This window comes from Danio aesculapii, chromosome 4, assembly GCF_903798145.1.
Source record: "Danio aesculapii chromosome 4, fDanAes4.1, whole genome shotgun sequence".
NCBI classification, from domain to species: domain Eukaryota; kingdom Metazoa; phylum Chordata; class Actinopteri; order Cypriniformes; family Danionidae; genus Danio; species Danio aesculapii.
This window is the reverse complement of record NC_079438.1, coordinates 2,216,260-2,360,438: the sequence shown is the minus strand read 5'-3', so window position 1 is coordinate 2,360,438 and position 144,179 is coordinate 2,216,260. Positions and strand designations below refer to the sequence as shown.

Genomic DNA, 144,179 nt, shown 5'->3' with positions numbered 1-144,179 from the left:
GAAGAAACTCGACACCGAAGAACATAAACACCTACTGCGAACTAGCGTTTCGGAAGTGTTACTGCAGAGCAACAGAGACAGCACACAGAAGTATAAATGCACGGCTACGCGAAAGGCTTGCGCCTGGCGTCATGCAGATCACTCGACGCAGAAGTGTAAACCAGGCTTTACTCTGCTTCATGCTACTATGATAATAAGTCGCTGCTGAAAAATCCAGCAGAAACCAGCCTAGGCTGGTTGGCTGGTTTTAGCTGGTTGACCAACCTGATTTTAGAGGGGTTTTGGGCATTTCCAGGCTGGTTTCCAGCCATTTTCAGCCTGGTCTTAGCTGGTCAGGCTGGAAAATGACCAGCTAAATCCACTAATGGTTTAAGCTGGTCATAGCTGGTTTAGCTGGGTTCCCAGCCTGGGTAGGCTGGTCAAGCTGATTTTAGCTGGTCATCACCCTGCCTAACCAGCTAAGACCAGGCTGGAAATGGCTGGAAACCAGCCTGGAAATGCCCAAAACCCCTCTACAATCAGGTTGGTCAACCAGCTAAAACCAGCCAACCAGCCTAGGCTGTTTTAAGCTGTTTTTTTTCAGAAGGGGTGTTTATGCAGGAGTCCTGGTGGACGATGAAGACACCACAACTCCAATGATTCCACACTTATGCCGAGTTCAGACTGCAGGATTTTCAAAGTAGTCGTGTCACAGATGTTTTCACACTGCATGACTATCTGGGCTAGCGTTTTGTTGCTGCTTTGTTTACGCTGCAAGATGGATCGGTGACAGGGGCTTTCACATTGCATGACTTTACGATAGGAAGAAACGCTGACAACTTCATCCAAACTACGTCTCACAGCCATCTTTTGTTATTAACTACATAACGAGAAAGAAGCCTTTAATGCGGTAGAAAATGTACATATTTGCTCACCTGGGTTTAAAGGGAATTAGCAACTTCTCCTCAACTTTCTTTTTTAACTTCTCTCTCAACCTCCCGCTGGCCTGCAGGTACACACACACAAGTGAATGCTGCTTTCTCATTGGCTGTAGACGATCGCCAATGTTATTTTCAGTCAAAACTCATTTCACACGGCATGATTTAAATCGGTTGATAGTTCACACTGTGTGATTGTCACTCACGTACACCGATTTGCCTGTGATTTCAGCAGGGGCGTAGTGGACATTTTAAAAGTGGGGGGCAGCTTTATGAAATCCAAAAGTTTACATTCCTAATCACCTGTTTCTGAATGGTCTGTCTCTAAAAGTGAGGGGGACGCATACCCTGCTACGCCCCTGGATTTCAGGCATTTGTCGGCGATTTCTCAAAACCTGTCGACGAGTTAAAATCGGGGCTAAAATCATGCAGTCTAAACTCGGCAATAGTCCACATACACCATTGTCTATTATGCATACACGCCCTCTAGTGGCAGAACTTACATACTGTGCCTTTAAGTGCAACAGTGCCAAAATATAAATCAAACTAGTAAGTGATTGATTAGCAAAACACGCCCCTTGTTGTTTAAATGACATACTGTGCCTTTAAATGTAATAACAGCTGCACACAGGGAGTCAGTGTTTGACTAGACACACCTAGTTTTGTTTTGTCAGTGTTATATAAGCTCCGTCAAACCTCCACCATGCGGTTCAGCTTGAATTAATTCAACTGAGAGTTCGGTGAGTTGTACCTTTCCATATATTTAATCATTGCTATGTGACTCGAAGTACATTTTATAATATCATATCAGTCATTATTGTCCGCTCATCATAAGAACACTGCTGTTTCCGTATTAAACAACTTTAGGAACGGTGAATGAACTTTATGGTGTTGTTTTTCCTCAGAATTTCATTTTCCTTGTCTATATTATCATTCCTGATGACACAGTATGTGTTGCTTTTTAGGAATTCAAAGTATTCTTTTCCCTTGTATGTTTTATGATAAATGTTGTTGTCATTTTACTATAAAGTTGTAGCTTGTGACTGTTATTATGCAGCATTTTAAACATTAATATGATTCGTGTTCTGTTTTGTAGCCTCAAGATCGTTTTCTGAAGGTCTTGGTCTAAAGGTATTTATACTTTGATTTATACTTTGACTTGTCGTGGTCTCAAGAGTAAAACTGTGCGGATATTGTTTAATCGTGGGTGTGTTATTCGATTTTATTGCTGACATCATTGCTGTGACTCAAATGCAGTCAATAGCTTGTTACTAATTTGATTCATGTTGTAGTTCTGTTGTACTTAAAGACATAGTATGTCATTTTCAGCACTACTATACTTACTACAAACTATATTCACTATAAAATATACGCATTACTATATTTACTATGAACAAAGGCGTAGTTTGATGACTGTTTTGAGTGTGGAATTGTGGGAATTGTGGTCTTTGTCATCTTACGGGACTCCTGCAAATCATGTTGATGAATGGATGTAGAGACGAGCTCAATGCAACACGAAAGCAGTGGAGTGACAGCACTAGTCTAGAGATAACACATTAAACTGATAAGAGTAATTCAAATAGGCCTTTGGTACAATGAAATGCTGATATTATCTTGTGACAAACTTACAGTGAAGTAAAAGTCATGTAAAATGTCGTCTTTCTTCTTTCAGATTTGAAATTGCCATTGCAGCACTGAAGAACACTTTCTCTAAAGTGAGCCTCAGTATGGACAGAAAGGAGGAGGATGGTGTTCAGTATCAGAAAAACAAAGGATCTTTTCCAGAGGCCTGCAGTTTAAAGAGTGACGAATCCATGAGTCAAACACAAACGCTTCAAAGATCCACCTGCATACTTACAAAGTGAGTGTGACGTTGTGTGTGTGTGCTGATTTTAGTGCATTATGAGGATAAAAATTTATATAGTGACATGGGTATGACCTGGGTATTACAATGTTGAAAACCCAACCCAGGCTCAATCTGAAAACGTACCTCTACAGAAGTTTCTGAAGACCGCGAAATACGTCCCGGCGGCTCGTTTGTCTGCTGTTTTTGCTTCCGCGAATCCACGAGAGGCCGCTGTGTACGCTTTTTGAGATCTCAAATTTTCCTCGCGAATGTCATTCGCGGCTGCAGTTCTCGCGCAAATCCACCAGAGGCCGCTGTTGACTGACTTCTTGACTGACTGAGTGAGTGATCGACTGACCCGCCCTCCCCCTTCCCTAGACCCAACCAATTTTATCGATTGACCCTTCCACCCACTTCCCTAAACCCAACCAACACGTTTCAAAAGCAATCCAGAAAAAGAAAAGCCCTCGTCTGCTTTTTTACCACGTTTTCAGATTTTACCACATTCTCACCCTGTTATTCACTTGTTTGTTTTATATTTTGGATTCTGTTTTTTGTCTTACCTGCTTTCTGGAACCGTTCTTCACCGGACTCGAACCCCGTTGTCAAGGTCAACTCCTCTCTGCGTCTCAAGTCAGCCGACGTACATGGCGCGCTAATAGGACAAACTGGTTGCAGCCAGAATGCCGTCCATAAGGAGGTAAGGGGTCAGCTGGTAAGCGCGAAAAGGAACGGCGTCACACCGCCCCGTAGCGTTCATTTAAAAAAATGAAATGCAGCCATGCGTACCTCTGGCTACGTAATTCATGGTCTCCAGAAACTTCTGTAGGGCTACGTTTTCAGAATGAGCCTGAAAGTTCAGGTTTCAGGGTAAACCCAAGGTACTGCTTTGTACTTTGTTACTACTACTTTGGAATAAAACTTATTTTTTCTTCAAGACGTCTTTTTTTCTTACACTTTACTATTAGACCACACTGCTCATGATCTAATTAACTCTTTGTGTTATTCTTTTTGATTCTGTTGTCTGGGTAGAGATGATCGTTCTGGAGAACTACAGCAGGATTCTCACCTACAAGTAGATGATGAACTACAGAGAATCAAAGACAAGCACAAAACCATCGCGAAGAGCAAGTATGAGGGATTGTTTGAGATCATCAATGTACAAAGGAATCAAACTCTCCTGAACAAGTGCTTCACACAATTCTACATCGTAGAAAGAGATAGTGAAGGAGTAAATGAAGAACATGAGTTTTTACGCATGGAGAGATTACCCAGATTACAGCGCTCACAGGACAATCCAATCTGTTGCATTGACATCTTTAAACACCCACCTGACCCAGAACTTGATGAGAAAGACCAGATCAAGACGGTTCTTACCAAAGGCATCGCTGGAATTGGAAAAACCATCTCTGTGCAGAAGTTCAGTCTGGATTGGAGTGAAGGGAAAGCCAATCAGGATGTAGATTTTGTGTTTGTGCTTCCATTTCGAGAGCTGAACTTGATTAAAGATCATCAGTACAGTCTTCACAGACTTTTACTCAAGTTTCATCCTGAACTTCAGGATCTGGAGCCCAAGATTTATGAGCAGTGTAGAGTTGTGTTCATCTTTGATGGTCTTGATGAAAGCAGAATCACACTGATGTTTTTAGATGAGGAGAAAGTTTGTGACGTGAATGAATCTTCATCAGTTGGTGTGTTGATATCAAGCATCCTAAAAGGAGATCTGCTTCCATCTGCTCTCATCTGGATCACCTCCAGACCAGCATCAACCAGTCAGATCCCCTTCAAATACATCAACCGTTTGACAGAGATTCAGGGATTCACTGACCCTCAGAAGGAGGAATATTTCCGGAAGAGAATCAGTGATGAAGATCAAGCCAACAGAATCATCTCTTACATCAGAAGAGTAAATAGCCTCCACATCATGTGCCACATACCCATCTTCTGCTGGATGTCAGCCACTGTGGTTCAGAAGCTCCTGGAAGAAGATCGGAGTGCGGAAATCCCTCAAACTCTGACTGAAATGTACATCAATTTCTTGCTATTTCAAATCAACAAGATGAACCAGAAGCATGAAGAAAGAGACCCTGAGAAACTCCTGCAGTCCAACAGAGATGTGATTGTAAAAGTTGCCAAACTGGCTTTCCAACAGCTGATGAAGGGCAATGTGATGTTCTATGAGGAAGACCTGATTGAGAGCGGCATAGACGTCAATGACACTTCGGTGTGTTCTGCGATTTGCCCTGAGATCCTTCAGGAGGAAACTGTTCTTCATCAGAGGAAAGTCTACAGCTTCATCCATCTGACCTTTCAGGAGTTTTTGGCTGCCTTCTATATTTTCCACTCCTATGTAACGAGAAACATGGAGCACATGGACTGTTTTCTAGACGAGAGAAACAAGGTTAAACTGAGTCGATCAAAAATCTGTTTGTTTCTGCTACTAAAATTAGTAGTTTCTAAAACTCTTCATACTGAAAGTGGACACTTGGATCTTTTCATGCGGTTCCTGTTGGCCATTTCGCAGGAGTACAATCAGATCCTTTTAGAGGATCTACTGCCACGCACAGAGTACAGCTCAAGTACTATCAGGGATTATCTCCGGCACATTAAAACCCTAATGACAGGATATTACTGCATTTCTGACAACAAATCCATGAGTCTGTTCTTCTGTTTGCTGGAAATGAAGGATCAGAGTCTATACGTGGAGGTTGAGAAGCTTGTAAAATCAGGCGAACATTCAAAGAACAGACAGTCTCAGGCTGTCTTCTCAGCAGTAGGCTACATGCTTCAGATGTCTGAGGATGTGCTGGATGAGTTTGAGCTCATGAAATACAATATATTAGATGATGATCGGAAGAGACTGTTACCAGCTCTAGCGAACTGCAGAAAAGCTCTGTAAGTATTCGTTTATATAATCACAGAATACTCAAACAAATGAGTACAGCTCTGGTTTAAAAAAATAGCTAGTAGCTAGACAGGATATGAAGTTGGAGAGAGAAACAAGGATAGGATCAGGAAAGGTCCACGAGCCAGTATTCAAACTCTGGACACCCAAAGCATATTGAAGCTATTGGTCAGCACAATAACCACTAGGCTGTTGCAGCTGACAATCTAGGCTAGTTTTTACAGCAGATGGTGCTCTAGGTTAGTTTCCAAAAGTAGATTGCACTCTAGGCAAGTTGTTAAGAGTAAATGGCACTCCAGGCTAGTTTGTAACAGCAGATGACACTCCAGGCTAGTTTTATTAACAGTAGATGATGCTCTAGGCTAGTTATAACAGCAGTTGGTGGTCTAGGCTAGTTTCTAAGAGTAGATGGCCTTTAAGGCTAGTTGTTGACAGTAAGTGGCACTCTACCCTGCTAAAAAAATCCATCTTAAACCAGCTTAGGCTGGTTGGCTAGATTTAGCTGGTCGACCAGCCTGGTTTTAGGGGGCTTTTGGCCATTTCCAGGCTAGAAAATGACCAGCTAAAACCAGCTTGACCAGCCTGGTTTAAGCTGGACATAGCTAGGTTGGTCAAGCTGGTTTTAGCTGGTTATCTCCCAGCCTGACCAGCTAAGACCAGGTTAGAAATGGCTGGAAACCAGCCTGGAAATGGTCAAAACCCCTCTAAAACCAGCCTGGTCGACCAGCTAAAACCAGCCAACCAGCCTAGGCTGGTTTAAGCTAGTTTTTTCAGTAGGGTAGGCCAGTTTGTAACAGCAGATAACACTCTAGGTTAGTTTCATTAACAAAAGATGGTGCTCTAGGCTAGTTTCTAATAGTAGATTGTGCTCTAGGCAAGTTGTTAACAGTACATGGCATTCTAGGCCAGTTTGTAACAGCAGATGACACTCCAGGCTTTATTAACAGTAGATGGTGCTCTAGGCTAGTTTCTAACAGTAGATAGCACTCTAGGTTATTTGTTATCAGCAAATGGCACTCTAGGCTAGTTTTTAACTGCAGATGACACTTCAGGCTAGTTTTATTAACAGTAGATGATGCTCTAGGCTAGTTATAACAGCAGATGACGGTCTAGGCTAGTTTCTAAGAGTAGATGGCCTTTAAGGCTAGTTGTTAAAAGTAAGTGGCACTCTACCCTGCTGAAAAATCCATCTTAAACCAGCCTAGGCTGGTTGGCTGGTTTACCAGCCTGGTTTTAGAGGGCTTTTGGCCATTTCCAGGCTGGTTTCAAGCTATTTCCAGCCTGCTCTTAGCTGGTCAGGCTGAAAACGGCCAGCTAAAACCAGCGTGACCAGCCTGGTTTAAGCTGGACATAGCTGGTTTTGGCTGGCTAGGCTGGTCAAGCTGGTTTTAGCTGGTCATCTCCCAGCCTGACCAGCTAAGACCAGGTTAGAAATGGCTGGAAACCAGCCTGGAAATGGTCAAAACCCCTCTAAAACCAGCCTGGTCGACCAGCTAAAACCAGCCAACCAGCCTAGGCTGGTTTAAGCTAGTTTTTTCAGTAGGGTAGGCCAGTTTGTAACAGCAGATAACACTCTAGGTTAGTTTCATTAACAAAAGATGGTGCTCTAGGCTAGTTTCTAATAGTAGATTGTGCTCTAGGCAAGTTGTTAACAGTACATGGCATTCTAGGCCAGTTTGTAACAGCAGATGACACTCCAGGCTTTATTAACAGTAGATGATGCTCTAGGCTAGTTTTTAACAGCAGATAGTGTTCCAGGTTAGTTTTTATCAGCAGATGACGGTCTAGGCTAGTTTCTAACTGATAGGCTTTTAGGCTAGTTGTTAACAGCAAATGGTACTCTAGGCTAATTTGTAACAGCAGATAACACTCCAGGTTAGTTTCATTAACAGTAGATGGTGCTCTAGGCTAGTTTCTAACCGTAGATAGCACTCTAGGTTATTTGTTATCAGCAAATGGCACTCTAGGCTAGTTTGGCACAGCAGAAGACTCTCCAAGTTAGTTTCATTAACAGTAGATGGTAAAATAATCATTAATAAAGTCATGAAACGTTTAGGTTAATAATAAGAATGTTCTTGAGGTATTTACATTACTCTTATGACATAAAACCCAATTTGCATGACTCCAAACACACAAGTGCTCTTCCTTGTGGTTTTTAAATGATGATTATGTTGAGTCTGATACGGACAGACGAATCGCTTGTCATTTGTTGGATCTTGTGTTGTTAGGACACTGTGTTAATATCACACAGGGTACACAACACTGAAAACAAGACTCCACCAGTCCTCCTGCTCACTGCATGATCTGATCTTGTGTTGTAGACTTGGAGGATGTTGCTTCTCTGATCAACAGTGTCCAAGTTTGGCTTCGGCTCTACAATCATCAAACTCCCAACTAAGAGAGCTGGACCTGAGTAACAATGACCTGCAGGATTCAGGAGTGAAGCTGATCTCTGCTGGACTGAAGAGTTCACACTGTCGACTCAACGTACTGAGGTCTGCTAGTCATACATTCTCTAAAAGAGACACACAATGTAAAAATATCAGTTCCTGAACACAGAAGTAGCATGTTTAAATGAAAGGAGAATCCTTGCTGTCTGTTTGAACCAAATGAAAGACAATTTGTTATGATATATAACAATTTAACAAGGTAATATGTCAATAGAAGGTGGTGACACTAGTAAACCACTTAAAAATAATATGTTATCTGATTAGTGGAATCCATTTGGTATTTTTGTTGTTGCCGAAGTCTTATTTTTTCCACTTTAAATAACCTTCAAATTCAAATCCCCCACATTCATGACCTTCCACAGTCATCATGCAAATAATAAAGAAATCATACATTTGTCTTCATCCTCCTCGTATGTCATTCTCCGTTACAGACTTGCGGGATGTCAACTCTCTGATCAGAGCTGTGACCGTTTGTCTTCAGCTCTACAATCCTCTAATTCACCTCTGAGAGAGCTGGACCTGAGTAACAATGACCTGCAGGATTCAGGAGTCAAGCGGCTCTCTGCGGGACTGAAGAGTTCACACTGTCAACTCAACACACTGAGGTTCGACTTTCACTGCCGATGCTGAAAATGTATTTAAAATCGGTCACTTGTTCACCGGTTGACTATTTTCTGTATGGTTAAAGGTGGATGATGAACTATATAGAACAACTTTAGATACTATAAACACAATAAGGCAACAGTTGTGTTCTAGATTTCTCAGATAGGCTCTGCTGGTTGATGCTTTTTTCCTCAAATTTTCATTGCCAAACTTAAGCCACTGTTTGTTTTGGTTCAATTTGGAATTGAGACTCCAACTTGGCCCCACCCTGATCCAGATTCAAGATATTTTTATAGCTCGGCCAAATACACATCTATGTAAAGCATGGGGTGTCAAAAGTACGCCCCACGAGCCGGATAAGGTCCGCAAACTAATTTAATGCGGACCGCGAGATGATTCTGTAAAGTGTCAAAACGATCTGCAATTTTTCAGTAAAAGAAACTGCTGTTCCAATTGTGTCCACTGAATGGCGCAATAGCAAACTGTTAGAACTGATCCAGAAGCCTGAATCAGCATCAGTTTGAACGCTATCTCAGAGAGAAAGACCTCATCTATACCACCAGGGGCGTAGATTCACTGTGCGTTCACACCGAAAGCGGTGAGAGCGTCCAAGGTCGCTCTGGCCGCCCTGGCCACAACGCTGTCTGCCTTCAGCTCCGGCGGCGAGAGCGTCAAACATCGCTACATTGATCTCGTATTTAAGGAGCCGTTGCAGCATATCAGTTACATTCCTGCACGCTTTCTAGCGTGAAAATGTTGCGCATTTCTTATCAAATTCATTCACCAATGGAAGATCAAGTTGCATGTGGAGTGGCTTTGCTCCACTTAATTATCCTATATGTCCATATGTCTGAAAAATCCTGAAGCAGCAATACTGTTTTGTAATGTCGCATGAGATTTCCGCGTCTTAAAATATATATATAACATTAATGCACATCAGTAACTCGCCAGCAACTTATTTAATGTATGTTCCTGTAAGAAAACATTGTAAGTAATTGAAAATCCGGAAACCGTGATAATCAAACCCCTGGGAACATCTGTGGTCGGAACCAAAGTTCACAGGTCTGTGTTCTCTGAACTCCTCTCAAGCGGTGGACTTCGTCATTCCGATTGCTTGCCGCCAAACCGCGTCATAGCTCATTACCATGAAGTTGACTTGATTTCAACTCTCCTTGACGCCCACACCGGCGAAGACGTGCCACGCTGCTCCTCGCCGCCGGCTCTCATTGAAAACGAATGACTTCCTACTTTGACGCTCTCGCCGCTTTCGGTGTGAGCTTACGGTTATGGTGGACGGAGGGGATGCGTCCCCACCAATATCCGCCAACTATTAAAATGTCTCCACCAATAATTTAATTCACTTAAAAAAAATCGCGCTGTCAATATTAAACTAGACATGCAGAAAGGGTTAAATCACGTTCTCTCCTTGGGTCGCACCCCCCCCCCCCCCCTTCCCCCACAAACACTTATGAACATTGTGATTGGCTGTGCCTTTCCCTGCGGTCATGTGAGAGGCTGTAGCTGCTTAAGATACAAACAGCGAGCGGCAAAATTGTGTAAGTGAATTTCCCGTGAAAGAATAAGGTGTGTGACACACAAGTGAGAATGGCGGCAGCAAACGAAGGTGGACATAAGGAGCTTTTTTCAACGAAAACTGGAAGTGTCCAAAACCCCTCTTAAACCTGTTTAAAACCTGGTTTAAGCTGTTTTTTTCAGTAGGGAAGACAGAAGTTGTGAATGTCAGAGTCGGAATGTGATGTTTAATTGGTATGACAGAAAATAAACGACTGATTTATGCCTTGATTTAGATTGGCCCTATGTAATCTCACTGGTCAGACCTGTAAAAGTTTGGCTTCGGTTCTACAATCATCAAACTCCCAACTAAGAGAGCTGGACCTGAGTAACAATGACCTGCAGGATTCAGGAGTGAAGCTGATCTCTGCTGGACTGAAGAGTTCACACTGTCGACTCAACATACTAAGGTATTTAAAACACGAATACAACTCGATTTAGCTCTAATCAAACTAAACACATCACTGAAGTCCTGTCCTTTACTTCTTGAGCACTTCATTTGGGAAAATGCTAGTTTACATCTTTATATAAAATACATACACTCACCAGCCACATGTTTAGCAGACGTACGTTGTGGTTTTAATCCTGTCCGAATCTGCCGTCTTTGCTCACACAACCACATTAAACATTACCTACTGTTTTTCAGCAAATTTGGTGGTCCTATGAGAAATCTAGTTTCGTCCAAATGAGAATGTCTGTGCTTGCCGAAAATGTTTTCACCATTGTTCTTGTGTGTTTTGATCAACGTGAACTACTGTATAATCTGTAGCGCACCGGTATTCTGGTTTCCGCTTTCTGTGCACCAATAATGGATGTAGATGTGTTTGCAACCCTGCAAAGAAATTTTAAAAATTTAATCGATAAGAAGAGCCAAATCAAGTAAATTGATAAGACTACTTTAAAGAGCCCATATTATACATGAAATAGGGTCATATTTAGGTTGTAAGGGTCTCCAACAACAGTCTAATATGCATGCAAGGTCATAAAACACTTTGATGGTCTTATAATCTGCATTTATTTTTACCTAATTATCCCAACGACTCCCATATGAATCGTTCAGCGATTCATTTGTTCCCAACCCCCTCCTCAGCGCGAAGCTAATCTGCGCTGATTGGACCGATGACAGCCTGCAGCGATTGGTCGACAGTGACAGGCTTCAGCACGAGACAGAGTGAAATGCCCAGCTGCTAATCAACTATATAAAAGTAGTCACAGTGCACACGCGCTTCATAGTGTAAGGCTTTTTTCACACACACACACACACACAACCCTCCTCAGAAGAACTGGGGGAAGCGACGCGAGTCTCTCTCTCTCCCTCTCTCTCTCTCACACACACACACACAACGCTCCTCAGGAAAACTAGGGAAAGCGACGCGAGTCTCTCTCTCTCTCTCTCTCTCTCTCTCTCTCTCTCTCTCTCTCTCTCTCTCTCTCTCTCTCTCTCTCTCTCTCTCTCTCTCACACACACACACACACACAACGCTCCTCAGAAAAACTAGGGAAAGCGACGCGAGTCTCTCTCTCTCTCTCTCTCTCTCTCTCTCTCTCACACACACACACACACACACAACGCTCCTCAGAACTAGGGAAAGCGACGCGAGTCTCTCTCTCTCTCTCTCTCTCACACACACACACACACAACGCTCCTCAGAAAAACTAGGGAAAGCGACGCGAGTCTCTCTCTATCTCTCTCTCTCTCTCTCTCTCTCTCTCTCTCTCTCTCTCACACACACACACACACACACACACACACACACAACGCTCCTCAGAACTAGGGAAAGCGACGCGAGTCTCCTGTCTCCTAGCTTACGATCACCATAGCAACGACAAACGGCAGTGGAACGCGAGCTCACAAAAGCCTTTAACGTTAAATCCGTAAACAAAGCGGCACGCGTCGCGTTTTTAACGTGGCTTACATGTGATAAGAGAATATAAAGAGTAACCGCGTGTACTGTACCAGGTTAACAAGTAACAAAACACAATAAATACATAATTTGCAAGCTAGAGTAAACGAGGCAACAATTTTAATCGCACTTACTTACACTAGTGAATAAACCTCAACCACTGACTCTTCACAGTTCACAACTCATCTTTGGGTAGAGACTGTCAATATTATCCATCTGAGCACAGCGTGACTTCATTCGACCGGCGGCGTCTGTGTGTGTGTGTCTAGTGTTTTTTCTGTGTTAGTGGGCGGGGCCGCAGGTTTCAAATCTCCCTGGTTTGCGCGCGTAACTACTGGCAAGGCTTGTGTTTCGTGGCTGCGTCATCGCGAAACACCTAATGACTCGTTATCATGACGACTCGTTTGAAGCACTATGAGTCGACTCTTTTATAGATGAATCAATAGTTTTAAACACTGTACACTTACAGATTTAAGCCTTAGCTGGATATTTCACTTCACTTAGAGCTGTGGTACACACTACATGGAAGGGCATTTTCAAAAACCCATAATATGGGCTCTTTATTCCAGTAATATCAAAAACACGGAAATGTCCTGTCCGAACCCAAACGTCGACTGAAAAGAATTGTGAATCAAACATTAAGAAAACTAGTCCCGTCCAAATAAGCCTTTAGTTCATCTTGTTCTGTGTTGTGTTTTGTTGTTGTTCTAAGTGAAGTTTATTTATAAACCAATTTCGAGAGGAGCGCGTGCTTATGATTGATAGCAGCTGGTCCTCATTAGCTAACGCATGATTCACCAATCAGACGATTCCTAAACCACTATAAATAACCAGAGTATCTTACCTTAGCCATCTTAAGCTGCGGTCACACTGGAGTTTGTGTGTGTGAAATTCTGTCGTACGGCGCTGCGAAAAGGGGCGGGATTAAACAAGATTATTAGACATTAATAAAAAGCGAGCGATTGCTCCAATGTTTTAAATTTCTGCCCAGAGAGGTCATGTTTTGATCCTCGATTGGTCTCATGCAGTCAAGTGATGCGATTTCGCAGGTCAGAGTTCACCAAGCTTGAACTTTGCACTGCAGCAACATGCGAAACTTGACGCATGACCCCGCGTTTCCGGTCTGACGCATTCGCGCGCGTATGAATGGAAGTCAATGGGAGGAAAAGCCCAGTGTGACCGCAGCTTCAGTCTTGAAGAATCCCCCCTTCCATCCCTACTCCTCCCATTTCCTTGTCAGGGCAGCATCATTGCCTCACAGCAAGAATGTCAATGGCTCAGATCTTACCTGGCCAAGTCGGCGTGTCTGTGTGGAGTTTGCATGTTCTCCCCGTGTTTGCGTGGGTTTTCCCGGGCTCTCCAGTTTCCTCCCACAGACCAAAAACATGTAACACAAGTAAATTGACAAAACTAAATTGACATTATAGACAAGCGTTGAATTCAGTATTCACTCTATAGCATTCATAATGTACCAGTATCAAGCAGGGGAGTTCTCGAGACCTACCTGAACTCGGACTCCCCTCTCGCCCTGGAACAGGGGGGAGCCCCGGACAAGAGGATCTCACAAGCTCAGGGCTCTCTCCCGGGACAGCATGCCAAACACCCTTCATAATCAATCATCAGCTAAGGGTGAACTCTTGAATTGACATTGAGTCTGGAAATAAGTGATCCCGCAAACACACACAAATGCTAATGAAGAAGCCCTGGTTCATAATAAAGTACAGCAGAGAAAGTGGAGCCTGTTACCTGCACAGGTCATTGTTTAAAACTGGTATCTGATTGGCAAACTAATCTGAGCTGTGTTTGCAGATTGTCTGGCTGTATGGTGACAGAGGACGGCTGTGGCTTTCTGTCTTCAGCTCTGAGTTCTAACCCCTCACACCTGAGAGAGCTGGATCTGAGCTACAATCATCCAGGAGATTCAGGAGTCAAGCTGCTCTCGGAAAAACTGGAGGATCCAAACTACACACTGGACAAGCTCAAGTATGTTTTTACAGTATTTACTGATGACGATCTTAAAGAGATTGTATAATATGTATCAATTGTAAAGGACAGCATGTTATGTTATTTACGTTAGAGTAGGAAGCAGGAAAACTCCCAGGCTGCGTCCGAAACCGCATACTTCCATACTATACAGTAGGCGAAAATCAGTATGCGAGCCGATCGTATGTCCGAACTCACAGAATTCGAAAATCGGCATGTGAGAAGTACCCGGATGACTTACTACTTCCGCCGAGATTCTGAAGTGTGCATCCCATGCACGCTGCGCCACCCATGATGGCCCGCGAAAGAATTCATGAATGGGACTGAAACGACGCAACTGCCGCAGGTAGGTCACGTGACCATGACAAAATGGCGGATGTAGTACGTCCGAATTCCATTCATACTTCTCACATTCATACTGTATAGAACGTACTATTCTAACGCTCGAGTAGTGCGTTTAAATTCAAATGCAATACCTACTAGGTAGTAGGCGGTTTCGGACGCAGCCCCAGTTTATAATTGTCTAGAATACAGCATATGTAAACATACGGCAATGACATAATCATCACTTCCTTACAGATACTGTTTACTAACAAGGTTAGTGCCATTTATTGGCTTTTCGTGGATGTGTGTAACATTTAATGAATTTGACAATCCTTTCATGCTCTCTGTGTGAGTTACGCCTGTTTCACACCGCAAGCGAAAGCAGTGCGTGAGCAGAGCGTGCGCAGCGCGTATGGAGAGCAGAAGCATCATGCCTTTCACACCAGCTGCGTCTGCAGCGCGCAGCTTTTCGGCAGCTGCTGCAGAGATCAATCTATCTCTGTCTATTCTATCTAGTTACATATCTGTCTATATATACAAATACACTTTTAAAAAAACTTTTCGTCTGCACCAAGGCTCGTGGCAACCTCCTCCTATGCTGTTTCTTTAACCTGCAAGTCTTTATTTTACAAATGATATAGATCATACAGTACTGTCTGCTTCTCAAGCTCTATGAGGAGTGTCATTCATGTCTGGTGGGCTCAGAAGACAATCGCCTGTGATATCATGCCATTGGGTTTTTGATTGTCAGGTTGTTGTAGGCCTAGTTATAATAATATTTAAACAATATAGTTATAATGATATTTATATATGATCAAACTAGTGCTACTTTCTCCGCTTCAGTAATGTCCAGCGGCAGAGTAACAGCTCGCGCAAAGGATTAGACAGACAAAAGTAATCAATGCATGCCCTTCTTTTATTTATTTTCGTGTTGTCCGGTTCACAGTGCAAACAGTTCCCGGGTGGAATAACTTGAGTGAACATAAAACAAAGGCGAATAAAGCTTTATTCTTCTGCTTCAGCTGCACAGCACACGGCGAGCTCACATCATCCAGCATGCGTGTGGAACTACACTACCCACAATACACTTCGCTATGGACTACAACTCCCGTAAATAAATATTCCGGGCCTAAATAAATGTTTGTTGCAGTTTTTAATCGTTTAAGTACATTTGATTGACTATATATATATATATATATATATATATATATAAATCAGTGGATATTATTACCGCATTTATTGGGTAAAATTGCTACTTTTTACTGTCATTCAATGTGTTTTGGTCATTATCAATGCACTATCACTTTAATTGAGCGTGAGCAGCGCGGCAAAAATAGACCCAGCGCCGAAACTATCGCGGCACCGCTGCTTCAGCGACGCTCACGCCTCGCATTGACGCGCTGCTGCTGCGTGCGGTATGAAAGCTCTAATCTGTTAACATGGACGCCGAAAAAACACGCACTGCTCACGCGCTGTTGACGCTTGCGGTGTGAAACAGGCTTTAGGTTTAAATACAGAGGTTGATAGGAAACCCTATAAACATACAAATATGTCTTTGTATATTTACTAGAATGTGACACTATTATCTGTTATTTTTTATAGTGTGGAAAATGGAGGAGAGTTCAGGATTACAGCAGGACTACATAAATGTATGTCTCCCACACACACACTTGTAATGCTATCTTTATGGGGTCTTCCCATGGATGTAGGGATTTTTATACTGTGCAGATTGTACTCTTCCCCAGACCCTACATGTAAACCCAGCCTTCACCACAAACAAGCTGCATTGATATATTTTCAGGATACTTCATTCTTATGGGCTGTTTCCTCATGGGACTAAAAAGATGTCGCCACAAGATTAAAGTTGTACTGGTATAGCTATGTATAGGGAAACATTTGGTCCCTACAATTTAAGGAATACAAGGTACACACACATGTTGGGTTTTCATGTTTTATAGGGTCTTCAAATAAACATAATTTTAACACTGTACAGACTCTACACTCACTGGCCACTTTATTAGGTCCAACTGCTCGGTAACACAAATTTCTAATCAGCCAATCATATGGCAGCAACTCGATCAATGGTCAAGACGATCTGCTGCAGTTCAAACCGAGCATCAGAATGGGGAAGAAAGTTGATTTAAGGGAAAGTGACATGGTTGTTGGTGCCAGACGGGCTGGTCTGAGTATTTCAGAAACTGCTGACCTACTGGGATTTTCACGCACATCCATTTCTAGGGTTTACAAAGAATGGTCTGAAAAAGAGAAAATATCCAGGGAGCGGGAGTTCTGTGGGCGCAAATGCCTTTTGGCTAGACTGGTCCAGCTGATAGATAGGCAACAGTAGCTCAAATAACCACTCGTTACAACCGAGGTCTGCAGAAGAGCATCTCTGAACACACAACACGTCCAATCTTGAGGCGGATGGGCTACAGCAGCAGAAGACCACACCGGCTGCCGCTCCTGTTAGCTAAGAACTGGAAACTGAGGCTACAATTCACACAGGCTCACCAAACCTGGACAATAGAAGATTGGAGAAACGTTGCCTGGTCTGATGAGTCTCGATTTGTGCTGCCACATTCGGATGCTCAGCTCAGAATTTGAAACATGAAACAACATGAAAGCATGGATCCATCCTGCCTTGTATCAACAGTTCAGGCTGGTGGTGGTGTAATGGTGCGGGGGCACACTTTGGGTCCATTAGTACCAATTGAGCATGGTGTCAACGCCACAGCCTACCTGAGTATTGTTGCTGACCATGTCTATCCCTTTATGACCACAGTGTCTCCATCTTCTGATGGCTACTTCCAGCAGGATAACGCACCATGTCATAAAGCGCAAATCATCTCAGACTGGTTTCCTGAACATGACAATGAGTTGACTGTACTCAAACGGCCTCCACAGTCACCAGCTCTTAATCCAATAGAGCACCTTTGGGATGTGGTGAGGAATATTTCCAGTACCTTGTTGAATCTATGCCACTGTAATGTGAAGGGGGCGCTGACAAGGAGGTGCGTATCCAAACGCAGGGTTTATTAGGAAAATGGTCAGGCAAGCAACGGTCAACACAGGAGCAAACAGATATATGCAGGAAATCCAGAGTGGTGGTCAATAAACAGATGGTCAAAAGGCATGCAGCATACAACGTAAATAAACAAACAAAACAAAGCAAGGGTCAAACACGGAAGGCAAGGCAAGGGAAACGCGTCGTATTGTTTACAAACAGATAAACAAGACACGGCACAGATGTGTGTGAGAGTGCTCTCTTTATAGTCCATGTAATCAGTTCATGAGCGGCTTCAGCTGTGAGTGTTTGCAGTCAGAGAGGATCTAGGCCAGGTGTGTGAGTGGTACATGACTGGATCTTGTAGTTCTTTTGCTGGCAGATTTGTAGTTCTCCAGCGATCTACATTGGCTAGATCGCTGATGACTGTGACAGCCACGAAGGATTAGGCAGTTCTGAAGGCAAAAGGGGTCCAACATAAAGGTCTGCATTCCCGCAGCTGTTAGCGGAAATGGGCGCGGCGGGTAGAAAAGGGGGCAGGGCGGGGCGGGCAGAGGGACAATAAATGCTGAATATAAGCGGCAGCGGTCGGGTTCGGATTAAAACCTGGCGGGATTCAAAATTTAGTCCCGCGCAGATCTCTAGTCCAACCCGTTACTAGTAAGGTGGCCAGTGAGTGTATATCTCCCTACCCGAACCCAAACCTAAAAGCAGTCCAGAGAGCAAACATTCTACAGATTTACATTTTCATAATACTTCATTTTCTATGATTTATGAGCCATTTTTCTCCTGGGGACCAAAAACAAAGTCCTCACAAGGACAAAAAGTGCTGTCATTGCTATACTTGTGGGGACATTTGGTCCCTGCAATGTGATTATTGTGATAAATGCCCCTTTTCTTCTGTTTTCAGATTTCCATTTTCTGACACTGGATCCAAACACAGCGAACACCAATCTCATTCTGTCCGAGGAGAACAGAAAGGCCACATATGTGGAAGAGAATCAACCATATCCGGATCTTCCTGAGAGATTTGACAAGCGTCCTCATGTCCTGTCTAGAGAAGCACTGCCTGGACGCTGCTACTGGGAGACTGAATGGACCGGACAGGCCGATCTAGCCATCACATACACAGGAATAGGCAGGAAAGGAAAGGATGCTGACTGTGTGTTTGGATTCAATGATAACTCCTGGTGTCTGATCTGCTCCGACGACACATTCGGACTTTGGTACGGTTATAACCACATTGACACGCGTGTGTCCGCAGGCTCCTGCAAGAGAGTAGGAGTGTATGTGGACGAGTCGGCCGGCTCTGTGTCGTTCTACAGTGTCTCTGACACGCACACGCTCACACACATATACTCATTCACCTCCACGTTCACTGAACCACTCTATGCCGGATTTGGGTTCATGGTTCATGACTTGAACTCCACAGTGACTCTGTGTCCGATGAACAAACCTGTAAGCAACAACACAGAAGTCACAAAATAATAAGTCTACACTGACCTACTTATAGCCGACACGGTGGCTCAGTGGTTAGCACCGTCGCCTCACAGCAAGAAGGTCGCTGGTTCGAGTTGGCATTTCTGTGTGGAGTTTGCATGTTCTCCCTGTGTTGGCGTGGGTTTCCTCCGGGTGCTCCGGATTCCCACACAATCCAAACACATGCGCTATAGGGGAATTGAGGAAACTAAGTTGGTCGTAGTGTATGAGAGTGTATGGGTGTTTCCCAGTGCTGGGTTGCAGCTGGAAGGGCATCCGCTATGTAAAACATAAGCTTGATAAGTTGATGTTTTGTTTCGCAGTGGTGACCCCAGATTAATAAGGGATAAATCCAAAGGAATATGAAACGGTATTCAATACGTCACCGATACGTCACAACTTAACAAGCGGATACTCGGCTGTAAACCAAAACGGAAAATGGTTTGTAAGAAATAGTTGATTATTATTTTATTTAATAATATAAATAATTTTGTTAAGACTTTTTAAATGTAACTCATTAACTAAATTATATTGATTAAAAAAACAAGGCCTTTTAAGTGTTTTCTATAGTTTTAATTTTATTAACCGTGAACCAGTCGATAGGGGTCATTTTACCAGTATTGCCATGACAGCACAGTAGCGCTATTGCAAGCAGCAGGAACAAATATGCTACATAGATATGTCCTGTCGGCACATTATTTGAGTGGACTTTGTTTTTACGGTGCGCAGAGTATTAAGCTAGTTTTATCTTTGATCGTAGCGCATGCGCAAGCTATTCAATTGTGCGCTCTGCTACTCACGCAACAACCTGGCTTTGCGCAGCACAAGCCATTGAAATGAATGGGTTTCATAGCGGCGCAACATAGCTCTTAATTTAAAAAAAACACCAAAACTGCAATTTTAAAAATTGGTTCATCCCTATAAACATATAGATGAAAATATTACATATGATTAAGATGATTTCTGGGGCTTGGATGAGCCTATGTTATCAGTTTGTAATTAAAGTGCCTTCGAATGTGGTAATTGACCAATCAGAATCAAGTATTCCAGACAGCTGTGTGTATGTATACTGTGTATAAATACTGCAAATTCAGTCATTTAAATGTTTGGGCTTGTTTGATTTTGCACTACATTCAGAGTTATGGTTAAAATAATATTGTTCTTGAAATAAATAACAAGAAATGAGCAGCATTTATCAACAAAGTCGTTTATTCCACTGTCACAACCCTGTATATATATGTATATATATATATATATATATATATATATATATATATATATACACATATATGTATGTATATATGTATAGTTTCATTTTTTGAGAGGTGTGCGTCAGCATTGGCAACGGCTAAGCGACCACGCTCAGGCTGCGCCGATGCATGACACAGAATTATAAATCATTTTACTATAATCCACCATTCTTTTCCAGAACCAGTTTGAACTGGAATGTGAATGATAGTTGGAATTGTCGAGACAAGGAGAGCAAACTGGTTAGGTGTAAGTTGATATAAAGATATAAACTTATTGGTAGACTTTATGGTTGTGCTTATTTTAATAAGATATATCATTATATCAATATTATTAGCCTTCTTAAGCAATATTTCTTTTTCGATAGTCTACCCAACAAACCAATTATATATAGTTATACAATGACTTGCCTAATTACCATAACTTGCAAGGTTAACCTAATTAATAGGGGTGTGACGAGATCCCGAGCTACGAGATCTTGCGAGACTACATTGCGACGAGATTTCTCGTTGAGGTGAAAAGTTCTCTCGTGGGTTGTGTTGGGGTTTAAGATAAACAGTTTAAGAAAAAGTCTGGTGTGTCAGATGAAGAGAGGACTCAGAGTCGAAGATGCAATTAAAAATGAAAAATTTACTGAAGATAGTTTGCAGTTCTATGGAAGAAGGGCTTCACACTCAAGCTGAGTTCGTAGGCCGATCTGATTTACAGTACAACAATGCAGCAGTTATACTCTTTACACAAGCCCAGAAAAGGTGGGATCCAGGTAAACAGTCCTCATTGGTTATAGCTAAAATAGACAATTCTAAATGTGTGCGTCAATGAAGTATCGTATCTAGCTTCAGATATGGATGGCGGCATGGTTCTTGAGGGTCAAGCCGACCCTAAACTATTAAGAGCTGATCTCCGACCTGTAAGAAAACTAAACCATGGAAACAATAGACGCAAGAGACAATCTGTTGTGGATCAAGGTTGCTTCTTGTACGTTCAGCTGTCTTATCAAACTGGTTTAATCAACATTCGGCTACAACCTCCTCACTACACACAGTCTATCTAACATAAAAAGGAATTACTTTAGAAAGAATTAACAATAAAAACAGCTAAATTACTGTAGACAATATCATGACAAAAAGAAACAGGTGTTTTCCCCCTCCTCAGCATCGGTGATTCCGTTCAGTGGGAGAGAGAGGGCTCTCCATGACCTATGACCTGGTTTTTGTGTGTCTCCTGAAAACAAAGTTAAAATAAAGAGAGGAGCAAGGACACTGAACATTCTTACATAAAGCAGTGTGTTACTTATTCATTGGTTCGAATCAATTTCAAAGTTCAATATTCAAATAATCAAACAATTATATTTAATAAAAGTACTGAGAAACGGGGTGATGAGAAAAGGATAAACGTTGATTCACGTTGAGATGGATTTGAAGGAAGAAATCCGAAGCCTTCAGTTGTGATGGTATGATGGAGCGTGAGGGTAAATTTAGCACTGAAGATTTGAGGCAGGATCAAACCAGGGATCAAAGGTTGCCGCGTCCAAAAGCTAAGGCTACAATTGCCACCACGCAAATTACCACGGTTCGTAACCATGTGATGGAATAGCACTTTAGATATGCTGAAAGTCATAATCGTCGTAAACTAATGGAATTAAAATCTTCCAGATTACCGGCTGGTCTAATGGTTGGAATAGACAGGGCAAGAGACCTGCTGCACTGCTATCCACTGTGTCTGCATTCAGACCCGGGGATTCAGGAGTCCTCCTCATTTATAGTGTTTATATAAACGTGATTATCTTTATAATGATAGAACAAATTGTGATTATGTGTATATTCATTCATTCATTTTTGTTTCGGCTTAGTCTTGTCAGGTCCACCCAGTTGGTCCAATGGAGAGGCGTCCACAAGTGGATGAAGGTTCAATGTCTGTTCGGTCTTTCCAGTGCACAATGTTGATTTACTTTAAATTTAACTCATATCTGACTCCAATTTGAATATGAGGTGGTTTAGAATATTACTATATTTATCTTTTGTTTCATCTGACTCCAATTATAAAACATTAAGAAGATTAGATCAATATATAATTTAGATAAATGCTTGAACCTTTTATCTTCACTCGTAATTATTACATTTGTTCATTCGGGTGCTCATGTCGCTCAGAGAAATCGCCCCGGCCGACGGCGTCCCTCACGGTCACACTCTTGTCAGTCTTGAATACTAAACAGAGGTAGATGACTACTACTTTTAGATGGCCGCTCCCATGCTTGCTCATTCTAAAGTATTTTTGATTAGTCCTCCTTAGATGAACACCCTTGAGTAAAGACAATATGATTACCAATCAGAGGTTAGGGCCATCATTATAAATGTAACCGACTACTGTACTCTATAATTATTTTGGTTTGGCCAAGCGCATGGTTTCCCATATACACTTAATTTAGAATAACATTACTTTCAAACAAGGGTCGGGTACCCTATCTAGGTTAGTCGTGCAACTCCTTGTTGTCCTAGACGGAAGTTAGCGCCCTTTCCATCTAAGTACACTTAAATCAATATCAAGAGTCAGTCGGATCCCTAAAATACAATTAGTGTGCCCAATGCTCCATCTCAACTGGATTTTAGTCCATCTACTGACCTTTAAAACATTTAGAAACTTTCCCTTAAGTAGTAAATCCAAGAATCCCCTCGAGGAAAGGGGTGTTTAGAATAACACTAGGCATTTGCATTAAGTGGAAGAGTTTCTGCCTATAGGAAAGGCACACCCTTTGCAGTGATTCAAAAGATACCTCAAGTTATATAGGGAATGAAACCATTGTACCAGTCGCACTGAGACATTTCAAATGATATCAAACATGATAGATAAAGTGACTTGGATTGACTGTGTGGGTAGAGTGAGAAGGGGCTGGGTGACCAAGGGGTGCTTCGGGAGATGTTTCAAAGGTAAATGGAGGAAAGGAGGGGAGCTAGGTTTCCCGCATTCCCACCTGGTGGGTTGTGGAGCCGATTGTCTCTGTTTTCAGCTCATATTTGAATTGTCAAAGACATCAAAGTATTTGTGGTATCTCAAGTCTTACAGTCTCTATTTCAGTGTTCGCCTCTTATGTGTATATATTATATAACATTACAAATAGCCTATTGTATATGTAGCAGGACATTAAATTACTTTGCATTTTAACTTTGTAAACTATAAAATCATGGGTCTCATGGTTTGTGTCTCATTTTGTAAGCCAACTGACAGTTGTTCGCTCCCTATTTTCTCCCCTGCTCTGCCAGCCACGCCCACTCCTGCCTCTGCTCACGGTGCTCCATGCCCATCTTGAAGCAGTTTTTGAAAAAATTTTAACTGAAAGAGGGGGGTTTCATGACCCTTTAAGATCTGAGGTGAACTATCTGCTGCTGCTTTTAGTAGTATGGCAATAAATGTCATGTAAAATGATATTCAAACTCACATTGTAGCATTTAACACTGCATAAAGCCCATAATCAGTACCTGAGGTGATCTTTAATAGTAGTATATGCTGTTGGTCTGCTGCAACATCGAGGAAATGGAGAGCATTTCTAAAATAGAAATTTCACAAGTCGCCGTCACAGATGGTTATAGAACAAAAAACTCCTTTTAACATGGAAAAGATACCTTTTATCGCATGTTGTGGCATTGTTTCACATGTAGTTAGGACACAGTTTTATATTGTCTGAACACAAAAAGCTGTATAATAAATGCCACAGCGACTACAGCAAATGTCAAGAAGAGCGAGTTCTTACGGATCAAATAAGATTCAATCCTGAATTTAATTTAGTTTAATTTTCATTAAGCACCATCCAATGTCAAAGAGTGATTTTGCACCTTCAATCTGCTCATCGCCAATGAAAACCACTTGGCATGCCAAAACACATGTCAAAAAATGCTAACAGTAAGCGCAATCAAACTTCGTCCTGGTGTCACGAGTCTTAAAGCTACATCCTTTAAAGCAATCAATTGTTTCAATGTCTTCTTAAATTAAGCAGAATTTATGTGAGTGGAGTGCTGAACTGAAGACTGGAACAAACACCTTAACATCAGATGCTTTTACAAATCTTTCACCGCATTTATTTTTCACCAAAAGGTAAATATAAATCTTGTAGACTTATGTGAACTTCAAGGCTTGCTTTGTATCTGCAACATTTTCCACAATAATGACACGTAAGCCCTTGTCTTGATGCATCGTTATAATGTAATATTCAGTTCTAGACCATTTTGAGGGATGTAAGCAATTACAATGGCCCTAATGCATTTCCTGTTTTGCAATTTCCATATAACTTCTGAGAATCCTGAAAGGTTCACATATTGATAATGTTATAATAGCTGATTTAATATCAGGTTATGATTGAATCCACTTGTCACAGTTATGAAACAGTTTAAGAACAAGCAGGAAATGTTCATGGGCCAATGACCCCAACACACTGAAACTGTCTATATCAGGAATGGCCAAACTCTGTCCTAGAAGGCCGGTGTCCTGCATCGTTTAGCTCCAACTTGCTTCAGCACACCTACCTGGAAGTTTTTAGTATACCTAGAAAGAGCTCGATTAGCAGGTTCAGCTGTGGTTGGAACTATAATATGTAGGACACCGGCCCTTCAGAACTGAGATTGGGCACCCTTGGTCTATATTAAGGTATTATATAAAACTCTTTGGACAATGAAGACACAGAATCAGTTCTCTTATGTGTGAGTCCTCATGTGGTACTTGAGGGTCACTTTATATCTGAAGCTCTTCCCACAGTGGCCGCATATGAACGGCTCCTCTCCAGTGTGAGTCCTCATGTGTCTATTGAGGATTCCTCTTCGGTTGAAACGTCTTCCGCAGTGTGGACACGTGAACGGCTTCTCTCCGGTGTGAATCCTTATGTGGTCTTCAAAGTGTCCCCTTTGACTGAAGACCCGCTGACACTGAGGACACGTGTAGAGTTGCTCTCCAGAATGGATCCTCATGTGGTCTTTAAAGTGTCCTTTCTGACTGAAGCTCTTTCCACATTGAGAGCACGAGTAGGGTTTCTCTTCTGTGTGATTTCTCATGTGGGCTTGAAGGTTTTCGTGTCGATCGAAGCTCTTTCCACAGTGTAGGCATGACAAGGGCTTCTCTCCGGTGTGAATTCTCATGTGTCTGCTGAGGCTTTCTCTTAAAGTGAAAGTTAGTCCGCACTGTTGGCAGGTGAAGACGCTCTCTCCGCTGTGAGTTCTCATGTGGGAATTAAGGTTTCCCTTCCGGTTGAAGCTCTTTCCGCACTGTTGGCAGCTGTACGGCTTTTCTTCGCTGTGGACGCCCATGTGGACTTCGAGGTTTCCGTGTTGAGCAAAACTCTTTCCACACTCCGGGCAGGTGTAGGGTTTCTCTCCAGTGTGAACTCTCAGGTGTCTGTTAAGACTTCCTTTCTGAGTGAACTTGTTTCCACACTGTTGGCAGACGAAGGGACTCTCTTCAGTGCGAATCATTATGTGAACTTCATTAAACGTCTTTAGATGCTGATCATTCTCTTCAGTTTCCTTCAGAACTCCACTGTCCTTATTCAACAGCATCAGATCTACAGCAAAACACTAAAGTTAAATGGCACAAAACAACAGACATCAAAATATCGTACAACTTGATTCCTTCATTCGATTTCCTTTGGCTTAGTCCAGGGATGGGCAAACTCGATCCTGGAGGGCCGGTGTCCCTGCATAGTTTTGCTCCAACCATAATCAAACACACCTGCTTGTAGCTTTCTAGTGATCTTAAAGACACTAATTAGGGTGTTCAGGTGTGTTTGATTAGTGTTGGAGCAAAACTCTGCAGGGACACCGGCCCTCGAGGATCAAGTTTGCCCATGCTTGGCTTAGTCCCTAATTTATCAGGGATCGCCTAAGCAGAATGAACCGCCAACTATTTCTATTCATGCAGCGGATGCTCTACCAGGCGCAACCCAGTACTGGGAAACACCTATACACTCTCACATTCACACACACGCTTATACACTACAGCCAATTTAGTTCATCCAATTCACCTATAGCGCATGTCTTTGGACCTGCGCTATAATCCATTCAGCCGATCTCAGAGTCTAGCGGGAGCACTTTTAGCTTAGCTTAGCATAGATAAGAGAATTGGATTAGACCATTAGCATCTCGCTCAAAAATGACCAAAAAGTTTAGAAATTTTCCTATTTCAAGAGTTCACACTTAGATATTGCTTGATGCTATTAGCAGGCTTGGCATATGTTGTAGTTACCCGGCCTTTCCATAAATTAAACACTATCAGACTGGAGGTTTTGGATACCAGAAAATAGACATTATTAAAGCATAATAAAGCCAAGAAGTCTCTCCTGGACAATTCTGAAGTGTCTTGTGTTCTGGGTACCTTTTATACGGTCTCCCTCCCCCCACCTCTAGGTGTTCTCATTTTAACTCTGCATACATTTCACACATATATGGTCCTGTGACAATTATCTGTTATATCATTGGCTCTCTGTCCTTCTAGCTCAGGTATATTCTTGGTTCTCTGCCAATCTGGCTCAGATTTGGGTCTACATTCCAGTGTTGCCTTTGCTAAATTCTTCTAATGTGGTTATATGGGTTTACAGACAGTGCCACGATGGTATATTAACGCCTGGTTAATAAGCATGTAAGGGGGTCCGAGATCATGTAAGTCTCGAAAGCTCCCCCTGGTAAAAGAGGAAAAGGAGGAGATGGGGTGGAAGGGGGGATTCTTCCAAAACAAAGAAAAGGCAGTTGGGTGAAATCGGTCCATTAATTGAAGGCTTGGATCAATCTGACTATTGCGGATTACGGATGAGAGACCAGCCGCGATCAATCATATCACGCGCTCCTCTCGAAACTAGTTTATAAAACTTCACTTAAAGCTCGACTCTTCCGTAGTTACATCATGTGCCATGACTAACTAATGACAAGTTGCAATTTTCTAGACTAACATGGCCAAGTACTATACTCTCATTTTGACATATTAATCAAAGGAACTTTATCATGACTGCAGGTGGCACAATGATATTACACGGCACTTCTTGTATAGTCTAATCTATCTAAGCTAATCTATCTAAGCTAATCTTGTACCCATGAAGACATTCATGAGAAACAACTATTTTCATGCGCTTTACAGTCAAGATTTAAATAGGAAAAATATCCAAACTCTTTGGTCATTCTTAAGCGAGATGCTAATGGTCTAATCCAGTGTTTTTCAATTCCGGTCCTTGCACACCACAACTCTGCGCATTTAATTTCTCTTTTTACTTTCAAAGTCATTTGTTCTAATTTGACAGCAAGTGCCCTGTAAAGTGGACTCCACAGAATATTCCATCATTATTTCAGTCTGAAGGAAGCATATCCCTACTTAAAAAAAATCTGCTTAAACCAGCCTAGGCTGGTTAGCTGGTTTTAGAGGGGTTTTGGCCATTTCCAGGCTGGTCAGGCTGGAAAATGACTAGCTAAAACCAGCTTGACCAGCCTAGCCAGGCTGGGAGCCCAGCCAAAACCAGCTATGTCCAGCTTAAACCAGGCTGGTAAAGCTGGTTTTAGCTGGTCATTTTCCAGCCTGACCAGCTAAGACCAGGGTGGAAATGGCTGGAAACCAGCCTGGAAATGGCCCAAACCCCTCTAAAACCAGGCTGGTCAACCAGCTAAAACCAGCCAACCAGTTTAGGCTGGTTTAAGCTGGATTTTTCAGCAGGGATATGTTTCATTCAAGTGGCATTTTAGTGTGTAATATGTAAATTTTAATTGTATTTACTTACGGAGGTATCTTATGTCACACTCTGCAGGCAGTGCTGTTGTGCATGTCTGTGAATGAACTTCCTGAAGTAAAATAAAGATTTCTTACGTTCAGGTAGAGAGTAATGAAAGAGAAGTGAGTAAGGAGCAATAAACACTGTGTAGGGATCATGTCGATCAGAACAGAGTTCATACATGGAGCTCTTCTTACGAGCTGGCCATTTAAATCAGGTGTTTAAATAAGAGAGACATGCAAAATATGCACTGCGGTGGGGTACGAGGACCGGGATTGAAATGCTGGTCTAATCTGCTTCAACAATCTATGCTAAGCTAAGCTAAAAGTGCTGCTGCCACTCCCGGGGATCGACTAAATGGGTTAAAAAATGGTGAAGCTCAACTGATCCACTTACTTTTGGTTGAATTGATTCTTGAATAAACATTTATGGTTTATATTAGCCGTAGAGTTATACTTACTTAAAACTATTATGATTTAATATATGATTAATGATAAAAGTCTGATGGTGTTTATTCAATATTAGAAATATTTAGGCTTTTCAATATTTAGGCTTCTTCTGTAGTGGAAATTTTGGAAACAAATGACAGAGTTGAGCTTTTTGATCATGAAAACCAACCTGTTGGTGTCTCAGTATCTTCATGTTTCCCACGCAATGTTTCTTCAATCCTCTTGTCCTCTCCCTCTTCTTTAATTAACGACATCTTCATAACAATATCACATGGATAGCAACAGCTTCTAGAAAATGTCCTGTATATGACGAGAAAAATACTTTGTATGACTTAAAATGATTGATTTTTTTATTTTATGGCAATTTTTTTTGGAATATTAAGTAAAGGTAAATATATAAATATATATAAATATATAAAAATTCTAAAATTTAGATTAGAAAATATGCATTTCTAATGCTAAGCACTGTATTTAGACAGATTTAAAGGCAATTTTCTCAGTATTTTGTATTTTTTAAGAGCCTCAGATTCCAGATATTAAAATTGATGCATTTCAGCTTGTCTAATCCCACCAAACCATAAATCATAGTAAAGTTTTTTTTTAATTCATTGTGTTTATTTCCATTTAATATGTCTGGATTAATAAAACAGGCACTTATTGTGGTGTCACATTTATTCAATTTATTAAAAGTATCTAGAAGCTCAGTTTCTCCTATGACTACTTGTCAGGGACAGAATAAGTTACTCTGATTCACGACACAAGGATCGAAACAATAATCTTGACATTATAAAAAAAACACGAGTGTTCCTAAAGCTAAAAACACCAACCTTCAGCCGAAACACAACAAATGTGCGACGCTGCTCCATGACTCCACGCTACCAGACTAAAATAAAAGTCTGTACTTTCGCCACCTGATCGAAATCCCTTATATTTAAAGCTATGGTGGTGTGTTTTAGTGACTTTTCAGAAAGGACTTTTATTTTGGTCAGACTGTATGACGCCATTAAGCAGCGCTCCAGGATCGGTTTGGATTCGGTTAAAGGTTTGTTTTGTTTCTTGAAGGTTTGAAGCGTCTTAGTCTTTTCAAAACTTTATCATTTTTTTCATTAAATGTGAAATAGAAATGAATTATTATCAACTGCTACGCTTTAATACGCAAGCTAGCGTAAATTAACGCTACTTTTGTGTGTAAAACAACACCCACTGTTTATTTGGCTGCTCGTTTACTCGAACATTGTCGTCTAGGTGGCTGAAAATGCTTTTAAATCTTCGGCTGAGGTTTGTTTCTGTGTATGGTTGAAAAATATGAACATGTAAATGCTTTATGTAGCAAAAATATATACTTTTCTCTATAAATGTATTGTTTTATATAATTTAAAACATAAATGTGTATAATATATACATAGCCTCATGTATACACTTAATTTTAAACTATCTGTTATCTAATGTTAACCGTAGTGACCTATTTTTTTCTTCTTCTTGTACTAACAGATTGAAACTTGTGAAATGTAATCCATAATTTAAATACAAATATTAATCACAGGCTGCCCAATGCAATTTTTCTGAGAGAATAGTTTTCATTTCAAGCTCTAGTTTTAATTACTCTCATTTTAAACGCAGAGGGAAACACCTGCTGAAAAGATGGCGTTAATTAAGGAGGAGAGTGAAGACTTGATGGTTGAAGAATCATTCAGCGTCATACAAGAAGATCCTGAAGAGCAAACAGGTTGGTTTTTAATTTTTAAAGAGTCTTTGGGTCAGTCTTTCATTAATGAAGCCCGACAGCACCCCTACATTGTACTTTACCACATCTCACTCATTTGACATGTATTTATGTCCCTTATAATGCTAGCCAGAAAATACACTGTACAGCCAGCAACAGGTTGATCTGAGTCAAGAGTTACTGGTTTCCAACATTCTTTGAAGTATCTTCATTAGTGTTCAACATAAAAAGAAAGTCGATCGGGTTTATGACCACTAAACCTACACTTTTTAGGCAAACTTAATAAAAGTCAGTGTTTTTATTTCATATTTTCTAATGGGCAGTTCACACTGAATGCATTTTTCCTTTCCAACTTGATCCTTTTCTGTTGTTTTTCAATGTAAACGCATGCCTGACAGATCTATTTGACTGTTATGCTTGCGTCTCATGTCTTTTGAAGCACTGCACATGTGTGCAATACGTTGTTTAGACGCCGTATCAAGTGGAAAGATTTTTAGCTTACTGCGCACAGCTCATAACTGTCGGGTATGAAAGCAGTGGACCAATCAGAAGAGCTTGGAGGCGGGACTATCATTAGCTTCAGATTATAGTAGAAAGTTGACATGACAACTGTTTTATTTACCGTCATATCATGGCGGAGGCGCTCGTTGTGGCTGTGTCCAGATATCCTGGGTAATATGATGTATCTTCAAGTGCTTATCATAACATACGTTTTTTCTGTCACTAATGGGTCTGTTATGGTCGTTATTACATCATGTACATAATATCGCATCATGTTGACCTCACACTGCACTTTTTTAAAACCCATTTTAAGTGACGCATCTTGTGTTTTTAGAAGCAAAGGCGCATTTGGTGTGAATCAGCTCGTTTTTAATCATTATTAAATCGCGCGTCAATTTTGCTTAATGCGTTAAATTAGCTTTATTCACGCGCAAATTAGCTTTATCCGTGCAACAAATTTGCACATCAAATTTGCTTCATTCGTGTGTCAAATTCGCTTTATTCGCGCCTCAAATTCGCTTCGTTCGCACGTCTAATTTGCTTCATTCGCACGTCTAATTTGCTTCATTCGCGAGTCAAATTTGCTTCATTCACACGTCAAATTTGCTTTATTCGTGCGTCAAATTTGCTTTATTCGCGCATCAAATTTGCTTAATTTTCACATCAAATTTGATTCATTCGTGTGTCAAATTCGCTTTATTCCCGCGTCAAAGTTGCTTCATTCACACGTCAAATTTGCTTTATTCGCGCATCAAATTTGCTTAATTTTCACATCAAATTTGCTTCATTCGTGTGTCAAATTTGCTTCATTCGTGTGTCAAATTCGCTTTATTCGCGCCTCAAATTCGCTTCGTTCGCACGTCTAATTTGCTTCATTCGCACGTCTAATTTGCTTCATTCGCGAGTCAAATTTGCTTCATTCACACGTCAAATTTGCTTTATTCGTGCGTCAAATTTGCTTCATTCACACGTCAAATTTGCTTTATTCGTGCGTCAAATTTGCTTCATTCACACGTCAAATTTGCTTTATTCGTGCGTCAAATTTGCTTCATTCACACGTCAAATTTGCTTAATTTTCACATCAAATTTGCTTCATTCACACGTCTAATTTGCTTCATTCGTGCGTCAAATTTGCTTCATTCACACGTCAAATTTGCTTTATTCGTGCGTCAAATTTGCTTCATTCACACGTCAAATTTGCTTAATTTTCACATCAAATTTGATTCATTCGTGTGTCAAATTCGCTTTATTCCCGCGTCAAAGTTGCTTCATTCACACGTCAAATTTGCTTTATTCGCGCATCAAATTAGCTTAATTTTCACATCAAATTTGATTCATTCGTGTGTCAAATTTGCTTTATTCGTGCGTCAAATTTGCTTTATTCGCGCATCAAATTTGCTTAATTTTCACATCAAATTTGATTCATTTGTGTATCAAATTCGCTTTATTTGTGCGTCAAATTTGCTTCCTTCGCGCGTCAAATTTGCTTCATTCACACGTCTAATTTGCTTTATTCGTGCGTCAAATTTGCTTCATTCACACGTCAAATTTGCTTTATTCGTGCGTCAAATTTGCTTAATTTTCACATCAAATTTGATTCATTCGTGTGTCAAATTCGCTTTATTCGTGCGTCAAATTTGCTTAATTTTCACATCAAATTTGATTCATTCGTGTGTCAAATTTGCTTTATACGTGCGTCAAATTTGCTTCATTCACAGGTCAAATTTGCTTCATTCGCGTGTCAAATTGGCTTTATACGTGCTTCAAATTCGCTTCATTCGCACGTCTAATTTGCTTCATTCGCGCGTCAAATTTGCTTCATTCACAGGTCAAATTTGCTTCATTCGCGTGTCAAATTGGCTTTATACGTGCGTCAAATTCGCTTCATTCGCACGTCTAATTTGCTTCATTCGCGTGTCAAATTGGCTTTATACGTGCGTCAAATTCGCTTCATTCGCACGTCTAATTTGCTTCATTCGCGCGTCAAATTTGCTTCATTCACACGTCTAATTGCTTTATTCGTGCGTCAATTTTCTTCATTCACACGTCAAATTTGCTTCATTCGCGTGTCAAATTTGCTTCATTCGCGTGTCAAATTTGCTTTATTCGCGTGTCAAATTTACTTTATTCGTGCGTCAAATTTGCTTCATTCACACGCCAAATTTGCTTTATTCGTGCGTCAAATTTGCTTAATTTTCACATCAAATTTGATTCATTCGTGTGTCAAATTGGCTTTATTCGTGCATCAAATTTGCTTCATTCGTGTGTCAAATTGGCTTTATTCGTGCGTCAAATTCGCTTCATTCGTGTGTCAAATTGGCTTTATTCGTGCGTCAAATTTGCTTCATTCGCGTGTCAAATTGGCTTTATTTGTGCGTCAAATTCGCTTCATTCGCACGTCTAATTTGCTTCATTCGCACGTCTAATTTGCTTCTTTCGCACGTCTAATTTGCTTTATTCGATTAATCCACAGGTTTGACAAATGATTAATCGGTTAATCGGGGGTGGAGCTTAAGCAAGAGGCCGGGGCGTGTGTGCATTATAGCGACAATTAAATAACATTCAATTAAAAAAAAAATATATATATATATATATTTCTGTAATTGTGTATCCGGGTCTCCACTTTTGCCATGGCCTCTTTTGGTTTTAACAAACTTATCCTTCGGTTTTTCCAAACCTTTTAACAAAAACTTTCTACAGTTGTTCTGTTTCAGACAAATCTTTTCAAAGTGTTTCATATTCAACTCAAATCAAACATGGCTCCGCGCACTGTTTGCTCGAGTCTTAAAAAATGCCGTGCACACTGCCAGCTGAAATCATGCCATTCCTGCGCGCCTCACACGCTGCTCTGCTCCCGGTGTGAATACCGGTTGTATACATGCACGCCAATAAAATACACGCCGCTTATGTACTGCGAAACCAGAGTAACTTTTATGCAGAGGTGTTGGCACGCAGCGAGCTTTGCAAGTCGACAAAACTAAAGTTATAATGATGATCTTATTTTGACTATATAGCTATGAAGCAGAAAGGAGAGATGATAAATAAGGGAGATAAGACTTAATAACATTAATTCTCTGCCATGAGTCCAGTCTAAGACAACAGATAATTACATACAAGATTTTTTGTATTCTATTGAATTGTCTTTAATATTTAAGCAAAAGATTTCTTAAGAGATCTTAGCACATCACTCCAGTTTGTCTTCCAGTTAGGCTACATGTAGGATTGATTTCTGTTATTATATATTTATAATAATAATTGTATAATATTAATTAATACCAATAATTATTATAATTATTTATTTACATTTAGTCCAAAGCGACTTACAAATGAGATTTCTAAGTACTTTTTAAAAGCAGGTGGTTTGCCCAGGGTGCCATTTAAACTAGAAACGCCACTGACGTGAGGCGTGTAGGTTTTCTATATGACGCATTGTAAATAAAATTAATCCTAAAGCTGAGACACAACCTGAAAATGTTATATTACAAATTGTGTTTATCAACACAAAATGCATGTGAGCTTGAACTACATGCCAACCAGAAAGTAGTGGATGCGGCTCTCCCGTTACAGGGCGCTTTAAAACAACGGCAACTGAAGCCCCGCAGAAAAAAGAAACCAAAGTTATTTTACAGTATTAACCTTTTCAATGTGTCTTATTATTTCTATAAATATTTTGGATCCGTTTTTAAAACTATAACCTACCTTTTTCTATATTGTAGACAACAACAGTAAAAAAAACACACACGAGACTCTGCATTTCAGTTATTTTATTCAACTGACATTTTTACCAAAACAATATTTTACTTCAGCAACATCAACAGATGTGGATCAAAAGTTGTGATCAAAAAAAATGACTGTTGAGTAGCACATAGCCTAACTAAAATTAAAAGCTAGCATAATTTGGCTGCGTAAACTTAAAATAAAAATGGCTGAATATTTTTTATCACAGCTATAAAACTCAAAGATTAGGTAAAATAACTTTTCTTTCTAAATGATCAGTCGGTGGAGGTAAATAAAATAAAGCCGGCCTAATTTAACTATGCTTAAAACAAAAACAGCCTGAATATTTTACCATGTATGGCTAAAAAAACTTAACATAAAGAAGGACTACATATTTTTATTCAAAAAGATAACAAAAAAGTCTACATGCTCTGATAAAAACCAATTAGATCGGCGGTGGAAAAAACGCGGTCAGCAGGCACAGAAGTTGCAGGAACGGCCAGGTACCACTGGGCAAGGGTGCTTAGCCTTGCAAATCGAGACTCATACACTTTGCACCACAATAAACGATTCGAGTTTAGAGAGATGCATGGCTCCCCTCACCGAAAAAGAGTGTCGAGACACTGCATGCACATGACAGCCGAAAGTATCACACATCAGACGAGCACATTCGCATGGTATTTAAAATGAAACTATTCAGATGGCGCTCTGTGGCCCGGTAGAAATATGAAATGTCCGTCGTGGCTGGGCACCGCTGTGTACCCTGGTAGAAACGACGCGACTCTTCTGGAGTGTGACCCTGTATACTGGATCTGCGCTGAGGTTTCGCCAACTCCATGCAGCCATAACCAATCAAATATCAAACTACCGCCAAAATACCAGCATAACCAATCAGAAAGAATAAAAGGAATTTAATTTAGAGCCAATCGATCATCGTTTTCATGCTCGATCGTCGCTGATGGGTTCGATTAATCAATAATTGTGCACATCCCTATTACAAACACAGCAACTGAGCCCTTTGTCTGGGTCACACAACCGAAGCGACGACGGAAATGCAGGAAAAGAGGAAAGAGAGCCGGCGTCCTCGTCAGACTAAGACGCCATCAATTTCCACCTCCGCTCCCCACCATTCTGCTGGCAAACGATCAGTCACTGGACAACAAACTTTGCGAGCTACGGGCGCACATTTCCTTCCATCAGGAAACAAGAAACTGCTGCATTATCTGCCTTGCAGAAACCTGGCTATCTGCAGAGGTACCAGACACAGCTGCTGAACTTTCGGGGTTCTCCGTGCACCATGCAGATAGAACGAAAGAACTCACAGGGAAAAGTAAAGGAGGAGGTGTGTGTTTCTTTATTAACAACTCATGGTGTGATGAGAGGAACATACACCCAGTTAGATCATTTTGTTCTCCTGATCTGGATTACCTTATGCTTCGGTGTCGACCATACTAGCTACAAAGGGAGTTCACAGCAGTTATAATTACGGCTGTCTACATCCCCCCTCAAGCCAACACAGAGCAGGCGCTCAGGAAACTGTATGGGAGCATAAGCGAGCAGAAACCGCACAACCGGAGGCAGTGTTTATTGTTACAGGGGACTTCAACAACGCCAATCTTAGGAAAATCGCTCATACTTTCAATATATCACCACAAACATGCTTGGTGACCGTATTTTGGACCATTGCTACTCTCCGTTCCGGGATGCCTACAAAGCCCTCACCACCCACCGTTTGGCAAATCAGATCACTCTTCTGTTCCGTTCTTGCCTGCTTACAGGCAGAAACTGAAACGGGAACCACCCACCCTCAGGATGTTTCAGAGCTGGTCAGACCAATCGCATTCCATACTTCAAGACTGTTTTGATCACGTGGACTGGGAGATGTTCCGGGCAGCTTCTGATGACAACATTGAAGTGTACTCAAACACAGTTACGTGCTTCATCAGGAAATGTATAGAAGACGTGGTCCCAACAAAAACTGTCCGTATCTACCCCACCCAAAAACCATGGATCAACAGCCCTATCAGTGCGAACTTCCGCCTTTAAATCCAGGAATGCTAAGGAACAAAAACAAGCAAATTACAACCTCAGAAAAACTATCAAAGCAGCAAAACATCAATACAGAGACAAGGTAGAGGGGCAATTCAACATCAATAACGCAAGGAGCATGTGGCAGGGACTTAGTTACATCACGGACTTTAAAAGTAACAAATCTGCCACTGTAAACGTTGCTGCGTCTCTCGGACGGGCTGAACTTGTTCTACACCCGCTTTGAAGCCCAGGACAGCGCACACACACTGCGCACTCCCGCAGCCAATAACGAAACCGCCAGCACACTCTCTGTTTCTGTAGCGGACGTAACGAGATCTTTCCGTCGCATGAACATCCAAAAAGCTACAGGCCCAGATGGCATCCCTGGACGTGTACTTAAAGCATGTGCACACCAGCTAGCGGTGGTTTTCACGGACCTCTCTAACCTCTCGCTCTCTCGGTCTGTGGTTCCCACATGCTTTAAGACAGCTACTATTGTGCCCATACCGAAATCATCTAAAACCACATGCTTGAATGGCTGGCGTCCAGTTGCACTGACACCCATCTTCAGCAAGTGCTTTGAGAAGCTAATTAAAAAGCACATCTGCTCGGTACTGCCCGCTCACACTGACCCTCTGCAATTTGCATACAGGAATAATCGCTCCACTGATGATGCAATTGCTTTCACCTTGCACACTGCTGTCTCACCTGGAAGACAAAAACACATATGTGAGAATGCTGTTTGTGGACTACAGTTCATCATTCAACACCATAGTGCCTGCCAAGCTGGTGGTGAAGCTCCAGGCTCTGGGTCTACACAGCTCTCTGTGCAACTGGGTCCTGGACTTCCTGTCAAGCAGACGCCAGAATGAAGTGGTCAGAATGAACAACATTACCTCATCCACACTGATCCTCAACGCTGGTGCTTTACAGGGCTGTGTTCTCAGCCCACTCTTGTACTCCCTGTACACACATGACTGTACAGCCAAACACAGCTCCAACGTCATTATTGAATTTGCTGATGACACAATGGTGGTGGGCCTAATCACCAATAATGATGAGACGAGGTACAAACTCTGATGCAGTAGTGTCAGGAAAACCACCTCTCTCAACATCAGCAAAACCAAGAAGCTGGTGGTGGATTTCAGGAGAGGGAGGAGAGAACACACCACCATCACCATCAACGGCACACCAGTGGAGTGAGTCAGCACTTTCAAGTTTCTTGGAGTCCACATCGCTGAGGATTTGACCTGGACTCCTCACACAGACACAGTGCTGAGGAAGGCACAACAATGCCTCTTCTTCCTCGGCCATCTCAGGAGGTTTGAAATGAGCCCCACATCCTCCGCTCGTTCTACACCTGCACTGTGGAGAGCATCCTGTCTGGCTGTATCACCACCTGGTATGGAAAGAGCACCAGCAGCAATCGCAAAGGCCTACATAGGATTGTGCGAACTGCTGGACTCGTAGTAGGAGGTGAGCTTTCCTCCCTCCAGGACATTTACACCATGCGGTGCATGAGGAAAGCCAAGAGAATCATCAGCGACTCCGGCCACCCAAGCCATAGACTTTTCTCTCTGTTACCCTCAGGCAGACGGTTCCGCAGCATCCGGTCACGCACCAGCCGACTGAAGAAAAGTTTATGCCCTCAGACTATCAGGCTGATGAACACTTAACACACCCCTCACTGCACACCATCAATATGTAGCATGCGCTGCACTTTAACCAATCCATACTTAAAAACAATACTGCCTACAACTATGTGTACACCTATTCATTGTACATATTGCTGTCAACACTGCCAATTTTACATTGTCCTGTTTTTTGGGAGTATGCTGTTGTATGTTGTTGTATTTTGCACTGTCTGGAGCCAGCACCTAAGCTTTTCACTCGTCACCGCACACGTGCTGCTGATGATGTGACAATAAAAGTGATTTGATTTGACAATCACGGCGCTACAAGAGCAAGCTCGTGATTGGTTAACATGGAGCGAATGTTTGCTGAAGTTCAGATTTTCCATCTCGAGCGATTCGCACAATAAGTGCATTAAGCACGTCAAACGTGCCGCCACTGCATTCGCGTAAATCGCGTCATTTGTTCCGCCTCATTTGCGCCAATCTCACCGCAGGATGTCTATTTGCGTCTTCGCATTGACTTAACATGTAAGTCACTTGCGCTTGATGCTTCATCCGCGTCTGATGCGAACGCAGCATGACAATATGACAATATTTAGCATCCTTGTTATGTCTTTGATTGTCTTATTAAGCTGGTGTTAACTTGTAATTTGTCTTTATGTTTCAGAACTGATGCCACTGAAGGAGGAGAGTGAAGAACCGAATGTAATTGAAGACCAAATCCAGACTGAATATGATTACGATTTAGCAACATTAAAAAAAAGTCCCAGTGACTCAGAGACTGAAGAGACCTCCTCACAAAAAAGTGCTGAAACAACAAAAACAAGTAGTTCTTTTATTTGCACTTGGTGTGGAAAGAGTTTCAGTGAACTTGAAAGATTTAAAGTCCACATGAAGGTTCACACTGGAGAGGGGCCTTTCAGCTGCCGGCAGTGTGGGAAGAGATTCACTCTTAAAAGCAGACTTAAAATGCACATCACAATTCACACTGGTGAGAAATCCTTCATCTGCCCACAGTGTGGAAAAACTTTCACTCGGAAGGGAAGCCTTAAAGTCCACATGAGGATTCACAGCGGAGAGACCTCGTTTCCCTGTAAACACTGTGGAAAGAGTTTCACGCAAAAAGGAAGTCTTAAGGTCCACATGAGGATTCACAGCGGAGAGAGCTCGTTCACCTGTCAGCATTGTGGGAAGAGTTTCACTCAAAAGGGAAGCCTTAAAGTCCACATGAGGATTCACACCGGAGAGAGCTCATTTCTCTGTAAACACTGTGGAAAGAGTTTCACGCAAAAAGGAAGTCTTAAAGTCCACATGAGGATTCACAGCGGAGAGAGCTCGTTCACCTGTCAGCATTGTGGGAAGAGTTTCACTCAAAAGGGAAGCCTTGAAATCCACATGAGAACTCACACCGGCGAGAACCTTTTCATCTGCCCAGACTGCGGAAAGAGTTTCCACCGAAAAGAGTCTCTCACAAGTCACATGAGGATTCACACAGGAAAGAAGCCTTTGTCGTGCGAGCTGTGTGGAAAGAGTTTCAGAGGTAAAGTAATCCTTAACAAGCACATGAAGATTCACTCCAGAGAGAGCCGTTTTATATGTCACCAGTGTGGAGTGAGCTTCACAGACCACCATGACCTTAAGAATCACGTAGCGTCTCACATTGGAGAGAAGCCTTATATGTGCTGCTACTGTGGTAGGGCTTGCTCAAACAAGTCAAACCTTGAGGTTCACATAAGGATTCACACTGGAGAGAAGCCGTTCTCGAGTGAACGGTGTGGGAAGAGGTTCACAAATCAAAGAGATCTGAAGCGTCATTTTCAAACTCATTTTGAAAACAAACTGCACCATTCCATTGTGGAATGTTGAGTTCAGTCTGCACGATTTTAGCCCCGATTTTGACTCGCCTACAGGTTTTTAGAAATCGCAGACTTAACCTGAAATCACAGGCAAATGGGTGCTTGTTCACGTGAGTAACAATCACACAGTGTGAACTACCAAAGAAGCCATCTGAGTGAGAGTGTTCTAATTGAAGATAACATTGGTGATTACCGACAGCCAATGAGAGAGCAGCATCCACTAGTATGGGTATCTGTAGGCCAGCGGGAGGTTGTGGGAGAACATAAAATGGCTTCTTTTTGTTTGATTTGGACTTAAGAAATGGAGGGAAAACTAGTGTTAATGTGGCAGGAGCATCTGTGTCTGTTTGACGTGTCATCTGAGCAAAACCAAAACCAGGTTCAAAAAGAAAAAGTTTAAGAGAAATTGCTAATTCCGTTCTAAAAACAGGTGAGCAAAATAAGTACATTTTCTCCTCCACTAAACGCTTCTTTCTCATTATGTAGTTAAGAACAAAAGATAAACTACATGACCTCACGTTGTTTCCATGTCACTTATTGCATGCGTTTGGTTGTGAGACGTAGTTCGTGGACCGAGGCAAAGTTGTCGGCGATTCTTCCTATTGTAAAGTCATGCAGTGTGAAACCCCCTGTCCATCCTACAGTGCTAACACAGCAGTGACAGAATGCTAGCCCAGATAGTCATGCAGTGTGAAAACATCTGTGATGCCACTACTTTGAAAATCGTGCAGTCTGAACTCGGCATAACAGTCTATGCTATATTGACCCTTCGCTAAGCCATACCCCAAAACCGCCACACACCAATCGTGGCTTAGAAAATGTAGCTGCGCGCAGGCGGTCTGTCAAGCTTTCGAGCAAGGGAAACAAGCCAAAGATCGCTCGATATTATGAGCACTGCTCCATTTAAGCCCTCGCCATAGTAGTCATACTAATAGCAATATTATTTCCATCTGCTTCAAGCTACGAATATTTGAAATTACATATCAACAGAACAAAACGGAGATGTGATCACAGACTGAGCAGCTGTTTTTCAGTCATTCATAAGCCTCATGTCCATGTCAGAGCTACAATTCACTGATGTTTTCGTTTGTCTTTTGGAGTTTAAGGTGACTGCATTATAGCGGGTTAGTGTCTGATTAATGTTTGCCGGTAGGGAAAATCTATTTGTTATTTATACCTTGATTTTTATTTATTTTTATTTTTTGCAAGCTTGACAGGCGTAGCAACAGTAACTAAGGAGGGCGGGGCTTAGCGAAGGGTCAATTAGCTGAGGCTAATTTATACTCCGTGTTCACAAGTCCACTTGAGAGCACATGGCAAATATTTTAGCAAGTAGTGTGCAGTTAGCTTGAACAGATAAAATAGCCTAAATGACTCCTTTACACAACTCTCCACCAACCCACTGGCCTGAGGGTGTGTTACTGGCCACAGAGACCAATCCCAATTCTACCCCTTAGCCCTTCCCCTTAACCCTTGTTTTGCGCGTTCACATGAAGGGGTAGGGGTGTCCCAATTCTCTTTAGCTTGAAGGTGTAGGGCTAATGGGAAGGGCTAGATAGCCATCGAAAGAGAAATTTTTCAAGACCACACTCGAAATCAAGCTGTAAGAAAATTTCCCAGAATGCACCAGCCACAACGGCAAGATAGCTGCACCCGGAAGTCAGCAGATGCACAAATGAGTATTTTTTTGTCATTATTATGAATTTTTGAGATAAACAAACACGTGTTTTAATATATTCATAACCGCGTTCGTGTTTTACCATCATGCTTTTTAAAATAACGCTAAAATAAAAACCGCTAAATTTTGCGATCTATAATCCATAATAATAACTCCCGTACAGCAGTCCCACAACATTCTGACACTCGATGACACTCGAATACTCTGTCAGTAAAGTCTAGTGGCTGAGAATGAGCTTTTTACAGTGTCTGCTATAAAGTAAACGTTGTTTTTGGTGTGTTTACATAGATTAATATGGCCACGGTGTAAATACACAGTACAGTTACGAGCTTATTCCCACATTACATCGTTACGACAACGTGATATCGTTGCCTTCAGTGATTTCCTGAAGATAAGTACCAAAAAATAACACAACTGGAATAACTACAGCAGTCGCCATCGTCTGATCTCATATGAAGGAAGAGCTCACGATGACATATGATGACGTGTGCAGGTGCTGTAGTGCTGTCCTATCTCTTAGGGGTACATTTTGAAGCCATTCCCCTTTACACACTGTTTGAAAGGGGAAGGGGTAGGGGGGTACAAAAATAGAATTGGGATTGGGCCTTCATCCCAAGCACTTCACAGACCTTAATATTGTATCTACCGATTAAATATATAAAATAGTAGTTTATTATTATTTGATTAATGTTTTAAAACGGTATAAACAGAGAAAAATATGCGGTTAGAAGTCATATGAAATTATGTAGAAGAAAATTAAAATACTTCCAGTGCTGGTGAACTCTCTGCCCCGATCACTCACAATCCTTATTGGCACTTGGAGCTGATATTCAGATTTGAGAATACACTTTGTATCCTCTGCTGACTGAACACTCAGATACCTGGAAACTGTAAATATTTCAGTTAATTGTATATTATGCCAGGCCAGTTAACCTCTTAAGGCCCAAGCTGTTTTTTTACATGCGTTTTTTATTTCTCTTTGCTATTTGGGCTTATTAGAACCTAATTAGAATAAAAACCTAAGTATCTTCTTTTGATTTGATGTACCTTAAGAGAAAAATGATGTCCAAATATGTGGACTCGTGGTCCAAATTTACAGAAAACACTATCAGAGAGTAAACACACAATTTTTCCTCATTTTGGACGGTTAAAAATAGTGTTTGGGGCATTTCAGGTGCTGCAAAACAGTTGCAGGATGACACTGTGTGTCTGTAACAAAATATAAAACATTCAAAGTGTTTTAAATAGCCACTTGAGCTAAAATGTGCTCTCCACATATGTGGCCACTGAAGCCCCTGGAGGTTATAGCTCTGAGAAATGGCCTCTCTTGTTTTCAGTGTTCCAGCCAAGCGGCAACCTCCCGCTCTCCCTCGGGAAGCCAATACGGAAGTAACTGAAACTGCAATTCATCAAAATTCCGCTAGTCCTGGCTCCATAATAGAGTAAATTGCAATTGAGCCCACTGTTAGAATGGCCAACTTTACAGCAGAAAAAAAGGTGTTTACAGCCTGGTACAAAGAACGATTTTGGTTCATATAGCTATTATTACCCTCCATGACAACTGTGAGTGGGGTGAAACTCATCCGTTTCCTTTATATTAGGTTATATTAAGTTTGCATAATTAAGGGCGTGGCCACTTGAGTGACAGCTAGGTCTCGCTGGTCGCCGTCACTTCACCTCAGCTGAATCCGGCAGATTAGCCACTGATCTCGGCATATTCATCATATTTTTGTTCTGTTTTATGTGGCTTTACACAGTCAGCTGCCTTTTGGACTTATTTCTTACAATTATCAGATGATATGGGATGCTGTGTGCACTTAATTGTGCTCACAAACCATTCACATGGCCTCCGTTTCCCATGTGAGTGAAGTTATATACTTGTATACCATCTCTATAAATGTATTTGTTTGATTTAAGATCATTTATCATTAATATTTTTCTTTAGACCCGTAAAGCACTCCAGAATGTGACAGATTGATTAGCTGTAGGCTCTAGAACAGTCATCTGAAGCGTTATCATACAGTGTTATGCTATAGTTCATCAATAGTCTTGCATTTACTAACACACACTATATCTGAAGTGTTTGGAAGTAATTCGCGTTTTCCTCCTGTAGAAAAATGTCATAAGAACAATGTTTAGTGGCTCAATGTATTACTACAGTGTTTTTAAAAGTCTAAACACTTTATTGATATAGTGTACAGCCAAGCACATGTGGTCAGAACACAAACGAGTCGCAGGTAATAAATTATCAAGCGTTTCTCCCAAAGTAAAGTCTGTCTGCCAGGTCTAAGCAAAGTGCCAGCAGGTGTCTGTAGCTCCGCTCACTCTCCGCCTCTTTGCCCTTATTTGGTATCCCGCCGTGGGTGCGATGACGCGCGAACAAAATGGCGACGGTTGGCCGCGCCTACTTGTAGCTTTTTTTGCAGTGTTCAGAAACCTATGGGTGACGTCACGGATACTACGTCCATATATTTTACAGTCTATGCTTCCAGCATGTGCAAATATAAGTGCTTGCATGGTAAACTTGACATATTTGTTCTTTTTGGGGTCCATTGTTTCTTATATAAAACAAGTCATAGTCTAAAATGTTTTTAATTAATCAAAGTAATTAGTTCTTATTTAAAAAGTCAAAATCGCTAATAATGATTCTTACAGTGATCAGCGCTGACAAGGTTTTGTCTTTGAAACTGCGATACGTTTTACTTTTAGGATTCATTGATGGAAAAATGAATGAAATATCTGCAGTCTTCATTAACATTATAAATGCAAAATAAGACGCATATTAAATGTAAATATTACAAATATTAAGTAATAAATGTAAGACATAATATTAAATGTGTACCAAGAGAAACGGTATTGGTCCTCATACTTACAGTATGTTTGTTGCACATGTAAACAACACGCATGGCATTTAATATGAGCGAGAATGTAAGCATAGAAGCAGAAGCTTAGCACAGACTTGACCCTCATTGTTATATCAGCCAGAATTTACGTGGTTTGAGAGGGTTTACAAGCCCTCTACTCAATAATATCCAGCTGCAGGCCCGCAGAACCACACACTTTCTAGGCACACACAATCTAGCACACACAATCTAGGCAAACCATGTATGGTTACGACGGATGTTAATGTTATTAACGTCTTCATGGACATAGTCATCGATATATTTTGATATATGTGGTTAATAAATATTGTACACAATAAACAATAGTGTTTACTTTACTTTGTCACAAATATTGCGTTCGAGACGGGCTAATGGGGAGCGTTGTTTCCAATCGCCATTCAATATAATAAACAGATTTCTATCAGTCATCATAGATAATCAGTCATTATTGTCTGACAGAGTCAATATCGCAGATACTCGTTTGCTGGCCTTGCTGAAAGATCTAAATTGGACAGGTTTATTTTATAAAATGGATTCATTCATAATGAAGGAAATAATAGCAAGTTAATATAGGCAATAATACATTTTACATGTAATAAATGTATAACACTATATTAATATTTTACTCAAGCGATTTAATAGTGTGTATTTGCTAAATTTTCTAATTACTTTTTAATTAATGCTTTCCCACATTAAATACTGTAGTAGGCCTAATTTATAGGAAGCAATGTATTGTTTTTAAACCAAAATGTAGCAATAGAAACAAATTAACTATTAATAATTAATACAAAAATAAAACCATATTTGTGAAATTCAATAGGTGGCGATAATGCTAAGGAGTTAGTTACCATATATGGTTTGCCTAAATCGTGTGTGCTAGATGGTGTGTGGCTGAAACGTGTGTGGTTCTGCAGCTGGATATATCTCCCTCTACTTTACAGATTTCGGTGGTCATATAATTTGGTGTAACACCACCGCATGGCTGTAGTAGAAAGGAAGGGATGGTTTTTTTTGTAATCTCAAAGTCTTTTCAATACTAAATAAAAAGCGAAAGCTTTACGCAATGACGTCAGAAAACGTCCGCCATTCCGCAAAGCGGTGTTTACGTACGCGGTTACGCTCCGTGCACTCGTATGTTTAGGGGAAAAGCAGGAGCAATGCGTTAACAACACAGCAGGTAAAGATTAGAATAATAATATTTACGTGTCGCATGTTATTATATTTGGCTTCATTTGGTAAGGTTGGTAATGAGTTCCGGTTTTGAATGAGCAGGTAGGTTTGTTAGCATCAATAAACACAGTTGAAGGCAGTTATTAGTCCTCCTGTGAGATGCTAATTCTTTTACAAATATTTCCCAAGAGCTGTTTGTCGGAGATGCTCAATAAACATTATTTTAATTACTAATTTCTAATAACTAAATTATTTAGTTTTTGCCATGATCATAACGATGTGGCATTCTTAGCTTTTATTGATATTGCTATTAATGCCCTTTTCCTCTTTCTTTCCTCTCTTTATTTTCTTTTATATCTCTGTTCAGCACTGACCAACTGAGGTTGAACTTAAATGTGCTCTAGAAAGAAATAAAGTTGAAATTGATGACGACAGTATATCACATTTCACTATTCATTCAGCTATTTAAAGGCTTAACTAGCTTAATTAGGCAAGGCATTGGTCAACAGTGGTTCGTTCTGTAGTCTTGTCCGATTCATCGTTCTGTTCTCCGTGTCCATCTTTCAACAGATTCCCACTCATCAAACACGGCGCAGTCGTCTTGTAAATGCTGCTGCAGCGTTCCCTGTTGTTCAAACAACAAGCAGAGATTTCCCTATTTGAGTTTCCACGACTTTCCAGTGGACACCGATCAGCGTGCCCGTTGGATCAAGGCCGTCAAAATAAATAAGGGACCCAGCTTTAAAATCCTTCGAGGGAGCACCTACGTGTGCAGTCAGCACTTTGCCCCAGAGGATAAATACATGTTATCCATTGGACGGACCAGGATTAAAAAAGGAGCAGTGCCGTCTAGATTCTTCTGGAATAACTGGGGTGAAGGTAGGAGGACTCAGTCAAAGTTTTGGGATCAGTAATATTTCCATGTTTTATTATAAGCTTATTCTGCTCACAAAGTATCCGTTTATTTAGAAACAAATACAGTAAAAACTGTGAAATTCTGAAATGTTATTGTAGAGATAAATAACTATTTTATTTTATTTAATGTAGTTTAAAATGTAATTAATTATTGAGGTTTACAGATGAATTTTGAGTGACACGTAGTCCTTCAATTATTTAATCATTATCTGCTCAAGAAGAAACATTTAATGTTGTTGTCAATTTGGGAAACTGGTAGAACAACATTTAAAACTACCATTAAACATTTATATACTTCTATTTATTGTAAGAAATTGTTCAAAAGTGAAAGTAAATGCATTTATAATGTTAAATAAAAGATTGCAATTAAAAGGCATATTTTTATTATTTTATTTACTCAAAGTCTAAAAGTGAAATCAGTTTCCTTTATACTATAAAGCAAGACTAAATTATGTCACCACTGATAACCGTAGGTGTAATGAGTGGGTCTGGCAACAGAGGTGAGGATCCAAACGCTGTTTATTAAGCGATTCCTCTGCAGGCAAAGGTCAAAACAGGAACAGACAGTAGCATGCAGGTAATCCAAGGTGAGGTCAAAATAAACTGATGCGTGTCTGATGCATGATGGCATATGTAGAGTGCTCTAGTGTGTCTGGTGGGCACTCATCTTGCTGACTGACAATATAAATGATAATTAGTGATTCTGTACCAATCATAACTGATCATAATAAAACGGCAAATATTACAATCATCATTTCTGAAGGATCATGTGACACTGGAGTACTGATGATCAAAATTCAGCTTTGAATCAAAGGAATAAATTACATTTTGAAACTACATTCAATAAGAAAACAGTTTTTAAAAATGTAACAACATTTCAAAATTTACCGTTAGGGATGCTCCGATCAGGATTTTTGAAGTCGATACCAAGTACCGATTGTTCGTCATGATGATCGGCCGATACCAAGTACCGATTCTTCGCCATGATGATCGGCTGATACCAAGTACAGATTCTTCGTCATGATGATCGGCCGATACCAAGTACAGATTCTTCTTCATGATGATCGGCCGATACCAAGTACCGATTCTTCGCCATGATGATCGGCCGATACCAAGTACCGATTCTTCATCATGATAATAGGCCAATACCAAGTACCGATTCTTCGTCATGATGATCCGCTGATGCCAAGTACCGATTCTTCGTCATGATGATCGGCCGATACCAAGTACCGATTCTTCGTCATGATGATCGGCCGATGCCAAGTACCGATTCCTCGTCATGATGATCGGCCGATACCAAGTACCGATTCTTCGTCATGATGATCGGCCGATACAGAGTACCGATTCTGATGCTTCAAGGTTTATATAACATTGCATAAAGCACATTTTCCCTCCAAGTACGATACTTAAGTGGAGCTTTCTCCTTTCCGTAAAGAATAAATGAAGGATGTTGCATATAATTCCTTTAACACGTCTGTTGTAACCATTTAGTGTGGACAAGTCACAGCCAGAAACAGCTTTACAGAAAATAATAGATTAAACGGATGAAAAATGACTGGCAATGCAATTTGGAAGCATTGCAAATGATAAAAAGAATAATTCAACATGCCTCAATGAAGAAAAAGTTAGGAGTGCATTTTTGATGCTTAAGAAGTTAAAATGCACCTTCCTCTGCTTGTAATCCACTTGTAAACCTGGAAACTGTTACGAACCCCAGTTTTTAAGGCTCGCCTAGGGAAGGGGTGAGCAACATAAAAGGACACGGAACTCGGAAGTACAATTCTCTATTTATTTAGAGACCAGAAAATAAGGGTCTGATCAAATTAAGGTGGCAACAAAAATATAAATGATAAATTAAACAATATTTCTCACATAAAACAATTACTTAAACAAACAAACATGCACAAAACATAAAGAAAGCATAGAGAAAACATAGATCAACAATGAATGAAATAACGGCAACAACACCAGCATGGCTTCTCAACAGCGGCTGCACAAGACGCGCACAGAAGTCTCAGACCTTCGTCAGGACAAGATACGTAGAGGTTCTCAACAAGTACGGGTCATACTCTCAAGAGAGCAAAGATCGGGAGGCTGGAAAACAAAGAGCCACACCGACACACACTCGGCTTCCGCTTTTAAAGCCGCCAGTCCAATTGAGCCGCAGGTGCGAGGCGGAGTTAACCTCAAAGAAAAGAAACGTCTTATAATACATCGATAAACTCCAACACAAGATAATAATAAAGAAGAAGAAAAAGAAATAAACCGTGACAAACACTTACGATCGTTTCATGTGAACGGCCAGATAAGCAAGTACCGATCGAGTCATAAAATGTGATTATCGGCTGATACCGATCGATCGTAGCATCCCTATTTAGCATTGTTTACTGTATTTTTGATTGACTATAGGCTAAAGAGCAGAATTGCCTTCTTATATAACATATAAATCGTACTTCAAAACTCTGGTAGTGTACATTTATTAATAAATCCATTAGGTACACTACAAAATGACACTACCTTAGAGTTAAGCATATGTGTATACCAGTTAATCAATAACAATCATTATCATCAATCTATTTATACCTGTAGGAACAGCTTCTGAAAATCACCTGTCGGTTAACCAGAGAGCAAAGAAGTATATCAGTGCTGCTTATCCGGAGGAATCTCAAGAGAGTCAGCCTGCGAATGGAGCGGTGGATCATGACTATGCCTACCATCCTTCTCCTGGTGAGAAAAAGAGATGTTTTTCTGTGGCACAAAACCAGACTGGTAGTTAATCTCTTTGTAGGATCTAGTAGGATTAGAGAAAGGTGTTCTTTCCTGCAACAATATCACATAACAGAGTATCGTGCCGCCTTAAAGCTGTATCTGAAATGGCCTCCTATAATAGTGCACTATTTGAGGGTGCAGTCGTTTCTGGTGATGTCCGAAACTAAAGTTCAGAAGTGCAATCAATCCCACAATGCACTCCAATAACGAGCCTACAACCCGTGCACACTTAACAGCTAGAAAATACCCCAATTGTACTGTAAGGGATTGCGCGCCAAATAAATTTCTGCATCTGACCACAAGATGGAGGCCATTCAGCGGAATCATATCGGTGAAAGTTTTTAACAAAAAAAAGATTAAATTAAATTTATTTTTCCATAAAAATACTAATAAACAGCTTGATAAGTGTTAATTGACTACCACAGGGGTTTTATCAACCAGCAAAAGACAAACAAAATGGAATCCCTTTCAGTGAACCCACATTCCCTCCTTTAAGTTGACTATATTAGTGGACTAATCTAGGGAATAGTGAATGAGGGTGTAGAGTGCAATTGTCATTAATAAAGGTAATTAAAGCGGACCTATTATGCAAACATCACTTTTATAAGGGGTTGTGTGGCAGCAGTGTGTGAATATAACCAGCTATAATTCAAGTCACGTTTATTTATAAGTAGTGGTAAAAAATTATTAATTGTATTATTAACGGTCTGCAGAAACACTTTGACATTCTCCCTTTGTACGTGTCATCAAGCCCCGCCCACTAGTGACTGTCTCTCTCTCTCTCTCTCTCATTAGCATAGGATGTTAGTCTTGTTTTTGAATCTGCCACTATGCTGACACAGGCGTTTGTAGCTCCGCCCTATTTTTAAGAGATCTCATTTAAATTTAAAGCGACAGTCACCAAAATGGCGCAATTAGGATCAAAGCCTCAAAGGGGGAGTTTCAAAGAGTTATAAAACATTATTTGTGTGATGTTTTGAGCTAAACCTCACATGACTCTAGAGCAGGGATGGGCAAACTCGATCCTGGAGGGCCGGTGTCCCTGCATAGGTTTGCACCAACCCTAATCAAACACACCTGCTTGTAGCTTTCTAGTGATCTTGAAGACACTAATTAAGGTGTTTAGGTGTGTTTGATTAGTGTTGGAGCAAAACTCTGCAGGGACACCGGCCCTCGAGGATCGAGTTTGCCCATGCCTGCTCTAGAGACATCAGAAACTTGGTTTACATCTTGTAAAAAGAGGTCCCCTTTAAAGGAGTATGCTTTTTCTTGCGTTTCAGGTAAACTGGATGCTGCTGCTGAAAGGATTAAAGAGTTGGAGCTTCAGGTTTCATCACTAGAGGAAGAAATCAAGCAGTTGACAGTGAAGCAGCAGCAGCCGCTGATCTACAAGTTCTGCGTCACCGATGAGGACTTTCAGTACTACACAAAGTTCAGCTCAAAGCAGGCCTTCACTGCGTTCTGGGAGTCCGTTCACCCCTCTGATTCAAGACTTGCGTACTGGACCAAAGCACAGCAAACAGAGACGCCAAACCCCGAGCCAGAACTGCCGCTCGTTGATGAACTCTTCCTGTTTCTCTGTCGGGTTGTTACCGGGCTTCAGGAGAAAACTTTGTCCTCCATATTTGAAGTTAGTTTGGTTACAGTTAATCGTGTTATATTAACATGGACAAGCTATCTTCACCAGGTTCTCGAGTCTCTACCATTGTGGATGAGTAGAGAGCAAGTGCAGGCCACAATGCCGGACAAAACCAAGCTTGTTTACCCTCAGCTGAGAGTGATATTACACTGCACAGAGATTAGCTGTGAAGCAGCATCCATACAGTCAGAAACTCTTAAAGATCACACCAACTTTAAAGCTCTAATCGGCATCTCCCCATGTGGGGTTGTGACATTTGTTTCCAAACTTTACCCAGGCTCTATTTCAGATGCGGAAATAACACATCGGTCACACATCGTACAGTTGCTTCAACCAGGAGACAAAGTAATGGCCGATGAAGGCTTTCAGATTGAGGAGATTCTGTCTGAGGTGGGGGCGACACTCCTCGTCCCGCCGCTGGAGGACAATCTGGAGACCCAGGCGATCGCCCAACTTAGAGGTTTAGTGAACAGGACAATACGCAGGGTTAAGGAGTACCAGATATGGGACGGGGTTGTTCCTCTTTCTCTGGCGGGTTTGGTCAGTCAGCTGTGGGCCGTTTGTTGTTTAATGGTGAACTACCAGGGAGATCCTGATGCTGAATGTGAAAAACCAGTCTAAAGGGATTCCCTTCCTTCAAAACATTTTTCGTTATGTAAATTAAAGTTTTAAATTAAGTGTTGGCCTTATTTACAATATGTTAAATGAGTGTGTCTGTGAAGAGTCAGGTCAAAATACCCATCAGATTTTTTTCCAGCTGATCATTGCGGCCATTTTGGCACCTGTGCCTTTAAATGCAAATGAGATTGATCTCCCCGCCCACTCAAGGGACATTTCGCTTCAGAGAAGGATAACTCGGGTCAGATATCAGGATAAACCCAGCAAAATGACAGACAGCAGCTCAGACGGACTGAAGCAGAGACCCACAGTCGCACAAACTACTGTAAGCTGAATGATGCTGTTTCAAGTTTTGCACACGCTAACAAACATGCAGATGCTTAAAACATTGTGCTGTTTTTGCTCATACTTCAGGCAAATTTGACAGGATGCCCACCTAACTGGTAATTAGGCTGCTGTATAGAGATCATTATAGGTAAGTTACTGTTCAAAACAAACCAGATTACAACTCTTGTTGAAGCGTCCTCGTTTATAGTTGTGTACACTGTGCAGCAGTGCTGATTCCAGCGGTTATAAATTCTGTAGCTCAAAAAGCAGATCGAAATGCTATAAAGCAATGCTCTCAGACTCAATTCCTGGAGGGCCACAGCTCCAACCACCTCCAAATTACACCTGCTTAATAGTCTCTAGTAGTCTTGGAACACCTTGATTAGTTGGATCAAAACTCTGCAGAGCTGCGGCCCTCCAGGAATCCAGTTTGAGATCTATGCTATAAAGAATACAAAGTGCAGCACTTACTGCTGCTTGAGGTGCAGATGATCACAGAGAGTTGGAACAGATCTTTTAACTCCAATTTCTTTGCAAATCCTGTCTTGTAGACATGGCTATACGTGTTAATAGTGGGACATGGTAATACATGCCTGTCAATTACTTAAGGTGGGCAGGGAAAACCACACTGCTGCGTCATGGTGTGATGAGGCTCAAAATCAGAGATCTGGATCCTTATTTTACCATCAGGACATTTGGAAAAAGAGACTTGTTGTGTTTATATCACCCTAGTATGACTGTGGATACACTACACCCACACACTGTTCTGTCTAAACACCTTACAAAAGATACTGTGCGTAACACAGTAAACACAGAACATGGCAATGGAAATAACAGAAGTGTGTATAAACAGTAATGACAATCAGAATATTTGAGTAGTATAGCATTCAGAGTCATTTTCTGTGCTGGCAACAGTGACGGCAATGATAATGAAGTAAATAATAATAATATTGATTTAATGACAATTAATATTGTAGTGTCTTTTGTGTCAGCAATCATGTCTATGTTTCCCTTAATATTTCTTGAGCATTTCAGAATACAGGGTGATGTAGTATTTCCACAGGTCCAGCCTGGTGACTGCACTAGGTGGTGAAGGTGGTGAACAAGAACCTCATTATAACAAGACTAAATAGACGAATTTAAAATGTAACATGTTTAATAACCATATGTACATTTAGTCATTTAGCAGACGCTTTTGTCTGAAGTGACTTACATTTGAAATGCTGAAACGGAGGGAAAAAGGGAAGTTTATTCATAAACTAAGAGGATCACGTGCTTATGATTGATCACAGCTGGTCCCGCATCAGCTAACACGATTCACCAATCAGATGATTTCTAATGCACTATAAATAACCAGTTTCTTACCTCAGTATCTTCATCTTGAAGAATCCCCCATCCACCTCTACTCTTTCTCCCTTTTCTAGATAGAAAAGGGTTGCCTTACAGCAAGAATGTCACTGGTTTGAGTCCTTACCAGGCCAGTTGGCTTTCTCTGCGGAGTCTGCATGCTCTCCTTGTGCTTGCGTGGGTTATCCCAGAGTTCCTCGGTTTTCTCCCACCGTCCAAAGACATGCAGTATAAGTAAATGAGTAAACTGACTAATCCTAAGTGGCATCATAGACAAATTCTTAGTTAGCTATTTCTCATAGCAATTCCTACCTCATTAACCATAACAGGCAGGGGAGTTCTTAAGACCTACCTGAGCTCAAACTCCCCTCTCGCCCTTCGAACGGGAGGGAGACCCGGGCTTAAGGATCTTCTTGAGCTCAGGGCTCTCTCCTGGGGACAGCATGCCCAACATGCTTCATTATCAATCATCAGCTAAGTGTGAACTCTTGAAAATGTATTCGTGTGGACATGGCCTAAGAAAACATCGTCAACTGTCAAAAGAGAAACAGACTTTGTTGCGTTAGGAGAAGCTTCATGAAATTTTGTCTTATATAGCAGGGGTTCTCAAACTTTTCAGCCCGGAACCCCCAAAATAACAATGCCAATGACTCGCGACCCCCACTATTTTCGGAAGTGGTTAAAATCATACAAACAATGCGCACAACCTCACACAAACCAATTGGCCTATGTAAAAACAAGCATATTGACAACACAAAAAAGTGCAACAGTCTAACAACCATTTATTTTTGATCATAATTTAATATTAACCTGACCTAATGAGACTGGAGGGCACAATATTTAAGTTACATCACAAGTCTTTCCTTGGTTTAATTTCAGAGACTGCCACTTAAAGATCATCTTCCATGTTCAGTGTCCTGTATTTATTTTAAATGTACGTGAGTGCTGTAAAGATGTCAGAAAGTTAGCTAGTGCCAGTTATATGGTGCAACTGACGCTATTGCTCTGTCGTTAATCTAATGTAAAAACCCTAGGGGTTGCAATCCAATGTTAAAAAACAACATTTAAAAAACGTAAGACTGATGGTTTTTTGTTTGGATATTGTAGTTTGTCTGTAACTATTTTTATCTTCTCTAGGTTATTGATTAACAACGGTACTTATAAAAGTTTATTCAAATTTATTAGATTTTTGGAAATCACCAAGCGACATCCCCCCCCCGCCCCCTCATTGTCCCGCGACCCTCACTTTGAGAACCACTGTTATATAGGACAATGCGGATTTTTAAAAAGTGTTTCCATCTTAGTTTACGCACATTTTCTTATCGAATATTGAAGGTTTATCCAACATTTTCAAAATGTATGCGCATCTTAGCTATTTCAACAAGCATGTTTTATGCCAGGCGTGTCCAAACTCTGTCCTGGAGGGCCGGTGTCCTGCATAGTTTAGTTCCAACTCCAATTAAACACACCTGGGCTACCTAATCAAGCTCTTACTAGGCTCTCCAGAAACATCCGTGCTAGAGTTTTGAGGCACGTTGCATGGCCCTCCAGGACCGAGTTTGGGGAGCGCTGATTTATGTGCTAATCTAAAACGCCAAATATTAATCCAAGCAAAAGAAACCAACACCAAGTATAAAAGCAAACACCCACGTGCTATAACGCCATCACCAATGACCAAATTGATGATGAATATGGATCAGGCATGGGCAAACTCGATCCTCGAGGGCCGGTGTCCCTGCAGAGTTTTGCTCCAACACTAATCAAACACACCTGAACACCCTAATTAGTGTCTTGAAGATCACTAGAAAGCTACAAGCAGGTGTGTTTGATCAGGGTTGGAGCAAAACTATGCAGGGACACCGGCCCTCCAGGATCGAGTTTGCCCATCCCTGATATAGACGATAGATAAGATATCATCACTAAATTGTATCTCTGACAGGGATATGATGGATTTTAAATGACCCAACGACAGAATATGGATCGCAAATGCCCAGAGTTTACAGTTTGTGATCATATCTCTGTTTTGTTCTGTTGATATATGATCCAAATGTTGAAACCGTTGGAAATATGAACAGATTGTGCTGCATTTCTATGGAGGTCCCAGTGTAGCTGCCATTACGGCTTTGGATTTTTTCTGCCCGTCAGGTCTCCACACAGGTCACGACTGAAAACGACAGTCTGTTAGTACTGAAATCCTTCAGTATATCTTCTTTTGTGTCATGAGAAAGAAGCTCAAACAGGTTGAAATAAGTTAAGGGAGAGTAAATGAAGACAGAATGTTGATTTTCGGGTGCTGCTGAACCCTCACACTGTTTCTAGTTCTTATATGTCTGAAGAACATCTACTGAATGAAGAAATATCGAAATAAAGATGACAACTCATCTGTGGATGGCAGAGCTCCTATGACAGGGGTCTCCAAACTTGTTCCTGGAGGGCCGGTGTCCTGCAGATTTTAGCTCCAACCCTAATCAAACACACCTGAATGAGCTAATCAAGGTCTTACTAGGTATACTTGAAACATCCAGGCAGGTGTGTTGAGGCAAGTTGGAGCTAAACCCTGCAGGGACACCGGCCCTCCAGGACCGAGATTGGTGACCCCTGTCCTATGATATAATACTGTAGTATTTTAAAGTAATTCGCTTTAGAATGTAGCACATTTCCTGTGGTAAATACTGTAGTGTTTTTACACCGTACTGTAGTAAATATCCCATAAGAGATTGCAGTGATGTAGTCATTTTTTGTTGTGGTAATTCTACTACACCTGTTAGTAAAAATAATCATGGTAATTAATTACGAAGGAAATACGCAAGTATTCAGCGACTTTATAGATGTTATAACCTTATAATAATCATTTATAAATTAAAAGTTAGCACAATTCTAAGGACTGACGCACTTTAGGGCCCCCAAGAGTTACTATTAGGGGTCAGTCTTACTCCCTTCCCCCATTCTTCAGCTTTGTTCGTGACACAATAGCCCCCCCCCCGGCCAATTCTTTATTTTCCTTCATGACAACCCACCCAAGGCCCCTCTGTGCTCCACGTAAGTTCACGACTGATCCCCCCACCGTTCTTCAATTTTGTGAAGGGGCTAACCAAAAAAAAAAAAGTCATGCTGTGTTCACACCATACGCGGTACGCGCGGATAAATCGTGCCATTCGCGTGTAAACAGCCTTATGAACATTTTGAGTTTACTCTCTTCATTCGCACGTCAAATTCACTAAAACAATAGATGATTCATGGGCAGGGCTTCTGTCTGCCCGGTGACTCTAGCTTCGTTGCTAAATAGCTCACATGGATTTTTTTGAGAGAATAGCTGTGTTTATGTGCTTTATGTAGGCTGAATAACAGTGTCGATCCATTTGGAGCTGTCTCTGAGTCCACTAGATCCTTTCTGAGGTGCACCCAGCTCTGTGAGCTCATAAACTCCTCCAGAAATTTAACCTGGATGATGGAGGCTTTCAGCGGTGCTTCTGACTGAGCCGAGCCCAGTTTGATGAGCTGTTGTCCGGTGTCGGCTGGAGGATTTCCCCCCGGAACACCAACAACAGGCGCTGCTTCATAAGCTCCTGATTGGTTAACGTGGCGCGAATGTCCACTCAAGTTCAGATTTTCAAACTTGAGCGAATTGCTCCGCCTCATTTGCGCGCATCGCGCCACAGGATGCCTATTCATGTCTTTGCATTGACTTAACATGTAAATCACTCACACTTCTTCCGCGTCTGGTGTGAACACAGCATCATAGGGGCCGAATCGGCTAGCAGAGCCCCTGGTTGTCTCAGAAGTCTGTCTGAAGTTAGTTTTACGAAGTGCCTTCAAGCACAATGCTGCCTCCAGAGTCACTGCCTGATAGTGCAGCATAAAATCTGTGGGTTGTTTTAAGTTGTGTTTCTATAAATCTCAAACCACACTGGCTGTGTTTCCATTCATCTATTCTTACGCACATTTTGGATTAATGGATTAAATTTAATTTGGCTTAAAAAAATGCGGATAAATTTTGAAAATGTCCTTAAAGATCGTATATATCCCAACTGAGTAGGATGTAATGTATATTTTTTAATGCCATGTCAGCAACCAAGGCTATTTTCAAGGCAGGAACATTTCAATAATAAATATACAATTAAAAATCAACAAACAAATGAATACAAAAATTAAATATGATTTTTAGTGTTGATACATGATAAGAATTCTAAAATCTTTTCTGGTGTCACTTTGCTAAAAATATCCTTAAGAGTTCACTTCATAAACAAAGTCTTCAGGGATCATTAAAAGCAGGACAGTCCAGTAAAATGTGTTTTATAGTAAGGGGAACTCCGAGTAGGATAAACTTTTAGTCAATAAGAAAAAACGTGCATAAACTACGACGGAACCACTTTTACTGAACAAATTCCAGCATGTGCACTAAAAAGTCATGTGATTTAGATTGATGGGACACATTAATAGACAAACCAGCCTTTCCAGTACGTTGTAAAACATCTGAAATGTTGTTTTGTTCATACTAAAACCCCTCAGCTAAAGTCACAGTGGTTCAGTATTATCACCACCTCCAGAACTGTTAGGAGCAGGGGTGCCCAAACTTGGTCCTGGAGGGCCGGTGTCCTGCGAAGTTTAATTCCAACCCCAGACACACCTGGGCCAACTAATCAAGCTTTCTAGGCTTTCTAGAAAAATCCTAGCAGGTGTGTTTAGGCAAGTTGGAGCTAAAATCTGCAAAACACCGGCCCTCCAGGACCGAGTTTGGACACCCCTGGATTAGAGCATCTGCGCTCCCAAAGAACGTCTCGCAAAAGCCACTAAAAGTTCACTGTGTTTTGTCTTCTGTATAAGATCTTGCCTTGTATATAACTATATTAGAAAAAGACGGTTGTTTGGAAAACTAAACTTTTCTGTCTGATATTTGCCGCCAGTTTATCAGGAAGTGTCTATGTGGTTCTCTTTGACTCATTGTGTGAAAACACTGCTATATGATATTCCAGTTTTGCCCACAAATCTAGTTCTCATCTCCGGCTATATACACAGCTACCGAGGAACCCTTGGGTTTCTCTCCAGCGTGAGTCTTCAAATGGCGCTGCAGGTCTTTGTTGTAGGTGAAACTCCTCTGGCACTGAAGGCAGGTGAACGGCTTCACTCCCGTGTGGATCCTCATGTGCAAGCAAAGGTTTCCTTTCTGAGAGAATCTCTTCCCGCACTGAGCGCAGACGAAAGGCTTCACTCCGGTGTGAACTCTCATGTGGACGTTGAGAGCGATTGCGCTCTTGCATGTCACTCCACAGCAACTGCACATGAAGGGCTTCTCTGCGATGTGAGTGGACACGTGCCTGGAGAGCAGTTTCTTGTCGGTGAAAGTCGTCCCGCAGTAGTGACAGCTGAAATGGCTCTCGTTTAAATGAGTCTTCATGTGATTACTAAGGGTCAAGCGATATCTGAAGCTCTGTCCGCACTGAGTGCACACCAGCGGCCTCTCTCCGGTGTGAGTCCTCATGTGGGTGGTCAGGGTGGGTTTGTGCTTGAATCTCTGTTCACACTGCGAGCACAAGTACGGTTTCTCTCCGGTGTGAGTTCTCATGTGACTCCTAAGACTTCCCCTTCGACTGAAACTTTTCCCACACATCTGGCAGGCGAACGGGCTTTCTCCGGTGTGGATCCTCATGTGGATTTTGAGGCTGCACTTCTGAGTGAAACTCTTCCCGCACTGAACGCAGGTGAACGGGTTTTCTCCTGTGTGGATCCTCATGTGGACCTTCAGGTTGCCGTTGCGGTTGAAGCTCTTGCCGCACTGCTGGCAGCTGTACGGCTTCTCTCCGGTGTGAATCCTCATGTGGACGTTGTAGTTTCCTTGCTGGTCGAAACCTTGTCCGCAGTGACCGCAGGTGAAATAAAGTCTAGTCGCAGTCTTGCGAGATCTTTTTTTGCAGCAGAGAATCCTTATTTTAGTTTGGAAACTATTAAAAGATTCTTCTCCATTTATAAAATCACGATGTTGGTCAGTCTGATCGGTCTCTTCGTCAAGTACTTGACTCTCCTCTTTCAGCGCTATCAAGTCGAACAGAAACAAACACATATAAATTAACTGCAGTTTAATGCTCCTGATGACTTGTGGGTCAAAAATGACCATTTTAACACGGGGTATATACAGAACTCAGAGAGGGGAATTCAAGACCTTTTTTAAGACCCTTCCCATACATTCTTTGCCACTTTAGGTTTAACTGGTCACATTGGTGACATTAAGGGCGTACTCACACTATGCTATCCGAACCGTGCTCAGGCCCATTTCCCGGATTGTTTGAGAAGTGTGAGTGCTCTGAATTGGGCTCAGGCACGGTTCACTTGGCCGGACCTGTAGTGTGAATGCAAAGCGCGCCTGAGCCCGAAACTGATGACGAGACGTGACTTTTACAGGACTGTTTCATATAGATTCTTACTGTTCAATGAGCGCAAACTGCCGTAGATTATTAAAGATGCAAACCCCTCACTGCGCGACAGCTGCACCTTCAGCAAACCTCCTAATTCCTGCAGCTAGAGGACTTTATGACTGTTTATGAGCGTCAAAAGTGGCGGATCTGTTCGGCGAAATATTTGACTGCGTCCCAAACGACTAAAACGATATAACTAAAAAAATCTTCGATGATGTAAGCGCGCCCAGTCCCGAATGTAATGTGAGAGTGCTGGCCGTTTGGGGGACAAGCGTGCTTTGGCCCGGTTCAAGGTAACTGTACATAGTGTGAGTACGCCCTAACTTGCAGTATATTTACCAGATACTAGGATTGTCAAAAGTATTGAGTTCATTCAGTACATTTGAGCGCATGCTTAAACACCGCTGATTGGCCGTTGTGTTCACATGCTCAGCATTTCAAAGACAAGTCGATCAGCTGGTCTGAGTTGACCTACGAATGGATCGACTGATCTACACAGCTTTGAAACGATCCAGTGTCTGTGTATCTGTGTTTGCGCTAGCTGAACCGATGACCTTCACGGCCAATCAGTCATTTCTGAGCTCATGAACACAATGGCCAATCAGAGCTGTTTAAGTATGCACTCGTTATGCATTGTCAGGGGGAAATTGACGTTTTAAGCATCACAACCCTACTTGATACTGATTGTAAGAAACTAATCCTAAAGTGTTTTATAAATAACAAATAAAAATGCTTGTTTAATGCCTTGTAAAACAGCATGTAAGACATTTATTTACTTTTTAAGGGTCTTATAACATCCTATAAAAGTAAATTTAAACAATGTTTTACTTTGCCATGATGACAGTAAATAATATTTGACTAGATATTCTTCAAGACACTTCTATACAGCTTAACGTGACATTCAAAGGCTTAACTAGGATAATTAGGTTAACTATGCAGGTTAGGGTAATTAGGCAAGTTATCGTATAATGATGGTTTGTTCTGTAGACCATAGAAAAAAATTGCTTAAAGGGGCTAATAATTTTGACCTTAAAATGTTCTTTAAAAAATTAAAAACTGCTTTCATTCTAGCCGAAATAAAACAAATAAGACTTTCTCCAGAAGAAAAAATATTGTCAGACATACTGTGAAAATTTCCCGAATCTGTTCAACATCATTTGAGAAATATTTTAAAAAGAAACAAAAAATCTAAGGGGGGATACATATATATATATATATATATATATATATATATATATATATATATATATAAAATCCAGGGGCGTCTGCAGGATTTTATTCTAATGTACGCACCACCCCTGATGTTTACAGTCAAAGGCTACATTATTTAAGGGCATTCGTTATGACATGATTCATTTCCTTTTTAATTTGAATATTTCGTCGAAATCTAAATGTAATAAAAGCACACCAGCAACAAGGAAAAATCAGACGCTCAAGACGTAATCTTTAAAATTGACATATTAAAAAATTTGCAGATATATGACAGAAGATTGTGATGCAATACAGTTAGTGAAGCATTAATTAAATCCTTACATTCCAATGACCGAAACAAATCATCCACCGGCACAGTTGAGTAGTGGACAGGCTCAAACAAAACATACCCGAACCGAATAAACATATTTTAAAACGAATTTCGTACAGATTGTCTCTTTGTTTATATATTTTGTTGGTCAGTTATCGTCGAGATAAAAGAGAAGAACGAATAGCCTTTGAGGTGAAGTGCTTCAAAACAAATCCGCTATGCTTCAACAATACCGAATCACGAACTGGATTGTCAAATAAAATAATAATCTCGCCTAAATAAAATTAAGGTGAAAAATTCAGTCTCAAAGAAGCCTATTTTATACTGTTTTCCATGTTGCACCAATTACAATTTAATTAATTTAATCAAATAATTTCAATGAGCAGTATAGGCGTTTACAAAGTATTCGCAACAGCACTGGACATGTTCCCACATTACCTCGGTGGAACAAACTCGGTTGGAAGGGTGAGAAAACTCAGAAAACCGTTGTGAGAATGGAGATGTCTACTTATTTTTAAGTTATTTATTTATTTATAATATATATATATATATATTCTGCAGGTACTTTTAGCATTACAAAATACACCCTTTACTGTAGTCTACAGAGTTTGTGATGAAGATGAGATTGTTTCTTCATGCTAAACAGGTTTGAGGATTGAAATTACAGTTGGCTGCTTTATTTTAAAGATTTAGTGAAGGAGAGTCAAATCTGTTGAGTTCTGAGAATGAGAACCAACCTGTTTGTTCCTCTGGATCTTCCTGCTTGACTCTGAATGTGTCTTCAATCTCCAGGTCTTCACTCTCCTCTTTAATAAACGCCATCTTTACAACAGTGTCACATGGAGATCAGCATCGCATCTCCAGGATATTTTCTGTGGGTTGAGAAACATCAAGTTAAAGATGAGAATATTTCAAAGAAATCCAAACTAAATCTTGGGTGTGTCTCAATCATGTATTTGGTTCACTAATCAGTGCACACTGGTAAAAGAGCCACACAGGCTGATTGTCAGAAGACTTTGATTATAGCCTCTATGCATATAGATTTATTTTTTTTCTCTCTCTCGAAAGTTTTTGACCCCTCTAAAGCATAAAAACACCATAATATGTTTGCAGATGTTTCAGAAACATGCTGAGGGAACATACTTATTCATCTGAACAATGCTGAAGTCAGATATTCTGCTTTGAAAATGTTTCCCGTGCCAGAACGCTGTCTTTGTTATGGTAATTTTAACCCGCCCACTGCCAGTTAGCCAATTATATTTTAGCACCCCGGGTAGCCTTGCTGGAAAACAGCATATTTCATTCACTCATTCAGAAAGGCTCTGAAAGCATGCGTCTGTGACTGAAATGTGACCTCCGGTGGACAGTATCAGACTCCGAAATGACATTCAGAGTTCCTTATGAGGTTATTAATTAGCAGATTATATAAATATTACACGCGTAAACATTAGGTGAGCAGGTTACATTTTTACCGCATCAGTTACGAGATCCACAGTGATAAGCGATTTTGCTGTTTGCACCAGACGAAACACGACAGAAATGTAAATACAGCCATTCAGAAGCTCAGAATATGCACTCACACATGAAATTGTAAGGTTCATAATCTATTTAATTCATATTAAACATTATTAAATGTAGATTCTGAATCGCGTGTTTAGTTCTGAAGTTCAATTTCAAAGGGTTTATTTTATTTTCAAGCTCTGAGGCATACCTGCCAACACTCCCGTTTTTCCCGGGAATCCCCTGTATTTCAGACCCATCTCCCGCCCACCTTCCGTATTGTTCTGTCTCCTGGAAAACTTAGAATTACACCCCCACCCCTGCTCATCAGCTGTTTGGTTCAGTCCCCATGCGCACCGAACCCACCGTGCAACCATCTTCATACCTGCTCCCCAGTTCGCATGCACCTTCGCACCCGCTCATCAGTTTGCGCACCCGCACCCAACCCCTCCGGTCTTCACTTCGCGCGCACCTTCAAACCCGCGCTTCCCTTCACACGTACCCCCGGATAAAATCCGGATTTTATGATCCGAATGTTGGCATGTGTAACAGGTTATAAAAATGCTTCCACTTGCTTTTATTTTATGTACATGGCCCTTTAATTCTAAATGACCCCCCTCTCTGTTCATTGGCTGGTGGCATGTTATAAACTAGTTCATTATTCGCGCCAGCCAAGAGAGTGGTCGTGGTGAGTGAGTGCTCCTGTAAAATATATATATTTTTTGTTTTTATTATTCATAATGTATCATTTCTTTGTGCATACAACTTTATAATTGCTAAAAGACACCCATCATTGCAAGACGACATGTTAGACTGCCGAAACTGATCACTGTGGTTTTACTCTGTTTACCAGGTACATGATTTAATATTTACTGTGTTTTTGAACTCATGTTATATGTTTAATTGATTATTATTCGCGCCAGCCAAGAGAGTGGTCGTGGACGACACGTTAGACTGCCGAAACTGATCACTGTGGTTTTACTCTGTTTACCAGAATAAAGTGGTCCGTTCAAGGCGTGATTGGGTGTCAGGTCTCATCTGTACAGTACACAACGCAGAGGAAACCGAGTACTAACCGTTACACATGTATGCTCTGAGGTGAACTATCTGCTGCTGCTTTCAGTAGTATGGCAATAAATGTCATGTAAAACGGAATTCAAACTCACATTATTAGCATTCAACACTGAATAAAGCACATGAGGAGTACCTGAGGTGATCACTGTTAGTTTTCAGTTCACGATTGAGAAATATAAGCCGTTTCTAAGATATCAATTCGAGGTGTTGGTTAGGACAAAAACTCCTAATATGGAAAATATTCCTTCTATCTGGTGCCGTTGCTTTTATTTAGACCACAGTTTAAATCACTCGTTCCTGTTCTCAATCTGGCAACCTGCGCTTGCGCTTGTTTTGATCCAGGAGTGCAATACCTAGTTCAACCACTGGTGTCAGACTTACATACCGCACCTTTAATTTGGACCTTTTACCCTCATTCATGTATCAAACAGGGTGTAGTAGGCTTTGTATTAAGAGGTAAATGCTTTCTATTTTTCTTAATGTTCCCTTAATTTTCCAAGTGTACATTTTCACAACAAAACAACAGAAGAAATGGCAGAAACAAGTTATTTTAGACTGCAATTATCAGAAGTGTTTCTGTAAAATACAAGACTGAGCAGACAAACAAAACAACAACATAAAAACGGCACAGGCAGCATTATAATACTGAGGTAAAGTTGGTTTTACATTCGCACATTCGTTCATTTAACTGTCTCTGTATTGTTTACCATGCTAATTTGAATATTTGGTCAGATTCAGAATAAGAAAGAGGTAAAGTTGGTTTTATATTCGCACATTCGTTCATTTAACTATCTCTATATTGTTTACCACGCTAATTTGAATATCCGATCGGAATTAGCACGCAAGTGTGACTTGAAAACAACATTAACACTGTTTATTTGACTGTGATCAATGCTGTACTTTGATAGTCATTGGCTGCTAATATGATTTCGCTATTTAGAGTTTGCAAATAATACTTTTATAAAATTATATTAAGGGGAAAGCCCGAATGTGCGAATATAAAACCGACTTTACCTCTACAGAATAAGCATGTTAGTATGACTTTAAAACAACATTAGAACGATCTAATAGACTGTAAACAATGTTGTACTTTGATAGTCAGTGGCTGATAATATTTCCCTATTTACAATTTGCAAAGAATCCTTTTCTGAAATTATATTATTAAGAGGAATGTCTGAATATCCGAATTACCAACTTTACCTCTGTCATTTTAATAGGTACAGTCTAACATTTGATAGAGGAATAAAAGGTAGATAGAGGAATATTCTGACCCCAACAACAGGCAAAACATGTAAATGTCATGATGAAAACAAAGTAGGGGAAAAAAGGAAATATTCCGATACATCTGAAGTCAAAAATTACAAACAAAAATCCCTGATATTCCATGACAAAACAATTACTTTCAATCGGTGTAAATGACATTTTAAAATATTCCTGAAATTAATTTCTCCTAAATAACCTTATCAAAAACAAACAAAAGTAAACAAACTAGCAAAACAAAACGAAATACCAGCAACCAAAAGTTAACATGTGGGTATTGTTTACGTTTAGGCTCGGCATTAAACATAGTTTACACCGACGACTACAATAACCTAGATAATTTCCCTGGAAGTTTGTTTGGGTTTATGTTTATGCTGCATTGACGTTGACCAGCAGGCATCATTATAATCATCATCATCATCATCATCGTGTGGTTATTCGAGCGCGTGAATACGACAGTAATGATGCTTTCGTAAAACGAAACGCACCTCAGACACTAGAATAACTGAAAACATTTACCTTTCTACAGCCGAATCACAGACGCCATTACGCGGCGCAGCGCTATGACATCTTCACTGCAAAACAAAAGTCCAGTGAAGACGCTTGAGTTCATTTATTCATCATGGGTCGCCAGAGCGGAATGAACCGCCAACTTATCCAGCAGATGTTTTTACGCAGCGGATGCCCTTCCAGCTGCAACACATCACTGGGAAACATCCATACATTCTCATTCACACATATACACTACGGACAATTTAGCTTACCCATTTCACCTAAAACACACGTCTTTGGACAGTTATGGACTGAAACCGATTGCATGGAGAACTCCTCACAGAAACGCCAACTGACCCAGCCGAGCCTCGAACCAGCGACCTTCTTGCTGTGAGGCGATTGTGCTGCACCCCGCTTAAGTTTATTTATATTATTTATTGCAATTTTTACAGTTTTGTAATATTATTTAGTATAATATCAATATTAATATGCAGTTAATGTGTGATAAAACTGATCTACCATATAAAATTAGCTTTCATTTTCAAATAATCGTTATTTTAAAGACTTATCTTTACTCATGAGCGAGTTACACGTTCAATAAATCATAGTTATTCATGTCTGCGTTAATTAAAATAAAATAACAATAAAAGGTATGTATCTAGATTAATAATCTCGGTTGCATGTTCTGTTCATCTTCACCAATATTGTCTTCGTGTATTTATAATGGTGGGTCCTCCGGATGCCATTAAAAATATGATATTAAGGAAAAACAGCTTGCTGCAGAATGAGTGTGTATGGATGTTTCCCAGTGATGGGTTGCAGCAGGAAGGGCATCCGCTGCGTAAAACATATGGTGGATAAGTTGGCGGTTCATTCCGCTGTGGCGACCCCAGATTAATAAAGTGACTACGCCGAAAAGAAAATGAATGAATGACAGATTTCTGCAGTAAGCGTGTGAACTGGACTTTTATTTTGTTACGACGTTATGGCTATGACGTCACACGGCTGCGCGACGGTCCGGCTTTTGTTGTAACTCGACGGAAGAAAGGTTTGTGTTTTAAAGCATTTAATATAGTAATTAACCGTTCAACGAACGTTGTTGTTTTTACAACCGATGTAAAACATGGTAATTATCAATGTAACGTCACAATGAAATACTGTCAATCATTAATACACTCTATTTTCTGTCATTAAAACTCACGAGTAACCGAAGGCGCGTCTCATTTCACTTCCTATAACTATGAAGCGTTTTTTATTAAAGCTGTGAACAGACAACAGAGCTTTCTTGAAACTATGAATTAATTAAATCTGATTCACAACAATCCAAAACAATCGTAAACGCGACGAAAACCAAACAAAGGGAAATACCATTCAAATTACAATAAGTCAAACACTTATTATTATTATTATTATTATTAATAATAATTTTGCCTAATGACAACATTTCAAAGCTTTGGATTTACCACACGATGGTGTGCTAGTCAAAAGAGCATTCAATAACTATATAAATATATAAACTGCAAATGTTTACAAATGCTTTGTGGCTGATTTATTCAATTTATAGTCGATGAAATACAAATAACTAATGATCAAATATGATTTAACATTAAGAGTCTGTATGGTGTTTATCCTTTTATCTGTTTTTAGATTTAGTTTGTTAGATAAGCCAGCTAATAAGAAACTTAAGCACTCTTATTGCTCTGAATTATATAAAACTGATATATATATATATGTGTGTGTGTGTATATATATATATATATGTGTGTGTATATATATATGTGTGTGTGTATATATATATATGTGTGTATTTATATATGTGTATATATATGTGTATATATATGTGTGTGTGTGTATATATATATATATATATATATATATATATATGTATATGTATATATATATATATATATGTATAATTATATATATGTATATGTGTATATATATGTGTGTATATATATATGTGTGTATATATATGTGTGTATATATATGTATATATATATGTGTATATGTATATATATGTGTGTATATATATGTATATATATATATGTGTATATATATATATATATATATATATGTATATATATATATATATATATGTGTGTGTGTGTGTGTATATATATATATGTGTGTGTGTATATATATGTGTGTGTATATATATATTTATATATATATATATATATATATATATATATATGTGTGTGGGTATATATTTATATATGTGTAAATATGTATATATATATATATATATATATATATATATATATATATATATATATATATATATATATATATATATGTGTGTGGGTATATATATATATATATATATATATATATATATATATATATATATATATATATATATATATATATATATATATTTATTTTTATTTATTTATTTATTTATTTGCATGACATGTGCCAGTTGGTGTTAGTATAAACACGTTATAATAAGCACATTAATGTGATAAGTTTCTTTTTGCTTTAATATTTAAAAATGATTATATGTTATGTATTTACAACATGCATTTTATTATAACTTTATAAACCATGTTAATTAAAATACCTTAAAATGAAAAATAAATAAATTAATTAATAAAATAAATGAATGAATTAACAAACATAGAGAAGTCCATATTGTAGCCAACAAAGGAACCGCCCCGATGCAATAATATACGGCACAACAGATAAGCTAGTCTCAATAAATTTGATATCCACTGACATCCACTGAAATGACTAAATGTTACGTATAGTAGCAGTAAATTCCGGAAGTATAGCTACTAATATGTAAAATAAATGCTTTTAAATTAAATCCTCATGGAGTAGTCCAGCATATAAACTAACTTGCGACGCAATAAATCATGTTTAAAGTCGCGTATTGATTAAATAGGGTTTTGCGCGTGTTGATTAGTGTCGTTAAGTTTCGCCGAGTGTCGATGTCACTGCAGTGACATGCAGCGCGACACTCTGAGTGACACAGATCACTACACATGCCATTACCGAGAATAATAATAATTCCTTACATTTATATAGCGCTTTTCTGGGCACTCAAAGCGCTTTACACGTAGGGGGAATCTCCTCGTCCACCACCAGTGTGCAGCATCCACCTGGATGACGTGATGGCAGCCATTTTGCGCCAGAACGCACACCACACACTAGCTGATTGGTGGAGAGGAGACAGAGTGATGAAGCTGATTATGATATGGGGAGGGTTAGGAGGCCATGATGGACAGAGGCCAGTGGGCAGATTAGGCCAGGATGCCGGGGTTAAACCCCTACTCTTTTTCGAAGGACATCCTGGGATTTTTAACGACCACAGAGAGTCAGGATCTCGGTTTAACGTCTCATCCGAAAAACGGGTGACACATGACAGTGAAAACCGGACGTGTCACGACAGTCTTTTATTTATTTAATTATTTATTTTATTGTAAATATGTAAAAACTTAGTACAAGAGAACACATCTCACAACAATTATGAACAAAGTAAAATAAAATGAGAGAAATTATCTCAGTAATATAAAGTATAAACAGATGCCAGGGGTAAAAAAAATATTAATAAAAAATAAAACTTTTATTCAATCAATTGAAAGTTACATAATGCTCCATATGTGTTTTTTATTAGCTTTTCTGTTTTTAATGTTACATAATGTAGTACCGTATTGTTTAATCTCCTTCAGAAAATGTTCAAAATTTGGCTTCGCTTGGGCCCATTTCTTGACATAAATACGGCGTTTTCCAAGCAATATTATCAGTTGTATAAGAAAATATGTTGTACTTTTTGAATCAATTCCATCTTTGTAGGAAAATCCGTTTTTTCTCAGGTCCTTTCACTCTTGTTTTTTGTATCACCAGTGAGTAGCCGCATTTCCACTATCGGGCCAGTGCAAGCCAGGGCTTTAATCGGGCCAGGCCGGGCCAATAGCCCGGGAGGTTGAGAAATGAGGCCGAAATCATGTCGCGTTTCCACTGTCGGGCTAGTTGCTCGCAGCGCGTCACGCAAACACCGCCCCCAGAACGTCCCCCGAATCAAACGTCACACAACCCGTCACACAACCCGCCCACTTCAGCGGGAACAAAAAACTCAAATTATAACCACAAACACAACCTGGCATCACTACAAGAGCTGGAAGATGGAGAACACCGAAGCCATTGCTTTTTTACTGTTTGTGGTCTGTTGGTGTAAGGCCAGACAGCGATCCCTGGATAAGGACATTCGAGTTCGGCGGCATTTATTTTTTCTTCTTCTTAGTGAGTTGATCAAGCGCGATAGCAAAACAAATGTAAGGGAAGAAAGCATCTTGTCTCCTCTTTACCTGACAGGAAAACTCCGCCTTTGTACGTAACCCCGCCCCGAAGCCCCAGTTGGCCCTCCTTGGCCCAAGGTATTCGGCGGGCCGAAAAAGGCCGGACGCTGGCCCCAAGGAAGCCCCGATTTGGCCCGATTACGCCCCGGAAGTGATAGTGGAAACGCGACTGGCCTTGGCACGCCCTGGCTCGCTCGCTTTAGGCGCGATAGTGGAAACGTGGCTAGTGTCTGCATCAAGACCGTCCAAGCTTGGAAAGATGAGAAGAAAATCAGCTGAGTGGTTCAGTATGATTTTATTCTGACACAATAGAGGGAAGAGCAATCTTATATACACATTGAGGGTCCGCCTGCAGCTGAGCCCTAACACAAAAGAATATTATCATAGAAGGAGGGAAACAGCGATACAAAGACAGCTTACAGCAACCAGAATACGTGAGAATGTGTGCGTGTAGGTATGCGCGCATATGCGAGCGAGTCAGATAGAGACAGTTTGCGCACCCAAAGGAGGAACGGAATGTTCCGGCCACAGCAAGCAAAAAGAAACAAACACACACACATATTTCTGCAGTGTAAAGACACAGTAGAGAGAACAAGAAAAACAGTCTGTAAAAACAGTAGAACACACACACACATAATAATCAAATCTTCAATCAATAAAGCAAATATGACATCATATAACTCGATTTGTATTTGTGTACCAAATGTCCTTGAAATAAAGTTAGAAGCAAAGTGTCATGTGCATCTGTAGGTCATATGTCGTGTCACTTCATGTTAAAACTGCTTCTCCATTTGTGGATAAAGAATTTACCATTTCAAATAATAAAATAATCAAAATCGTTAATTTGTTTATCGCCATTTTCAAAATAACAAATAATTTCTTTCGCATTCAATGTTACGAACATATTTTTAGGAGAATAATCAGAATAATAATCAAAATAATCGCACACTCTGACAATCAACAAATAAGTGACATAAGAATTCCTCACGGATTTTACAAAATTAACATTCTTTTTTTAATATCTGAATGTTTGGAAAGTACTACGTTGGTTGGGTATATTTAATGTAAAATCTTTAAATTAATTACTCTTTATTTGAAATTCAAAATGTGTATGGCAGCAGCCATGCTTTTCTCAAATTAACCTCCCATAATAACAATCCCTGTTGGAGTAACTCTATTTTTAACCGTTACATTTTTTTGTAACGGTAATGACGTAATGTTTACGAAAATCACCTGACCGCGTCAATTTAAAGCACACTCTATGTAGCTGACGCCGATCGGTCCGCTTGTATTTTGTTTATTGTTTTGTATTTCATTATTTGAATGTGTATCTGTTTGCTTATGTTATAAATTCCCTTGTTTCCGGTTGGCTTGAGTCGGAGGTCACATGATCTTTCGTGATTGTGTAACCGGGGAGAGTTTAGTAGCGAAGTGAGATCTCAACGCGGGCACCTGTTAAATGCTCCTGCTTATTACGCAGCTGGTTTTCAGGCCAACACGGTAGACTGCACTTCGTTGTAGATTGTTTATTTTGACGTCCCTTTTGATTGTGTTTGTGTAAAACATTCGGTTTGATGTTTATTTTTTAGTTTTCACGGTGTTTGATGAACTAAACCATTGACATGAGTATTTGAAAAGCGTGGACGGGTAGCTACACTCTAAACCAATAGATTTGGAAAGGTTTCGAAACTTCATGTTTCGATAGCAGCCGTCGCTACACTGAACTAGAAAATGTATGCACTAGTACCATGTTGATGGTACCCATTGGCTTCATTTTTTTTTTCTAATACGAAGTCAATCGATGCCAGCTACCAGCAAACTTCGAATTATCTTTTGTTTTTCATAGATATTAATTAGAATAAACATATTAGAGCGATATTAGGACGTTAAGTAGATGCTTAGATTATGTCTTTAACCAGTTAAACTTACCAGGTCCGTGACGTCCTCGACATTCGCTTTAACATTTAAAGGGCTAGCGTTGCACCAGACCCCCTTAAGTGGTTTCGTTTAAAAGTGTAGAATCTATATCACTTTGATCTATGCATCACTTTGGTTTTTATTCTACTGTACAAAAGTTATTTACACCTAAATACACAGTATTTTGGATACCCGAGCTGGGTATTGAACATTGGTTCATTTTCAGATTTTTCATATGGTTCATATGTGACACATGTACAAGTTATAGCTCAAATGAAAGCTCTTGCCGGTGCTCATACGGTTCTAGCATTTTTTTTACTGAAATATATTCTCATATCAAACAGTTGTCGAATGAATCGCGGTGTTTCCATACCGCAGAAGTGAAAACAATACATTTATGATCAATAAGCAGCTCCAGATAGCACAGACAGCTGTCATCTCTTACCTTACGCTGTGCGCTTCAGGGCCTTTTCCCCTCTGTTTTTGAGGTGATGTGCATAAGTAATCCTTTTATATGTCTGACGGAGTCCAAACACAGTGAATTATGTTTGATCAAACAAAAGAATAGTGAAATATGAAAACAATGACCGGTCAGTTGGAATACAAGATTATGGTAGAGACATTTTTCTTTTTTCCTATGATTACAGACATGTGCAGGAACCACCAACATTAATTACAGCAAGCTAGACCACACAGAACCTAAAAGGTACACTTTCAAATGTGAGTTTCTAAAAAAAAATACAAAAAGCGCCTTTTTTTGGGTGTTTATTATAACACAGAGAACATATACAGTTATTTTAAACACTTTCAATATTGTTTTATGAAAATTCAAAGGGTTTTCTTTAAAATGATACCACATTTTTGCATTTACACCTCTGCATGTGAATTTGGGAAGCTTTTAAATTTGGGTAGGCAAAATCCAGGCGGAAATCCCGAAATAGCACTAGAGTTTAACTGGTTTAGACATTTAAAATTGACAGTGTTCATTCAACAGACCTTAAAAGACATTTAGCAGCTTTTTTACAATGTCGATTGTGTCAAAGTAGCTGTTAAATTAAAACTGCTGAAAGTCCAAACACCGAAGAGCAAATCCACCGATGCGCAGCTAAAATCTGCCAAATGCCGATGCGCAGCTGCCAAAATCACTCTGGACCCCTCACACCCAGCACACTGCCTCTTTGAACTTTTACCTTCTGGTCGACGCTACAGAGCACTGCGCACCAGAACAGCCCGACACAGAAACAGTTTCTTCCCTCAGGCAATCCATCTCATGAACACTTGATGATAATAATTGTGGAGCCAACATCACTACTTGCCATACACTTTTATACACATATACACTTATTTAACCACACACTTACATGCCAATTTGCACATAACAGCTGCACATATAACGTTGTATATAGTAATAACATGTACATACACTTGTCAATCTGTATATTTGCACTCACTACTTACTTCTATTTTAAAAATATATTTATTATCTGTTTTTTGTCCTGTCTCTCTTATCCTGTTGCACTGTAGAAGCTCTGTCACGAAAACAAATTCCCTGCTTGTGTGATCATACCTGGCAATAAAGCTCTTTCTGATTCTGATTCTAAACAAGTCCCAAAAACCTTGAGGAAAAACCAGGCTTGGATGGTTATCTAGAACAAACGCTCTTTGAAATATGTTTAGCAGACATCCATGTGTAAAGCCGCGTCACACTGCACTTCTCGCCCCATAGACTTCTACTCATACGCATGTGAATGCGGCAGACTGGAAACTCGAGTTCGTGGAAGTTTCACATGTTTCAGAGTTCGAACTTGATGAAGTTTGACCTTCAAAATCGAATCACATGACTGCATGAGACCAATAGAAGATCAAATCATGACCTCTCGGTACATACATTTTAAATACGGAGCAATCGCTCTCTTTATCGATCTCTAAGCATCTTGTTTTTATCCACCCATTTCCTCAGTGCTGTACGACAGCATCTTGCATGCTGAAAAAACGTAATTATTAAACTCTATTGTGACCGTCACTTAATCTGGGTAAACTTGCCTAGACTGAACTAAGACAGTGGTTCTGAATTCTGGTCCTCTGGTCCCTGCAAATTTTGTATGTCTCTTTTATTTGACACACAAGGATCAGTTCATAGATCTCTGTTAATGAGCTAATGATCTCAATCAGGTCTATTAGAGCCCCTATTTTGCATTATAAAAGGTCATATTTTGGTTTTGGGGGTCTCCAACTACAGGCTGATATGCATGCAAGGTCAAAAAACACTTTAGTTGTCTTATAATGTGCATTTATGTTTAGCTAATTATCCCAACGACTCCCATATGATTTATTCAGCGATTCATTTGTTCCCAAACCCCTCCTTAGCGAGGCTAATCTGCGCTGATTGGTTCGATGACCCAGTCTGTTGTGATTGGTCAACTGTGTTCAGCACGAGACGTGAAGTAAGCAGAGTATGTGTAAGCCCAATGCAGGAATGCAATAAAGCAATGCAGTTAAACACCAGCAAATACTCTATTCTTAACGCTAACCGAATCTCCATCTGTCAGTAGCCGCGTTTCCACTATCGCGCCTAAAGCGAGCGAGCCAGGGCGAGCCAAAGCCATTCGCGTTTCCACTATCACTTCCGGGGTGTAATCGGGCCAAAGCGGGGCTTCCTTGGGGCCAGCGTCCGGCCTTTTTCGGCCCGCCGAATACCTTGGGCCAAGGAGGGCCAACTGGGGCTTCGGGGCGGGGTTACGTACAAAGGCGGAGTTTTCCTGTCAGGTAAAGAGGAGACAAGATGCTTTCTTCCCTTACATTTGTTTTGCTATCGTCGTTCTCGTCGCTCGGTTGCTCTTTTGCGCCTTGCAGCCAAAATCTGTGTTCGAAGTAAATGCCGCCGAACTCGAATGTCCTTATCCAGGGATCGCTGTCTGGCCTTACACCAACAGACCACAAACAGTAAAAAAGCAATCGCTTCGGTGTTCTCCATCTTCCAGCTCTCGTAGTGATGCCAGGTTATGTTTGTGGTTATAATTTGAGTTTTTTGTTCCCGCTGAAGTGGGCGGGTTGTGTGAAGTTTGATTCGGGGGACGTTCAGGGGTGGTGTTTGCGTGACGCGCTGCGAGCAACTAGCCCGACAGTGGAAACGCAAGATGATTTCGGCCTCATTTCTCAACGTCCCGGGCTATTGGCCCGGCCTGGCCCGATTAAAGCCCTGGCTCGCACTGGCCCGATAGTGGAAATGCGGCTAGTGATCGTCATCTTCGTGTCATGATCAGTCCCGCGATCCCTCGCGCTCCACTAGTGTCTGAAGGGAAAGGCGCGTTCATGTTTTACCAGAACCGGATCTACATCTTTGGTGATGTACCGTGTCGACATCGATGCGTTCAAGCAAAAGATTCGTACCCCAACACGATTCATTTATTCGACTATTTCGTTAAAGAACCAAACGTTTTAAACACGGTGCACTTTCATGTTTAAACCTTAGCTGGATGTTTCCATTCACTTAGTGCTGTGTTACACACTGCATAGAACAGGCATGGGCAAACTCGATCCTCGAGCGCCGGTGTCCCTGCAGAGTTTTGCTCCAACATAAATCAAACACACCTGAACACCCTAATTAGTGTCTTCAAGATCACTCGAAAGCTACAAGCAGGTGTGTTTGATTAGGGTTGGTGCAAAACTATGCAGGGACACCGGCCCTCCAGGATCGAGTTTGCCCATCCCTGGCATTGAAGGTCATTTTCAAAATCCCATAATAGGAGCTCTTTAAGTAAGGAAGACGTTCAAAATGTGAATGTCGGGGGCTCTCGAGGACTGGAATATGGAACCCCCGAGATAAGGAACCGCCTAAAACGATTCAGATATTTAGTTTAGATTTATTTTTCTTTCTGTTGCAGAAGAGCACCTGCTGAAGCGACTGATCTCCACCTGACACACTATTATAGAGATGGAGTTCATTAAAGAGGAGAGCGAAGACGTGAAGATTGAAGAAATAACAGTCAAATATGAAGACCCTGAGGAACAAACAGGTCAGTTTTCATTCTGAGAGATATAGTCCGTTATTATAGTCCGTGAGTGTCAAAAATGTAAATCCACTCTAGAAATGGAGGGAAGGGGAACATATCTAAGGCCCCGTTTACACTAATACGTTTTAGTTTTAAAACGCATACGTTTTACTACGGTTACACCTTCCATCCACACTACGCCGGAGTTTTCGAGTCCTGAAAAATGGAGCGTTTTGAAAACGCTGAAGAGGCCGTTTTGGTTTTAAAATGCTGCTATTCCGTGTCAGTGTGGATGGAGGAAAACGTAGACATCTGAGTGGCTTCAGACATTCCTCTGATTGGGACTGTTTCTCAATATTATGTAGCCTACACACAGTTCAGTCTTGCATCCTTTCCTTGTAAGTCCAGACTCCGCAGGTTTGATATGGCTAAGCTGTTTTACTATCTTAATAAAATGAAAACATGATTTGCCTATTTATAGTTCGATATTAGCAACTTAACAGACCCTAAAAATGTTGAGGTGTTGTGTAGCTACATATTCACATGAGCGTCATCTTGACTGCATGCATATTTATAACAAAACGGAGCCTATAACATTACTGCCTCCTTTCATTTTCATTGAAAAATACCCTCACTTTTGCTGAATATCAGTTTCAGTAACGGCCATTTTAAAAGTATAACGTGCAATAAGTTTAAACAATATAGCAAATAAAGGCAAGCATCAGTCAAATGTGCAGAATCAGTGTATGTGCTTACATAAATTCTTATATTGACTCATCTTTGCGCTCAGCCAAAACACATCACCTGAGAACAAGTAATAGATTCAAAAGACCAAAGTCAGGGAATATGCTGTTAGATAGAGACAACAAGGTGAATTAAATATCACGTTTAACAAATATTCGATTAGATCCAGCGGTAGATTCTTGGATCAGCTGTCCGACGTGCACTGCTCTCATCTGTGGAGGTTGCTCATTGCACCTGCTGACTGCCTGGAGCTCAGACCTCTGCATATGCTGCAGTGCATTCCAGAGTGTGTGTGTGTGGTCACGGGATGTGCGTTTTCTGCAGCGTAGTGTGGATGGAGATCTTTTCAGAAACGCTAGATTAAATGCCAGTGTGGATCATTTTCATTCTAAAACGTATTAGTGTAAACGGGGCCTAAATCAGGGGTGTTCAACCCAACTCCTGGAGAGCTTCTTTCCTGCAGAGATCAAGGCAGTTCAGGGACAACCTTGATCAAACGCACCTGTCTTTAAATACCAAGTGCTCCTTCAGATCCTACAAAATTGGTTTAGGTGTGTTTGATCAGGGTTGGAGCTGAACTCTGCAGGAAGGAAGATCGTACAGTATAAATAGTTTGAGATTTGGAGGAAGTCCAGTATTCACCAGGGGCCTCATGTACAAAGACTTGCGTTGAATTCATACTAAAACACCGCGTACTCACAAAGCTGTAAATGTGCGTACGCAGTAAAAAAATCCGATGTATGAAACACTGTGTACGCGGAAGCCCAAGCATATTCTCTTTGTACATCCGAATTAACGTGAAACTGAGCGCACGTGCACGAGCGCAAAACCCCTCCCTGCCTCCTCCCCCTTATAAATATGGTAATCATTCCACTTTGGCAAAACTAAACGAAAAAGCAATGGCAAAAGCAAGCAAAAAGAGAAACTTTGAACAGAATGTGAATTGGAGGTGCTCCAATCGGAGGTAGACTGGAGGAACACTGTATTATTTGCAAGTTTGTCCTCCGGAATTAATAACAAAAGAAAAAAAATAGAGTGGGAGAGTTTAGCTGACGCGGTCTGGTCTGAACATCGCACTGTGAACAAATTAAAGAAATGGTCCGATGTAAAGGTGCAGGTTAAGAGAAGAACAGCGGCCCACCATCAAAGTGTGGATAGAAAAGGCGGGGGAACAGGGGATGCTGAACTAACACCCTTTCAGAAGAGAGTTGCCTCAATTGTGGGCGATACTTTACTGTCTGGAGTAGTATCCGTGTCTGTGGGAGACACAGATGTATTAGAGGAACACTTTGTTAGGGCGTTATAGCAGCACCCCTCCGCTCTTATCAGGGCAGTGCCACCGGCATTTCAGCTGCCCAATTGCTCGCTCTACAACTGACCGAGTGCGAGAATGGGCATCATATCTGTGCTCTTGGTCAGTTTGTGAATTGTTGAGGGGGGTTAACAAACAGCCACGACTTTAATGGATAACCGCGGTCTCCTGATGTGCGGGTAAATAATTACGCTCAATAAAATAAAATAAAAGTAAATAAAAAAAACTTTGCTGGAATAATATCTTAAAATACATCACTCATCCTGCCACCTTGGAGCCTCATCCAAACCATGCTGTTTGTGAGGATATATGAATCATGGGTTGACCAAGGTCACCTTGTCACAATATTTGTTAAGCGCATTTAAGCATCACATATTATTTGCACATTTATTGAATGGAAATGTTTCCGATTCACGTATGCAAATTTGTCTTCAGATGGCGCCTTTATAGCCCGATGCATGCAGTCGATCGCTACGACTACATTGGGAAAACCGGCGATCGCTTCAAATTGCGCTTAAATGTTTGGCTGGTCAACTGCATGGTATGGAAATCTTATATACCTGCTAGACATGCGGATGATCCCGTCCCATACAGCTGGCATTGCACGGCTCAAAGACGACTGGCTTAACCCCGAGCGGTCTGCCAGTTCCCTTTGGAAAGAACCAGTGGCCAGGATACTTTGTTGCTCCGATACTTTGCAGTGTGCAGCTTAACATAATCACCTCTAGGAGTCGCCAATGGAAATAAAGAGAACACACACAAGAAATACACGTACGCCAGACATGAAGTTAGCGCGGACCAACGGACATTCTCACATTAATTTCATCATTAGTAAATCCAAATGTGAGCGTGAAACCTGACGTACCAAAGTTTTTGTGCGTACGCAGCATTGCTACATGAGGCCCCAGTTGTTTTTGAGGCAATATGTTGGATTTAGGGATAGGCTGCGTCCGAAATCGCCTACTAATTAGGTACTGCGTTTGTACTTGAATTTACTACTTGACCGTTAGATAAGTGTGTTCAATAAAGTATGAATGTCAGTTGTATGAATGGAACTCAAATGTACTACATCCACAATTTGTCATGATCACGAGACCTACCAGCGTCAGTTGCGTCGCTTCACTGCCATTCACCAATTCTCATAGGATAGCGTAGCATCCATTAGATCCGCACTTCAGAATCTCGCCGGAAGTAGTCATCCGGGTACTTCTCGCATACTGTTTATCGAATACTATCAATTCGGACATACTACTCGGCTCGCATACTGTTTTTAGCGACTGTGTTGTATGGAAGTATGCTATTTCGGAAGCAGCCGTGATTTTTGTGTCTGTATCTCTGTGAGATTAATCTGCTGTTAATTTTTTCATTAGACATGATGGTGTTGAAAGATGAGAGTCAGGAACTCAGTGAAACGGATGAGAAAAATCTGTTGGAGAGCCAAGAATCAGAGACTGTGGAAAAATCCACAATGACTGAGAAGACTTTCTCACCCAAAACTGAAAAGGCAGATTCGAACGGTGAGTTCACCTGCCGCCAGTGTGGAAAGAATTTCACAAATAAGCAAAACCTCGAAGTCCACATGAGGATCCACACCGGAGAGAAGCCCTTCAGCTGCCGACACTGCGGGAAGAGCTTCAACCAAACTCAAAACCTGAAAGTGCACATGAGAGTTCACACCGGAGAGAAACCCTTCAGCTGCCAACAGTGCGGACAGAGTTTCACACACAAAGGAAACCTCAACGCCCACATGAGGATTCACACCGGCGAGAGCGCCTTCATCTGCAGTCTGTGTGGGAAGAGCTTCTCCAGGAAGGAGAGTCTGAACACTCACATGAACGTCCACACCGGAGAGAAGCCTTGCATTTGTGCTCAATGCGGAAAGAGATTCAGTTGTAAAGAAACTCTCAAGTTCCACATGAGGATCCACACCGGAGAGAAGTGCAGCGTGTGCCATCACTGCGGAAAGAGTTTCAACCATAAGCGAAGCCTCAACACTCACATGAGACTGCACACGGGGGAGAAGCCCTTCATCTGCTCTCAGTGTGGGAAGAGCTTCACCACCAAAGGAAACCTGGAGGTGCACATGAGGCTTCACACCGGAGAGAAGCCCTTCACGTGTGTTCAGTGCCAGCAGAGTTTTACATATCAGAGGGACCTGAAAAGTCACTTGCAGACTCATTCTTGAAGGAAATAGTGAGGATGGTGATGTTTATATACTTCTGTTTCAAGTGTACTTGGATGATCTGGTGCTGCCTTCGCACAGTTGCATCGCCTTCGCTCTAGCCTGATACGCACAATGTAATTACACCTTATGGCAATGCGTCGTGCAAGAGCTGTAATTGGTCAGAATGGTAGCGATGATAGGTGTGGGCGGATCCAAGAGACATAAGGGAGGAGCAAGCCTGGTGGCGCAAGTATTAAACAAGTGACGAGTTCTGTGGAGGAGCTCCTGATGGATACTTTTGGTTAGCGTTTACTTGATGATTCAATTGTTGCAACTCCAGGTGTGGCATGGCGGCTCAGTGGTTAGCACTGTCGCCTTACAGCAAGAAGGTCACTGGTTCGAGTCCTGGCTGGGTCAGTTGGCGTTTCTGTGTGGAGTTTGTATGTTCCACCTGTGTTGGCTTGGGTTTCCTCCGGGTGCTTCGGTTTCCCCCACAGTCCAAAGAAATGCGCTGTAGGTGAATTGTGTGTATGGGTGTTTCCCAGTACTGGGTTGTGACTGGAAGGGCATCCGCTGTGTAAAACATATGCCAGAATAGTGGTCCGCTGTGGCGACCCCTGATATGAAAGGGACTAAGCCAAAGGAAAACGAATGAATAAATGTTGCAACTCCGCTAGTTCCCGAGTTTGAGCTACGTCAAAGATTAGATTACGTCAGTAGATATACAGAGACTGTTCACTGGCATTACTATGAATGGGGAAAAGTGCAACACTCAGGATGACCACCTAGCGAAGGAAGTCCCACCTTCCAGTCAAAATGGCCAACTGTCAGTTTTTATAGCTATGCTGTTTTGTGGGGGAGGGGTCTGTAGATATTCGTTTGTTTGTTACGCCAAACCCTGTCGTTTAGTGACTATTTTGTGCCTGCATTAATTTTGACAGAAGAAAAACATCACATATCATGCTCTTCCAGCGTCGTCCTTTAGTCTTCGCTCAAGTTTTATCTCTGTCCTTTTAAGTCCATGTGAACCGGAAACTACGACTGTTTATTTTCGTATTGATACACTGTTCCTAGAGAAACAGAATATTAAATGAGGTCGGCGCCAGTGGTGTAGTGGTTAGGGCGTCAACACATGCAGTCCGGTGCTCACGGCGACCCGAGTTCAATTCCTGCCTCGCGGTCCTATGCCGATCCTCCCCCTTTCTCTGCTCCCCATGCTTTCCTGTCAAAACTCTCTACTGTCCTATACGATAAAAAGGTGAAACCCCCTAAAAAAAATTATTTAAATGAGAAGACAGTGGGCGTGGCTTGTTTTTTATACTGTGAGCTGATTGGACGTAGTAAAGTAGGCGTTTCATTCAGAAAGGGTTTGAAGAGAGTTCTTACAGCAGACTCCTCCTCACCATTTCCGTTGGTTGTCAAAATTACAGCAGAAGGGGCGTGGTTAAGTATGTTAGACCCGCCCACTACCTCAAAATCATGTAATCTGACAAGTTAACTGAAAAAACCGGAAGTGCATTTTCCGATTTTGATTAAAGATTAATAAAGGCAAACTTACTTTGTTCTTAATGACATGCACAGACGAATTCACCACAAAACTAGCAAGGTGAGCTAAGAAAATCATACGGTTAGTTTTGGAACAACAGTAATGCAGCTGGTCAGCTCAGATTTGGTTGTTAATTTGAACTATGTAATTTTTCTATGCAAGTAAGCAGATATGGAGATTTAAGGATGGCCCATTCATTTAGACAGGAGTTTGGTTTTGGATGTCTTGCCCGAGGGCTTTGGAAATATGGCCGCGGAGTGAGCTGAATGTTGACTACTTCTACAGTAAGTTAGCATTTCGCGCATTTCTGGTGTAAACTTAAAACACCCGTGAAGAAACTCAACACGGAGGATCATAGAAACCTTTGCCAGCTAGCATTTTGAGAGCGCTACTGTCAGAGGAACACAAACAGACCACAGAAGTATAAATGCACGGCTACGTGAAACACATGCGCTGTGGGTAACGGCGATCACTCGACACAGAAGTATAAGGTGGTAAGAGTTTTATCCAATGACAGGCAGTTTGTACTGTAATCAGAGCTCTTGTGAAATACTGAAAACACTGTATTTTAAACTGTACATGTGTAAATGAACACAGTGCCACTCTTTACAATAAAGGGAAGCTGTCATTCAATTTAGCACATGACCAAAACACAATTACTGAATGTAATCTTCAAAATTCTTCTTCCACTGAGTGGTATGGTTCAATATGGTACAGTTGAAAGCAGAAGTTTACATACACTGTATAAAAAGGCACATAACCATTTAAAAAAAAAAAAGTCAAATGCTAATATGACTAAATTTTTTCTCTTAGGTAAGTTAGGATAATCAAATTTGTTTCTGTTCTGACACTGGGAAAAAGACTAATTTTTAGAGACATGTCCTGTGGTCTGATGGAACTAAGATTGAACTGTTTGGCCATAATGACCAGTGTTACATTTGGAGGACAAAGGGGAAAGCTTACAAGCCTAGGAGCACTATCCCAACTGTGAAGTATGGGGGCGGCAGCATCATGTTGTGGGGCTGTTTTGCTGCAGGAGGGACTGGTCCACTTCACAGCATAGATGGCATCATGAAGAAAGAACATAATGTAGAAATACTGAAGCAACATCTCAAGACATCAGCCAGGAAATTAAAACTTGGCCACAAATGGGTCTCCCAAACAGACCATGACCCTAAGCATACTGCCAAATTAGTTCAAATGTGCTTTAAGAACATCAGAATGAATGTTTTGGAGTGGCCATCACAAAGCCCTGAACTCAATACTATAGAAAATTTGTGGGCAGAATTGAAAAAGCTTGTGCGAACAAGACAGCCAACAAATTGACTCAGTTACACCAATTCTGTCTGGAGGAATGGGCCAAAATTCCTTTAAACTATTGTGAGAAGCTTGTGAAAGGAGACCCAAAACATTTGACCAAAGTTATACAGTTTAAAAGCAAAGCTAAAAAAATACCAAGGAAATGTGTGTAATCTTTTGACTGTCTAGAAATCAATAAAAAGTTATGTCATCATTCTGACATTTAGCAAATGTAAATCATTTAGGTAATCCTACCGGACCTAAAATAGTAAACGTTTAGTCTGATTTACCATCAGACATTTAAATAAAAATGGTTATGTTCCTTTTTTTAGAGCGAATGTAAACTTCTGGTTTCAACTGCATCTCCATTTCCACTGTCAGAAGTAGAGCTGCATGAATAATTGAAATTAAATTGAGATTGAGATTCAGCAAATGCTGCACTTCTCATGCATATGACATTTGGGAAACGCGGCTCTGTGAACAGCAGTAAATCTCCAAAAGCCAGAGGGCGCTCTCATGTAGATGACAGAGTAAATCAGACAGAGCAGAGGGTTTAACTGCTTTTATTGAGTCATTGTGACTAATAAACACACGACTGCAGAATCATCTCACAGATGATTACAGAGCCGGCTTTACTGACAAAATGTGCATGAGGATCACTTTCAATTAGTCATGTGACCTTAGTCGGAAGTACTAAAATATCAAACCATAGCACTTTCATATGGATATCAAGAACAACAGTATGGTACTAAAAGGTGCAGCTAGACTTGATGCTGAACGCTGATTGGTTTACAGAGGCTCGTCGCAGTGCTTGTTATAACCCAAGCCCTAATATCTTGCATACTGCAGGATTTTAGACCTGATTTATACAGGTATGAACACAGCAGAAACAGAACACTACACCCCAGATGGTCATGCAGTGTGAACATGGCATTACTTTAAGTTTGTAGGTACCGCTTCCTTCCTTTTGGCTCACCTGGCTGTTATTATCATCTTGGCATTCCTGTCCAATCACACCTTCTGTGGAGACTGAGGTTTAAAAGGCAGTGTCATAGTAAGGAAGCTGGGACTGGTGTATGTACGTGTGTTTGTGACCACATCTGTTGTTTCTACCTCCTCCCGTTGATTAAACTCTGTAAAACTGCTCACTTATCGTTGTTCTAAAAATAACCCACACGTCTTCTTAAAGGGATAGTTCAGCCAAAATGAAAATTCGGTTATTATTTAGTCACCCTTCACCTGTTCGAAATTTTGTAAGTTCTAAATATCTTCTTTCAAGAGTTCACACTTAGCTGATGATTGATTATAAAGCTTGTTTGGCATGCTGTCACAGGAGAGAGCCCTGAGCTCATAAGATCCTCGAGCCCGGGGCTCCCTCCCGTTTGCAAGGCGAGAGGGGAGTTTGAGCTCAGGTAGATCTCGAGAACTCCCCTGCTGTAGTAGCTAATGAACAGATAGTGATTGCTCTTAAGAGATAACTACTTACTAGGAGCATGTCTATGTTGCCGATTTGGATTAGCCAGTTAATTTAAGTTGCATGTTTTTGGACGGTGGGAGGAAACTGGGCAACCCGAGGGAAACCCACGTGAGCACGGGGAGAACTTGTGAACTCTGCACAGAAACGTCTGCTGGCTTGCTAAGAACTAGAACCAGTGACGTTCTTGCTGTGAGGCAACAGTGCTAACCACTGGGCCACCGTGCCACCCATCTAGGAAAGAAGGTGGAGTAGCGGTGGAAGGGGGGATTCTTCAAAACAAAGATGGCTGTGATATGGAACCTGGGGTATTTATAGTGGCTTAGGAATCGTCTGATTGGTGAATCATAAATTGGATGATGCGGGACCAGCTGTGATCAATCATAAGCACGTGATCCTCTCGAAATTAGCTTATAAATAAGATTCGCTTTGTGTTCAATAGAAGAAAAAAAGAAAATCAAACCGGTTTGAACATGTTAAAGGTGAATAAATCATGGCAGAGTTTTGTTTTAGAGTGAACTATCCCTTTATTTGCATTTACGAGCTGGAAGAAGCGGAACAGCGTCAGTAAGTTACTAAAGCTCCACATATTTGCACTCTGAGTGTTTTGATGCATTAGAGACACTAGTTTAGTGGTTTGCGCTTCTTTTGTATGTTTAGTTTTCATAGTTTGAGTAGTCCAGAACAGGTCTGTGTAAATAGTTGGTTATTTGGGAGCAATAAATCTTTCCGGTGCTAACTTTGTGTCCTGTTTACCTTTGCCACCTAATGTAGACTAATGTTCCGTGTTGTGATGACCATGTTCCGTACACTTTCCGCTCTTCAGCGCACTCAAACGACCACTCCTCCGTCATTGAAAGCCAGATAAGCATGTTTGTGTGTTCATTCTCTGGGTGAATACCTATTGCACAATCCAAATTTTGATTGATGTCTTTTGGACCAGTAGTTTCTGAGAAAAGAGGGGAAAAGTACCGCCTCCGCATGTGTGGAGACGGCAGGCCAGAATCACGGTGGCAGGCCAGAAAGACCTTCAGGCCTCCCAATGGCGAGTCTGCCGCTGACAGTATGAAAGCCAGAAAACTGGTAGGCTCAGAAGGCTGTTATCAACCATCCACATGGTTAATCAACTATATGAGATATAGTATATAGTATATGTGTTGCCTGCATTCTGAAACCATTCCTTGCCAGAGTTAAACCCTGTCATCGCTGTCAACTCTGCCCCACGCCACAAGTCTGCCGAAGTACACGGTGAGCCACTGGAGAAACTGGTTACAGCAGAAAAGCCATTCATCTGGAGGTAAGCGCCGCATACCGCCACACAGCGTTCATTTTAAAAACAAAATGCAGAATGAGCCTATGCTGAATATTATTATTATTTATTAAATTTCCCATTAATTGTGTTTTATTAACGTCTACCCCTAAACCCAACCGTCACAGTAATGTAAAAACAGATCTGAATCTGGAGTCTTCTCTATTAGTATAGCTGAGAAATCATGTGGATGGTTGATAACAGCCTTCTGAGCCTAGTGATTGCTCTTAAGAGATAACTACTTACTAGGAACATGTCTCTGGTGCTGATTTGGATTAGCCAGTTAACTTAAGTTGCATGTTTTTGGACGGTGGGAGGAAACCGGGGAACCTGGGACAAACCCATGTGAGCACGGGGAGAACGTGTAAACTCCACACAGAAACGTCTGTTGGCTTGGTAAGGACTAGAACCAGTGACGTTCTTGCTGTGAGGCTACAGTGCTAACCACTGGGCCACCGTGCCACCCATCTAGGAAAGGAGGAGGAGTAGGGGTGGAAGGAGAGATTCTTCAAAATGAAAATGGCTGTTATATGGAACCTGGGGTATTTATAGTGGCTTAGGAATCGTCTGATTGGTGAATCATAGATTGAATAATGCAGGACCAGCTGTGATCAATCATAAGCACGTGATCCTCTCAAAATTAGTTTATAAATAAACTTCACAAATTAATTAAGGACATTCATGCGGAGAAATTTATTGACACAAAGAGGCAGATAGATGGGGACAAAAGTCATGCTATTACTTGTCTGAACGATACTTTAACTATTATACATGAGCTTTGGTCTATGTCAGAATAACTAAGGGTGTACTCACACTAGGCACTGTTGCCTTGAACCGAGCCCGGGTGCAATTGTCCCCCCTCCCCTCTCCACCTATGCCCACAGTCACGCTGTATTTTTATATTCAGAGACCGACCATGCTTAAGTCATCGATGAAGCGACTGTTCAGTTAGGAAGAGAAGTGCGCTTGCTCAGTAGAATAGATAGTTGCTTTAGTTATATTGTTTCGTATTATTTTAAGTCGATTGGGATTTGATGACACATAAATATTTGGCTGAACCGATTCACCACTTTTGACCCTCATAAATGTTCATGAAGTCATCGTGCTGCAGGTATTAGGAGGTTTCCAGAAGGTGCGGCTGTCGTTCAGTGAGGGGTTTGTATCTTTAACCAATTATGACAGTTCGAGTTCGAAAAGTATGAATGATTGATGAATCCATTTGAAATGGTCCCTTAATAGTTGTTACGTCTTTAGTTTTGCGTATAGACACGCTTTGTACTCACACTACAAGCGTACTGCACCCGAGCCTAACCCAACCACATTTCAGACCACCTCTATCTCCCGGGCCAAGGTCGGCCAACCAAACTGCGTCTGGGCGTGACACTCACACTTGTCAAACCAACCAGGAAATGGGGGTCAAGTGCGCCCTTGGCATGGTACGGCTAGCTTAGTGTGCAGAGGTGGGTAGTAACGAATTACATTTACTTCGTTACATTTACTTGAGTAAAATTGTTGGGTAATTTTTGAGACAAAAATCATTACTCTTCGCTACATTTGGCGGTGTCCCTCCGTTACTGTCAAATGATAATAAAGATGATTCATATGACTTGTTTGCAAATATCGCAAGGCGCCGCATTGGAGAGGTTGCTATAGGGACGCGTCTCCCGCTTTGGGTTCGAGTGCGCGCGCCTATGTTCGAATGACGGCAGAAGTCGAGAAAGACGTGCGAGTTTATACTGCCACCTGCTGTTCTAAGAAGGACGGTCTCCCGCTTTGGGTTCGAGTGCGCGCGCCTATGTTCGAATGACGGCAGAAGTCGAGAAAGACGTGCGAGTTTATACTGCCACCTGCTGTTCTAAGAAGGACGGTCTCCCGCTTTGGGTTCGAGTGCGCGCGCCTATGTTCGAATGACGGCAGAAGTCGAGAAAGACGTGCGAGTTTATACTGCCACCTGCTGTTCTGAGAAGGACGGTCACGCTGTCTGTGCAGTGAGTTTATCAGACCAGCTCACTCGCGGCCTCAAGTTCATTTCAAGATGTCAACAAGAATAGTTTGATAATGCGATGCACGCTGTACATCGAACTGACATCGCAACATATACATGAGTTACAGCTCCAGCCTGAAAAAACATGTAGTGGTAAGTGTCAAAATGATTCCAATTTGAACCATATTAATGGTAACTATGGGATAACTAAAGAAACTGCTGTTGAATGGAATAACTGATTAGCCCTGCAGTTTTTTTTCATGAGATAAAAATTAGTAAAAGTTTCCGTAAGTACATGTACTTTTACTTGAGTATGGATTTTGGATACTCTACCCACCTCTGCTAGTGTGTGTGCACCCGGATAGGATGTTAAGAATACTGTAGCTAATGATTATCCCATAAACAAGTTAGCAACTTTAGTAAGCACAATTTAAGGTTTAACTCTTGACTTATTTCTCTCCATAAATATCAACACTTCACAAAAAGAAATGTGAACCAGTCATCCTAAGGTGAGGTGATGTTTAAGATTCGTCCTAAAAAATAAAAGAAGAGATTCTGACACTGCATGGTAAAGGCCCCCGGTATACTTCATTTCAGTTATATTTTCCATTTCAATTGAAGTCATTTAAAATAACATCTGATCACACCAAAGTTCTTTCTGGGTTTGTTTCGTCAGTTTAAAACGGCTGCTTTGGGAGTTTGTTTAGCTCCTAAACACCTTTGAGCTGCCATAGGTCCATGACAAATATGCAGTCAGCTACACCATGCTTTGTATCCACACAGTTCTGAGTCAGGAGAAAAACATCCAGCACGGCAACACTGAGTTAGCAACATGAATAAACTGGGGGGTCAGGTAGCAGAGCGGGTACAGATGTATCCGCACCTGTACGATCACTCACGGAGAGATTATAAAGACTCAGAGGGCTCATACACTGGACGAGATGTAGCATCACGGCTAGTCTGATAAAGTTATGAATATTGGAGAGGGGTCTGGAATCTGGATGCAGACTTGGATGCAGGTGCAGCGTCCGTGAAACGTTTCTTTGATTCGTTAGCTATATAAATCCGGTTTGGAACAGGTAAAGGTTGAGTAAATGATTTTTCATTCATGAATTTTCATTTTTTGGGGTGAACTACCCATTTAAAACAGGAAAAATATTTCAACAAATTTGTTCATTTTAAAGCGAGATGCTAATAGCATGTAAGGATTGCGGGTGAGCGGCGGTTTGAGTCCAGCTGTGACCGCCGCGTGGCCGAGACAGCGCTTCACACTATTCAGTATGATTCCGCCTATCCCAGCTTCTGTTACTACATGTGCACGTGTCTCAATGACGAAGACTGTTTGAATTTTAGTTTTTGTTCTACGACGAGCTTGGATAGCCTACCTCTGACTGGATGGCTCTCTCGGTAGTGCCGAAATAAGGGACTGTCCTGGGAAAATTAGGACATCTAATCACCCTTATAGGTGACTAAAACAGGGCTATTCAATATTCTGATTGGACTACAGCCAGCCTGATCTCACGAGAAAACGTAAGTATTTTACGTTTTGTCAGTTTAGTGGCTAATTCGTACGAGTTCAGTCGTACGAAATTGTATGATTTTAAAAAGGAGGCGTGGCACCTAACCCCACCCCTAAACCCAACCGTCATTGGGGGGGTGAGCAAATTGTACTAAATTCTATGAATTAGATTGTACGAATTCGTACGAATTAGCCACGAAATCAATAAGTTACGAATTGCCGTGAGATTGTGTTGGCCCCTCTGAGCCCCAGTTTAGCACCGGTGTGACTGTTTTTGAAGAGCAGCAAACCGAAAAGAATATTCACATTATCACAGTAAGCATAACACAAAGAAGCATGTCCCGCGTCATAGCTTAAATAAATTAAGTCAATCAAGGGCCCCCTTCTCCCGTGGGCCCTGGGGCTTCAGCCCCACCTAGCCCCTACGTTAAGCTGGCCCGCTAAATGCTGTCGAATTACAAAAAGCGAATTACGACTTACGCGAGGCGTTTCTAACTGTGCCTTTGGGGGTGGGACAGTAAATCTGACATTATTCTCTCTTCTGGCTGCCGTCATCAGTCTCACTTTTATTTCCTTCCTCTGAAAGTCTTGATAACATCACTGTGGAGTTTTTATATTATTATTTCAGCAAATCTGATTGCAAAATAATGATGTGTTCCACTCTCCCATTCACTGCGCTCTGAGTTTACCAACTATGAAGACGTCTGCTGCTGAGAAACCTGGAAATGTTCCAAAATTCATTATCTCTTGATGCTACAGATTTGATGCTAAGATAATGTAATATAAATGTATGTGTTTGTATAATCTAATATTAAAAACTTTAATTTAATTAAATTTTTTATGTAATAAAAAAATGTAAAAAAATATTTTTATTTAGTTTAACTATCTTAAGGCATTCGCAAGCAATTCATTAATGCTTGATGCTCTTTAAGAGTCATCACTAAAAAAATTTAATAGCAATATGGTGCTATTTTAGAGTAATATGAAATTTATGTTTACAGTTTAATCCCAAAATTCACGGTGACATTTATACGCATTTTTTATCAAACTTGTAACTATTTATAATCTCCTAGAGTGTATCTGATTTAAGTGTATTTTCCCACGAGCTTCAAAATGTCGTCTTTAAACCTCAATTTTCGCTGATGTTCATTTTCTTAGTGTTTGTATTTTCTCTAAATCCCCCGGACTTTTATGTTGGAGTGGAGATGTGACGTCGTAAAGCTTCGCCGCTCGCCTGCGTCTGTTTACAGACAGTAATGTTGTGATTCCGCTTAAAAGAGGTTCGTGATTTTATCATGATCTGAACGACAGAAGGTGTACGATAGATTTGATAGATTTCACAAGCGACTGTAAATTAATTATGCTTTATTGAACGTAACATCGTGATGTTTTACTGAACGTAATGAATGTCAACTGAATGCTCGCGTACACGCTTAAACAGCGAGACAGCGCGTCTCATTATTAGCATCCCTAATAGGTAATCAGTTTATCATCATATAAATCATACAGATTCACTCACTGGCTCGTGTTGATGGACAACAGGAGCTTTACTTAACTATGAATGATTTGAACCAAATGGTTCCTTGAACGATTCTTTAACAGTAACTCTTTTTAAAGAAATGTTATGAAGTTAACAGACTACAAAGATTACAATTCCCTACTGAAAAATCCAACTTAAACCAGCCTGGGCTGGTTGGTTGGTTTTAGCTGGTCGACCAGCCTAGTTTTAGAGGTGTTTTGGCCATTTCCAGGCTGGTTTCCAGCCATTTCCAGCCTGGTCTTAGCTGGTCAGGCTGGAAAATGACCAGCTAAATCCAGCTAAAACCAGCTTAAGAGCTTAACATAGCTGGTTTTGGCTGGTCAAGCTGGTTTTAGCTGGTCAGGCTAGAAAATGACCAGCTAAAACCAGCTTGACCAGCTGGAAAACAGCCTGGAAATGGCCAAACCCCCTCTAAAACCAGGCTGGTCGACCAGCTAAAACCGGCAAACCATCCTAGGCTGGTTTAAGCTGGATTTTTCAGCAGGGCTTAAGAAAATAAAGGGGAAAACTTGTATTTAATAATCTAAATATAAGATGGAGTGGAAAATTGTAGACATTAAAAGCTAATTATTTGACATTTAAGAAAGAAGTATGTCCATTTTTAAAACGCACCCTATTTAAAAAAAAAACAGCTTAAACCAGTCTAGGCTGGTTTTAGAGGGTTTTGGGCCATTTCTAAGCTGGTTTTCAGCCATTTCCAGCCTGGTCTTAGCTGGTCAGGCTGGAAAATGACCAGCTAAAACCAGCTTGACTAGCCTAGCCACCCTGGGAGCCCAGCCAAACCAGCTATGTCTAAACCAGGCTGGTCAAGCTGGTTTTAGCTGGATTTAGCTGGTCATTTTCCAGCCTGACCAGCTAAGAACAGGGTGGAAATGACTGGAAACCAGCCTGGAAATGACCAAAACCCCTCTAAAACCAGGCTGGTCAACCAGCTAAAACCAGCCAACCAGCCTAGGCTGGTTTCAGCTGGATTTTTTAGCAGGGTAAGAACTATAGTCAATAATCGACCACAACAGTCAATGTATGAATGAAAAATATGCCCGTTTTAATAAATACAGGGCGATTCAAAAAGAAAACCACAACTTTAAAAAGCCGTATTTAATCAAAGAAACATGATGGAACCGAGGGTAATAAATAAATGTGGAGTACTTAAAAAACAAGTTAATAGATGTTCAATATGACCCCTTAAATGTTGTCATGAAGGTGTAACCTGGTAAAGTAAGTAAATATAATTATTATATTATATGTTCTAATTTAGTTTTTGCTTATTCAGTCCGTTCAGGATTTTGTGAGGGAAAATCAGATTTTTCCAACTAAAATGACTGTATGGTCGTAAGGCGTTTTTGGCAAATTTGCAGCATTTTTTGTGGTATTTTCATTGTTTTGCTGTAAAAATATTAACACATCTTTATTCTTTTCACATTTTTGACTTTTGATGCAGTGGGTAGCACGTTCGCCTCACAGCAAGAAGGTCGCTGGTTCGAGCCTCGACTGAGCCAGTTGGCATTTCGAGAACCACTGATGTTTACAATTTATAAAAAGCAAACACTGAGAGAAACTAGTTTACCACTGAAGCATATTCAAATGTCAAATCAATCGTTTAATTATAAATGCGAAGTCGTTCGTGTTGTTCGACGACTATTTGTTGGTTGATGAAAATGTGTGTGCACACTGTGTGTGTGTGCCAAAAAAGACGGCTACCTGCTTGTTATGCGCTAAAAGGCTGGTCAAATGTCTTTTTTTACAGAAGCTAACAGACGCGCATGCTGCGACCAGTGATGAGTCAACAATCGCAAATATTTTGACTTATTTAAAGTAGGCTATAGGCTATAGCATATAATAATTTTGTGTAAAGACATTTATAAAAATATGTAGCTAATATATCACAGGGGTTTGTGCAGCAGCAATTACGGGAGCATTAATTAAATCCTTTTTCCCGTGGAGCGAAACAAACACTGCACAGTTGTGTAGCGGAAGGAGACGCACAAAAATATTTATTAATTATATATATTTTAGTTGGAAGAAAAATATTCTTTGAACGAATTTTGTTTTGTACAATTTGTATCTTAGTTTTTGTCGGTCGGTTATTTACAAAATAAACAAGAATAACTAATAAACTGAAGTGAAGCGATGTGCCTCAGGGTCCGCTATATGCCGCGGCCAAAACACAAACCGGTTAAATACAATTGTAATATAAATAAAATAAAAGTGAAATATTCAGTTTCGATTATTGAATCTTTGTTAACTGTATGATCAAAATAAAAGAGCAGCCTATACTAACACTCTTTATGACATACATCCATTAATCGGTCAGTTTCGCTTTAGTTTAATCAAAGCGTTTGAACTTTTTGATATTTTAGGCAAAGTGGTATGCATAACCAATGATCAAACTTATCCACCTGCGACCCACCCATAATTAAACATCATGTAGGCGAGCTGGCTTTTTGATTACCTGAACCGTGTACCTGAACGGCTGCACCAGCATAACCGAGATTCATATATACAATATATTTTTGTGCGTCTCCATCCGCTGTGCAGTGTTTGTTTCGCTCCATGGGAAAAAAGGATAATGCTCCACTGTAATTGCTGCTTCACAAACCCCTGTGATATATTGGCTACATTTTTTATAAACTTCTTTACACAAAATTATTATATGCTATAGCCTATAGCCTACTTTAAATAGGTCAAAATATATGCGATTGTTGACTCCTCACTGTGGTCGCAGCATGCGCGTCTGTTAGCTTCTGTAAAAAAAGACATTTGACCAGCCTTTTAGCAAAGCCTATATTAATATACTGATATTCCTGTGCGATTTATATATATATATATATATATATATATATATATATATATATATATATATATATATGGGGAATGGGGGAAGGGGGTACGTGCCCCAGTAGAGCTTTATGTCTAGCAACGCCCCTGCCCAACCCTATTTATAAATTAGTCCTCTGGTTATGAAGAGTCCATCTGACTCTCTTACCAAGACTGCTGAACCAGGGAGCTGATTAATAAACACCCAGAGATTTATTCGGGTATTTATTTTTCATTTACAGAACGAGAAGCGACTGATTATAAAGATGGCGTTTATTAAAGAGGAGAGCGAAGACGTGGAGATTGAAGAAACACTGAACGTCAAACAGGAAGAAACTGAAGAACAAATAGGTTGGTTTTCATTCGCAAAGCTCGTTTAATCCTCATGAAATTGCACAGGTGTATTCTCCTAAAGCAGGGGTGTCCAAACTCGATCCTGGAGGGCCGGTGTCCTGCATATTTTAGTTCCAACCCCAATTAAACACACCTGAACCAGCTAATCAAGCTCTTTCTAGGAGTACTAGAAACTTCTAGGCAGGTGTGTTGAAGGAAGTTGGAGATAAACTATGCAGGACAGCGGCCCTCCAGGACCGAGTTTGGACACCCCTGTCCTAAAGCGTCATTTGAGTGTCTTAACTGAAGCGGCTTTATTTGACATGGAGTTGGTTGTATGTAAAACAATTATGTTTAGTAGTGTCTTGGTGACAATGCGGTCAGGCAACAAGGCAGTCGCTGGCCTTAATTCAGGATCTTTAATCTGTAAATATATCACACGTAAAAAAATTAATACGACCTCGCCGTCGTCAATCTCCGTTACGCAATATCTCTAGCACTGTCCTAAAATAAAAATAGCTAGTATTAGCAATATGGACCCAGTATTTAATTCAATTCACCTTTATTTGTATAGCGCTTATACAATGTAGATTGTGTCAAAGCAGCTTCACATAGAAGATCATAGTAAATTGAAACAGTGTAGTTCAGTTTGTAGTGTTTAAATTGAGTTCAGTTGAGCTCAGTTCAGTGTGGTTTAATAATCACTACTGAGAGTCCAAATATTGAAGAGCAAATCCAACGATGCGCAGCGCTATAGATCCCAAACCATGCAAGCTAGTGGCGACAGCGGAGAGGGAAAAAAAAACTTCACTGATTGGCGAAAGTGAAGAAAAAAAACCTTGAGAGAAACCAGACTCAGTTGGGCACGACCATTTTAACTTCTCCGCTGGCCAAACGTCTTGTGCAGAGCTGCAGTCTCAGTGGCGGAGGCTGGAAGCTGGCCTCAGCGAAGACTCGTCTGTCCCTCGAGCGTCACAGGAATCAGTCTCATGTTCCACTCCTCCATGACCACCACAGTAGCTGCTCAGTGTTTACCTTTTTCTTTTTTTAATCTTAAGGAAGAGAGAGGGTAACAAAATCACTGCTTGAAGACACAGCATCTAGCCTTGTGGTTAATATTGTACTGTTAAAGGTGCTGGATGTAAGACTGATTCTTCTAAACCGGAGGTCACCAATCTCGGTCCTGAAGGGCTGGTGTCCCTGCAGGTTTTAGCTCCAACTTGCCTCAACACACCTGCCTGGGTGTTTCAAGTATACCTAGTAAGACCTTGATTAGCTTGTTCAGGTGTGTTTGATTAGGGTTGGAGCTAAAATCTGCAGCACACCGGCCCTCCAGAAACAAATTTGGTGACCCCTGTTCTAAACCATAAAAAAAACATAATATCTTTGCAGATATTTGAGTAACATGCCAAGTGAACGTTCTTGTTTATCTGAAAACAATGTTAACGTCAGATATTCTGCTTTGAAAATGTGCGTTACGTGCCAGAATATCTGTCCTTGTTTTAATCTCTATAACCAGTCCACTGTCAGTTTACTCAATTATATTTCAGCACCCTGAGCTGTCTTCGTAGAAAGCTCAGTGCATTTCAGTTCAGTCATGAAGGCCGCCTCAATATTTGTCAATAGTGTGACCTCCAGACAGAAGCAGCCTCTGAAATGAGATGCAGATTCAGAATTAGAAATATCCACATTAGATATGAATGAACCTTTATTACAACATGGAGATCATATCGTGAGTTCAGTAACAAGATGCGTCTCTAATCATGACTTCAGTGTATCGGTACACCCCTAATTTCCACCAATCTAGTGGACTTGTGCAAAGCGAAGGAAGCATAGTTGCACTATGTGTGTCTACAACCTGAGTTAGATTCCAGCACCATGGTCCTAACTCAAGCAATCCCACTCTAGCCATCCCACATTTGATGTCTCAAGCTATATTCTCTTCGTTTTAATAGTTTGTGCTAGCTAATTTAGACACATTTTCCAGGTTATAAAGAAATATAAAATAGTTAAACACCAGCTAAACATCATCTCTCAGCTAAACATTTAGAAAGAGAAAAGCAAAGGACCCAATACTGAGCCCTGCAGAACTCTGTGTGTTGTGAGAAATGTAGTGAAGCAAAGAGGCAGATAGATCTATTGCTTTTCAAAAATAAACTATAAACTGTCTAACTCAGGGGTCACCAAACTTGTTCCTGGATGGCCGGTGTCCTGCAGATTTTAGCTCCAACGCTAATCAAGCACACCTGAATAAGCTAATCAAGGTCTTACTAGGTATACTTGAAACACCCAGTCAGGTGTGTTGAGGCAAGTTGGAGCTAAACCCTGCAGGGACACCGGCCCTCCTGGACCGAGATTGGTGACCCCTGGTCTAACTAAAGCTTGTGGTTTGTTGTCGAAAGATATAATAGCATATTTAGTCATATATCGCTAATATAAGCTAAAAGCAAGTTAACTTTAGATTGATTTCTGTACTACGATGACAATTAAATCCTGATAAATTTTCTCCCCACAAATACAGATTCTCTGCAAAACTGAACATAGTTCTGAGACCAATCTTATGTACTTGGAACTATTTAAATAAGTAGGGCTCGTAAGGCAGGGGTGTCCAAACTCGGTCCTGGAGGGCCGGTGTCCTGCAGAGTTTAGCTCCAACTTGCCTCAACAAACCTGCCTGGAAGTATACCTAGTAAGAGCTTGATTAGCTTGTTCAAGTGTGTTTGATTAGGGTTGGAGCTAATCTTTCCAGGACACCGGCCCTCCACAACCGAGCTTGGACACCCTTGTCTTAAGGTAAAGTGATTATTATCATTTTTGTTGTGAATGTAACTCACAAAAACCAAAGATCTGTCAAATACCGGAAACTGGTTAAGACCATTAGGTGTTTATTTGTGGGGCTGAGTGATTAATCAAATTTAAAATGTAAATGTGATTGAGCAAGCCTGTGTTTTTATATGGCCCATTCCCACTGAGTGGTACGGTATGGTTCGGTACGCTTTTATGGCCGTTTCCACTGTTAAAAAGAGATGTACCAAAAAGTGAACCGTACTGTACCACTTTTTGGGTACCCTTTCGAAAGGTTACCTAGTACGGCAAAAGGGTACCAAAAGGCAGAGCAAGATGCAGAGCTGAACGCTATTGGTTTACAGAGATAGGTCACTCGCTCGTGCAACAAGCCAGGAGAATGAAAACAAAGGAAGCGCCATTTTTAATTACACAGCCAAGATATTACATCGTAATTTACATATAATAACGAGCCATGGTCGACCCGAGCTCAAACAAACCTTGACGTCGTCTTGATGAACAGCTACAAAGCCAAGAAGAAGAGCAGAATCTACCCTTGTTTACAAGGCCGTCTTAAGCACGAGTGGTTTCGCTTTCAAGTGTGCGTTCGCGGTGCATCTATATTTGAAATAACAAACTTCTTGAGCTGATGATAATAACGTGCGCGTGATTATTGAAGTGCTTCTGACATCCGATTCTTTCAGAAACAGAAAGTATCATTGGTACCCTTTTGGCAGTGGAAACGTAAGCCTGATAAAGGTGGCCCATACCGTACTGTACCACTCAGTGGAAACGGGGCCATAAGAGCTTTACTATGATTAAATTTGGGCTATTTTGTATGTGTCTCTTCTTGCCATAGATGTGAAGATGCTGAAAGTGGAGAGCAAAGTTCTTGATGAAGTGGAAGAGAAATCATTTAGTTGCTCAGAGTCTGAACAGACGGCAACTATAAATACCTTCATCTGCCCACAGTGTGGAAAGAGTTTCGCCAAAAAAAGAAACCTTAGGGAGCACATGAGCGTTCATAGCGGGAAGAAACCTTTCAGCTGCAAACAGTGTGGACGCAGTTTTGCTCAAAGGGGAAACATTAAGAGGCACATGATGGTTCACACCGGAGAGAAACCGTACGCATGCAAACTGTGTGAGAAGAGCTTCACAACTGACCTAAACCTGAAGTATCACATCAGCAGTCACACTGGAGAGAAACCGTTCCTATGTGGCGATTGTGGAAAGACTTTTAGATACAAAGCACCTTTTAAAAAACATATGGCGTCTCACTTAAAGCAGAACGGATTTAAGTGTCATCAGTGTGGACGCAGTTTCACAGACCAGGGAAGTCTTGGGAGTCATGTACAAACTCACACTGGAGAAAACCCATTCATGTGCGATCACTGTGGGAAGACTTTCTCCAACAAAACAAACCTCCAGGTTCACACGAGAGTTCACACGGGAGAGAAGCCGTTCAGCTGCCCTCAGTGTGAAAAAAGCTTCAGATTCATCGGAAACCTTCAGACTCACATGAGAGTTCACTCGGAAGAGAAGCCTTTCACCTGCCCGTATTGTGAAAAAGGTTTCAGGTTTTTTGGAAACCTTCAGACTCATGTTCGAATTCACACCGAAGAGAGGGCTTCTGCACTGTGATAAGAGTTACAAAAATTAAAGAGACCTTAAGTGGAATCAGCAAAGTCATTCTGGAGAGACTTTGCCATATTTCTCAATGTAACTGTCATCAGAATAAGGAAGAACACCTACAGATACACCTTAGAGAACCATATATCCTTGAGACCATGCTTGAATACTTTGTGTGACATTTTATATGGCTGTGCAGTGTAAGATGTTTTTGAGTTACAATGATGTATGGTTCCACTAGAGCTCAACGCCACAGATCTAAATGAAGTTCATTTATAAACTAATTTCGAGAGGATCATGTGCTTATGATTGTTCATGGCTGGTCCTGCATCAGATAACCAGAGTTTCTCATCTCAGTATCTTCGTTTTGAAGAATACTCCCTACCCACCCCTACTCCCCCTTCTTTCTAGATGGGTGCCAAGGCAGCCCAGTGATTAGCACTGTTGCCTCACAGCAAGAATACCTCTGGGTAAAGTCCCTACTAAACCTGTAGACATTTCTGTGCGGAGTTTGCTCATTCTCCCCGTTCTCGTGTGTGTTCTCCCCGAGTTCTCCGGCTTCCACAGTCCAAAAAACACGCAATCTAAGTAAACTTGAACCATACCAAATTGACACCATAATCAAGCGCTTAGCAAGCCGTATATCTCTGCTTAGCCATCCCTATATCTGTCATTAGCCAGAAATAAGTCAGGGGAGTTCATCGAGATCTACCTGAGCTCAAACTCCCCTCTCACCCTGCTAACGGGAGGGAGTCCAAGGCTTGAGAATCTCATGAGCTCAGGGCCCTCTCCCGGGACAGCATGCCAAACTAGCTTTATCATCAATCATCAGCTAAGTGTGAACTCTTGAAAACAAGATGTGGGAAGATTGTCAACACGCCACATAAATGTATACGTGAAGAAAGAAGGTGTACAGTATTATTCGTATATGTTCGTAAAATAAAATGTCGTGTTCTCAAATCAAACTGTATTAATGCATTCTATTACACCAAATAATGTTTTTAGCAACGTCATATGACTTCTTTAAAGCTCTGGTATATTTCAAACAAAGCTTGTTTTTGTTCTTCATTTGACAACAAAAAGAAAGGCTGAGTGACGGTATACTGGTGGTGACCAAGTCCTAAAAGGTCTTCTGGTGTGACCTTTAACAAGTATTTAGTATCTCTCCGCAAGCGATTGCACAGGTGCAGATACATCTGTACCAGCTCTGCTATTTGACTCTCTAGTATTCATGGCTCTAGTTTTGTTCTTGTGGATGTTGTTCTCCTGTCTGACCCTCATGGAATGAAAAACGAATCGGAGGAAGAAATCACACATCAGAGAAGACCGAGTTTTAGAACTTTGTGTAATGGTCTCGGACCAATGGCAGCTCGACAGTGTTTAGGAGACAAAACAAACTCCCACAAACAGTTTGCTTTAGTGAGCCGTTACAAACTACTGAAACAAACTCAAAAACGAATGTCATTTTGGCTGGATTTTTTTAGAAATTAAGTCATTTCTGTTTGTTCGTTGATGTCGTTTAAAGTATGCCAGAACCTTTAGGATTAGGATTTGTTATCTGTATGTGACAATGCCAAACCATTAAAAGTTGAAACAGTATGGAAAACACAAATAAAAAGAAAGAAGTGATTTTAAAAATTATTTTGACTTTTATTTCATTGCAGACAATAAAACAAACATAATTTAATGTGTTCCTCATAAGTTATTTGAAGTTATTATTGTTTTTTTTTATTTAAAATACATTTCCCAATTTTGACCTCACATTTCAAAAAAGTTGTGACAGGAGCAGTCTAGGGGTAGTAATCAGGTAAATTGGTTAAAGAATGATGAGATTTGAAACAGGTGATGTCAACAGGTGATTGTAATTATGATTTGGTACACAAGTAGCATCCATATAAGGTCTAGTCCTTTAGGAGCAAAGACGGGTCGAGGATTGCCAGTTTTACAACAAATATGATTATTTGAAAATGATTGTAATGTTTGAAAACAATGTTTCTCAAATAAAGACAGGAAGACATTTGGATATTTCACCTTTAACAGTGCAGAATATCATTACAAGACTCAAGGAATCTGGAGGTATTTCGGTGCGTGAAGGTCAAGGGTGCAAGTCTAAGCTGAAGAACCGTGATCTCCTATCCCTCAGGCGGCACTGCATCAAGAATCCTCATTCATCTATAAGCGAAATCACCACATGGGCTCAGGACTACTTTGGCAAATCTTTGACAAGTACCACAATACGTAGTTACAACCACAAATACCAATTAAAACTGTATTGTGCCAAAAGGACGCCCTATGTTAACAGTGTCCAGAATGTTATCAGTGTCATTCGCATAATTACCTCATTAATACTTGTCCCAACAACATCTGCGACCATTGCAACCAGCGGACAAGATTGCATGAACTACAATAGTAAACAAATCCATTCTCTAGGGCAGACAATAGGTTCCTTGCAAAAGATCCCATCTGCCCTGAAAAATCAAGATCAGAGAAATCTGTTCAGAAAGATAATATCTAATAAATAAATATTACAAACTTACAATCGTTGACATGCCAGTATGATCCTCCTTCTGATCAAGAACCTGAAGATCAGCCTGGGTTTTCTGAGTTAAAACCTCTTCAATTCTCCATTGTGCAGCCCTCTTGTTTAGCAGGACATTCAACAGTTAGTGAACATGGCTTCTCTAGTATGGGCTGGGGAGCTTGAGTTGCAGGAAGGGTGACTGGTAACTTGGGGAGCGCAACTGGAGACAAGTGGGAAGTGTGACTGGTGTTTTTGATCACTTTCCTCACTGCTAGCCTAAAGAGCTGATTTGGTGGAAGTTCCTCTGAAGAACCAGAAATGTTCGCTTGATTTCATGTTGTGAGCTCAGTTGTAATTACAGACAAATGTGGTGTTTCATTGACATTTTAGTAGTTTGAAATAGTATAACATATCTAGTGTGAGTACACCTTTTCTCTTGGCTTTCCGTTTAGCAAACTCAGCTACAATGTCATCAAACTTCTTGACCAACTGAGATTCAATGGCTATTGGAGATTATTGGTAATTCTTGCCATCTGTAAAAATTATCTTTCACAGTTTGTAACTGGCAATGTCAAAAATGTACATAGAGCAAACACATTGGGGAAAGTTGACTGCAGACTGAGTTTCAACAGCACCTGCAGCAGTTTTTGAGGAGCCTTATCTAGCTCACTTTTTACAAAGCATCTGAACTGGATGATTTCATCTGCAAGGTTCTGATCTAAATCAGAATTGTAGGAAGCACAGAGTGCATCAGCCTGTTTACGAACAGTGGGCAAATCGTCAGTGTCCAAGTTTAGTAGAATCCCAAACCTGTTATTAATGTTCTGATATGCATAAACTCTGTGGTTGGAACAGCTGACTAGCTTGTCAATAATGACATTAAATGTTTCTACCTGGTATCGTTTACAGGCTTTCAGAGTTACTTCATGCTTTGTACATTCATCTGGAAATCCTTTCTGCTTTTTGGCCCTCTGTAGATCTTTATATGACCGACACACACCAGGAACTTTCTTCACAGACCTTTCAGAATAGATCAATTGGTCTCCAAGTGATACAACCCATGATCTCAAAGACTCAAGCAGACGAACTGCAGTCATCAGATCCACGTCTGGCTTTTGTAATGCCACACTTGTCACTTTGAATCTGCTTAAGACACAGTGCCAAAACTGTGACATAAATGATATGTCAAGAGTGCCCAATTTTGAGCTTGTTGCTGCTGCCTCCATGCGTGTTTTACATTTTTCTCCTGTATCAGAGGATATGCTCTAAAGTACATCCCTGATTTCCACAAAGGGCTTTAGATGCATCTGTACGGCAACTCCAACGTGTTGATGACAGTGATTTCAATGTCATGTCGACCTTGATGTCTGCATTATCGAGGAATACGTTCCATCTTTGAGTAGAACTTGCACAAAATGCAAGTAAGGACTGCATGAGCTCAAAGAACTTGCTTGCATCTTGCCAGCAGCCATCTATACTGTTTATCCCCCACCAAATTGAGTGAATGTGCTGCCCATGGAATGGATTTCTGCTCTTCAAATGAGCCTGCAGCCCATTATATTGCCAACATATTGTTTGTATCGTCGTATACCTGGCCCCTGCAGTTTGCTATATCTAAGCTTAAACTGTCAAGAACAGTTATTACAGTGTCAGTCAGACTCTGCCCTGTATCACTCTCAATTGGTTCAAAGCCGACAAATGGTTCCCCTCTTTGCTCACGAGTTTAAAAATGAATGCATCTGGTCAGGATATGACAAGTCAGGAGTAGAGTCCACTTTGCCTGTTGTATTTCTGCAGCTCTAATAGCTTTCACTTTGTCTGAATCAACTCCTTGGATATACTTGATGAAAGATAGGATGTGTTGCCCTTACTTCTCTCTCCATATAATATTAATGTGCTCAGCAAGGAAAGGATCAAACTAAGAAATGACTTCAGGAGCACCAAGAAAGTTACCATTGTGTGCTGATCCAAGAACTTCATTGTCACCACAAGAAAGGCAGTCCTCTTTCACTTAAAAGTTCAATGACAGCCACAACCTGCTTGAGCACCTCGCGCCAATAACGCTTTTCATCCTGTAACTGTTGTGCTAGTTCAGCTTTTACGGTTCCAGATGAGCTCCGAAGTAATGCTAACATGCATTTACAGTGCTCTGTGCTTTTCTCATGCTCACGCACACGTTCAGGGTGTTTCCAATCAGAAAAACCATGTGTAAATTGATTTGCATACAAGCAAAACAAAAATACCACCTGTAGATGGTGAGTATGTGGCCTAGGAAACTTTGGGAGTTTCCAGTGAAGCTAATCATTAGCGAGGGAGCGCACTTTGCCTCCCAAACCTCCATCACAGATTGAGCTTGGATATTTGTTCTGCCTATTGTGGAATGAAGCACAATCATGATCGATCAGGATGGCGTGAACATCATCGCTAACTACCCCCCACAAAGCAGGGTCAGTTGCAGTTGCTGCTGCTGCTCCCGCCACTGTAGCTAGCCTCAGCCTCGTGTTGTGCTGCGCTGCCGTTAGCGTCCTCCACACGTCTGTCTTTGTTTTGGTCCGTTTAACTAGGGATAGGCAGATCGATCCTGAAGTATCGATATTTTCGATACTGGGAATGTATCTAAAGGATCGATCCTTAAGTAAAGTATCGATCTTTTCTGTTTTGTTTTGTTTCTTACTGAGTGATCAGAGATTTTAGAATATCTCAATAATTATAGCGCCGCATGTTATTTAAATATTTACTTAAATAGGAACACGAATGGGAGCTATACTATTCTTCCGCTGTATCTCCGCTAATAGGTTAGCGTTAGCGCACAGCACAGTAGTACAGACACCACACTGAGGAGAAAGTAGTTTTGTCGAAACCAAGACCTATTTGTTTGGTGGAGAAATCATGAGCAAACGTTCCCTGCTCTTAGCAAACTAGCAAAAATATATATTGGGATTCATCTTCTGTCCCTTCTGGAAGAATCAGTCAAAGAAGAAATCGGCTAAAGGGGAAAATGTCAACATTCTGTTGTTCCTTCACAAAAACCTGGAACCTGATTAAAATCTGAAAGCACAGATGAATATTGCAGCTTAAATTTAAGATTTAATCCCAAGTTCTGCTGCTGTGACTTTTAAATAAGGTGAAGAAATTCTAGCCCCAAAGACATCCCTTGTTTGATTTATGTTGCCCATTCCAGTCTACTGACTGTTGTCAAGGATTTACTTATTTTTTGTTAGGTAACTATTTGTTTTATTATATTTAACTTTTCAAAAACAAGATTTTGATCAGTAAAAACTGGCTCAAAAGGAGAATGTCAACAATGATTTGTTTCATTAAATAAAACATTAAAGATTATTATTTTTTTTAATTAAACAAGGTTTGTGTAGTGTATTATTTTTCGTTATATATGGCGCTATTTAGTCAATAATAGTACTGTTATTTTATGTAAAAAAAATGTAAAAAATTATGTGTTTTATGTTTTATTTAATAATAATAAAGACGATAATTTTTTTAAATCACTATAAAATATTTCATTTAAGTATTGGTATCGATATTGATTTCGATGATACTTGTCTTGAAATACTTGATATCGGATCGGAAACAAAAATATTGGTATCGCCCATCCCAACCTTTAACCCGCCCAATGCCAGTTTAGCCAATTATATTTCAGCACCTCTTGCCTTGATGGAAAACTGCGCATAAAAATCAATATCAAATATTATAATTGAAAATGAATCAAAATGTAACTATATAAAAATATCACTAATTTCTTACAAGAAAGAATGTGATGACTAGAACTAAGCATGCTAGCCTAAAACCAGTCAAATAAAACAAATCTATAAATATATCAATGCCTTTTTCACTAGTAAACAATGAATTATATAAAAATCATATCCTGAAAGACAGGATTTTCAGTACATCAATTTGATTTGGCTATTACGGTTGCAAGTCAGTAATATTAAATGAACAACTAGTTTAATGTCTAAAACATTCTTGTATAGTTGACCCGAGAGAAGCTGTGTGGATTCCTATTTGCTGAAAGTTCATCGTAATTTAAAAGTTCATATATTATACAAGAGAGATCTAACAACCCTGCTGAAAAATCCAGCTTAAACCAGCCTAGGCTGGTTGGCTGGTTTTAGCTGGTCGACCAGCCTGGTTTTATAGGGGTTTTGGCCATTTCCAGGCTGGTTTCCAGTCATTTCCAGCCTGGTCTTAGCTGGTCAGGCTGGAAAATGATCAGCTAAATCCAGCTAAAACCAGCTTGACCAGCCAAAACCAGCTATGTCCAGCTTAAACCAGGCTGGTCAAGCTGGTTTTAGCTGGATTTAGCTGGTCATTTTCCAGCCTGACCAGCTAAGACCAGGCTGGAAATGACTGGAAACCAGCCTGGAAATGGCCAAAACCCCTCTAAAACCAGGCTGGTCAACCAGCTAAAACCAGCCAACCAGCCTAGGCTGGTTTAAGCTGGATTTTTCAGTAGGGAAATGAACTGCGCTCATCATATTTTAATTTAAGGACTGTAAATAAAACCTTTGCAGATGCACTTCATGTAAATGTCTTTAAATTGTTGAATTTGTAATCCCCCTAAATAATAACATTGTTTCCCCTCACATCTAAAAATACTTTTGAAGGTTGTTTAAGACGAGAAGTGGACGACTTTCTGTAAGTAATTCATCTTGTATGGATTTTTGATGCTAATGAACTGTTTATTAACATATTTAGTTATCTTAATTGTCAGTTTATCACAGTATATAAGTATATTAAACGTTTTAAATTGTCTATAAATACGATAATACTGTTTTTTCTCTCTCTGAACTTGTGACGGAGTAGTGATGTGACGTCATCAGGCCGCGCCGCTCTCCTGCGTCTGTTGTGATTGCTGAAGGTTTGTGTTTTTTTAATATTCAAGGTTTGCAAAGCGAACAAAAATGCTTAATTAGTTGTATTATTCCAAATTAATTGTGCATTATTGAACGAAACATCGTAATGCTTTCTCTAACAATAATGACCGCCATTAAGCCCGTCCACACGTGAAAAACAGCAGAAAGTGCGTCTAATTTTGATCCCTTTTAGTCAATCATTAATTATAATAAACATTCGCTGTTTGTCGAGTGGTGATTGAGAAAATGAGCTTTATGAAACTACGAGTCAACTGAACCAAATGACTCGCGAAATGATTCAGTTTAAAGCGCTCGGTTGACTCTCACGTGACGACACCTGCTGGTCAAAACACCGTAAAGACGACGAGCTGGATATTATTGAACGCGTTTATAAACCAATAGCAAATGTTCTCATGGAGGTAATCTTTTAAAGATAACTGTACAAACCAAATACAACATGGAAAGTTGGATAAGTGCCTTGCTTTAATTGTGTTTGTTTGGGGTTTTGTTCGATTACCCTGCTGAAAAATCCAGTTTAAACCAGCCTAGGCTGGTTAGCTGGTTTTAGCTGGTCGACCAGCCTGGTTTTAGATGGGCTTTGGCCATTTCCAGCCTGGTTTTAGATGGGTTTTGGCCATTTCCAGCCTGGTTTTAGCTGGTTTTAGGCTGGAAAATGACCAGCTAAAACCAGCTTGACTAGCCTGGTTTAAGCTGGACATAGCTGGTTTTGGCTGGGCTCCCAGCCTGTCTGGGCTGGTCAAGCTAGTTTTAGCTGGTCATTTTACAGCCTGACCAGCTAAGACCATATTGGAAATGGCCAAAACCCCTCTTAAACCAGGCTGGTAGACCAGCTAAAACCAGCCAACCAGCCTAGGCTGGTTTAAGCCATTTTTTTAATTAGGGAAACTCGAGTTTGTTATTAATATTAATTACCATTTAAAAGCAGCGTTACTAAATGCGCACATTATTAAATTACAATCAAAAACAGAAAGAGTTAGGGTGTTGAGCGTGTCAAGGGTGTAGATTTGGCATGGACGAAGAGGACTAATATCCACCTATTACTGAAATGTCCCTATCAATAATTTAATCGCTCCGTCAACCCTTAGTAACCTACACGTGCACAAAGTCAAGTTCTCTACAAGTTCACCGTAATACTATTAACCAAGGCTGTGCTATTAATCAAAATTCAGTTTCGATTTTGGCCTCCATGATTAAGAAAAACAATAATCGGGATATGGGTAAGCTAAATTGTCCGTAGTGTATGAGTGTGAGTGAGTGTGTATGGATGTTTCCCAGAGATGGGTTGCAGCTGGAAGGGCGTCCGCTGCGTCAAACATGTGCTGGATAAGTTGGCGGTTCATTCCGCAGTGGCGACCCCGGATCAATAAAGGGACTAAGTTGAAAAGAAAATGAATGAATAATCGGTATAAAACATTAATCTTCGTCACACACCTCTCTAAACTGCAATAAAATCATGTAAATTGACTTTTGCGGCATGTGACGTGATTGTTATTTGTATTCTCAAGTGTCTATTTTATATTATTAAGTACTTTCTTCATGTTTTTAAAAGCGTGAAACAGAATTTCTCCTGTTCAATGCATTCGCTCTAGGGATGTATGTCCCCACCTATGTCAAGAGCTAATCTACGCCCTTGGAGCGTATGGTAGAGTGGTCAAAATACAGTAGTCAGCGTTTGAAGTGGATCCTCATCTTTCATCAAAGTACAAACTATTGAACAACACCCATTCTTGTATTAGGGACGATTTTAAAAACCTTTTTTGATCCAACTTTACACGCTGACCACTGTACATCGTTAATCAATATTACACTTTCAACAAAAGTGTCATCTATGAATAAAATATATATATATTTTTGATTAAGTCAAGTTTCACAAACTAATTTCGAGAGGAGCACGTGATATGATTGACTGCAGCTGGCCACTCATCTACATTCACTAGTTAGCCAATCAAATTAACCCCAACTCACTAAGGGTATCCTAGCTAGAACTACTCTCTTATCTTCGTTTTCCGAAGAAACCCCCCCATCCACCCCTTCTCCTCCTTTCCTCCTTTACCACGGGGAGCTCTCGAGAACCACTGATCTCGTACTCCCCTTACATGCTCTATGGACCAGGCGGGAGCCCTAGGCTCAACTATCTCCGAGCTCAGGGTTCTCTCCCGGGACAGCATGCCAAACCTGCTAACATTTGTAAAACAATATCTACGTGTGAACTCTTGAAATGATCAGGTTTACAAAATAATTAAGAGCAATTTGTGTATCGGTTAAGACTTTTGTGTACTAGTATTCAATGTTTTTGTTAATTCGGGTCATCTAATTATTAATAACTAACATTCTGACTGACTCTTTCCAGTGCACACACTACTGAGATTTGTTTTGGATTTCTACCACCGGCGAAACAACGGATGGTTAAAGATGATGGCGTTTATTAAAGAGGAGAGCGAAGACGTGAGGATTGAAGAAACATTCAGAGTCAAACATGAAGATCTTGAGGAGCAAACAGGTTGGTTGTCCTTCTCGAAGCTCAACTCGTTTGATCTTTTTAAAAATGTTGAGCTGCACGGAGCTATTTTTGATCAATTTTGTCTTAATTGGTCAGCGCAATAGCCTAGTGGTTAGCGCGTCGACATATGGTGCAGTAGCACGTCAGCGCATCCCGAGTTCAAATCCCGACTCGAGGACGTTTCCCTACCCTACTCCCCTGTCCATCTCTCCAACTTCGCTTCCTGTCTAAATACCGTCCTATCTAATAAAGACAAGGCCATAAATAAATTTAAAAAAAATGTTTGGTCGGCGCCAATAGCCTAGTGGTTAGTGTGTCGACACATAGCACCCAGGTGCTCGCGGCGACCCGAGTTCGATTCACGGCTCGGGGTCCTTTGCCGATCCTTCCCCTATCTCTGCTCCCCGCGCTTTCCTGTCTGTAAATCTCCACTGTCCTATCAATAAAAGTGAAAACCTCTAAAAAAAATAATAATAATTATAAAAAAATAGTCTTAATTGATATTGGGTTGTATATAAACTTGAAATATTACAGACACAATAGATGCAGACGCTAATCAGACACTCAAATGCATTTTGTTTAATTTAAATAGCCAGTTATCTACTAAGAAACCTGAATACTGTCACGTAGAAAATCTGCTCTAAATGTAAAACTAAATAGCGTGCTAAATACTCTTGACAAGTGGAAACTGAAAACCTTGTAAAATAGCCCACAACAAATATAAAACGTTAGCATTTAACAAACCATTTTATTTACTATGACTTTTATGTAGTGCCAGACGAAATCTGCGGACGTTTTTTGCTATTTCTGCGGAGAATTTTGGTAAAAATTTGCGGAATTATTTTGGGAGTATCATAACTAAAACCTTTTTAAAATGCAAATCCAATCAGATTCACATTCTTTGGCAATCAAAGCAAGTCTCTGATATAATATCTCTACTAAAAGACAGAAAATATTACCGTACAAACTGCACTGTACATAAATCAGATGAACATTTTCTGGTAATACTTTGTTTTATCTAACATTTCTATAAGATATTTAACAAAAACAGGACAATACCAATAAAAAGAAGAAAAAATAATACAAAATAATTGACATTAGCCAACCATCAGGGCTTGCGGTTTATTACGATCCTTGATGAAAATGTCTAGGGAAATAAAAGGAGTAGCATAAAGATGACCAAAGTATAAACTGTAGATTAAAATGGCAAGACAAGACACAGCTACAAATTAGCACCGCAAAAGATTTATTGCTCCCACAGTATTTACAATATTTATAAACGATAAGATGAAGTTGAAAAGAACCAAGATAAACCCGGGAGAGGGAACTGAAGTTGCGCTAGCAAACTCAAAGAAATAAATATAACAAAAATATTCCCTTAAACTCTTCCCCAAACCCCTAAATAAGAAAACAATATGAAAAGAAAAGTCTTCAGCGCCAAAAGCGCCCTGAACTTACGCTAATCTGAAAAATAGAAATACAAAATTAGCGCACTTCGCTAACTAGTGTGTCTATACATCAATAAACCTGCGTGCAAAGTATGTATGTCACGTGACTTACTAGGTTGTTCCAGATCTCCCTTGTCAAAAGTCACAGAAGGATTTTGAATGGAGCATTAGCGAGCTAAAGATGTAAAAACACACATCAGAACTCTCAAACAAACCTCACTCAAAGTCAACATCAGTAACAGCTACAAAACAAACGGACACCACCAAACAGACAACACGCCAAAACAACAACAGCAGCTGATCTCTTCCAGTTGCCGCTTCCTATTTAAAGGGCTCTGCAACGAGCGTGATTGGCAGAGAGAGAAGTCGTCATCACACGGTTGATTTAGATTGGCAGTCCTGTCAGCCAATAGTGCTTCGAAGTAGGCGGTACCTGTGAAAACGATAGGGCCAGTAGAGAGAGAGACGGATAGAGACAGAAAGAACATACACGCAAAACGGTGCGGTTCATAACAGTGTTCATTATATCAGAGTATCCAAAAATGGCCAAATAGTAGTCAGGTTGGATATTGGTTCCATAAGCACTGGAAAACAATTCAAAACCGCTGGACCAGAACTCGTAAAGAACAGGACGAAAGCAAAATAAATGTGCCAAAGTCCCTTCTGCCCCACCACATCTGTGGCATTTAGGAGATGCAGACGGAAAGACTTGACTTAATCTAGTTTTAGAGAACTGAAGGCGATGTAAAACTTTAAATCCAATTGATTTAGGTCTCGAATTTATTGAAGCTTTTTTTAAATTCTCGACAGGGCTTCTTCCCAGATCTCATCAGCCACTTCTTCATTTAAGTCCATGGCCCAAGCTGTCTCACTAGCCGCGTTTTCACTATCGCGCCTAAAGCGAGCGAGCCAGGGCGAGCCAAGGCCAGTCGCGTTTCCACTATCACTTCCGGGGCATAATCGGGCCAAAGCGGGGCTTCTTTTGGGCCAGCGTCCGGCCTTTTTCGGCCCGCCGAATACCTTGGGCCAAGGAGGGCCAACTTGGGCTTCGGGGCGGGGTTACGTACAAAGGCGGAGTTTTCCTGTCAGGTAAAGAGGAGACAAGCTGCTTTCTTCCCTTACATTTGTTTTGCTATCGCGCTTGATCAACTCACTAAGAAGAAGAAAAAATGGATAGCAGACAGTACTGGTCAGTTGAGGACACCAGGGCTCTTCTGAACATTTGGGCCGAGGAAAATGTTCAGAGGCAAATAGTGATGCCAGGTTGTGTTTGTGGTTATAATTTGAGTTTTTTGTTCCTGCTGAAGTGAGCGGGTTGTGTGACGGGTTGCGTGACGTTTGATTTGGGGGACGTTCTGGGGGCGGTGTTTGCGTGACGCGCTGCGAGCAACTAGCCCGACAGTGGAAACGCGACATGATTTCAGCCTCATTTCTCAACCTCCCGAGCTATTGGGTTTAAAATTAAAGCCCTGGCTCGCACTGGCCCGATAGTGGAAATGCGGCTAATGTGCTCAGTGCATGTTGGAGCCGATGAACATTTTCACATCAGTTAATTATATTACTGTAATTAATTAAAAAAAACTGAATATAGATTTACACACATTTACTCAAGTAAATAAACAGAATTAATGATGGGCTACAATTGCAGAATTCTGTGCGCGCAGATTCTGTGTGGGCCTACTTTTAAGTCATTTTGCTCACACGGCAGATAACTGAATATTAATCAGATGATGTCATGACTCCGCCAGCCAATCGCTGCATTGATTGTCATGATTTTGAGGACGATAGCTCTGTCCTGTGATCCTGAGCTTGTGTTATTGAAGAGTTAGTTTGGTGTACTCTTTTATTGCTACTACATTATTCACCCAAACATGTCAATGTCGCCTCCATGTGTTATAATGTGAGAGGGCACACCAGAGAATGTGTTTGATGAGACACTCGTAGTGCATACTGTACTCCAGCGTATGTGCTCATGTAACGGAGGCCAGCTAGTAAGTGCTGTGCAGGTAAACCTCACTCCTCTGTCCTCTACAGGTGCTCTAGCGACAGATGCTAGAGGCCATGGTCTTTAGCCTCCTTGGTAGAGCACCCGACTCCCATGCGGAAGGTCACCAGTTCGATACCAGCTCAGAACGGGTTGGGAGGCGTAGGACCGACGGGGTTACATTGGTGCTGTGACCCGGATGGGAGTGAGGTTTAGGGGGTGAGTGTAACGGAGGCCAGCTAGTAAGTGCTGTGCAGGTAAACCTCACTCCTCTGACTTCTACAGGTGCTCTAGCGACAGATGCTAGAGGCCATGGTCTTTAGCCTCCTTGGTAGAGCACCCGACTCCCATGCGGAAGGTCACCGGTTCGATACCAGCTCGGAACGGGTTACACTCAGAACTGTTTGCCTAGGCTGTATATAACCGTTTATAAAGTAAAAGGAGCCGCTAATAGTAATTCTTTGTTTGATTTAAGGGTTTTTTTGTATCTAAAAGTGACGGCACCCACTGAGACGAGTAAACGCAAACACATTTCAATCACTAAATCACATTTTAAATGTTTTATTTTTTCATGGTGAACAGAGTTGTGCGTGCTGCCTGTCTGGATGAATGGACGGCTGTATTCAAAGCGTGAGAATAAATGTGTACAGAGTGTCAGTGCTGGTATGACTACTCTAGCCTGCTGATCCTATTCTTCACATAAAAGGTTTGTCTCGGGACAGTCAGTCTCATTCACTTCCATTAATTTTTAGATGATAAAATCAGCTCGTTATGTTGCTAATTTTTTGTAATTATATTATTTATGTTCATGTGTAGTTATAAACATACTTATTTTAAAGCAGGGGTGCCCAAACTTTTTCTTATAAAGGGCCAAAAGCCAATCTTGATTGAGGCTTATGGGCGAAGGTAAATATAGTTGACATGGCTAATTTCCTAATTCATTTAATAATGTATAAAAATGACTAGAAAACACTGTTTTATATTAACTAATACAGTAATATAATCAACTTAATACAGTAAAAACAAAACAATCTCATTTATAGCAGAAGTACACTAGTTTTTGCCTTGATTCCAGTGAAGACTTAGAGAAACTTGTTCATGCTTTTATCAGCAGCAGGGTGGATTACTGTAACGGCCTCCTCACTGGCCTCCCCAAAAACACAGTCAGACAGTTGCAGCTCATCCAGAACGCTGCGGCCAGAATTCTGACCAGAACCAGGAAATCAGAGCACATCACACCTGTCCTCAGGTCTTTACACTGGCTCCCAGTTACATTCAGAATAGATTTTAAAGTATTATTACTGGTCTATAAATCACTGAATGGCCTAGGACCTCAATACATTACAGATATGCTCACTGAATACAAACCTAACAGATCACTCAGATCTTTAGGATCAAATAAACTAGAAATTCCAAGAGTTCAGTCAAAGCAGGGTGAATCGGCTTTCAGCTACTAACAGCGCCCCCTGCTGCTGGAATCAGCTTCCAGAAATGATCAGATGTGCTCCAACATTAGGCACATTCAAATCAAGACTGAACACACATCTGTTTAGCTGTGCCTTTACTGAATGAGCACTGTGCTACGTCCGACAGATCGAACTACTATGTTTTTCTCTTCTTTTTCATTCTTTTATAACACATTTTATCAGCTTTTATGCTTATTTATTTTATTTTTTAACCATTTTCATTATTTGTTTTTATTTCTCTTATACTTGTTTCTTTTATTCCTGTTTGTGTAAAGCACTTTGAATTGCCACTGTGTATGAAATGTGCTATATAAATAAACTTGCCTTGCCTTGATTGGCTTGCCGATGTCTTCTGCATAGTCCTCTATCTGTCAAGAGACATTATTTACATTTTAAGAAATCAGATTCATTGACAACATTTAATTGAAATATTTAATTACAGTTAGCTTTTTTTTTGCAGATTAGCAATAAAACGAACAAAAAAGGTAACGTCAAATTAGAAAATGACCATCGCCAAACTGTGGGCATCTCTGTTTTAGAGCAAGTTTATTATTTCTAGTCGTTTCTTCCGTAGGCAACTTAAGTTCTAAAACAATCGCGTAAACGAGCACACCTCCACATTGAAGAACAAGGTCAAAATAACTGAACATAATGCACAAGGATGCACAACGTGCCTGATAATGACAAGTGTGTGATGTTACCATTGAAAATGGTCCATTTATATGTTGTCATTGACAAAGCGCATGCTGTTGTGTCCATAATTAAAAGTTCAACTTCAGAATTATGATTATTCTAAAGTCTATCGAAGTCCACCACCCCACTTCTAAACAAAATTAACATTTTAACCAACAGTAGGCCTACGTGTTATTGGTGAAACGTACAGTTGGTGAAAATTATTGATTAAAAATAGTATTTTGGGCCAAATGAGAAACAATATAACATATGAGACGAACAATGACTATACTAAACCTCACTGCCTCAGAGTGTTCATTCAGAGCTCTAGTTTCACTCGGTAGTCATAGCGCAGCACTTTCTAAATCTGGTGTGAAAGCCGCTTCACACTGGACACGGAAAGCGATGCGCTATGAAACCCATTCAATTCAGTGGCATGTGCATTGCGGTTTGTTGCTGTGCCAACCAAAGTGCGAGATTATATCGCTCGCGCTGTGGTGCACGAACCACCAGAGGAACAAAGTCAGCTCAAGTAACACACAGACAGGACATTCCTTTGTAATATACTTGTTTTTTCTGCTTACAATCGTGCTACTGTGTTGTCATGGCAAAGTAATAATGTTTTATTGTCATAAAATGTGGTTGTTGTATTGGCCTGTGGTTTTAAAAATTACATTTAATATTAGAGGGTTTCAGCGCTACACACTTGAACCCCTAAAATTCTGAGTAAATTAAAAAAAAAGTCATACAAAATTACTTTAATACAATAATTATTATTACAAAGCATGTTTGTTTTCTGTTTTTGGCCAAATGCATTCAGAATGTTCAGTTTTGACCTAGAATTTTGATTTCGGTACATCCCTGATCATGTTTTTTAATCATATGTTTGAGAAATAACTAATATTAATCTGTGTTTTTGCAATACATTATGGAGATATAAGTGTATAGTGAGTTTAGCGTTAACATGTGTAACAAATTGTGACTTGTGTATGGTTGCACCCGTAGTGTCCACACTACTCTGGCAACTTTGACTTAAAGTGTATTGAGAGTGCTGAAGACCCTGTTTAGATTGAACATGTCTGGGTTGTGTTTCAGTGTAGAAGGACTTAAATGCAGCCTTTTGAAAAGCGGGCATCGATATTCACGATTGCTCCCTGATTGGGTCTCCTGGTCCAATCCTAAGGACCCCTCCTGTCCTGCACATTTTGCATGACTTCCTTATTTAAAACACCTAATTATGATCATCATCTCGTTTTTAGAGGGATCCAGTAACTGATCCTTGTGTGTCAGATAAGAGAGACATATAACTGCACTACCAGTTGACGACAAAAACAAATGCCAGCAAGATATGTCCAGTGTTGTGTCAATGGACGCATAAGAAACTTTTAGGTCATGCAATGTGGGTGGAGATTGTTTCTCTGCAATGTAGTGGAAACGCCAGTATGGGTGAGGAAGTTCATTCATTCATACATTTTCTTGTCGGCTTGGTCCCTTGATTAATCTGGGGTCGCCACAGCGGAATGAACAGCCAACTTATCCAGCACGTTTTACGCAGCGGATGCCCTTCCAGCTGCAACCAATCTCTGGGAAACATACATACACACTCATACACTATGGACAATTTAGCCTACCCAATTCACCTGTACCGCATGTGTTTGGACTGTGGGGGAACCGGAGCACCCGAAGGAAACCCACGCGAACACGGGGAGAACACGCAAACTCCACACAGAAACACCAACTGACCAAGCCGAGGCTCGAACCAGCGACCTTCTTGCTGTGAGGCGAGGAAGTTATGATTATAAAATGTCAATTTAAATAAAAAATGCCCCAAAATCCAAAGCTATCTGAAGGCAATTCGTACATTTTTGATTTAGTCATTAATTCGTATGAATTCGTACAATCTCATTCGTACGATTTTGCTCATGCGTTTAGGGGTGGGGTCTTGATGTCACGCCTCTTTTTTGTATGACTGAACTTATACAAATTTGTACGATTTAGCCATTAAACTGACAAAATGTCGTTACGTTTCCTTGTGAGATCAGGCTGAAAAATCAGAGGACCCAATACTGAGCCCTGTAGTACTCCTCCTTTGTGAGTAATTTGCTGAAGTAAAAAGTAGATAAAGGAACAAAAGTCATGCTATTTCTTGTCCAAATAATGATTGATCTGTTCAACAGACCAGCTCATAGTCAGTTGTTAAGATCTAATAGCACGTGTAGAAATATCTAGCTAATGTTTAGATTAAACAGGTCATCGGTTTCAGTAAGCACAATTTCTGTACTATAATGACGTTTAAATCGTCACTTCGGTTTTTACACAAAATCTGCTTCTTTGAAAAGCTCAACATGGCGGTGTTTAACATTTTCTACTACTTGAGGCAGATTTGTTATTTGTCCATAATTTACCAGTCACCTTTGGGTAAGCTGAAAAGGTATGTGCCATCTTAAAAAGTATTTGGGAAGTGTCCTAAAAAAAGGACCTCGCTCACACTTTGAGATTTCAGTCGCGATTTTGTCATCTGAGACAAATTTGGGAAATCCTAAAAGATTCCTGATATCCTAGGCTAAAATCTGTAGTCTTTGATCGTTGGCTTGACATGTTTACATACAGCCGCTTAGTACCCGTTCCGTACAGATTTTCCCTCCGATGAAGTTCTGACCGTGTCAGAAGATCTCAGACACTTTCCTGCAGTGTGACAACAGCTGCGATGAGCGTCAATCCAAGAACCAATAGGAGCGCAGAATCTGATGACGCAATCCATGTAAAAATTCAAACGGCCGCCAGGAAAATGTCGAGTTTATTTCTTCCTGGTTTTATTATTGAGACACGCTATGTGCAAAATTGCGGCTACAGATTGAGGAGTTGTGATTGTGAGGAATCATCTCAGAACGTGGGATAGTGAAAGTGTCACGGGTGGATGATGTCAAATTCCAGGAGAGTTTTCTTCCGTGTTTGGTGCATCTTCATTGTCATTCATTCTGACAGTATGACGGCTGAGATCTTACAGTGTGACATGGGAACCATGTTCGTGCAGTCTGACATGCTGCAATTGTTCAGGATTATAAAAAAATCTCAGTGTGAGCCATCCTTAACATAGATTTGTCTTCATATTTCAGTTGCTTTGTGCCATTACATTGAGGTAATCCATTATTTGTTTTCTTCTGTCTTAGACCTGAAGGTGCTGAAAGAAGAGAGCCAAGTTCTTGATGAAATGGAAGAGAAATCATTCAGTTGCTCAGAGTCTGAACAGACGGCAACTATGAACAAGTTCATCTGCCCACAGTGTGGAAAGAGTTTCGCAAAAAAAGGAACTCTAAAAAGCCACATGAGAATTCATACTGGAGAGAAACCGTTCGTTTGCCAACAGTGTGGATGCAGTTTTGCTAAAAAGGGAACCCTTAAAGGCCACATGAGTGTTCACTCTAAAGAAAAGCCTTACACATGCCTGCAGTGCAGAAACAGCTTCACTCAAAAAGGAAGCTTTAACAGGCACATCCGAGTTCACACCGGAGAGAAACCTTACTCCTGCGAACTGTGTGAGAAGAGCTTCACAACTGACCTAAACCTGAAGTATCACGTCAGCAGTCACACTGGAGACAAACCAGTCAGTGTGGACGCAGTTTCACAGACCAGGGAAATCTGAGGAATCATGTACGAACTCACACTGGAGAAAACCCATTCATGTGCGATCACTGTGGGAAGACTTTCTCCAGCAAAACGAACCTCCAGGTTCACACGAGAGTTCACACGGGAGAGAAGCCGTTCAGCTGCCCTCAGTGTGAAAAAGGCTTCAGATTCATCGGAAACCTTCAGACTCACGTGAGAGTTCACACTGGAGAGAAGCCGTTCGTGTGTCTGCACTGTGACGCGAGTTACTCGTATAAAAGACACCTGAAGCGACATCTGGAAACTCATTCTTCAGTGTTGTAAATGATTTCATCATCTTTTTAAATCTGCCCATTCACTCAGGAGAAAGGCAATGGAATTGTCAGCAAAAATGTGTCATTACACCTATCGATATATTTATATATGTGTTTGGTGTTTTAAATAACTGTGCAGTAGTCATGGGAAGTTCAGATCAATTTACAGACCATACGCTTATTTCGCACGGCAGCCATTTTAAAACACAAAAGCGAGGCTGCGGTGGGAAGAAACCCGGAAGTAAAGGATTAGAATTGGGTTGATAGACGATGCCATCATTCATCACTGATAACCGATAGACATCGTGATCCTCTGCCCTGCCCCCCGTCGCAGCAGCAACCCGCTCACAAAAAATACACACTTATATACACACTAAAGAAGAAAAGACACCATCGCGTGGTTTATAAAGCACATAAAAAGTAATTGAACGAATTGTATCGCTTAAAACTCTACAGCCGAATCACTACAGATGAGCGCGGTGCATTCCTTATGGCGTTATATAAGTAGACCAAAATAAAAGCCTAGTACATTATAATTGTTTCTTGTGTTTGGGGGACGTATTTTATTGGGATTTGTTGGTTTAAAAAATGCCAGCAGATACCCAAAGGACCGTCGTAATTTTCATCCAAACCTTGCTCGCTAGCGAGCGATATTGTTAGACCGCCCCCTCCCATTCAAATTACACCAGAGTTACTGCCTGGGACAAATAAATGTATTTATTTATCCGGCGCCCCAAGAAATCTGGTTGCAGACCTCTATCCAGAAGTATTGCTGTAACAGCCGAGAGGAGAGGAAACGTCACGCCAGCAGGTCAAATGGGCCACAGTGAGAGAGAGAGAAATGGAGTTTACTTCGCAGTGAAATAGGGTCTTCTGCTGTAAGTATCAGTGAAAGACTGTCCAGCAAACACACACGCGGTGAAAGTGCACATCTTCTGTGTTTTTAAGTAGTTGGAGCGTTGTAAATACTCGCGCTCTCCTCCCTCACCATAGTAAGCTACGGCGACATGGCGCATATGAGATAAATGGCGTCAGTACACGAGAACCGGTTATGATTATTACTGAACTGATACCGAATTGTCCCGCGTCTGCATCGCGGTGCACCGAAGAAACAATTAATTTTGACACCCCTGTTACACCTGGCTCAGGGATGTAACACAGTGAGGGAGACGACACGGCGAAGTATAATCAAAAATAAGATTTATTTAACACAATAATATAATCAAAACATCAGTATCAGCATGAAAAGCAAGTGAATGGATGCGGTAGGTGTTGTCAGTGATGGTGTATGGATGCGAAACAAAGCATAATGCCCAAATTGGAGGGCAGCTCTGGCCAACTGCAAAGTGAAGGGATAGCGGCCCTGACAAACTCTCTGACGGGGTTTAAATAAGGGCGCTGACCAGCATCAGGTGCACTGAAGGCACGTCCCAAATCTAGAATAAATCAAACACACAGAAACACAAAACAACGCAATCCTAATACCCCTAATTAGTGATGGGAAGTTCGGATCATTTTACTGACTCGGATCTTTGAGTCTCGTTCATCGAGTCATTTCGTTCATTTGGTTCAATTTGCCAAAATATTATTAAAATGTTACGAATTACTTCCAAACACATCTACAATTAGTTCACCTTTCGAGTTATCTGGTTCTTGAGTCGTTCGTTCATCACATGATAGAATGACTCAAACCCGATTGAGGACTCGAGAGGTGAACGAATCAATTCTCTTTCCGGCTCTAAACGCATATGATTGGCCCGTGATAAACGAATGACTCAAACCCGATAGAGGACTCGAGAGGTGAACGAATCAATTCTCTTTCCGGCTCTAAACACATATGATTGGCCCGTGATGAACGAATGACTCAAACCCGATAGAGGACTCGAGAGGTGAACGAATCAATTCTCTTTCCGGCTCTGAATGCATATGATTGGGTCGTGATGAACGAATGACTCAAACCCAATAGAGGACTCGAGAGATGAACGAATCAATTCTCTTTCCGGCTCTAAACGCATATGATTGGCCCGTGATAAACGAATGACTCAAACCCGATAGAGGACTCGAGAGGTGAACGAATCAATTCTCTTTCCGGCTCTAAACGCATATGTTTCGGGATCTATAGAGCTGTGCATCGTTGGATTTGCTCTTCAGTATTTGGACTCTCAGTAGTGATTATTAAACCACACTGAACTGAGCTAAACTGAACTGAACTTAAACAAATCCGATAGAGGACTCGAGAGGTGAACGGATCAATTCTCTTTCCAGCTCTAAACGCATATGATTGGCCCGTGATGAACAAATGACTCAAACCCGATAGAGGACTCGAGAGGTGAACGAATCAATTCTCTTTCCGGCTCTGAATGCATATGATTGGGTCGTGATGAACGAATGACTCAAACCCGATAGAGGACTCGAGAGATGAATGAATCAATTCTCTTTCCGGCTCTAAAAGCATATGATTGGCCCATGATGAACGAATGACTCAAACCCGATAGAGAACTCGAGAGGTAAACGGATCAAGTCTCTTTCCGGCTCTAAACGCATATGATTGGCCAGTGATGAACGAATGACTCAAACCCGATAGAGAACTCGAGAGGTGAACGGATCAAGTCTCTTTCCGGCTCTAAAAGCATATGATTGGCCCGTGATGAACGAATGACTCAAACCCGATAGAGGACTCGAGAGGTGAACGAATCAATTCTCTTTCCGACTCTAAACGCATATGATTGGCCCGTGATAAACGAATGACTCAAACACGATAGAGGACTCGAGAGGTGAACGAATCAATTCTCTTTCCGGCTCTAAAAGCAAATGATTGGCCTGTGATGAACGAATGACTCAAACCCGATAGAGGACTCGAGAGATGAACGGATCAAATCTCTTTCCGGCTCTAAAAGCAAATGATTGGCCTGTGATGAACGAATGACTCAAACCCGATAGAGGACTCGAGAGATGAACGGATCAAATCTCTTTCCGGCTCTAAACGCATATGATTGGCCCGTGATGAACGAATGACTCAAACCCGATAGAGGACTCGAGAGATGAACGTATCAATTCTCTTTTCGGCTCTAAACGCATATGATTGGCCCGTGATGAACGAATGACTCAAACCCGATAGAGGACTCGAGAGATGAACGGATCAATTCTCTTTCCGGCTCCAAACGCAAATGATTGGCCCGTGATGAATGAATGACTCAAACCCGATAGAGGACTCGAGAGATGAACGGATCAATTCTCTTTCCGGCTCTAAACGCATATGATTGGCCCGTGATGAATAAATGACTCAAACCCGATAGAGGACTCGAGAGATGAACGGATCAATTCTCTTTCCGGCTCTAAACGCATATGATTGGCCCGTGATGAATGAATGACTCAAACCCGATAGAGGACTCGAGAGATGAACGGATCAATTCTCTTTCCGGCTCCAAACGCAAATGATTGGCCCGTGATGAATGAATGACTCAAACCCGATAGAGGACTCGAGAGATGAACGGATCAATTCTCTTTCCGGCTCTAAACGCATATGATTGGCCCGTGATGAATGAATGACTCAAACCCGATAGAGGACACGAGAGATGAACGGATCAATTCTCTTTCCGGCTCTAAATGCATATGATTGGCCCGTGATAAACGAATGACTCAAACCCGATAGACGACTCGAGAGGTGAACGGATCAATTCTCTTTCCGGCTCTAAACGCATATGATTGGCCCGTGATGAATGAATGACTCAAACCCGATAGAGGACTCCAGAGATGAACGAATCAATTCTCTTTCCGGCTCTAAACGCATATGATTGGCTTCTGCCTTTGCGAGATGAACGACTCAAAAGACTTTAAATGAACGATACCACCTGCACATATGTGCGCGCGGATGAACGAATCACTCCCTGAGAGGACTCATAGTTCCCGACACATATTGAAGATTCGTTCAAAATGAACGAATCGTTCAAGAACGACCCATCACTACCCCAATACATACTGATTATTAATTGCAAACGAAATCAAATTTTTTATTAAAGTAGAAATTTCAAAAACTATTAAAAAAAGTCTTAAGTTCTATGAAATATTGTCTTGTAGTATATTGTTTTAAATCATTTTAAACAGGTCTTATATTTCTTATGTCCATGTAAAACTATCAAAACTAGCATTTAGCCCTGTATGAGTCTAAAAACTGAATTCACAATAGTCTTAAAAGGGTGAAACCTGCAGAAAGCCTGTGTGTAGTAGCAGATTTATGTATTTATTGATGGATCTAAGTGAAGTATAAACCCAGTGCAATAAATCCACCGTCTTCGATTCTGCCCGTAATGCTATAACCGATTCCTGACTTCACATCAACACTCACGGCATCCCCCAATTGGTCGCATTTACATAAAAAACATTTCCGTTCAGCAGAGTCAAGTTTCAAACTCTCATTAATTTGTAAATCTCCATTAATCACCCTCAGTGTTGCAACAGCTATTTCTTCACTATTGTCAAATATGTAAACTTTTTCATTTGGTCCTTTCTTACTTCCAATGGTCATCTTGTTGCCGCTGCTGAGAGTCACTTGGATGGATTTCAGAATTTTCTAAAAGACACAAATATACATGTGAAATACTTCAGAATGCAGTTGAAACAACAACCAAAGATATACCAGATATACTAAAGTGCAGATTAGCATGAGAGCTCATTCAGACTCATGAACAGATGAGATTGTTCTTAAGGGCTTCACACAACGGATGCGCCGCGACACCGCACGCACATGACAGTTGGACGTATCGCACACCAGACGCGCACATTTGAATGTTATTTAATATGGATGTAATGTAGACTGTGTGGGTGCTGGTGGGAATTGAGCGGACATAAGTCGTCCGGTCGGAGACGAAGAATACTTTATTGAACAGATACTGGTTGAGAGTTTACAGTCCTTGAGTTTGGAAATATGGCAGCGCAGCACAATGCTTTGGAGTGTATCTTAATATGAGTGGTTCGCCGTGACAGCTCGACAGCAGTGGGTTTATTTGCTTACAGCAAGCACTGATTATTCAAATGTAGCATCCTTTTGTCACCAGGTTTTTCACAATTCCGAAGCATTCAGAATCCAGTCTGTAATCTAATAATAAGACAAATGTGTCACGATGTTGAGCCTACAGCGTGAAACCGGTTCACTTAAATGGTTAAAACGGGTCCAGATGCTTTCATATTGATTCGTTATCATGATAACCCTGGCTTTTTCGTATCCATCCGGTTTTCCTTTCTTTATAGTGTGTATCTGATGGCACTTAAGATAGCGAAGTCTGTCCATGCTCTGAACTGTTTTCCTGTTAACTATTAAGGTGATCATTTAAAGGGGAATCTGCGTCATGAGTGTAATATTTAGTAGAGTCACAGGAGGGCGCTATTGTTCTGTATATACACATCACAGCCTTTTCTACAATGGAACTATTCTGATGGCTCTCTGTGGTGACGCAGAAATATGAACAGCGTCCTGAGTCATTTGGCTTGACTTGTGGCACCGGTGTGCGTACCCTGATAGAAATCTATCTTTAGAATTCTAAAATGCAGGGCACTGCGTGGCACCTTGCCACATGGCGCATCCGGTCTGCGACCACCTTAAGATACAGCAGCACACATTAAGATGCAATCAAGGCATTGGTTAGTTTCTATCTGTTTGATTTATGTCTATGTTATTTGCTTCATTTATTGATGTGTGACTGTGGTGTCTGATTGGTCTAATGACATTGATCATATGACTTATGCTTTATAATATACTCGGATGACTATGTATCGGTCTCCCCGAAGGATCTCCCCACTGTTCAAATTGATAAGCATGCTCTTTGAACGTGGAAATTAAGCAACTTAGGCTCATTGTGAAAACGTAGCCTTGCGGACGTTTCTGGAGACAGCGAATTACGTAGGTGGAGGTATGTATGACTGCATTTAATTTTTTTAAAGGAATGCTACGGGGCTGTGGGACGCCGTTCCTTTTCGTGCTTACCAGCTGACTGATTCCTCAGTATGGATGGCATTCCGGCTGCAACCAGTTTGTCCCGTTAGCGCGCCACGTACATCGGCAGATTTGAGATGCAGAGAGGAGTTGACCACGAAGACGGGGGTTCGAGTCCGGGGAAGAGCGGTTCCAGAAAGCAAGTAAGACAAAAACAGAATCCAAAATATAAAACAAACAAGTGAATAGCAGGGTGAGGATGAGGTAAAAAAAAAAAATCAGACGAGGGCTTTTATTTTTTTGGATTGCTTTTGAAACGTGTTGGTTGGGTTTAGGGAAGTGGGTGGGCGGGTCAATCGATAAAATTGGTTGGGTTCAGGGAAGGGGGAGGGCGGGTCAGCCGATCGTTTGCTCAGTCAGTAAGAAAGTCTGTCAAAAAGTGAGTCGACAGCAGCCTCTGGTGGGTTTACGCGAGAACACCAGGCGCGAATGACACTCGCGAGGGAAATTTGAGATCTCAAAAAGCGTACACAGCGACCTCTGGTGGATTCGCGAAAACAAAAACTGCAGAAAAACGTGCCGCCGGTACGTATTTCACAGTCTCCAGAAATTTCCGTGGAGGTACGTTTTCAGAATGAGCCTGGGTTGTAATTAAGTGATGCACCTGTGTTTATGAATGACCTGTGCTCTGTTTCTGAACATTGTTTATGAACCCTGTCTCCCAACACGGTCCCAGAGTTGATCGTTATCTATGCATGATGAGTATAAAAGCTGAAATGTACAAACCAGCGTCACGCTTTCTGACTTCTATATACTGAAGTTGGTTGCCCTTTATCCTCAATGGAGGATAAAGTAAAGGATTTTGTTTTCGGTTATTTGTATTTTGTTTATTCAAATTTTTTCACTGGATTTTATTTTATTAATAAACGTATATTTTATTACTTATCTTCTCTGGAGTAGACATTGACTTAATTTTCCAAAACCCAACGAGTTACCCTGTGTGATCAAGTATGAATCTAATTTACCAACACAATCTCACGGCAATTCGTAACTTTTTGATTTAGTGGCTAATTCGTATGAATTCGTACGATCTAATTCGTACATTTTCGTACGATTTTCTCATCCCCCAATGACGGTTGGGTTTAGGGGTGGGGTTTGGTGCATGCATGTGTACGTATGTGTGTATATATATATATATATATATATATATATATATATATATATATATATATATATATATATATATATATATATATACACATACATACACAGTGCATATAAACATTTATCTTTTTCTTCTCTCATTTATGTACTCTGACCTGTCCACCCAGTTACCTTTACATGCGCGCACACACACACATACTTGCCAGTACCTGACTATTTTGATGTTTTTTTTTGTTTGTTTTTTCTTCTTCTTCCATTTGTACGTGATCTAAATTTGTGTATCTTTTGCATATTACAATGGAAAAATACATTTTAAAAAAATGCAATCAAGGCATATTTTTATTAAAAATCTTTCTCTTTGTGCCTTTAGATAATCCTTTGAATTGTTTTCCTCTAAAGATTAAGATTAGATAAGAACTTTATTGTCATTAAACATGTACAAGTTCAAGGCAACGAAATGCAGATTAGGTCTAACCAGCAAGTGCAGTTATAGAAAAACTATGGTGATATTTACAGATGGATGTACTATGAACATTATATACAGGTTGTATTAGCTATGAACAGATTTACAATACATGAATATTAGGGTGTTTAGGGTGAATACTAAAGAGGTGTTTGCAAATGCCATTAGTAAATCTTCCTCCAAATATATCAAATCAGACTCGACAATGATAACATTAAATGAAATCTTTACACACCTCATCGAATGTGATGCTGATTTCCTTAAAGTTGCCAGAACCCATCATAATGGTGAACTCTGGACCTATTGGCAAACCAACAATCGAAGGATGTGCTAAAAGAAGAAAAGATCATGCTCACACAGCAGCAGAATATCATTGTCAGTGATGGATTATAGTTTCTTCTGATGGCAAAAACAGTAAAGTTAATTTATGCAGATGACACTTACCTGAAAATGGTATTGTGCTGATGGTATCACTGGCTTCACTCACTCCCACTTCACCCACTATCCTGTAGCGGATCAAGTAGGACTTATCAGGCTCCAATCCAGTCAGAGTAAAGTCTTCATCAGTTGTGTTTACGACAAACCAATTGTCTTCAGCAGCAGAATCAGCGCTTGACTCCTTGTACTCGACTCTGTACTTCACTGTGACTCCAGTTGGGGACTTCTGCAGTTGCAGAGACACTGTTTGGTTCTGGACATCCTTCACTATTGGTGGTGGTGGTTTGGATGGCAACTGAAGCTTTGTGTTTTTCAGTTCTCCTTTTTGATAAAAATAAATGGAAGTGACTGGATTGGAGCTATCTGAGATAGCAGAAACAATGAAGCGGATTCTCTTATCATCTTTATTAGCCACTGAAAAACTCCTGAATTGAGTTAAGCTCTCTCTCATCTGTCTGATGGCATCAGGATTGTTAAACCACTTTCTGACAGGTTCCACATCTGTTTCATGGCCGTTTGCTCCATCTAGCTTCTTAAACTGGTCCGATTTCAGAAACTCCTCCTGTTTTTTGAGATCAGGGTCTTCATAGCTCAAAGATGTGATGGTCAAGCACACCACAACATCAATATAAGGATCAAAAAGGATGGTGCTGAGACCGTCTGGATCTTCAATTTTGATCCCATCGAGCGTCTTGAGATATGAACTCAGGAGGTGAAGTTCAGAATTTTCATCCTTTAACCACTGGTTTAGCTTCCCTGCATTAAAAGGGGAGTCATGGTGGATCTTCAGGATATCTGCAAGGGACTCCTCCTCCTTTACCCCTCCTCGAATATCAGGCAAGACCCTGGCCACAGCTTTCTGGAACAACATCTTGTAGATGCCAACTGACTCCTGAAATGAGCAAAGCCTCTTTTGGATGTCACTGAAATCATCTGTCAGTGTATTATTGGACAGGTCACTGGAAACCCTGTTGACTTCTTCCAGCTTTTCAATTATATCTACAGTGTTGGAAATCAGACTTAAGCGGATTTCTCTCTCCAGCTTGGCTACATTATCATTTAGTAAACAAAGTGGATATAGCCAGACTTTTATTGGAACTGCATTCTGGGGATTCTCCTTCAGCAGTGTGGGCAGCTTCTGGTATGTATCCAGGGCCTCCATGTATGAGGTGGGGTTTTGCTCAAGATGGAAGTCACCATGAAAAGTGCAGGATATCTTCTCGGCTTTGTCCTTGTCACTGTCTGTCATTTTTACAGATCCTTTTCCCTCAATGGAAAAATCAGGGATCTTTTTGACCATTACATTTAATTCTCCCTCAATCTCCTGGATATTCTCATCCGTTGATAATGTCCTGTCGAACACCATGAATGCCTGGGCTCCGTACAGTACAGCCGTGATCACATGAGTTGCAGTTTTCTGCTCAAACACTTGAGGGTAGGTGATATCCTGCAGCTGACTGATGATGAGCTGGTCAAATCTCGTTGTTTCACTGTAATTCATTGTTACTCTTGACTGTTGGTTTGTGGATTTGGTGTCACGCAGGTATCTGGCAGATCCTCCCACCTCAATAAGCCCCCCCAAGAAGCTAGCTTTCAGGGAAGCACTTATATCCATTAAATTGCACTTATCAGAGATGGAATCAGAGCTGCTGAACTTCAAATCTGTCCTGGGCTGAGGATGGGTGTCCAAATTGTCATGGATTGATTTCTTGTTCCACAGAGCAACACCTGAAATAAGATTCAGCTTTCACAGTTAGTATGGTGGAGATCAAAACTAGAGAACAACAATTTTCTAAATTTCGATGTCAGTGCTCGATCCTATTTTGAGTTATTTTAACAAGAGAGCAAGAGCAGTTTGAACATGTTTATATGAGATGCAGCTCCAAGAGCATGTGAGACAAAGAACCACAGTCTTGTGGTACCTAGCCTGCAAGGGGTAATGGGGTTATTTTTGACAAGTGGAGCAGGGGCATCAATAGACCCCATTTACTGGGGCATGTGCCCCAGTAAAAATCGCCAGTGCCCCAGTAAATTCTTTGAGGTACATTTTACTTTATATGCAAGTGTATTTATTAAGAGTGGTAATCCCAGAATAAACATGTGGAACCGAACCAACGCTGGTGAAAGCATTGTAGTTTAATCAAAAAGCACCTGCTTGATGCTTGGGGGAGCTGTGCCTCAGTAAAGCTTTATGTCTAGCAATGCCCCTGGAGGCCAGTGATTTTAGTGTTTTCAAGCATCACTTGTCCACTCTAGTTTCGTGTCCCACAAAGGAGCTCCTGAAAATGTGACATGCAGCAGCCTCTGAAACGAGACGCAAAATCCAATTTCCACATGCGGCGTTATGATTATTACAGATGTAAACATTAGGTCAGCAGATTACATTGTAACACTGTGTCCTAACAAAATATGAATAAAAAAAATGGAAAAAAGGAAGGAAAACATTCCTTCTATCATGTGTCGTTGCTTTTAGTTAGGACACGGTGGTCTTCACAGTCAGACTCACTCCTGTTGGTGTTGTCAATCTGGCAACCTGCGCTTGCGTGGAGTCGTCAGAGGAGGGGCCGAGTGAAATGTGTTTTGAACCAGGAGTGCAATACCTAGTACACTTACATACAGCATTACATACATTAGGAGATGAATCGAATCATTCAGTGATTGTTTGAACGGACCAGGAGCGGATCTATGGGTGGGACAGCAGGGTCCCCGTTTAAATCGGTTTGGCTAAATTACAAGGTGTGTTTTCCATTATTCCTCTCATCGCTGTCATATATGCATTATTTTAAATGACCATTTTGAGCTGTTGACGGTAAACGTGCGCTTCATGGCGAAATTAATAGTGAAAGCAAAGATGGCTTCTGTGCTGTCGTTTACCCTGCAACACGAGCGCTTCCTGTTTAGAATGATTGCGCTAGGTTACAAAGGTTACAAAATAATTGTCAGGGCAAGTCTGTCAAAATGACGGACATCATTCACCGAAAATCTTCGATAAACGTGACCGGATATCTGATATAGCTATGAGACAAACTTCCCGCGTCAATAGCTGCATCATGCATGACATTTACCACAATGCATCAGGTTAGGACTGAACACACTTGAACATGTTCTTCACAGTCAGAGACTAAGCCAGAATACAGAGTTAAAGAGGTGGTCCACTGTGTTTTTTTAAGGTTTGATTGTGTTTATGGGAAATGGAGGCCAGACGTCGCCTCGGAGGTCCTGGTCCCGTGGACTGGGAGCGATTGAATTGGGCCAAGGTCTCCTGAGAGAGTGGCAGAGGCTGGTTGGACATGGTGAAGCAATCTATGAGCAGACACATCAAAAATCACGTAATTTGTTCACATATCTTACCTTAATTTTATACAGCTACTGAGCTAACATAGAAACGACCATCATATTTCCTGGTTCCTCCTATAAGATCCGCCCTCAAAGGGCTCTGATTAGTCGGCTAACCTAATGTGTTGTGATTTACGGATCGGCTTCACGTCACCAGGAAACGTCATGCCTTTCTTGCGTGCTGTCTGTCCGACTGTTATGGCAAGCCATTTTAGCATTAAATACTCCTTGCCATACTCTTATGGATAGTCAGAACAAAGGTTTAAATGCTATAATAATGTCAGCGAGGCCGTATCAGTTTAAGCTTGAGTCAGACACAAAAAATGAAGAGGACACAGCTGAACCCATGTAAACACGACTCTTGATGTTTCTAAATGGTATGTATTTTTTGTTCGTTGGTAAGAGGAGGAATGTGGTCAAGCCTTCAGTATTTCATTTCATCATCCCATATTTGTGTATATAGGAAATGGTACATTATACATATGGTTGGGTACCGAAACCTTTGTAACCGGTATGTCCCGGACAGAATCAGCATATGAATTTCAGTGCCTAATTTCGGTGCCACTGGTGCTGTGACAAGGATGTAAGAGGGGTCAAGGGGTGCATCAAAGGCACACATAGGTACGCGTTGTGTCACACTATCTCTAAACTTTTAATTCTAAACAACTTTGAGGAATATGGACAGGCGATGTCAGGTGTTTGTTCTTGTTGCTTAGGGAACAGACGCCCACAGTACAGCGCATTCGGTGAGTGAGAGCGACTCTCTTCAGGTCACTACAATAATTTCTCCCTCTTCCTCTGAAATCTAAAATCTGCCACAGGTTTCCTGGAGTAGGGCCATATTAGAAGTGGTTTACGCATATGGAGAGTCCCTGTAAACCATGTACGCGTGCGTGTGTGTGCATTTGTGGTATACAGTGTATTTATTTTGTAACTGTAAACTTATAAAAGAAATTGCTCAACTGTGAGAGTTTACAGGGATAGTATACATTTCTTAAGTGTTCAGTTTCTGTGGAAGGTAGATAGCTGCCCTCGGATGAAGAGTCTAGAACAGGGATGGGCAAACTCGATCCTCGGGGGCCGGTGACCCTGAAGAGTTTTGCTCCAACACTAATCAAACACACCTGAACACCCTAATTAGTGTCTTCAAGATCACTAGAAAGCTACAAGCAGGTGTGTTTGATTAGGGTTGGTGCAAAACTATGCAGGGACACCGGCCCTCCAGGATCGAGTTTGCCCATCCCTGGTCTAGAACCAACAACATCTGACAGATTTCTGCAGGGACACTACTGTCTGTGCTTTGCTTTTACTGCCTGGCCACACTGCAAAAAATAGAAATGTACCATTATGTGGGATTGAAGTTAGCTTGAGTGCTTAGCATAAAACTAATCTAATGAAACAGCTTCTTTAGATTATGCAAGTAATGTCTCAAATCTAATGAATGCTAGGGGGAAAATACTTGTCATGAGAATCTGTTTTTTTTTTTATTTAAATAATGATAATAAAACCCACAATCTTGCTCGAAGACACATCCCACATAGCAAAATTTCTCTGGCCCAGATCTGGCCCACACAATCATATTTTGCTTGGCCCACATGCCGCAGTGAATTACGGTACATGACTGGCGCACAAGTGGCTTCCTTACAAGGGCCAAACATGGACCATATCTGGGCCAAGTTAATAACTCATAACTGGGCCTGAACTGGGCCAGATATGTTGGTGTGCCACGACTGCAACTGATTAGATAAATCTATGAAGCATTTCGCTTTAGGTGTGCTATGGGCATGCTTGTTCTCTAAGTGACCTGATTGGTAGAATTTTACTCAAATATAATTTAAATGTATTATAAAAGTGGGTCATGATACGCCAAACTTACGTGGCCCACATTTAAATTTTTAATATCTGGTTCAACTCTTGTGTGCCACCTTAAACCCGGGCCATGTTTGGCCCACATGCTGTATGCCAGCGCAGAAGGAATGCCTGCTTTATGCCAAATCTGGGCCAGAATTCTTTGCAACCTGGGTGCAGCTTCTCCTGTAAGCCTAAAAGTATCTTGGAGTGTATGATATAGACGAATATGTTGTTTCTGACTGATAAAATGGTCAGCGTTAACTAATCCCATGTTACAACCCTACTGAAAAAAACAGCTTGGCTGGTTTTAGCTGATCGACCAGCCTGGTTTTAGAGGGGTTTTGGCCATTTCCAGGCTGGTTTCCAGCCATTTCCAGCCTGGTCTTAACTGGTCAGGCTGGGAGATGACCAGCTAAAACCAGCCAACCAGCCTAGGCTGGTTTAAGCTGTATTTTTCAGCAGGGAACACTCTCCAGTCTCAACTCAACTTATTTCTAGAGCACTTTCAACAAACCACAATAGATACCAAGGTGCTGTACATAAAACCACTTAAAACACATGCAAACATACCAGAACCAAAATCCATAAACCCACAACGCATGATTAAAAGCTAAGGAAAATAAGTGTGTTTTCAGTGACCTCCCAAAATTGGAGCTGTTCATAAGGAGAGCGGAAGATCGTTCCAAAGTCTTGGAGCTGCTACTGAAAAAGCTCTATCACCTCGACATTCAGATCGTGGATCTTGCGAATAGAATCGATCCTTAGAGCGAAGAGATCTCACGGGTTGGTGTATATTAATTAGCTCATTGTTACGGTTGCCGTATATTGTAGGATTTTGCCTCCTGTTCTCTCGCTCTCTCTCTCTCTCTCTCTCTCTCTCTCTCTCAGCCCGTCACATCCTTTAGGTCCGCCTTCGCGATTGCCGATTGGTTGGGAGACCCGTCACTCATCATTGGGTGTCGTGGCGCGATGACATAAAAGGACGCCAGGGAGAGCGGATGGGGAGCGCGTTTCCTTTGATCCTGTTTTTTGTGTGTTTTGCCGACATGATTTTGTTATCTGTTGTTTTTGCTTAACTTTGGTTTGGATCAAATTATTTGTTATTATTTCTGCCCATTTTTGAACTACTTTGTTATTTTTGTACATCTTTATTTCGATTGTTTGTTTGTTACTTTTTGGCCCAGCTCTTACCTGGCAAAAATCAAGTTTGCATTAAGAGTTGACTTTGTCCTCAGAGTAAGGTGGATAGGAAGATATCGTACGACTTCCATTCTGCAAACACGTAGTCAATTCATTGTTTAAAACACCAGGTAAGAAGTGAACGCCATATGTGTATTTATATTTTTGTATTCTTAGTTTAGTATAGGTAAGTTTATGGCGCTTTTCTTTTCTTTTCATGCTTCTAGGTAGGTAAGGGGTTTGTTTATGAGTTAGAATTGTTTTGTTATATTTATTTCTTTGATTTTGGCTTCACTAGCGTCCCCTTACTCTTGAGTTGACCTAATTTTGTTTGATACTTTGTTTCATTTGCTACTTTATTATTGTAAATATTTCTTATTTTTGTAAATATATTTGGGCATTCTGGTTTCACTTTCTTTGTATATTAAATCACTTTTGTTGGCAGTTTGTTGTTTGTCTCGTTGCTTGAACCCAACACTTGTGAAAATACCACACCGTTTAAATGTTATTACTTTTACCCTAGACTAACATCAAAAAGGTTGTAACACTCATAAATATAATATATTATAAAACGGACTGTTAAGTCTAAGCAATAGCATTGTTGCTGATGCTGATGCTTCGCTTCCTGCCAACTGTCTTGTGTCCATATTGACTTTCTTAAACCAACTTTAAAGTTCATCAATGAACTTTAGCTTCTGGTTTTTACTGCTGTAGCTTTTATAGCTTTTAGTTCTTCATGCAAATAATCATAGCTGTTGTTTTCCACAAAATAAGCGTATTTGAAGTATCTTCATTACTTTGTAAAACACTGCCAGCACATGGTTGCATGCTAACAAGCATAGCATTGTACAGCCAGAACTACAACTCCCTGAAATCCTTTAAACAAAGACTATATTATTCTTAGGGGAAAAAAAATTCCTAAATCGTAAATTATGATCTCCACTGCATCTATATTACGACACAATGTGCTGTTAAAATAACCATGCATATTATTATTATTATTATTATATGTTTCTGTGCTTCATGTTATTGTGTGTCAAATGACACAGTTGGCTAATTTCACTGATAGATTCCAATTTACAGGGAACAAGAGGTAAAAATAAATAAAAGGTACTCCACCTGGAATGAAGGAATCATTTCGGCAGTCATAAAGCATACCAGGAAACATAGATCTTCCTAGAGCTGCCAATACAAGGGTCTGTGACGCCATGGCTGTAATAAATAACAATTTAAAAATCACCAAGTGTACATTCAACCTAATAATCTGGTATTATTTGTAATGATTGCTTTAAAAATATAAATGTTCATCCAAACACCTGATTTCATTGAGCTGAGCTTGATCCAAATGGGCCATTGTTTGATTATTAGCGAAAAAAAAAAAAGAATCCTGCTAAATCGTGAATTACACTTATATACTGGCCAGCAGAGCAGAATTTAGCATTTAGGTTTTTTAGATGTAGCATCAAGGCAAAGATTACTACATTGTAAATTTATCACACTGTAAAACAATCAACACAATCTCACGGCAATTCGTAAATTTTTTATTTAGTGGCTAATTCGTTTGAATTCGTACGATCTAAAGCTGCGCTCACACTGGGCTTTTCCTCCCATAGACTTCCATTCATACGCACGTGAATGCGCCAGACCGGAAACGCAGGGTCATGCGTCAAGTTTCGCATGTTGCTGCGGTGCAAAGTTCAAGCTTGGTGAACTCTGACCTGCGAAATCGCATCACTTGACTGCGTGAGACCAATCGAGGATCAAAACATGACCTCTCTGGACAGAAATTTAAAACATGGAGCAATCGCTCGCTTTTTTAATGTCTAATCATCTTGTTTAATCCCGCCCCTTTTCGCAGCGCCGTACGACAGAATTTCGCGCACACAAACACCGTAGCTTAATTCGTACTATTTAGTACGATTTGCTCATCACCCAATGACGGTTGGGTTTAGGGGCGGGGTTGGGTGCCACGCCTCCTTTTTTAAATCGTACAAATTAGCCACTAAACTGACAAAACGTAAAATACTTGCATTTCTTCGTGAGATCAGGCTGAAAACTTTAGTGTTAGAGGTTACCCTTCTAGACTTTACAGAAATCCATGTCTTGTCATACACAAGACCTGTCAGACTGTAGGTTTAGGTGTATTGTTTTACTGTATTACAGTTTTAGGCAACTAAAATATTCTGCATCATTGACTACATTTGCACGTGGATGAGTAATGCAATTATTTTTAATAATCAGAGTAAGGGCAATACAATGTTTACATGTCAGGAGCAAAGCAATTACATACAATTTCCATTATTCATATTATTCCATAGGATTTTGCGTAAGATTTCCAGTACTCACCGGATGAGTCCACAAGATTCTGTTAGTGCACCTGACCACTGGAGCAGGCAACCGCTTTGGAAGTTCCACATTCACAGATGGCACACTGAACTTCAACCCTTACGTCTACAAGCAGACTTTGGTTAGAACGGCAATAATTTTATACGCCTGTTTGATCTGATTAAAGTGGAGGTGGGGTGTTGTCAAATATTTACAGTTTTTAACAAGAATTCGATTTGAATGAAATTACATTTATATCACAAACCAAGTGAACTAAACAAAACAATTCAACTCACCATAACACTCCAAACTAGGCCACTCCAAAGTCTTCATTTTTCTTCAGCCGTTCAGAAGTGGCCTTGCTGGTGTGCTTTGAAGCAGGAAAATAGCCCCAGACCATCATATTATCGAGATGGTTGGATTTTCTGATGGATGTCCACTCCAGGATGGAGTAACATGTCCTTTCTTATGTCTTTATGATTATAAACAAATCTGAATGTTTAAGAGTCCAGATTATATGATGAACAGTGTCAATCCACTTCAGACTAGAACTGGAATCATATGTGTGTGATTGCTTTTCTGTATGCCAAAGGATTTGTTTCCACAGGACCGACCCAGCCAGGTCAGAGGTCATGGAGACCACTTGAGTGGACCTGGACTCTTGAGGAATTGGAAACAACTGTTCATATTGTTATTTGCTTTGTGTTAATGATGTCTAAAGTGATATTTGCCATTTCAAGTGTTAAATCTTTTAAACTTTCTTCCTTTGTATGTAAGCTGCCAGTTTGGAAGCAGATTATAGCGGTTTTTAACCAATTCTGGTAAAGACAGATGATAGCACACTCAGCCTTGGGTGAGAAACAGATTGTACTTTGAGTGTGTGTTCTATTTGAAAAATTAGGCATACAATAATCATATGCACATTACCTCTGTCTTTGTCGCGTTTTCCCTCCACCTTTCTTTCTTTTTTGCCTCCCCTGCGCACCAGACAGCTTGGGACGTTTTGACATGCCGAGCTTGAGCTTGTCCTTTTAATAATGAATTATCTTAAATTCACCGACCTTCAACAGGGACATGTGCAGTAACTAGATCAGGAGTCACCTATCTCGGTCCTGGAGGGCCGGTGTCCCTGCAGAGTTTAGCTCCAACTTGCCTTAACACACCTGCCTGGATGTTTCAAGTATACCTAGTAAGACCTTGATTGGCTTGTTCAGGTGTGTTTGATTAGAGTTGGAGCTAAAATCTGTAGGGCACTGGCCCTCCAGGAACAAGATTGGTGACCCCTGAACTAGATTAATGGATTATTACTCATTCTAAAAACTATTGTTTAGTACCGCTTACATTCTAACCCAGGTTGCAAAGAATTCTGGCCCAGATTTGGCATAAAGCTGGCACAGTCTGGCATTCAGCATGTGGGACAAACATGGCCCGGGTTTGACAGAGGTGGCACCGTCTTTAAGATGGCACGCAAGACATGGGCCAGATGTCAGATGTAGTATTTGGCCCAGATGTTAAAAATTGATATGTGGGTCACGTAAGTTTGGCCCACATTTAAACTTATACTTATATATTATACTTATATACTATACTTATTTTTTGAGTTAAGAAATATTTTGATGGACAAAGTCATTTCCATCTTCCTGTTTGCATCTTCTAATGCCTTCATTTTAATCCAGGAAACAAATCAAGATTTATTAATCTATTGTTTCCTGTATGTTGCAAAATAACTGAATTTTACCTACATTACATATATTTTATTAACCAAATTATTATTTTACAAGTCATATTAATATTAACCATTACTAAGCACAATTCTTCATGAGTTTATCAATTTCACTGCAGTCGTGACACACCAAATATGGCTTCCAGACAATGGCTAAACATGGGTCACAGCTGGCCTAGTTCAGGCCAAGTCATAGGTTATTAACTTGGCTGGATATGGAGACTAGGCCCAGATATGGTCCATGTTTGGTCCTCATATGAAAGCCAGATTTGGTCCAGTCATGTACCGTAATTCACTGCGGCATGTGGGCCAAGCGAAAGCTTTGTGTGGGCTCATTAGCCGCGTTTCCACTATCGCGCCTAAAGCGAGCGAGCCAGGGCGAGCCAAGGCCAGTCGCGTTTCCACTATCACTTCCGGGGCGTAATCGGGCCAAAGCGGGGCTTCCTTGGGGCCAGCGTCTGGCCTTTTTCGGCCCGCCGAATACCTTGGGCCAAGGAGGGCCAACTGGGGCTTCGGGGCGGGGTTACGTACAAAGGCGGAGTTTTCCTGTCAGGTAAAGAGCGGACAAGATGCTTTTTTCCCTTACATTTGTTTTGCTATCGCGCTTGATCAACTCACTAAGAAAAATCTGTGTTCGAAGTAAATGCCGCCGAACTCGAATGTCCTTATCCAGGGATCGCTGTCTGGCCTTACACCAACAGACCACAAACAGTAAAAAAGCAATCGCTTCGGTGTTCTCCATCTTCCAGCTCTCGTAGTGAGTTTTTTGTTCCCGCTGAAGTGGGCGGGTTGTGTGACGGGTTGTGTGACGTTTGATTCGGGGGACGTACTGGGGGCGGTGTTTGCGTGACGCGCTGCGAGCAACTAACCCGACAGTGGAAACGCGACATGATTTCAGCCTCATTTCTCAACCTCCCGGGCTATTGGCACGCACTGGCCCGATAGTGGAAATGCGGCTAGTGTGGGCCAGAGCTGGGCCAAATTTTGCTATGTGGGAAATGTCATATCAGCCTCTACACTTGATCAATAATACAGGCGGACACACACAAGTGCACATTTACATCTATTAAAAATGTAACTTTAGAAATTGTATCCTAACTTGATCAACGTGTGTAAAAGTGGACACCTTAAATTAAACATTTCCACTGAGCATTAAGTTAAGGTTATATATGCAGTCTTGTTTTGTCAAATTTGTTGTAGAAACTATGCAGTAGCCTATTTTATGTCGTTTTAATCTGAAATAACTTCAGAATTACAACCAATTCCCCACTTTTTCAAGTGAAAAGTTAATAAACGTCACATTTTACATTACTTATTTTATTATAAGTAAATATTTAAATACTTTAAATGTAAACTTACGCATTAACTTAAGTAACTATGTTTTCCCATGCTGTCTTGTTTCGCCAGTGGTGTTGCTTATTTTTTAATATACTCATATTTGCTATAACTCTGCATGAGCACATCAAGTTCAGCTGAAAAAAAGAAATGCTGATCTCTTTTTTCAGAAGTTGCCATGGTGACTCGTAACATCTGCGTTTATTGATAATGCCTTCCATTGATAGTCGCGGTGTGCACGCATAAAGCTGCGGTCACACTGGGCTTTTCCTCCCATAGACTTCCATTCATTCGCACGCGAATACTTCAGACCTGAAACGCAGGGTCATGCGTTAAGTTTCTTGCAAAGTTTAGTTCCAACCCCAATCAGACACTCCTGAGCTAGCTAATCAAGCTCAGAAGCTGCGGTCACACTTGACTTTTCTTCCCATAGACTTCCATTCATACGCAAGCGAATGCGTCAGACTGGAAACGCAAGGTCTTGCATCAAGTTTCGCAAGTTGCTGCGGTGCAAAGTTCAAGCTTGGTGAACTCTGACCTGCGAAATCGCATCACTTGACTGCGTGAGACCAATCGAGGATCAAAACAGAACCTCTCTGGACAGAAGTGTAAAACATGGAGCAATCGCTCGCTTTTTTAATGTCTAATCATCTTGTTTAATCCCGCCCCTTTTCGCAGCGCCGTACGACAGAATTTCGCACAGACAAAGCCCAGTGTGACCATAGCTTCAAAAGGTGTCCTTCGTTTCCTAGATAATGAATAACACAACCGGTGGATCCTTCGCGGCCTCGAACGTCCCAAGATTCATTGCGCGCTGATAACGGCAGGACGCTTTTAAAAGAAAACTCCGGTTTAAATGTATGAATTAGGTTTATTTTACTTGGAGATCTAAACACATGTTAAAAAACAAAAAGAGTATGACACGTCTTACTAAAGAGGGATTTCATAGGCAGTTTACGTGTACATGTATGGATCAAATACATTCCCAGCTTTTAGAAACCTTGTTTTGCCTTCAGATCGCTTAAAATAAGTTTTATAATCACTTTGAAAAAAAGTCATTACAAATTTTATCAGCGCTTATTAACGGCAGCTGTTACGGTTGCCTGGTGACGAGATCCGTCCTCTGTAGGCTAGATGGTCTCATTTCAAAACGCTCGGTTCAGCCTGTGTGGACTTCGAAGGACTCACCTTTGAAGTCTGCATCCTTCAGGGTGTGCAGCTTCTGACATGAGACACAGCTACTGTCAGCCGCAGTGTGGGTCCTAATAATCACACCCTGAGGACCACCCGATCCACACCCGATGTTTTTCCTGCTCCAGCATCTCCTCGATTGTCGCTAGTGATTCTCCAGTCCCAGTGTTCCTGTTTCATGTGCTCTTTGTCTCCATGGATTAAGTTAAGTGTGCCTTGTATCTGCAATGAACGTCCATGTTTTCCACGAACTTCCTTGTTTACAACGAAATCACTCATTAGAAACCTTCATTATTGACTTTGTGGTTAAATACTGCTTTATATCAATTTCACCAATTTCCTCTTCCTCTTCTCAGCTACTTCTCACCTTTTGTCCTTCAGATGAACTGCCTTGCCGTCTATTTAGAAAGGTTTTAGATACAATCTTCCCTTCCTTCTGAGCTGTAATAAACAGCTCATTAATAAACAGGGTTTTTCCAGATGTTTTCAAACATGCTGTCGTACAGCTCCTATTAAAGAGGCCTCATCTTGATCCCGCTGTGCCTGACCGCTACAGGCCCATTTCTAAACTCTCTCATTTATCTCAAAAAAAACTGTACTGTCACAGTTGACCTCATATCTGGATTATATATATATATATATATATATATATATATATATATATATATATATATATATATAACAACCTGCGACGCGATACGCCCGGATGGCGAGAATATTGAGCGTTTTGCGCGAATTGCTCTAGTTCGAAAATCTGAACTTCAGCAGACATTCGCGCCGAGTTAACCAATCAGGAGCTTGCTCTTGTGGGGGTGTGATTATGATCTAGCGCCTGTTGTTGGTGTCCCGTGGGAAAATCCTCCTGCGTACACCGACAACAGTTCATGAAACTGGGCTCGGCTCAGTCAGAAGCACTGCTGAAAGCCTCCATCATCCAGGTTCAGGTTCTGGAGGAGTTTATAAGCTCATAGAGCTGGGTGCACCTCAGAAAGGATCTCGTGGACTCAGACACGGCTCCAAACAAATCGACATTGTTTTTCAGCCTTCATAAAGCACAAAAACACAGCTACTCTCTCAATAAAATCCATGTTAGCCATTTAGCAACAAAGCTTAAGTCACCAGGCAGAAAGAAGCCCTGCCCATCACACGAATCCGCGTCTGTTCTGAAGTGAATTTGATGTGCGAATAAAGCTGATTTTGACTTGCAAATGAAGTGAGTAAACTCAAACGTTCACGCGTCTATTTACGCGCGAATATCGTGACTTATCTGCGCGTTCTGCATCTGGTGTGATCACAGCATCAGACCTAAGCGCTGCTTTTGATACCATAGATCACAACATTTTATTTTAACAACTTGAGTGTGTTGTTGGGGTTCAGGGCCTTGCCTTATGCCGTGTTCCCACCAGACTCACGATATTTGCGCATAAATAGACGCGTTAACACTTTGAGTTTACAAATTCACTTCACAACAGACATAAATTCGCAGGGCTTCTGTCTGCCCGGTGACTCTAGCTTTGATGCTAAATGGCTAACATGGATTTCATTGAGAGAATAGCTGTGTTTATGTGCTTTATGAAGACTGAAAAACAGCGTCGATACGTTTAGGGCCGTGTCTGAGTCCACTAGATCCATAGTCCATTTTATAGAACCTTCTGGACCGTATACAGAAATCTTTCAGGCTGCATTTACACTGCATGGTTCGAGGGACTCAATTCCAATTTTGTTTTCTCCAATGTGGCACAAATAATTCATATGATTATTTTCATATTAGTCAATAATATTACTGAAATTAATAAAAAAAAACGGAATAATTCACAAACATTTACACAAGTAAATAAACAGAATCAATGATGGGCTAAAAATCTGCAGAATTCTGCGCGCGCAGATTCCGTGTGGGCCTAGATATGGCCCATGTGCGTGTAAGCAGGAAGAAATCACGTGGATTCCACTTTACTCAAATCAGATTCAGGCCTTGTTCATACGTGGAAATATATCCGATATGAATTCGATCTGTGTCTGCAGTGTAAGCAGGTGGATGTCAATGCGAGTAGCACGTCAATAAAAACCATAGCGAATGACGTCAACTCTGATGTTTCATTTCAGAACAGACTTCAAAGTCCCAAACCTTACATCTCATACACGAGGACTAAAAAAGCTTTGATATTGTCATGTAGCACAAATACTTAAGCATGTTTAACGAGAGAGAGAGATCAGCATCCGCTGCGTAACCAATATAAACTAATATAAAACCGTTGCATACACCATGCGCATAAATCACGCCATGGACATTACATTAAGATGCCTACTGGTTTAAAAAGGCCTAGATTAAAACAAGATGGCCAAATGAGAACTTTTCTGCCATAAACAACCTGTCAAAATGAATTAAAATAAATAAAAATAAACCCTGCAAACAGATTTAATACTGGAATCGAGAAAAGAGCGGTCATTTATTATCAGCTGTCGGTCAGCGCCCGCTCTTTTTTTTCCTGCTCATTGCGCCTTTTGCTGTGTAAATGCAGTAAATCTTGAGTCACTTTTAAAAGACGATGTAAGTGGGTCATCAACAAAAAAAAAAAAATCGGATACAGTCACAAAATCAGAATTGACCATCAACGTCTGCAGTGTAAATGCAGCCTAATCGGATAAGAGTTAGTAAAGATATCCAAGGGTCGGCACAGATTGGTAGCATTTCGATTGCATGTAGTGGACAAAATGCCAGGGCCGATTTTTTGTCCCAGTCTAACCCTGAGCTCGAGGAACAGAAGTGCACCTTTTTAAATGCTAAACTCCTCCCACAATGAAGCCACCTAAAGTTATCAAACAGCTTGGTAAAGTGAAATGACCTGAAAATGTCTGGCTGGTACGCATCTGGAGAATCTGAAATTCGAGATAACCTGTGTGTTCAATTCTATTTTATTTAATGTTGTTTTTTAATTACTAGTTTTGCATTGATCACTTCAGTTATGGTTATTTAATCAGTGATAAATCTTAGTTATTCATTACGTCATCCATTTATTTGATTCATATTTTTAATTCAATTATGTTTATCATTTAGGATGTTAATCAAAATCTGATTTGACGTAGTGATGTTTTATAAACAAATTTCGGGAGGAGCACGTGCAGAAGTTTCAGTATCAAATACGTCATTGACAATTATTCTACTATCCAATCAGTTCTTGACCAAACCCCTATATATACCAAAGCTGTCTTACCTGCAGCATCTTACGACTTTAGCATCCCTCCACCACCCCGTCACCTCACCTCTTAAGCATTACAATCCCGGGGGGAGCGTTCTGGGGCCGGGCTAGATACTTCGCTCGAATCCCAATTCCTCTCTGTTTCCTGATAAGAGGAATAACTCGAGTTTGGGTGTCTTCCCCGAGCTCAGAGCCCTCTCCCCGGACAGCACGCCAAATACGCTTTATTCTGAAACTATTGCAAGTGTGAACTCGTGAATGAGGGTATGTCGCTAATTCAAGGTTGACGAGAGCGCACGGAAACACACGCAGCTAAGATTATTCAATAAACCCTGCTCTATTATCATCATTACTTTGTCTCCTGCACCTCTCTGGTTTTCTCAGTCAACTCCTATAATGATAGTAGACTGTTAATTCATTTGAATACTGGTTACCGGGTTTGGGTATTGGAAACTCTGCTGACTTGTCCAAATACCTGGAGAAACTGACATCTCCTGACAAGATCTGTCGTCTGGGGCTGAATCTTATTTATCTGGCGTGGAGATGGTGATCTAACAGTACCTACCATTGGTCTGTGACGATTATCTGGATGTTCCTTTAAGCTTCGCTGTCCATTTCTATGATCATACGCTTTTACAAAGGTTGTATCTCACCATTTCTTTTGTAACTGAGAAGACGACGCACTGCACATACTGTGTTCACATATTTACCTCCACATTGCCACCAGAAGAGCGTGCAGCGTGAGTTCTCTCATGCTTACTAAGGATTCCTTTACGGTTAAAACTTTTCCTGCACTGTTGGCAGGTGAAAGGCTTCTCTCCAGTGTGAATTCTCATGTGAACTTCAAGGTGTCCTTTCTGAGTAAAACTATTTCCACACTGAGGGCACGTATAAGGCTTTTCCCCGGAGTGAATTCTCATGTGCACTTTAAGGTTTCCATGTTGATCGAAAGTCTTTCCACACTGAGGACACTTGTACGGTTTCTCTCCCGTGTGAATTCTCATGTGAACTTTAAGGTTTCCATGCTGATCGAAGCTCTTTCCACACTGTTGGCATGTGTAAGGCTTCTCTCCCGTGTGAGTTCTCATGTGGACCTTAAGGTTTCCATGTTGTTCAAAGGTCTCTCCACACTCGGAGCATGTGTAAGGTCTCTCTCCGGTGTGAATTCTCATGTGTCTGGTAAGACTTCCTTTCGCAGTGAAGCTTATTCCGCACTGTTGGCAGGTGAAAGGACACTCCCCGGTGTGAACTCTCATGTGATAATTAAGGTTTCCTTTTCGGCTGAAACTTTTCCCACACTGCTGGCAGGTGAAAGGGGTCTCTCCACTGTGGACGCCCATGTGCACTTCAAGGTTTCCGTGCTGATTAAAGCTCTTTCCGCACAAAGGACAGGAGTAAGGCTTCTCTCCGGTGTGAGTTCTCATGTGTCTGTTGAGGCTTCCTTTCTGAGTGAAACCTCTTCCACATTGAAAGCAGATGAAGTAGCTTATAGGGTCGATCTCTTGCAATTTGTCTTGCGAGGAAGGTTTTTCAGCCTGTGCACGATTAAATGATTGTCCTCCAGTTACGAAATGTTGATAACTTTCAAAAGGAACCTTCTCTTCCAGTTCTTGAGTCTCCTCTTTCACTGGCATCAAGTCTATGGCAAAAAAAGATTAAAAAAAAATAAAGTAAAAATAAAAAAAATAAGGTACCAAAAGGGTGGAACTAAACTCACTGCTCAATACTATTGGTTTACAGAGAATCGACAACACAAGAAGTGCCCACTTTAAACCAACAGCCAAAAACACTACATTGTAACAACAGTTAGTACTGTAATAAGTATTACTGTAATTACTGTACACTACACTGTAATAACACTACCTCTCCCTAATTGCGTAAGTAGATCTGTCTCTACATTTGAAATAGAGTACTTGAGTTTGCAAAAGACACATGTGAACAACCTGTATGGTTTACTTTTTTGGGCAAGAATGACATTGATTGCATGTCATACGCGACGCTTACCAAGTAAGGATACCATTGGCAGTTGAAACCCAGCCTGATCAGGGTGACCCGTTTTGAACTGTACTGTACATGGTTTCCGCTACATTCATTCTTCCATGGCGGGGCGCCACAGCAAAATTCATCCTGTCATGGTTACATTACAGCTTCTCATTCACAACATTCAGTCATTCTTGTTGTTTTTTTTAACAGCGGGTTATAATCGCACCAAAACCAGCCTGATCTCACGAGAAAACGCAAGTATTTTATGTTTTGTCAGTTTAGTGGCTAATTCGTATGAATTTGTATGAGTTCAGTCGTACGAAATTGTACGAATTTAAAAAGGAGGCGTGGCACCAAACCCCACCCCTCAACCCAACCGTCATTGGGGGATGAGCAAATCGTATGAAAATGTACAAATTAGATCGTACGAATTCATTTGAATTAGCCACTAAATCAAAAAGTTACGAACTGCTGTGTGATTGTGTTGACCAAAACGTATTGAAAGGTAAGTGTATTAAAC

The 144,179-nt window shown here is 40.8% G+C and overlaps 8 protein-coding genes across 14 annotated transcripts in view; 4 read left to right on the top strand and 4 right to left on the bottom strand.

Moving 5' to 3' along the window:
- Positions 1-2,593: 2,593 nt before the first annotated feature.
- On the top strand, positions 2,594-20,164 carry LOC130222758 (NACHT, LRR and PYD domains-containing protein 12-like). Its single transcript, XM_056455293.1, has 8 exons — positions 2,594-2,778; positions 3,796-5,658; positions 7,990-8,163; positions 8,550-8,723; positions 10,530-10,703; positions 14,007-14,180; positions 16,107-16,153; positions 18,419-20,164. The coding sequence occupies exons 1-8, from the start codon at positions 2,645-2,647 to the stop codon at positions 18,994-18,996; spliced, it is 3,318 nt and encodes a 1,105-aa protein (XP_056311268.1). The 5' UTR covers positions 2,594-2,644; the 3' UTR covers positions 18,997-20,164.
- Positions 20,165-24,004: 3,840 nt separating this feature from the next.
- On the bottom strand, positions 24,005-29,293 carry si:cabz01071909.2 (gastrula zinc finger protein XlCGF8.2DB). 2 transcript variants are annotated; one of them, XM_056455338.1, is made up of 3 exons: positions 29,244-29,293; positions 28,586-28,716; positions 24,005-25,793 (listed from the first exon to the last, which is right to left on the bottom strand). In XM_056455338.1, exons 2-3 carry the CDS (start codon positions 28,607-28,609, stop codon positions 24,921-24,923), a joined length of 897 nt encoding a protein of 298 aa, XP_056311313.1. In that variant the 5' UTR covers positions 28,610-28,716; positions 29,244-29,293; the 3' UTR covers positions 24,005-24,920. The 2 variants fall into 2 exon arrangements, with proteins under 2 accessions (XP_056311313.1, XP_056311312.1); XM_056455337.1 differs by having other exon boundaries at positions 24,005-25,780.
- A 9,399-nt stretch (positions 29,294-38,692) lies between these two features.
- Positions 38,693-54,156, top strand: si:cabz01071907.1 (uncharacterized). Its single transcript, XM_056455298.1, has 4 exons — positions 38,693-39,562; positions 46,179-46,487; positions 49,113-49,250; positions 50,573-54,156. The coding sequence occupies exons 1-4, from the start codon at positions 38,695-38,697 to the stop codon at positions 51,550-51,552; spliced, it is 2,295 nt and encodes a 764-aa protein (XP_056311273.1). The 5' UTR covers positions 38,693-38,694; the 3' UTR covers positions 51,553-54,156.
- Positions 54,157-57,395: 3,239 nt separating this feature from the next.
- On the bottom strand, positions 57,396-65,563 carry LOC130222777 (gastrula zinc finger protein XlCGF8.2DB). Its single transcript, XM_056455321.1, has 3 exons — positions 65,509-65,563; positions 61,893-62,027; positions 57,396-59,253 (listed from the first exon to the last, which is right to left on the bottom strand). The coding sequence occupies exons 2-3, from the start codon at positions 61,975-61,977 to the stop codon at positions 58,211-58,213; spliced, it is 1,128 nt and encodes a 375-aa protein (XP_056311296.1). The 5' UTR covers positions 61,978-62,027; positions 65,509-65,563; the 3' UTR covers positions 57,396-58,210.
- A 914-nt stretch (positions 65,564-66,477) lies between these two features.
- Positions 66,478-99,783, top strand: LOC130222792 (gastrula zinc finger protein XlCGF8.2DB). Of its 3 annotated transcripts, XM_056455345.1 has the most exons (6): positions 66,478-66,529; positions 75,584-75,715; positions 79,118-85,313; positions 85,419-85,527; positions 93,642-93,750; positions 97,376-99,783. In XM_056455345.1, exons 2-3 carry the CDS (start codon positions 75,634-75,636, stop codon positions 79,930-79,932), a joined length of 897 nt encoding a protein of 298 aa, XP_056311320.1. In that variant the 5' UTR covers positions 66,478-66,529; positions 75,584-75,633; the 3' UTR covers positions 79,933-85,313; positions 85,419-85,527; positions 93,642-93,750; positions 97,376-99,783. The 3 variants fall into 3 exon arrangements, with proteins under 3 accessions (XP_056311320.1, XP_056311321.1, XP_056311322.1); XM_056455346.1 differs by lacking the exon at positions 93,642-93,750; XM_056455347.1 differs by lacking the exons at positions 66,478-66,529; positions 75,584-75,715; positions 79,118-85,313; positions 85,419-85,527 and adding an exon at positions 90,250-90,322.
- A 5,664-nt stretch (positions 99,784-105,447) lies between these two features.
- LOC130222797 (zinc finger protein 32-like) lies at positions 105,448-120,723 on the top strand. Of its 2 annotated transcripts, none has more exons than XM_056455352.1 (3): positions 105,448-105,539; positions 107,906-108,055; positions 116,796-120,723. In XM_056455352.1, exons 2-3 carry the CDS (start codon positions 107,968-107,970, stop codon positions 117,266-117,268), a joined length of 561 nt encoding a protein of 186 aa, XP_056311327.1. In that variant the 5' UTR covers positions 105,448-105,539; positions 107,906-107,967; the 3' UTR covers positions 117,269-120,723. The 2 variants fall into 2 exon arrangements, with proteins under 2 accessions (XP_056311327.1, XP_056311328.1); XM_056455353.1 differs by lacking the exon at positions 105,448-105,539 and adding an exon at positions 105,911-105,953.
- Positions 109,295-135,801, bottom strand: LOC130222763 (neoverrucotoxin subunit beta-like). Of its 3 annotated transcripts, XM_056455304.1 has the most exons (7): positions 134,252-135,801; positions 133,025-133,117; positions 125,546-127,267; positions 125,337-125,431; positions 122,058-122,115; positions 113,278-113,321; positions 109,295-109,936 (listed from the first exon to the last, which is right to left on the bottom strand). In XM_056455304.1, the coding sequence occupies exons 2-7, from the start codon at positions 133,113-133,115 to the stop codon at positions 109,889-109,891; spliced, it is 2,058 nt and encodes a 685-aa protein (XP_056311279.1). In that variant the 5' UTR covers positions 133,116-133,117; positions 134,252-135,801; the 3' UTR covers positions 109,295-109,888. The 3 variants fall into 3 exon arrangements, with proteins under 3 accessions (XP_056311279.1, XP_056311278.1, XP_056311277.1); XM_056455303.1 differs by lacking the exons at positions 109,295-109,936; positions 113,278-113,321 and having other exon boundaries at positions 121,672-122,115; positions 134,252-134,356; positions 134,527-135,801; XM_056455302.1 differs by lacking the exons at positions 109,295-109,936; positions 113,278-113,321 and having other exon boundaries at positions 121,672-122,115.
- Positions 135,802-140,059: 4,258 nt separating this feature from the next.
- si:ch211-161m3.6 (uncharacterized protein LOC100005838 homolog) overlaps positions 140,060-144,179 on the bottom strand; it is an 8,030-nt gene continuing 3,910 nt past the window's right edge. The window contains exon 3 of the mRNA XM_056455327.1: positions 140,060-143,315. Within this exon, the coding sequence (XP_056311302.1) occupies positions 142,375-143,315 (941 nt within the window). The 3' untranslated portion in view covers positions 140,060-142,374. The remainder of the gene's footprint in view (positions 143,316-144,179) is intronic.

Bases quoted from the DNA above. Each gene is read 5' to 3' on its own strand.
- LOC130222758 (XM_056455293.1), top strand. From the start codon at position 2,645: ATGGACAGAAAGGAGGAGGATGGTGTTCAGTATCAGAAAAACAAAGGA. The intron at 5,659-7,989 runs GTAAGTATTCGT...CTTGTGTTGTAG, and splicing joins GCGAACTGCAGAAAAGCTCT to ACTTGGAGGATGTTGCTTCT. The intron at 8,724-10,529 runs GTTCGACTTTCA...GCCTTGATTTAG, and splicing joins TGTCAACTCAACACACTGAG to ATTGGCCCTATGTAATCTCA.
- si:cabz01071909.2 (XM_056455337.1), bottom strand. From the start codon at position 28,676: ATGAAGATGTCGTTAATTAAAGAAGAGGGAGAGGACAAGAGGATTGAA. The intron at 25,781-28,585 runs GTTGGTTTTCAT...GTTTTGCTGTAG, and splicing joins AGATACTGAGACACCAACAG to ATCTGATGCTGTTGAATAAG.
- si:cabz01071907.1 (XM_056455298.1), top strand. From the start codon at position 38,695: ATGCCACTGAAGGAGGAGAGTGAAGAACCGAATGTAATTGAAGACCAA. The intron at 39,563-46,178 runs GTAAAGTAATCC...ATCTTTCAACAG, and splicing joins GTGTGGAAAGAGTTTCAGAG to ATTCCCACTCATCAAACACG. The intron at 49,251-50,572 runs GTGAGAAAAAGA...CTTGCGTTTCAG, and splicing joins TGCCTACCATCCTTCTCCTG to GTAAACTGGATGCTGCTGCT.
- LOC130222777 (XM_056455321.1), bottom strand. From the start codon at position 61,977: ATGGCGTTTATTAAAGAGGAGAGTGAAGACCTGGAGATTGAAGACACA. The intron at 59,254-61,892 runs GTTGGTTCTCAT...TCGACTTGATAG, and splicing joins AGATCCAGAGGAACAAACAG to CGCTGAAAGAGGAGAGTCAA.
- LOC130222792 (XM_056455346.1), top strand. From the start codon at position 75,634: ATGGAGTTCATTAAAGAGGAGAGCGAAGACGTGAAGATTGAAGAAATA. The intron at 75,716-79,117 runs GTCAGTTTTCAT...TTTTTTCATTAG, and splicing joins AGACCCTGAGGAACAAACAG to ACATGATGGTGTTGAAAGAT.
- LOC130222797 (XM_056455352.1), top strand. From the start codon at position 107,968: ATGATGGCGTTTATTAAAGAGGAGAGCGAAGACGTGAGGATTGAAGAA. The intron at 108,056-116,795 runs GTTGGTTGTCCT...CTTCTGTCTTAG, and splicing joins AGATCTTGAGGAGCAAACAG to ACCTGAAGGTGCTGAAAGAA.
- LOC130222763 (XM_056455302.1), bottom strand. From the start codon at position 133,115: ATGGCGTCACAGACCCTTGTATTGGCAGCTCTAGGAAGATCTATGTTT. The intron at 127,268-133,024 runs GTGGAGTACCTT...ATCTTATTTCAG, and splicing joins AAATGATTCCTTCATTCCAG to GTGTTGCTCTGTGGAACAAG. The intron at 125,432-125,545 runs GTAAGTGTCATC...TTCTTCTTTTAG, and splicing joins CAGCACAATACCATTTTCAG to CACATCCTTCGATTGTTGGT.